At 39.6% G+C, this 144,179-nt stretch overlaps 1 protein-coding gene across 2 annotated transcripts; it reads left to right on the top strand.

Moving 5' to 3' along the window:
- Window positions 1-29,257: 29,257 nt before the first annotated feature.
- On the top strand, window positions 29,258-92,418 carry RNF145 (ring finger protein 145). Of its 2 annotated transcripts, none has more exons than XM_082623549.1 (11): window positions 29,258-29,386; window positions 35,668-35,871; window positions 44,195-44,303; window positions 63,680-63,771; window positions 71,068-71,303; window positions 73,725-73,900; window positions 77,488-77,628; window positions 80,118-80,300; window positions 87,138-87,285; window positions 88,184-88,540; window positions 90,797-92,418. In XM_082623549.1, exons 2-11 carry the CDS (start codon window positions 35,688-35,690, stop codon window positions 91,178-91,180), a joined length of 2,010 nt encoding a protein of 669 aa, XP_082479675.1. In that variant the 5' UTR covers window positions 29,258-29,386; window positions 35,668-35,687; the 3' UTR covers window positions 91,181-92,418. The 2 variants fall into 2 exon arrangements, with proteins under 2 accessions (XP_082479675.1, XP_082479676.1); XM_082623550.1 differs by having other exon boundaries at window positions 90,846-91,036.
- Window positions 92,419-144,179: the final 51,761 nt, after the last annotated feature.

Genomic DNA, 144,179 nt, shown 5'->3' with positions numbered 1-144,179 from the left:
CATTTTTCCCTTGCTGCTTTCAATAATTTTTCTTTGTGTTTAATTTTTGCCAATTTGATTACTATGTGTCTTGGCGTGTTTCTCCTTGGGTTTATCTTGTATGGGACTCGCTGAGCTTCTTGGACTTGGGTGGCTATTTCCTTTCCCATATTAGGGAAGTTTTCGACTATAATCTCTTCAAATATTTTCTGGGGTCCTTTCTCTCTCTCTTCTCCTTCTGGGACCCCTATAATGTGAATGTTGTTGTGTTTAATGTTGTCCCAGTGGTATCTTAGGCTGTCTTCATTAATTTTCATTCTTTTTTCTTTATTCTGTTCCACGGCAGTGAATTCCACCATTCTGTGTTCCAGGTCACTTATCCGTTCTTCTGCCTCAGTTATTCTGCTATTGGTTCCTTCTAGTGTATTTTTCATTTCAGTTATTGTATTGTTCATCTCTGTTTGTTTGTTTTTAGTCCTTCTAGGTCTTTGTTAAACATTTCTTGCATCTTCTCGATCTTTGCCTCCATTCTTTTTCCAAGGTTCTGGGTCATCTTCACTACCATTATTCTAAATTCTTTTTCTGGAAGGTTGCCTATCTCCACTTCATTTAGTTGTTTTTCTGCGGTTTTATCTTGTTCCTTCATCTGGTACATAGCCCTCTGCCTTTTTATCTTGTCTATCTTTCTGTGAATGTGGTTTCTGTTCCACAGGATGCAGGATTGAAGTTCTTCTTGCTTCTGCTGTCTCTGTAAGTCTCTAAAGTACATTATAGGCAGACTTTTCCCCTTTATTTTAAAGATATATTTTGTCTTTAATTGGTATAATGTTGTAATGGTAAAAGAAAACCCAGATCCCCAAGAATCCATATAGCATGATTGACATAAGAAAATTAAGAATGTAGGGCTTCCCTTGTGGCGCAGTGGTTGAGAGTCCACCTGCCAATGTAGGGACACGGGTTCATGCCCCAGTCTGGGAAGATCCCATGTGCCGTGGAGCGGCTGGGTCCGTGAGCCGTGGCTGCTGGGCCTGCGCGTCCGGAGCCTATGCTCCACGGCGGGAAGGGCCACGGTAGTGAGAAGCCCACGTACTGCATACCGCAAAAAAAAAAAAAGAAAAGAATGTAGCTTTTTCCTAGATTGCCTCTTATAAATCATACAGAAGAGGAAATTATTTTAACACAGCTTTTTTTTTTTAGCTAAAATTTTTTTTGGTAAAGACATTAGCCTTTAATTAGAGTAAATTCAGCCTCTGGTATAAAGAACTAGACTTTGAATTTCAAATGTCTCTATGTGTTATAATTGCTCATGTAAAACTCTTACTACAACTACAGTTCATGTTATTGAGGACTTAAAGTAAACACCAAGAATTGAAATACTGTCTTCATACTGTCTACAGATAGAAGATGGCATTCACTTTTACATAAATTTATAAACATTATTTTTAAAATTACAGTTCCATTGAGCTTCCATTTGAGCAATTGTGTAATGACATAACTACAGCAGAAAAACTAAAGAAGAGAATGCTGAAAAATATGAGAAAAAATTACTGTGTTTTCCTCAATCAATAGAAGAGACTTGTTAAATAGCAACATCAAAAAATAGTATATGTAGATATTGAATAAAATGGAAGCAATTTACTAATAAAACTCCCATTCATATAATGTATATGTGTAAAACATCCAGAGAATATTTCTATCATGCTTCCATTTGAGCACTGTTATATCAGTTAACTAATAGCAATGAAACTAAAAGGGAAAATAATCAAAATTATTTTAGAAGACAAAATTCTTACTGTGTTTCTGGATTATTTTAGTGGATGTGTCAACAACAAAAATACTGTAATTACTCTACCCACAAATATAATAAAATGGAAACAATTTACTTTTAAGATTCACATTTAAATAGTCTACAGTTGTAAGACAGTATCTTAAGAATTATAATTCTATCTTCCATTTGAGGCTTGCAATGATCGCTTAATAGGAATGAAGCCAAGAGAGAAAATATCCTAATTACTATAGGAGAATGCAAAGATGCATTTTTCCTATGATTCTGATCTTCAGAAATAGGCTCATTAGAAGCTGCATCACTTCTGTTTTCAAGTTGTGTGGACAAAAACCAAAATCCAGCACTTGTCTAGAGATGTTTATTGTTGACGTGAAGGATGTGCTGGGCCATGCTGTGAACGTAGTAAAAGACATTGAACTGTAAACTTTAAAATGGTTAATATGATGAATTTTATGTTATTTGAATTTCACCTCAATAAAAAATTTTGTTAATATTCTATGAAATCTCCACTGTCTGAAACATTCATTATATCAAATTCCAAGATCCCATCCATGTTCCTTTCTCCAATAACAGCAACCCATTCTCCCATCTTCTCCAACATTTTCTGTTTATTAAGTTCACTCATTCTTTCTTTCTAGGATTCTGTCCTTGGTCCTCTTTCTATCTCATGTTACTGGGTGTCTTTAGTGGGTGATTTCATGACTTTCAACTTCCACTTAAGTAGTGATGATTCACAAATTTGTGTCTTTCCTAAACTCCAGACCCACACATATAGCTATTCATTAGACCTTTCCACTTGTTGGTTCTGTAATGTCTCAGATTCAGTTTATCTAAAACGTAACTCATCACCAACCAGATTCACTCTCCCAGTATATTTTTCCTGAATTTTACTCAGTTGCTCATGGACAGTATTTAGAAATCACCCAATACATTACTTTCCTCTGATCCCTTTCCCAATTATAATAAGTCACCCAAATCCTGTCAGTGCTACCTCATTTACATCTCTCAAATATGCACTCGAGGGCTTCCCTGGTGGCGCAGTGGTTGAGAGTCCGCCTGCCGATGCAGGGGACACGGGTTTGTGCCCCGGTCCGGGAAGATCCCACATGCCGCGGAGCGGCTAGGCCCGTGAGCCATGGCTGCTGAGCCTGCGCGTCCAGAGCCTGTGCTCCGCAACGGGGGAGGCCACAACAGTGAGAGGCCCGCGTACCGAAAAAAAAAAAAAAACACTCTAAAATTTTATTAAATGTATATAAAAAGTATTAAAGATATGATGAGTTGAATTGTCTCCCCTCAATTCGTACGTGGGAGCCCTCACATCTAGTACCTCGATGTCACCTTCTTTGGAAATAGGGTCATTATAGATGAGGTCATACTGGAGTAGGGTGGCCCCCTAATCCAATATGACTTGTGACCTTATAGAAAGGGGAAATTTGGACCTGAACAGGCACACAGGGAGAGTGCCATGCGGAGAGTAAGACTGAGATAGGGTGATGCAGCAGAAGGCAAGGAACGCCAAAGATTGCCAGCAAACCACCAGAAACTAGGAGAGAGGCATGGAGCAGATTCTCCTTACGGTCCCCAGAAGAAATCAATCCTGCCAACAGGTTCATCTTGGACTTCAGGCCTCCAGAACTATGAGACAATAAATTTCTCTTGTTTAAACCACCCAGGTGTGATACTCTGTTTCATCAGCCCTAGAAAATTAATGTAGTATGTGTGCTCTTTGACCAGAATATTCACACCTAGTAATTAATCATATGAAAATAATTGCACAACTGAATAAAGGACAACAACAGTGTTTATAATTGTATAACAGGGGAAACAACCTAAGTGTCTTACAGTGGAGACAAAGTTCATAAATTATGGCATATTCAAACAATGGAATGTCATGTAGCTCTTAAAATTGATGATGTGCATATAAAGAGTAAGACAGAAAGAAATTCATAATATAGTTAAGTTGCTTGAATGGAGCTATAAAAGTATATATATTATGAGGCCACTTTTTGTCATTTATATTTTGTGTGTTATAAATAGGAAAAAGTCTGAAAGTATATCAACGTGTTTACAGTAGTGGAATTCCAGGTAATTTAGTTTCCTCTTTTGCTTATCCATATTTTCTTAAGAGATGTGGTTAAGAAATAAACCTTTATGTTTTTCTAGTTTCCTCTTTCCCCACTATCCTCTTATAAAGATGCTGCTCTCTTTGCCTGAGTAGATTCACAATTCTTCTCTACCTTGGGAGGGAGGAAGGAAGAAAAAGAGAAAGAGGGGGAGGAGGGGAAGAAGGAAAGGGAAGTTCAATCGATCTACTAAAAAACTAAGAAAGAAAGATTAGGGAATTTAGAAAGCAAAATATCAGTGCAAACTGTAGGAGAAAACGTTTTGGGGAGGTAGAGGGGTATGAGGAGAATGTGGAAGAGAGAAAAGCACAGAGGAAGAATGTTCCTGGGCGGTTAGAAGATTTTTGAGCAGTGCAAGCTAAAGCTCAGAAGTTCATTTGCATTGTTCTTAGCTGTTTGGATTGTACTTCTTTGAATGCAATGTCATATAGTGAAAAGATCCAATGAGTCTCAGATTTACAAAGTTTACGCTGTTTTTTTTCTATAATAATAAACATATGGATTCCAGTGCACAAACTGAAGTATGTAAGAAATGTTACTTTATTTTTCTATATCTGGACCTTAATTTTATTTTTTGTTATTATTCCACCCAGGGACAAAAACTTATCCTTAGATAATGTGAGTTTTTTCTAAGATAATATTTAAGTGGAGGCAGGGTGGGAGGCACAGGCTTAAGTAATGTTGAGTCACGTGTGGGGCACATCTGGGCCTCAGCTCTTAGAAAAATGGCATCTTCTGAGATGTGCCCCATCCCACCTCGTCTTTGGTCATCCGTCCACCTAGGATCCTGACTTTTCTGGTCTGGTGAGTCTCTTTCGTGGGCACATGCTGTTTTTAAGGCAAAGGAGACACTCACTGGGCTCCTGAGCCATACTGGGCCATGTCCACTTTATTCCCTTACACCCTGGGCTGTGGGTAAACTCTGGGATCTTGTCACCTCCCGGGCTCAATATGGGACTTGGGTAGGGAAACCGTAGATCCACTTAAGCAATACAATGAGAGTCTGTAATTCTCAAATGCTTCTAGGGTTTTTGCCATTGTATTCCCAACCTTCTAGCCACCTCCCAATACAGATACCTCGAGTTTGACCTCTTTCCTCAAGGACACTCACTGATATTTAACTCTTTGGAATTATCTCAGATTCTCTCTCTCCCCTTGGTCCTGAGAAGTCTTGACACAGTTTTGTGCTATCCAGATTCTTCTTAGGTCTCTGAGCATTCATTCACTGTCTCTTTCTTGGACTTCTGTTCCATCTTTTGCCCATGAAATATTCAGCTTCCCAGTGTTCCTTCTTCGGCCCACTGTCTCTCTCAGTTTTCCCAGGTTACCTCTTCCATTCCCAAAGATTTAACCACCACCTCTAGGCTAATGATTCCTGAATCTACAGTTCCAGCGCAAAATCTATGTCCAGTTGCTATATATCTCCTCTTGATCTCCCACAAGCCAATAACAACTTAACTAATCCCAAACTCTATGTATCTTCTGAAAACCTTTCTCCTGCATTTTCTTTCTCTCTCCTTCATTTGGTAGATACGATTATAAACTGCTGAAGTTACTAAGGAAAAGTGTTTAGTGCTCTGAGGATGTTCACTGGAGGTGCTCTTCATTTGTCTGGGATGGCGAGTAGGGATAAAACAAAAGGTTCTCTCACTGACATGTTACTGCCACCAGGATCTCTGTATCTGCACGGGTCAGGTAGCTGATTATGTCACTTCCTTGCCCCAGATCTTCAGGAAAAACATGCAGTGGTGCATTCAGTGGGGTGACCACCTTGAAAGAGAGGAGTATTTTATTATTGTTTAGAATTGTTGGCAATTTAATCATTATTGCTTTCAAATACCCCACAGATAGTGCACCCCCTTTTTGCCTGCACCTGAGGCAAACCACTCCAGTTGCCCTCTCCTTGGTATACCATTGAAAATTTGAAAGTCTCCAACATCCTCACTTATTTCATCTGCCTTTCAGGTAAGGATCTAAAGCTGCATCACTCTGTCATTTCTCTTCTGTGTCTTTTGGCATGCTCTCCTCTCTGCCTGGAATTTCCTCACTCCATACACACACTTCATCTGGTTAAGATGAAGTTTAAGATTCAGATTAACATCATCTCCCCCAAGAAGCCGCCTCTGTTCCTTCAACACTGAGTTGTGTGCACTGCTTGGGTTTCCATAGTATCTTCTAAATACTGAATTCCTGCATTGTCTGCATTGTACTCTAGTCTGTTTATGACTCTATCTTCCCCAGTTAGTGTGCCCAAATTATTCATTTTCCTATCTCCAGGATCTAGGGAAATACTTGTCGCATGGAAGCCTTCAACAAAGGTTTGCTGAAAGAATTAAGAAATAATAAAATCATTATTACTTTATTTTATTTAGTTATTTTGGTTTTTTTCCAGTTCTATTGAGATATAATTGACATACAGTACTGTATAAGTTTAAGGTGTACAGCATGATGATTTGACCTACATACATCATGAAAACATGACCACAATAATTTTAGTGAACATCCATCAACTAAAATAGATACAAAATAAAAGAAAAAAACATTTTTCCTTGTGATGGGAACTCAGGATTTACTCTCTTATCAACTTTCATATATAACATACAGCAGTGTTAATTATATTAATCACCTTGTACATTATATCCCTAGTACTTATTTCTCTTATAACTGGAAGTTTGTACCTTTTGACCACCTTCATCCAATTTCCCCTCACCCCCACCTCTGGTAACCACAAACTTGATTTCTTTTTCTGAGTTTGTTTCTTAGTTTTTTTAGTATACTTGATCCACAGCACTATGTTAGTTCCTGATGTACAACATAGTGATTTGATATTTCTATACATTACAAAATGATCACCGTGATAAGTCTTGTTACCATCTGTCACCATACAAAGATAGTACATTATTATTGACTATATTTCCCATGCTGTACATTTCATCCCTGTGACTCATTTTTGTAACTGGAAGTTTGTATCTCTTAATTTCCCTCACCTATTTCCCTAGTTCCCCTCATTCCCCTCTTCTCTGGCTACTACCTGTTTGTTCTCTGTATCAATGACTGTTTCTGTTTTGTTATGTTTGTTCATTTGTTTTGTAGACTCCACATATAAGTGAAATTATATGATATTTGTCTTTCTCTGTGTGACTTATTTTACTTAGCATAATACCCTCTAGATCCATCCATATTGTTCCAAATGACAAGATTTCATTCTTTTTTATAGCTGAGTAATATTCCATTGTGTGTATATTATATGTGTATATATATATTATATATGTATAAAATCTCACATCTTATTTAACCATTCATCTGTTGATGGGCAGTTAGCTTGCTTCCATATCGTGGCTATTGTGAATAATGGTGCAATGAACACAGGGGTGCATATATCTTTTAGAATTAGTGTTTCTATTTCCTTTGGATAAATACCCAGGACTGGAATTGCTAGATTGTATAGTGGTTCTATTTTTAATTTTTTGAGGAACCTCCAAATGTTTTCCATACTGGCTGCACCAATTTACATTCTTACCAACAGTGTAAGAGGATTTCCTTTTCTCCACATCCTCACCAAAACTTATTTATTGTCTTTTTTTTTTTTCACTGTTGTGGCCTCTACCATTGTGGAGCACAGCCTCCGGACGCTCAGGCTCAGTGGCCATGGCTCACGGGTCCAGCCGCTCCGCGGCATGTGGGATCTTCCCGGACCGGGGCACGAACCCGTGTCCCCTGCATCGGCAGGTGGACTCTCAACCACTACGCCACCAGGGAAGCCCATTTGTTGTCTTTTTGATAATAGCCATTCTGACAGGTATAAGGTGATATTCATTGTGGTTTTGATTTGCATTTCCTTGATGATGAATGATGTTGAGCATCTGTTGGTCATCTGTATGTCTTCTTTGGAAAAATGTCTCTTCAGGTCCTTTGCTCATTTTTTAATTGGGTTGTTTGGCTTTTTTGGTGTGTTGTATGAGTTCTTTATACATTTTAGATATTAACCCCCCCTTATGAGTTATATCATTTGCAAATATCTTCTCCCATTCAGTAGGCTGCTTTTTCATTTTGTGGATAGCTTCCTTCACTGTGTAAAAGCTTTTTAGTTTGATGCAGTCCCATATGTTTATTTTTGCTTTTGTTGCCCTTTTCTGAGAAGACATACCCCAAAAAAGTATTGATAAGACTGATACTGAAGAATGTACTGCCTATGTTTTCTTTTAGTTTTATGGCTTCAGGTTTTACATTTAAAGCTTTGATCCATTTTGAATTTGTTTTTTAATGTATTTTATATATTTATATGTTTTTATGTAATTATATTTTTAATACTAATTAGGAGTTAACACATTTAGTACCTCTGAAATGCTGTATGTACGAGTTTATGATAAAGGGTGTTTAGTATTATTCTTGGGACATAAGTTTTCAATTCTACAGAATGCTTATTTTCATGTAAAAAAATGTTTGGAGCGATCCCTTAGTATCTCCTTCTACTTCCTTGGCTGATGCCCTTTAGAAGCCCTTATGTGAACTTTCCACACATCTATTTAAAGCCAGAGTTTGTCTCCACCCATGCTGCCTTGATTCTGTGACATCACAAAGTGGAAGATGTTTTTGAGTTTTAAAGAATGTTCTTCTCCAGATCTCTGCAGAGCTTTTGTTTTGGCAAGACAGTTACACTCAGTGACTCAAAGTTTGGGATTCAATCATTATTCCATTCATTTAATTCCATCAGTAAATGGTGTTAGAGTTCAGAACTCTGAGCTACAATAATGTGGAATTTTAAAAAGGTGCTTAAAATCCTTGACAGCTGAAGCAGGAACATTTAAAATACATATGACAGGGAACCAAACTGTATAATGTTCTCTCTGTTATCTTCACCAGAGAGATGGGCTCTGGAAATGATTCCTTGTTCCAGGTGATAAAATACAATCTGTTCCTCTCTTCCCATTGCTGCCATTTATAAACCATCAAATCTTACAGAATTTTTTCTTCCCAGTGTCTCTCATAATTATCTCTTTCATTTTAACTATAGCAGCCTTGTGAATGTTCCATAACTTCATACCATATCTTATGCACTGATTCTATAAATAGTATTCTAGTGTTGAAATATCAAAAAGAGCTGGAAGGTGTGGTGTGCTGGTAAATGTATCACAACCAGTTCTTTGGAGAAAGAAGCTCCATTTGTAGCACTTGCCAATTTCCATGGTTTAAATACCCCTACCAAGACAGATTTCAGACTATTAACTTGGTGTCACTGAATGAGGAATTAAGGAGAAGTGCACACAATTAGCTTTTATGAGCCAGTGTGTGCTGCTACAAATCAGCTCTGGCCTGCCACTGGCTGGAAGATTAATTTTTCTAAAGCACATTTAAATCAGTTTGCTCTCAAATTTAGGAATCTACCTGAGCTTCTACTGCCTACCATGGAAACAGCAAATGTGATCTGTCCAGTTTTCCCTATCACAAATATTATGCTAGACCACTTGATTGAAGACTGCATTAGCCATTTAAATGAGCTCCCTGCTTCCACTCTGGCCCTATAATTCTTTTCCACACAGTACCCAGAGTGTTCTTTTAAAAACCCTAATTTTAGTGTGTCACCTTCAGGGAGGCAATGTGCCACACTAGGGACTTTGTCAGCAGTGTCCCATGGAGTGGGACAGCACCTATGGCCTCTCTTTAAAATCCTCGGTGGTTTTCCGTTACACTTAGGAATTTGTATAGTATTTGTATTTGTTTAATAGATGACTTAACATGACCTCTGAAGGTCTGTACGACCAGGCCTAAACTCCCTCTCCATCCAGCCCCATCTGTGGGGCTGATTCATTTTGTTCCAGGTACACTGGACTTTTTCAGCTCCTCCACCCACCAAACTCTTTCCAGGATCCCACCTGGAACTCCCCTCTCCTTGTTCTTCCCCTGGTAATCCTTTTTTCTGAGGTTTCTGCTCACAACACATTTTCTTAGAGAAGCCTGCCTTGAACCCCGAATCTAAATTAAACTCCTTCAATTTCTCTCTTTCATGGCATCATACTCTTTGCCTTCAAGGCACTATAGTGGGTTCTGTCAGTATGAGCTTTTTGGTGGCAGTTTTTGTGTCTAGAAAAGATAAGCAATGATTAGTTTGATTTTAAAATTTAATACTCCACTTAAGGTTATAATATCAAAAATCTATTCATCTTTAAGCCTGTTGACTGAAGAAACATCTACAACCTAAAATTTGCGAGTTATGTTTTATTCGGGGATCTTACTAAGGACTATAGCCCAGGAGACAGCCTCTCAAATAGCTCTGAGGAACTGCTCATAAGACGTAAGGGAGGAACCAGGATACATAGGAGTTCTGGCTGAAAAAAAAAAAAGTTGTCAAACATGAAAAGATTGTTGCTAATCTTAAAAAAAAAAGACATTTCAAGTTAATGATTTTAGTGCTTCTCTAAGTATGGGAAGATGCAAAAATCTGAGCTCACTGAAATCATTCCTTAGATATGCATCTTAACTATCTAGGACCGCATCCTGTTTTCTCCATCATGAATTCCCTTCAGGGTGTACCGCTGGAGACACCTGCAGTGGCTGATGGCTTGATTGTGGGCAACATTTGTAGTTTACTGGAATGGCAGGCAACATTCTTTGTTTACTGAAATGGCAGGCAATATTTTTTGTCCACAAGCCTCTGAATTCAAAATAAAAATACATTGCTCTATTTATAAGTAGACAAGACTTTTTTTTCCCATAAATAAATTCATTTATTTTTGGCTGCGTTGGGTGTTTGTTGCTGCACGCGGGCTTTCTCTCGTTGTGGTGAGCATGGGCTACTCTTTGTTGCGGTGCCAGCTTCTCATTGCGGTGGCTTCTCTTGTTACGGAGCATGGATTCTAGGTGCGCAGGCTTCAGTAGTCGTGGCACGTGGGCTTAGCTGCTCCGCGGCATGTGGGATCTTCCCGGACCAGGGCTGGAACCCGTATCCCCTGCGTTGGCAGGCAGATTCTTAACCACTGTGCCACCAGGGAAGCCACTAGACAAAACTTTTTTGCATTTACTTTTAAGGAGACCTTCATTAATGTGTGAGGCCATTTACAAACTTAATTTTAGTTTCTCAAACATTTTAAATTACATTTATAAATTTAGTGTAATTGTTATTTTGTCATTCAATTGTCTAACAAAAATAATTTAAGTAATATATTAAACACATAAATATGGTGAATATTAGATTCTCTTAAGTATTTCAGTACTGTCTTTAAATTTAGTAAAATGTTCTTATTAACTGAACTTAAAATCACAAATCAAATGATTGTTCAATTTATACTACAATTTGAAATCACAGGCAATTCTGTTTGATTTGCTAATATACAAAATTCTCCAAGACATTACAAGTATTCTAAACAGCAAGCATACCCCTATTATTCCTCTACTTACCACAATATATCAATATAATAAGTTTGAATTAATCATTTATCATCATTTACTCCATTATCTCTAATTGCAATTCTAAACCTTCCTGGAATTACTTAGAGAACAAACTTATGGTTACCAGGAGCAAAGTATGGCAGGGAAGGATAGTTAGGGAATTTGGGATTGACAAGTACACACTGCTATATTTAAAATGGATAACCAACAAGGACGTACTGTATAGCACAGGGAACTCTGCTCAATATTCTGTAACAACCTACAAATTCTTTTGAGAAAAGAATTTGAAAAAGAATAGATACATGTATATGTATAACTGAATCACTTTGTTGTACACCTGAAACTAAGACAACAATGTTAACCAACTATACTCCAATATAAAGTAAAAAGTTAAAAAAAATATATGACAGTTCAGAATGCACCCATACTTTTATAAATATAAGACAGTCATAGTGTTTTCATAGTCTGGTTAGGGATCCAAGAGATCCTTATATATAGTTACCCTGCAATTAAAAATCTCATGTTGGGTTTCCCTGGTGGCGCAGCGGTTGGGAGTCCGCCTGCTGATGCAGGGGACACGGGTTCGTGCCCCGGTCCGGGAAGATCTCACATGCTGCGGAGCGGCTGGGTCCGTGAGCCATGGCCGCTGAGCCTGTGCGTCTGGAGCCTGTGCTCCACAACAGGAGAGGCCACAACAGTGAGAGGCCCGTGTACCGCAAAAAGAAAATAAATAATTAAAAAAAAAGTAGAATGGACAGATGAAGCAGACAGTTACACTAAACCAAGCAATTTGGGGTTATCTTTCAGGCAGGATGGCAATTAGGATACAAATTGACCCATGATTTGTCTGGGACTTAGGATTTTGTGTTCTCCCACCACACTGAGGCCTGTTTGTTCATTATAACAGGGATTCCATAGCCAGAAAGGGTCCCATATCCACTTCCCTAATTCTAACCAAATTTGAATCTATAATCCCTCACCTAGGTTGTTTCACTTTATAATTGAATTTATTTAATCTCTTAAATTATCTTCTAAGTTAAATTATTTCTAAATTAGCTTATTCTTCCTAGCTGGTCCAGCTCATCTCTTATTGATATTTAAATAGCATCCAATTGGATTTTCATGTATCTTGTATAGTTTCTACAGCCCTGTTTAATGACAGAGATGGATCTCAATCTACAAACTCAGTTCTGCAAAAACTCTCACTTTTTAAAAATATAACTGATCTTCATTAATAATTTGAGCCTCCATTCAACCAGAAATTAAAAACAATATTAGAATCATTACTCACCCTCCTTTTCTTCCTGGGGTCCTAGGGACTTACTTAGCACCACGACATTAGGGGAGGAGGAATATGGTCCTTGATTGTCATTCATTCAAGCTGATGACTGCTGTGAAGTCCCTTGTCACCTCAGTTTCTCAGTAACAGCCTACACTGGCCTCTTCTGTCACCTTCTGGCTCCCAGCTATAGGACCCTCCAGGTACAGCTCTGCCTGGCTTCTTCCATTTATCCCTTAGGTGTGGGGCAATCCATTCTGCTGCTCCTGCACCACGCTAAGTTATGGAAAATTCTCTGTGTGTGTGTATTATAATAAAATGTATATATATATTTGGTTTTTGTTCCTGGTTCCTGGCAGAGAACGCCTGAAACCATGGGAATTTCCGATAGGAATGTCTTTTGTTATTCATAAAAAGCCCCTTTCCTGCATACCTGAAATTATGCTCATGAGGTGATTCTTGGCTTCTAGATAGCTTCAGGATGGGGGCTGGTCACTAGAGGAACAAATCACATGATGAGAAGGTTGGAACTTTCAGCCACACCTCCAACCTTGGGGAGGGAAAAGGAGCTATATATTGAGTTCAGTCACCAGTGGTCAGTGATTTTATCAATAATGCCTATGTAATAAAGCTTTAATAAAATCTTTGGAACGACAAGGTTTGGGGATCTTCCAGGTTGGTGAACAAACACATCCATGTGCTGGGAGGATGGCGCACCCCAGGAGGACATAGAAGCTCTCTATGTACGCCTTACCCCACCCCCACCCCTTGCCTCATGCATCTCTTCCATTTGACTGTTTCTGAATTGTATCTTTATAATAAAACTGTAATGGCAGGTATAGAGCTTTCCTTAGTTCTATGAGTTGTTCTAGTGAGTCACTGAACCTGGGGAAAGGGGAATAGTGGGAATTCCCAAATGCGTAATCAGCTGGGCAGGTGTGAGTAGCTTGGGGATCCCATTTGTGGCTGGCATGCAAAGTGGGGGCATTTTTGTTGGACTGAGCCACAAACTCCCTTAACTTATGTGTAGGCACTAATTCCATGTAGTTAGGATCAGAATTGAATTGAATTGTTGGACACCCTGTTGGTATCAGAGAATTAGATAATTGGTTGTTGTTGGAAAATGACAGGCTTGCTGTCAGCAAAACAATACAAAGCTTTTTTTGAGTTTTATTCCTCTGCGCCCTTGGATCACTTTGCTTTTCTGCACCAAAGAGAAGCACTGGCGACTATGTGAGGCTTCAAAAGTCAAGTGCCTAGACCTATCACAAAGCCGTTTCTACTCTGAGGTTGGTCGTCTTGCTGGGCTCCATGTGAGAAGGGGACCACCATTCTCTTCTGGTTTCATGCACCACAAACCTACCTTGGATTTCTGTCATTCACCAGATCATGGGCTGGCAATGAGATAGGATAGAGGCTCCTTTTCCCAGAGATCCAACAACATCTAAGCTCTAATCACTTCGCATCTGATTCTCCTCTTCTCCAACCTGGAAATGTGCTAGTCTTTGGGCCAGGAAGATTCGCTTTGACTCATCAAGTATTTTCCAAAATCACTCTTCATGCCAGAGCTATATTCTGTGCCTCCTGAAGACTGGGATTTTAAAGACAAAAGCTGGGACAAGATTACTGTTAGTTATATATTGGGTTCTGCTGTGTCATACCTTTTCTGAGTCATTACATACAGAATACTAAGCTGAGTGAATGAGTAAGGACCAAAGGGGAACAGAAAATACTGGGAACAGAAACCACATTGATTAATGCTATCAAAATATTAACCCAGCATACACTTTGGTGGTTTGGCAATTGCAAATGTTTATGAAATATTATTATTTGATGTCAATCTTCCACTAGATTGTAAACTCCATGAGGACAGAGATTATATCTCTCTTGCTCATTATTGTATAAAAAGCACCTAGATGGTACCTAGCACCCAGCAGAAACTCAATAAATATCTGTTGAAGGCATAAATGAATTTAAACTCCTTAAGTTGACATTCAGTATGATTAACCAAACGATGATGACTCCCTGCTCTGATAAATTAATTTTACTTGGGTATTGACCAACTTTCCACATCACCTGAATTAGTATAGTTACTAGCCTCTGTTTGTCACTTATTCAAGACTGGATCACTTCTCTGAATATCTTCTTTGCTAAAAATGTCCTTTCTCCACTCTAATAATTCATCATCTTCCCTACTTTCAGACTATGATTTAAAACTGACCTCCAAACAGCCTTCCGTGATTGACCTCACTCATATATTCACTCATTTTCATTCATTCATCCATTTAAAAATATATACAGAACAGTTGCTATACGTTGGACACCATTCTAGGCATTGAGGCTATAACTGTAATTAAGACAGATAACGTCTCTATTCAAATAAACAAATATATAAATAAGGTATTTTCAAATAGTGATAAATGCTATTAAAACACAAACATAGGGCAGTGTGATAGAGAGTGATTGGGGAACAAAATTAAACAAGGGTTCAGAAAAGGACTCTGAGCTGAGACCTGCATAGTGGGAAGATGATATTAGGGTAGAGCATTTATGACAGCATTTCCAGCTTGAAGATGAACAGGTACAAAGGACCTGGTACAGGCACAAGGTTAGGGTGTTCTGGAAAAGCAGGGGTTAGGGCGTGCCTGGAACTACTTGAGCAAAAAAGAGAGTGGTAGGATTGAGGGCAGAGTGGTGAGCAGGGTCAGATCAAGCAGGGACTTGTAGGCTAAGAACAAGAGTGTGCATTTTACTCTAAATGTAAGCAGGTACTTTGGAAGCTTTGAAACTTGGGTGTGTCATTCTGATTTATGTTTCAAAGAACTAATTTAGCTGCTGGATTACAGACAGACTACAAAAGTGAAAGCAGAAAGACCAGGTAGAAGGTAAGTGCAGTAACTAGAGAGATGATGATAACTCAGTGTGAGCTGGAATGGTAGTGAAAATGTAGAGAAATGGACAGATCAGGGATTGATTGATTGATTGATTGGCTCACTGATGGATTTTTTTGGGGTGGTAATGGAGGAAAGGGTGGATGTGGAAAGAGCAGAATGAAATTTGATTTCTACACATTTTAATTTGAGCAACTGGGTGTTGGTGGTGCCATATACTGAGATGTGGAAAGAGGGGAGGAAAGATTAAGGTGGTAGCTTAAGATTAAGGGGCATTCTATTTAGTTCATGTCTAAGATGTCTATTAGACATCTAGGTGCAGATGTCAAGTGTGTAGTTGAGTATGTGAGCCTGGAGCCCAGTAGAAAGCCAGAGTATATAGTGGTCAAGAGAGAAGACTTTGGACCCAATTTACCTAGTTTCAAATCCTGGCTTCTCCTTGCTATGTGGGCTTGAACAATTTACTTAACCCCTTTGTGCTTCAGTTTCTTCATCTATGAATTAGGGATAAAAAGGCTTCCCTCGTGGCGCAGTGGTTGAGAGTCCGCCTGCCGATGCAGGGGACACGGGTTTGTGCCCTGGTCCGGGAGGATCCCACATGCCGTGGAGTGGCTGGGCCCGTGAGCCATGGCCACTGGGCCTGCACGTCCGGAGCCTGTGCTCCACAACAGTGAGAGGCCCGCGTACCGCAAAAAAAAAAAAAAAAAAAAAAAAAGAGTACTCAACCCATACGTTTGTTTTAAGGATTAAATGAATTAATACATATAAAGCACTTACTGTAGGACCTGGCACATGGTAAGTATTCAATAAATGTTAACTACTATTATCAATATGTGGCTGGGATTTGGGTTTAGGTGAGGGCTGGAGCATAAATTTGGGAGTCATCAGTGGGATTTCAAGATCATGGTATTAGATGATATTCCCTCAAGAGAGCGTGCATTTAGAGAAGGCAAGGGACCCTGGGCCAAGCCTTGGGTGGTTGCAACATTTTGAGCTGAGGCAGGGGAAACAAAGTTGCTACCAAAGAAGAGCAAGAAGGAGCCAGCCAGGAAGTAGGAGGAAAGCCAGCAGACCGCACAGTCACAGAACATGTACTGGGTTGAATAGTGTGTGTGTGTGTGTATGTGTGAGTGTCCCCGTCCCCCCCCCACCCCCTGCAGAATTCATGTCTATCTGGAATCTCAGAATGTGACCATATTTGGAAATAAAGTTTTTGCACATATAATTAGTTAAGTTCAGATAAGCTTTTTACTAGATTATGGTGTGCCCTGGATCTAAAGACTGATATCCTGTATGAAGGTCATGTGATGATGGATACATCATCTATAAGCCAAGGGACACCAAGGATTTCTAGGGGCTGCCAGAAGCTAAGAAGAGGCAAGGCATGAGTCTTCCCTAGAGCCTTCAGAGGGAGCATGGCGCTGTCAATACATTGATTTTGGACTCTCAGCTTCCAAAACTGTTAGGAACTAAATTTCTGTTGTTTTAAGGCACCCATTGGTGGTAATATGTTACAGCAGCCCTGGAAATTCAATGCAGAAATCAAGAAATGGAAGTGTTTTCCAAAGAAGGATTGATGGACCTATGAGATGCTGCTGAGAAATAGAATAAAACGAGGACTGACAAGGGACCATTGGATATGACAGTGAGGAAGTCTTTGATGCCCTTGCTTGGAACAGTTTCAGCTGAATATTTGGGATGGAATTCTGACTGGAGCTGATTGAGGGGAGAATGGGGGGTAAGGAAGTTGAGACAGTAGCTATAGACAGCTTTTCAGAACATGTTCACTGTGGGGATGATGGTAGTGGGGCATGAAGTCAAGAAAACGTTTTTCTAAAGATTGCCAACCTAAGTATGTTTATATGCTAGTGGCAATCATCCAGCAGGGAGAAAAGTTGACGGTACAGAGGAGAAAGGGAATTACCGCAGATTTTTAAGTCCTTAGAAAGCCAGAGAGGCTGAGATTCAGATCACTGGTAGAGATCTGGTCTTTGATAGGAGCAGGGAACTTTCTCCCACTGTACAAGAAGGAAGGCCCAGAATATCATTCTAAAGCTGGTAGTTCCCCGGTGGAAGGATGAGGAGTTTGATAGATTGTTTCTATTTTCTCAGCTACTCACTCAGCTGAAAGTGAGTGGAGGAGACAGAGGGCGGGTGGTATTGGAGGTCTGAGTAGAAAGTAGAGTGAGCCACTCTGGGGAATGAAGAATAACTTAACTTATCAGAACAATGCAGTGGGTTTGTGGAGCAGTGCTGAGGGCTAAGCTTTGAGATTAGTGATCGGTTGTGTGGTTTATCCAGCAATATCAGCCTCTCAGGTGCAGAGCTGATAGAGGGGAGAGAAAGTTAAGAACATTTACAGGCAAGGATTTAAATGGTAGACTATAGAATTTATGGTGGGTAAAGAGAGATGTAAAGACCTAAGAGGATCGACTCAGTGTATTGGAAGCTTGATGCTGAGAAGAACACGAGTGTAAGCACTATAAAAAACAGAATCAGGGCCTCCCTGGTGGCGCAGTGGTTGAGAGTCCGCCTGCCGATGCAGGGGATACGGGTTCGTGCCCCGGTCTGGGAGGATCCCATATACCGCGGAGCGGCTGGGCCCGTGAGCCATGGCCGCTGGGCCTGCGCGTCCGGAGCCTGTGCTCCGCAACGGGAGAGGCCACAACAGTGAGAGGCCCGCATACCGCAAAAAAAAAAAAAAAAAAAAAAAAAAAAAAAAAAAACAGAATCAGAATGTTTGTAGGAGTGACCAGGGAGAAAGATGCTTGAAATAGAGGTTTAGGAAGTTGATGTTAAAGTGAGTTTGAGAGGTAACTATGGGTGTAGGCGGGTTGGAGAAAAAGATCATTTAAGTGGGAGGGTTAAACTAGGAGATTGGGAAGGGGAGAATGGGAAACAATTGCTTAATAAGTATGGGGTTTCCTTTTGGGGTGATGAAAATGTTTTGGAACTAGATAGAGGTGGTAGTTGTACAACATCGTGAATGTACTAAATGTCACTCAATTTTTCACTTTAAATTGGTTGATTTCATCATATGTAAATTTCACCTCAATAATAACAACAAAAAAAAAGAATAAAAAACACATGGATTATCTGTGTGGTTGTTAAAGTCACCAAGAATGAGGACATAAGCAGAGACAGAGAGGGACTCAGTGAGCCAGGTGTAAGGTTATCAGTGAATGGGGGAGAGAGACTAAGCATGAAGTCATTCCATTTATACTGTCCCAACGGTGTGTAATCCTATAAATTTGTTCCTCATTTGCTTCATGTTCACTCAACCAGATTTTAAAAGACTTACAGCTAAGGGAGAGAAGGTGAGAGATTCAAAAGAAATATAAACATTGGTTCATACCTTGAAAGAGTTTATAATCAAGCAAAGGAGAAAATACACACAAAGCAGCTTTAAAACAAGGCATCATAAGTAGTCCATCCATCTAACATCACTAAGAGGCTTGAAGGCAGGAATTATCTGTTTTATTTATATCATACTTAACATCTGCAGGAATTATGTGTTCTGATTCATTTATATCCTATCTACCATCTAACAAATGGCTATGAATGTGCTTAATAAGTACTGACTGACATTTAGTCTCTTTACTATCTTTGAATAGTGAAGTTATTAGCATGATGAGCCAGAATAGAAGCAACAATAGTAACCATAACAAGAGTTAATGCTGCTTTTCTTGTGCTAGGCATTGTTCTAAGCAATATATGTAGAGCGCGTGCGTGTGTGTATAAAATTTAATCTACAAGGTAGGTGTTATTACATGGGAAATTAGGCACAGGAAGGTTGAATAACTTGCTCAAACTCACACAACTAGGAAGTGGCAGAACCAGGCTGTGAATCCAGGTGGAATAACTCCCGACTCCACTCTCTTAACCACCATCTCTATTTCCTATTTAAGAAAAGGCAATTTTCCACACTGTACTCTGAAGTCTATGGCCCAAGGCAAACTTTCTCAATTTGCGCAATCTTGTACAGACATCAAAGAGTGCTCACAGGGAATACTCCTGAAGTGCTCCTCTCCTTCCAGTTTATATAGGTAGTTTAGGGAAAACTAATACCAATGTATTCATTACCAAAGGGAGACCAGTGGAGTTTGTGTTCTAGACTCTGAGATGTGCCTCATGAACAAACTCATTAGCTCTCTGGTACAGTCAGTCTGACAGAGGGCAGGGTACAGTGTGGTCAGGGACACAACATAACCAACCCAGATGCATCTGCGCTGAATCTGAGCTCTGTTCTTCTTTTTTTTTTTTTTTAACATCTTTATTGGAGTATAATTGCTTTACAATATTTCTGCTTTATAACAAAGTGAATCAGTTATACATATACATATGTACCCATATCTCTTCCTTCTTGCGTCTCCCTCCCTATCCCACCCATCTAGGTGGTCACAAAGCACCAGTGAGCTCTGCTCTTGACTAGTTAGTTGTGTGACATCAGGCAAGTTACTTGACCTCTCTCTACCTCAGTTGCCTCACTTTAAGGATGAAGATAATTATCCTATCTACTTCCTGGGGTTTTTGTGAGATTAAGTGTGATAATTCATGTAAACCACGTAGTACAGAACCTAGAGCAGAGTGAATGCCCAATACAAACTAATCTCCTGCACAAACTCCTCAGCGGTGCTCCATCTCCTGTTAAAGTCCAAACTCCTTAGTATGGCTTGGAAAGTCTTTCCTTAACTCCCAAACAGACCCCAGTTTACCTTATCTCTCCCCACTTTCCCTCTGTAAATCTTAGATCCTGTCATAATTGTATGCTTGTCATTTCTTGCACGTACTTCACTTTCTGGGCATACCTAGCAATATTCGTGATGTAGTCAAAGCACAACCCAATTTTGTCACCCACTAGCCCTTAGCATTTTTATTCAGAAGAGCTAATTTTGCCCTGCCCTCCAATGCAAACTTGGGCAAATCCCAAGACATCTTAATTAATGGACAGTGCTACTCATTTTAAGTCACAAATTACACTCTTGATTTGTAATTAGAATGTGTCTAGTTAAGAGATTAGTTAAATACCTCCATCTCTGTTCAAAAAGTGAGAGTTCTCTCTATGTGTGAAGGCCTGTGGTCAACCAGCAGCTACATCAGACCCCACCTGGGTGGAAGCCACCTGAAGCTTTTGATTGAAAAGGATATATGGACATATAACAGAAAGTGATATACTTGATAGAAGAGGACTCACAGTATCACTGATTCTCTAATCGTTCTGGGAAACTACTGCATACAGTGACTAGAATAGGGCCCTGGTTGCAGAGTGCACAGGCTGCTTCCACACTGGTTACTAGTTATTTTGTAGGATCTGAACAATCAGCACCCTACTGCTACTGCTACTTCAAGTAGAGGAAGCTAGCTGGCTTTTTTTGTTTTGTTTTGTTTTTTAATTGACATATAGTTGATTTACAATGTCATGTTAGTTTCAGGTGTATAGCAAAGTGATTCAAATATGTATATAGATTCCATATATATGTGTTAGCATACAGTATTTGTTTTTCTCTTTCTCACTTACTTCACTCTGTATGACAGACTCTAGGTCCATCCACCTCACTACAAATAACTCAATTTCGTTTCTTTTTATGGCAGAGTAATATTCCATTTTATATATGTGCCACATCTTTATCCATTTATCTGTTGCTGGACACTTAGGTTGTTTCCATCTCTGGGCTATTGCAAATAGAGCTGCAATGAACATTGTGGTACATGACTCATTTTGAATTATGGTTTTCTCAGGGTACATGCCCAGTAGTGGGATTGCTGGGTCATATGGTAGCTCTATTTTTAGTTTTTTAAGGAACCTCCATACTGTTCTCCATAGTGGCTGTATCAATTTACATTCCTACCAACAGTGCAAGAGGGCTCCCTTTTCTCCACACCCTCTCCAGCATTTATTGTTTGTAGATTTTTTTTTTTTTTTTGCGGTACGCGGGCCTCTCACTGTTGTGGCCTCTCTCGTTGCAGAGCACAGGCTCCAGACGCGCAGGCCCAGTAGCCATGGCTCACGGGCCCAGCCCCTCCACGGCATGTGGGATCTTCCTGAACCGGCGCACGAACCCGTGTTCCCTGCATCGGCAGGCAGACTCTCAACCACTGCGCCACGAGGGAAGCCATGTAGTTTTTTTGTTTGTTTGTTTTGTGGTACGCGGGCCTCTCACTGCTGTGGCCTCTCCCCTTGCGGAGCACAGGCTCTGGACGCGCAGGCTCAGCGGCCACGGCTCACGGGCCCAGCCGCTCAGTGGCATGTGGGATCTTCCCCGACCGGGGCACGAACCTGCGTCCCCGTCCCCTGCATCGGCAGGCGGACTCTCAGCCACTGCACCACCTGGGAAGCCCTCCCTGTAGATTTTTTAATGATGGCCATTCTGACTGGTATGAGGTGATACCTCATTGTAGTTTTGATTTACATTTCTTTAATGATTAGTGATGTTGAGCATTGGGGAGTCTTGGAACTAGTTTATTCACATTCCTTTTATAAATTATGGCCATGGGGGAATTTCCTTTATACTTATGCTAGTCTCTGAATCTGGTTTTGGCACCTCATTTGTCACTGAGGTAGGAAGTGTTCCATCTTACCATTCTGAAATGTGTGTGTGAAGTATGTTCTCTCCTCCCCCTCTATTTGCCTTACCTTTTACTCACCTAGCTGACCCTTGTCTATTTTCAACACTTAGAATGTCTCTCGCTTCCTCCCATCCCATGACCCCATAGAGTGGGCTAATCTCTTTTATTTGTATTTCCATGGTAACCTTTGCCTACCTGTCGTAACCAATGCAGTCCACTTCGTATTAAAGCCATTTCTGTGTTTGTCCCTAACCTCATGAGACTGGAAATTCTGGAAGGCAGGGACTCTTGAGATGTACTGTTATAGCCTCAAAGTCTAATACAATTTAAATTATCATTAGTGATAGCATAAAAATCCTCAAATATCTTAGGAATTTATGTAATAAAAGATATGCAAGACCTCTATGTTGAAAACTTAAAATCTCAGTGGTGTCTTGGAAAACTCAACAAGCCAAAATTCCAAATTTGACTCCAAAATTGATAAGAAAATGCAAAGAGCCAAGATCCTCTTGAAGAAAACAAAACAGAAGAAAGGAAACCTGGTGTGAAGACTTGTTCTACCACGTGTCAAGTCTTCTTCTTTAGCCAGAGTAATTGAAACTGTTGGTATTGGCACAAACATAGACAAACAAATCAGTTGTTTGGAATAGAAAGTTCAGAAACAGAGCTCCTCAGATATGTACACTTGATTTATGACAGGGAAGGCTCTATGGAGCAGGAGGAAAACACACTTAAAACAAGTATTAAACATAAAAATATTAAATTTAAATGAAGAAATTATGTTCATCAAAAAAAATACCACTTAGAGAATGAAAAGGGAAGCTACAGAACAAAAGAAGATTTTTGCAGCATAAATAATTAACAAGGGCTTTGCATTCAGAATGTACAAAGGATTACAAAACAAAAAGCAAAGGATAAATAACCCAGGAGAAAATTGGGTAACAGACTTGAACAATTCACAAAAGAGGAAATATAAAAGGCCACCAAATATATGAAAACATACTTGACCTCATCAGCAATTAGGGAAATGCAAGCTAAAAACTCCCCTGGAATGGCTAAAATTAACAGGACTGACAATCTTAATTGCAGTCTAGAATATAGAGTAATAGGAACCCTGACAGATTGCTGTTGAGAGTGTAAATTGGTGCAAACATCTTGGAAGACAGTTTGGAGTTATCTAAGAAAGTTGAACACCTGCGGACCCTTGGGCCAGCAGTTCTCTTCAAGAGAAATGTGTGCACTTGTGCACCAGGCGACAACTGCAGAAGTGTTGATATCAGCATCATTCATAGAAGCATCAAACTGGAATTTGGGTGTTCCTGAATCCAAATGTTCATAAATAGAAGAATGAATAAATAATAGTGATAGAATTCTATGCTGAAGTGAACATGAATGAATGGCAGTTTCACACAAGAATATAACTGAATCTCAAACACAATGTAAAGCAGAAAAAGCATGACACAAAACAACAGTTACCATATTATTTCATGTATAAAAAATTCAACAACAGGCAAAGGAAACTATAGTATTTGGGGATTCATACTCAGGTGGTCAAACAAAGAAAAGGAAGTCACTATATTATATCAGAAAAATGGTTACCTTTGTGGTTAGTGAGACAGTTTTGAATAGGAAAGAATACGTGGGAGACTTCTGAGTATTAGCAAGCTTCTATTTCTGGATAGTAGTTAAATGGCTGTGCTTCTCAACAACTTGTTCAGTTGTACAATTGTGTTTCTTTGTACTTATCATCATCATTTTTTGTAGTTACTTCCTTATCTTCATAACAGCATATTATACTGACTAGCAAATTAAAAGGATTGAAGGCCTTGGGACTCTTTTCACTGCAGATAACAGAAAACACAACCCAAACTGGTTTAAGCAAAAAAGATAATTTATTGACTAATATAATTAAAGAATAGGGGGTGGACATACTGGCTGCAGATGAGGCTTAGGTCAGTGCTTATACACTGTGACCAGGTCCTGGTTTCTTTTTACGCCTCGGGTTCTTTTACTTCCTTTGGCAAATTTTCAGACTGGTTCTTTCCCTTTGGATCCAGGATGGCTGCCTGTAGTCCATGAAATTATAGGATTCCTTCTTTAGGTCTAGCAGGAAAGAGAAACTTTACTCTCTCAATAGTTCAGTCATAAGCCCTATTGTGTCTTCCCTGATTGGCTTGACTTGGGTCAGGGGTCCTTCCCTGGACTAATCACTATGGGAGATAGGATAAACTGATTGATCCATCCATGGCCAATAACCAATAGACTACATGGCTAGAACATTCAAGGTAGTATAAAAAAAAAAAGAGAGAGAGAGAGAAATAGATATTGAGGAGGCAAAATAAGTAATGTCTATGACAATCAATATCCATTCTGTTTAATTGGATATCATCATGCTTGAAAAGCAACACACAGTTTTATACTATTAACCATCTCAGGCTTACTTAGAATCAAGACAAAGAAGGTGGCTGGGTAGGATAGAGGTACACCAGCTGAGCTTAAATCTGAAAACAACAACAAAACATTTTTTTCTCTGCTGATGTTAGAGATTCAAAACAGTCACAAGCGCTCAGACTGATTAAAAGCAAAGCTGGCTTGTAAGCCATAACAATAAGGCAATGAGTGAAACTTGATTGTATCTAGGTTAGAAAAGATCTTGATTGGATCTTTGTTCTAGTTATCTGTAAAAGATATTTCAAGGAGAACTTGGAAAAACTGAGTATTGCCTGGACAGTAAAAGATTTAGGGACTTATACTTCATCTTCTTAAGTGTGGTAATGGCATCTGGTAATATTGGAAAAAGCTCTTATTTTTAGAATAGGCAGGCTAGAGCATTTAGGGGTGCAATGTGTTGATGTATGCAACTTACTCTCAAATAGCTTAACAAAAGACACACACATATAGATAAAGCAAATGCTCAAAACTTTAACAATTGTTGATTCTAGATGGTGAGTGTATGAGTGGTGATTGTAATATTCTTTTAATTCTTCTGTATATTTGAAACTCTTCAAAATAAAAAGTTGGGGAAATAAAAAAATGTTTGAGGGAAAATCTAAAAAATCTTGACCAAACAAAAAGCTGACGTGTTTCTATGCTTTTTCCTCCTGTAGTCTAGGTCTTAGTTCCACAAGAGGTAGAAAAAAATAAATTTATTTTGGTATTAAAACAATATACAAGTGCTATTGCTTTTCCAATTATCCATGAAAAATATTTATTCAGCACCAACTATGTGTATGCATTGCATTGTTAATAGGGAGTTATAATTTTATCTCTATCTGACTTTATTACAGAATAAATGTTGCCAACCAAATACCAAAGGCAGAAGGAAGCAAACTAATAACATTTACTGAGGGCTTACTTTGTACCAGGAATATTAGCATACATCATTTCATTTATTTTTCATTATAACCCTGTAAAGTAGATACTATCATTATTCCTGTTTACAGATGACAAATGGAGGCGTTTGTATACTTGGCACAGGGTCCCACATCTAACAAGCAGGGGGCATCTGAATCTAAGAGTAAATCTTTCCTTGTCACTGCTGGTGGGAATGTAAAAATGGAGCAGCCACTTTGAAAAACAGTCTGGCAGTTCCTCAGAAAGTTAAACATTGAGTTACCATATAACCCAGCAATTTAATTCTACTCCTAAGTATATACCCAAGACAAATGAAGAGGTGTTTACACAAAAGCTTGTAGTACATGAATGTTTATAGCAGCTCTATTTCTGAGTCAAAAAGTGGAAACAACCCAAATGTCCATCAACTGATGAATGGATAGACGGAATGTGGTATACTCATACAATAGAATTTTATTTGGCAATACAAAGAAATGAAGCACCTATACATGCTACAACATGGATGGACCTTGAAAACATCATGCTAAGTGAAATAAGCCAGATGTGAAAGGCCACATCTTATATTACTTCATTTATATGAAATGTCTAGAACAGGCAAATCTGTAGAGATAGAAGGATTAGTGGTTGCCTAAGACTCGGGGGAAGGGAGAGTGACCTCCTAATGGATGCAGGGATTTTTTTCAGAAGGGAGATAGTGATGAAAATGTTCCAAGATTGATGGCAGTGATGGCTGCACAACTCTGTAAATATACTAAAACCCACTGAATTTTACAATTTAAAATAGGTGTAATGTATGGTATGTGAATTATATCTCAATTATATCTCAAAAAGAGTGACTCTCTCCTTTACTGACCCATGTTACCTGAGAAAACTATAGTTTTTCTCTTAGAACTGGCTTTCAAAATCAAACTGTGGAGGTTCCAGGTTGAATGAGATTTTATATATCAAGACTCTTCTATTCTAGAGAGTTAACTCTTTGAATTGGACAGAGAAAACCCTTGAAGTTCCCAGAAGCCATTAGGAATGAATAAAGTGAGTGAATAAGTGAATTCATGAAAATTTTCCTTTCCCCGTATTTCCAATGTTGGCTATCCAAGTTCTTTGGATTTTGGCCCCATTATGTGAAGTCTGGTATATGAGCTTTTACCTCTGGATCGAAAAGGCAGGGCATAACTGGCCACCGCTTATCTGCAGGTTGGAACCAAAGGACTATTTCTATGTGATTATTAGCAAGAGTTGGTTCTATAAGGAATTCGGAGACTTGCCTTTTGGAATGGTTGAACTGTAACAAATATGTGCTCTTCCAAACTTTGCACTGACTTCCTCCTCCATGCTGAATACAGTTAGCGAACAGTAAGATAACCTTTAGAATCCTGAACAGTTTATGGCTTCATAAACACTCCACTTCTTTCCTTCTAGCACATGAAGCTAATTCCTTCTATGACTAAGCTGTGGCATTTGGGTATTTCCTTAAGCTTGGTTCCAGGTACTTACCATGTTTTTCTCCTGACCCTTCCTGATTGTGTGGGTTTGGGTGCCTCTAGAAAGTACTTACTCTGCACTGTGATTGCTTTCTTTTATTTGAGCAGTCCTCTCTAATACCCCACCCCCTGTTCTTTTTCCCTCTGCTTTTCTCTTTAGTTTGATTTGGTTACCTGTTTCTGGCTATGTGGAGCTTTCCCGAAACTGGATTAGCAGCAATAACAGCAGTGACCCTTTAATTACCAGAGTAATTTTCTTTGCTTGTTTTGAGCTCCAGCGTTTTACAGGAAGCTGCTGTAAAAATCAAATGTGAAAAAGACACGTGACTTTTTCCTGCTTTTACCAGTCCAGAGAACTTATAGTGAGGGTTGTAGGGCTTCGCACCAATGTGTTTTTCCCTTTAAAAAAGGAAAGGTGAGAGCTGAGGTAGGCTTCTCCATTTAAACAAAACACACAAATCCAGTTAACAGTGCTAAAGTAATACTTTCAAGATTCTGTAATTCACCCTTGAAGAATAAATAAATCCAGTTCAAATCTGTTTATATAGGTTTTGACTTCATTGTAATCTTGTTTCTGGCCTTATGTTTTCTTGACTGAGTCAGTAGTAAAATTGTTAAAACAGGGAGGAAATCAAAGGAAAGGCCTTGCTACCTTGGACAGTTTCCTATTGCAGTCATTAGTCATGTGGCCTCTGTAATTTCTGATTTACCAGGCTATATAAAGAGACTCATAAAACTGCCTCCTGGCAATGTAGCAGGCTAAATGATTACTATTAAGTAGTCTAAGGCACCAGGATGAAAGGGGGCTATAAAGAGTTAACGCAATTCCCAGAAATTTTAAAAACTTGATTTCTACTGAGATATCAAACTGGTGAAAGGGAAGTTACTCTGAATTTGATTGATTGATGCCTACAGGAATTACATCTTCTAAATGTAGAGTTTGCATTTACAATTTTAGCCAGATACAAAGGTTGCTCAGGTTTGGGGATTTACCATTTAGAGTACAGAGGCCAGAGGCTTGAATTTCCAAGGAGAGTCCGCAACACGAATCTAGGTTGAAGGACGTTAAGTTCTTTTCTAACGCACAGAAGTTGAGGCTTTACAGTTTCAAGATGCTCCAATCTAGTGGCAACATTTTATCCATTATTGGGTGTGTATCTTCTGTGTATGTAGGCATTGCCAACCTCAAAGGCCAGACTGGTTTCTAGTAGCAACTGGCTCTCTAGGAACTAACCAAAGAGAAAGCAAGGAACAGTGTAGGGGTATTTTGGGGAAAGGGCCGAAGGTGAGGGCATTTGTGGAGGGTTGTGGTGAGGCAGGGAAGTAGAAAAACTGGAGAATAAGGCGTCCTGCCAAAGCCCAGAAGACCAGCAACATCCTTGATTCATTCTGTGCACAATGTGTTTCAGGCTTTGTATCGTGGGTGAGTGTGGAACAGTTCCTGCCCCACAAGGTGTGTTCACATTTAAATTAAGGTAGGAATGCTGGTCAGTGCTAGGGACTTGGACAGAACGAATGGATTTCCTAACCTTGGGAAGGGGGTGTGTACACTAATCTGTTTTTAACCGTGGACTAAAAGACAAACACATACTACTTGATTTCATACTACAGTAAACTTCTTTGAACAAGTTCTTTAAACCAAGGAGTCGGAATTTTAAAATTACAGATAGTCAGTGAATAGTTCTAATTCATTTATTCATACATCCACTCACTTATTCAACAAAAGTTTATTGAGCGCCTATTCTGTGCTAGGCACTGCTGAGCCATCACAAATGTGGTCTCTGACGCTAAGGAGTTGACAGTCTAGACCAGTCAGTAAGGGAGTTAAAAAAAATTCTGGCATCATTGCTACTGCGGCTGCATCGGGTGAGGATCAGCCCTTCTAACTAACTCTCCCACGTGGTCCTGGCAGGTAAGTATGGGTGTGAGCGCGTGTGGCTCCTGGTGTTTAGGGAGTGTGAAAGAGCACGTGTCAGAATGGCGCGTGTCACAGTGCGCGTGCGGATGTCGTCGTGTTACGCGTCTCCATTGCGGCGGCAGCGTGGGCTGCGGGAGGCTTGTGTCTCCCGCCCACTTACCGGAGGCGGCGCGGGAACCACCCGGCCAGAGAGACTGCGAGTGACCGCGTGTGCGCGCGCCCCCGTGCGGGGGAGGGGCGCGCCGCGCTGGCAGCGCCGTGCGCAGGCGCAGAGCGCGAGAGCCTGGCCACCGCCGCCGCAGAGCGCCGGGGGCTGGAGCAGTGAACGAAAGAGGCCATGGCCGCCGCCGGCTGCTGAAGAGTTCGGCCCGCGAGCGCCTGCCGCCGCGTACGATGGTGACCGCACGGGTCGGGCCGCTGCCGCCGCCGCTGCCGCCGCCTCCCAAGACGCTGCATCCAAGGCCCGGCGCGGAGGAGCCGCCGCTGTGAGCCGCGCCGTCCCGGCCCCCGCCGCCGCCGCCGCCCGAGGAGAAGGGGAGGGCAGGCGAGAGAGCCGGGGAGTTGCGGAGTCCGTCTGTCCGCCGGCGGCGCTGCCCCGCGGGGAAGGAGGCCGCAGCCTGAGGTGACCGAGCCGTCCGCCCCGGCCGGCCCATTCCTATCCCGGTGCCCGGTCCGCATGCCACATCCTCTCTTACCCCCCTCCCCCTTCCCTCCTCCCTTCCCCCATCCAGTCGCCCGCTCAGTCCTCTTCTCCCCCTTCGCCCCTTCCCCCGTTCGCCTCCCTCCTCTTCTCCCAAGCTTCGGCAGCGTCCACATCCCCTTTTCACCCGCAGCGCCCCTCTCTCCCTCCCAACCGCCAGTCCCTCCCGCGGTCCTCCTGGCCCCCCCTTCGGCTGTCTCCGACTCTGCCCTCCCCTCCCGGGGCCCAGCTTAGAGCCCCTTTTCCCGGCTCCCGGGCCTTGTCCGCCGCGTTTCCACCCTCCACCCTCCTGAAGCTATCTCTCATCTCCCCCGGCATTCCTAAGATGCCCTCACTCTGAGCGCTCCCCCATCGCCTCCCCAGTACTCCATTTCGGGGTCTTTTCTAAGCCCCTTCCTGGGCTGCCCCTTTTCTTGCTGCTCCTTTCTTCCAGTTCCCACTCCCAACTTTCCTTCTTTTTCGTTTTTGCCCACTTTGCTCACAAGCTTCCCTCCCTCTTTTATTTCATCCTAGTCTTCTTCGGTTTACGCAGCCCCAAACTCAGCTTCTCCCCTTTTATTCGGTTTGAGGTTGTTTGGGGGTGCGGAAAGGCCTGCCAAGTCATTCTTCAAGTGGGGACCCATTTGCTCTGCATCTCATCTGTGTCAGTCCTTTTTTTACAGTAAAAGGGGTCCTCATCCCTTTTTGTCCCCATCGCTTCCTCTCTCGTTTGCCATCCTTTCTGCATCCCCCTCCACTTATGCTTCGACCAACCAAGGACCCCGAGACCCTTGCCCTCCTTCATCAGTGGGTCCCCTTTCTGTTCAGGGATGAAGAACTTCGCCCGTGTCTTTCTTCAGAATCTTTTTGGTGCGTGGCGCGGCGGAGCCAGCACCCTTGGCCAGACAGGAGGGGAGCTCCCTGGCACGGGCCTCTCTCCTGGCAGAGTTTTTGTGGACGTAATCCCTTAGCCCCGCGGCAGCGCCTGCTTTGCAGCGAGCTGGGTTGGGGTTACTATAGTTCAAACGCAACTGAGATCAGCAGGCGTGGGGGGCGGGGGAGGAGGTGCGGGGAGAGAGGAAGGGGGCTTTGCAGTGAGAAGGCATCAAAGATTAATGGATGGCTTTGCATCGCAGTCTCCAGTAAACAGGAAACTAGTTTGAAAGGAAAGGAGAGGGACTGTGTGTCTTTTTATTTTTTAAAATACGGACTGTGCAGTTCGGGTGAATCTTGAATCCTGCCCAAAGGATGAGCTGTCGGTGCTGCAGTCATGACCCAGGCTGAGCGCCCGATGACAGAGATAGCAGTTTTTATTTCCTCTGTCTGGCTGCTTAAGTTGAAGGATGGCCCTTGTATTCAGAGTGGACTCCCTATCTTTGTCGATTTGGAGATGACCAGAAACCACATAACTGCTAGTAGTTTATGTGGAAATCAGGTACATACAAAGTTAGCTAGCAATGAGTGGGAGTGGGGAGGACCAGCTATATTTAAAACGTGTGCAAATGCTTATGTAAGAAGTGCGTTCTTCTCCCTGGCATCTAAGTTTCTGGCTGAGTTTACTTACGATTGTAGGTTTTTGCTCTGCCCTCTGACATTTTCAGGGGTATGGACAGCCAGAAAAGCTGTCTTTCTGAAGATTGGCTTTAGCTGATGGTAGAATTTTGTTTTCTTTTTCAAATTGGATTGGACAAAGAAAGGGGATTGATGATGAATGATAGTTTTTCTTCTGTGCTGAGGGGAAAAGGTGTAAAAACTTTCGGCATTAAATTATCTAATACTGTACTGAATAATTTTAAATTGGATTATATGGCATTCTTTGTTTTGTCCAGGAGATGTGAATTCTGTTCATTTTTTGGGTAAGATAACATTTTCATTTCTTTTTCTCATTTAACATAATTCTTCAGCAGATGAGAAGAGCTATGACTTTAAAAACTTAGGTTTTTCATATTGTTGATGATTTGTTTGATTTCTTCATATTCAAACCCAAAATGTAGTGTTTTCAGGAAAGTGTAGAATGAGGCCCCCTGTGTGTCCTCACCACAAATGTGAAGGATGAACTGTGCAATGTTATACTTGTACAGGACATTCTTGTGTTTGTAAGTAGCAATTTGCTGCTTCCAAGCCTGGGAATGTCATTTAATGAAATCGTTAGGTCCTCTTTTTGGTTAGCTTTTGTTGAGCCTTTTTTTTTTGCCGTTATTGGAAAGAAAGGATGATTTTTTTTTTAAGCTGTTTTACTGTGTAAAGCATCTATGAGTCGCATTTAGTTTTCATTACTTTCTGAGATGGTGTGGTGGAGTGTTACTTTCCCAGTTCTTTTCACATTTCAAGGAGGAAATTTAAAAATCATGCACATTTGTGACCTCCTAGAGGGGTGGGATAGGGAGGGTGGGACAGAGACTAAAGAGGGAGGAGATATGGGGATATGTGTATACGTATAGCTGATTCACTTTGACATAAAGCAGAAACTGGTGCACCATTGTGGAGCACTTATATTCCAATAAAGATGTTAAAAAAAATCATGCACAGAAAGCAAAATGTACGTAACTGAACAAGGCAGGAAGTATCTTATATATTTGGCTTTAGAGAGCGTCAGGCCTTTGAATTTTCTTTGCCTTCAGCTCTTGTGCTTATTTTCGAGGCTTATTTGATATTGTTTTGGTTTTAAGAGAATTTTGAGCTCCCTCTGACTTAGAATATGCTCATTAGCACTAACAAATCTAAGAAAAAGGTAAATTAGGCTTGAACCAAACATGTTAGTGGTATAATAATCTCTTTACCCCAGTAGAGAAGGCTCCATTTTTATCTCATGTTTTTAAGTTAGTCATTTGGCACATGGGAGTGATTTCAGGTATCTGCAAGTAAGATATATTTCAACATTTTGTTTAGGACTTGGTTTAGTGTGTGGTGCTGGAATGTGGTGTATGGTGTTTATCTGTGATGGTCACCACCCTATCATGTGGCACTTCTGCTGTAGAAAGGTTCAAAATGTGGGGTTTTTTCCCCCTCATTTGTTTCCACAGCTCTTGTGGGTAACATTTTAAATTTGGTTTTCTATGTGTTAAATTTGTTTCCTCCATGTCCCTCCTTATACATGGCCAGTTTGCCAATGATGTACTGAAATATCACTCATATACAGAAATAAATGAAACATTTAGTAAGCAATATATTTGTTATTAAAGGGGGTATTTCGTTCTCTGCAGGCAGTAGAGTTTAGGGATCTGTCTTGGATGTTCTTCTGTATCAATAGCTTTAGGAACCCAAGATTTTCTTTTTATTCTTCTGTTTGTGAGGCAGGAGTAGTGGTAATTAAGAGGGAATGTATACCATTCTGATAATGGCCTTTTGTAATAGAAATATGGTCCTCTGTAAGAACTGGGAGATTTTTTTCCTTAGCATTTCATATTTTGATTTCTAATGCAAGATTGGTTTAAATTTTTTTCCTTACCCCTGTAAGAGCTACAATAAATAGTGAAAGTGGGCACAGTTAAAAATAACGAAAACATTAAAAACTTGTCAGATGAAGTAAATATGGACCACGAATATTTTAAATTTATGTATGTATGTATGTATTTATGGCTGCGTTGGCTCTTCGTTGCTGCGCGCGGGCTTTCTCTAGTTGCGGCGAGTGGGGTCTACTCTTTGTTGCGGTGCACAGGCTTCTCATTGCGGTGGCTTCTCTTGTTGCGGAGCATGGGGTCTAGGGCTGCGGGCTTCAGCAGTTGTGGCTTGCGGGCTCTAGAGCGCAGGCTCAGTGGCTGTGGCACGCAGGCTTAGTTGCTCCGGGGCATGTGGGATCTTCCCGGACCAGGGCTCGAACCTGTGTCCCCAGCATTGGCAGGTGGATTCTTAACCACTGCGCCACCAGCAAAGTCCTGGACCACAAATATTAACTCAGTAATTGTCTCTTCTTGTTGTTGTTGTTACTTACAAAAGCAGTAGTGATTTATATTGGATTGTAGAATATGGAAAAATACTTTTCCATTATAGAATAAAGCCTGTCAGTGATATTTTTACCTAGGTCCAGTCACACTGGTGACTGGTGGTTTGTGAGAAAAATCTATCATTTGTGTACTTTGAAATGAACTCCAAGAGTGCATTGAGTTATCAGTTTGACCACCAGAGTAAGTAGTTACTTTCTGTGTATTTCCTTAAGTCATCTAGATAGCTTAGGCACATTACACTACACTTTTTATCAAGAATTTATTTTTTCAAGTTGGCTGCTCCCCACCAAATAATACATGGGTATACTGAAACATTTGGCAAACAGAAGAAGATAGAGGGGAATAAAAATCACCCCAGGGCCACTGTTGAAAGGATGTTAATGTGAATATTTTGGTGTATTTCTTCCCAGAATATTTATTTTTTCTGAATAATATCATGAGCTTTGAGAAATTTAGGTTCCTAAATGGCATAATTTGTAATAAATGTTGATTAGAGATTTTATTTCTCAGTGCTTTTTTCTCCTTAGGACACAGCTATTTGGTTGTGATTCTCTCACAATATTATCTTTTTCTTATGTAGGAAAATTATTAAAGCAGTCTTGTTCTTTTAAAGTAATCAGAATTACAGTTCTTATTTATAAAAATGTTAATTCTGCATTATTGGTAGGATATACATAACATTTGGGTAGTGGGAGTAATATATAATAAATCAGTTTTTAAGTGATTGAAAAACTTATATTAATCGTTTGCTAAGTTGAGCTGCGTTTTTTTCCCCCTAGCTATCTGAGCTAGGAAGCTCTGAAAATTAGAGGGTGAAATGGAAATACTGACAAATATTTAACCATAGCATAGCAATCTGTCACTATAATTTTCTTCAGAAATCAATGTTTTCATTTGTCCTGTAATGTCTGAAATTACTGCCAAAGCTAGAAGTGTGTTTTGCTTTCTCAGCAAAGTTCTTAAAAGAATATTGTCAGAGCCAACAATCTAGAATTATCATTACTCCTAAAATTGTCCTTTACCACTTTAGTTTGTTCTGTTCTTGTCTATAATTCCTTGGATTAATTTGCAGCTGTATCATATAAAGCAGTATTACGCCAAATTGTCCTTTTAAATAGTAGATTGTCTGGGAGATCCTTCATTTCCTTCCTTTTTCTTCCTTCTCCCCATTCCACCACTACTAATCAACAGCTAAGCAAAGACACAGGCTGCAGACTCACAATGCCTGACTGCATGTTTGTGCCAGCATGTTTGTGTGTCAGGGGAAGAATTTAATGAGCTTTTTCCTACTTTGAAGGCAGATTGTGGGAATTTCAGACTAAGAGTTTAATTTTAATGATTCAGGGAAACAATATTGCAAATAATGTTATCTTTACCCATATCATGAGTTCTCTGAACTGTATCTATAACACATAAATTCAGTGCTTCAGTTTTGATTTTAAGTAATAAGGAAAGGGATAGACTACGAGAAGCTGTGTGCTAAATGTGCAATCATGAAATTCTTATTGAGTAATTTAGGCTTTTTCATGTAGCAACTATTTAAAATTTGCCCTCTTTTTTAAAAGCTGCATAAATCTCAAAGATTTTTATAGGAGTGAATTTTTCTTTTCTAGGTAATTGGACAAAGGTTACAGTATTCTTATAGGGTGTTTTGTTAAATGCCTAAATTTGGAATTTGGAGCTTTTTTTTTTGACCATGCCATGAAGTTTATGGGATTTATTTATTTATTTTTGGCTTCATTGGGTCTTCGTTGCTGTGCACAGTCTTTCTCTAGTTGCGGCGAGTGGGGGCTGCTCTTTGTTGTGTCGCGCGGGCTTCTCACTGTGGTGGCTTCTCTTGTTATGGAGCACAGGCTCTAGGAGCACGGGCTTCAGTAGTTGTGGTGCGCAGGGTCAGGAGTTGTGGCACACGGGCTTAGTTGATCTGTGGCATGTGGGATCTTCCTGGACCAGGGCTCAAACCCATGTCCCCTGCATTGGCAGGCGGATTCTTAACGACTGTGCCACCAGGGAAGCCCAGGAGCTTTTTATAAACACATTTTGAGGTCTGAACATTTCAGCAGAGTCTTAAAGTTGAGTAGACCTGAGAGAGTCCATGTGAAAACACAATAAAAAGCTTATTTCCTAAATATCTAGAAGTAGTAGATGTGTCTAAGGAGCTTTTTTTACATTGTAACATAGTTTTTGTGTAATATGTGAGAATCCATTAGATTGATAAGAGGATATCTGAAAGCTATTTGAGGTGACTTATTTTTATATATTGTATCTCCTGAATTTTAGGTCTGTTCCAAGAAAAAAACATGGCTGCAAAGGAGAAACTGGAGGCAATGTTAAATGTGGCCCTGCGGGTGCCAAGCATCATGCTGTTGGATGTCCTATACAGATGGGATGTCAGCTCCTTCTTCCAGCAGATCCAGAGGAGTAGCCTGAATAACAATCCTCTTTTCCAGTATAAGTATTTGGCTCTTAATATGCATTATGTAGGTAAGTGTCTACAGCATCTTTCTTAAGCTTCTAGTGAGCATTCTGATTTATTTTATGTCTTTGAATATTTTTAAATTTGGGTAAAATGAAGTCCTTTTACATTGAGATGACAGTAATATAGTCGATGAATATGAATCTTGTTTATAGTCTTATTTGTCTTACAACTGCACATGAATTATTAGGGGTAGAGGAAAACAGACAGTGTTGGATTTATTTTACTGTATGAAACTAGAAGGCAGAAGAAAACATTTTATTTTTTAATTAACTTTTTTCTTCTAGGTTTATAAGATATAATTGTTGTACATAGAAGAAAACATTTTAGATTTAATATGAATAAAATAAATAACAGGAAATACCTTTCCAGGCATTTGGCCTGTCCTAATTTGTCATTATTTTGGGATTTGGTAGTAATTCAGAAAGTAAGCTTTTTAAAATGCAGTATTTTTATTGTTCTAAAACATTAGTATCATTTGAAGATAAAGTATTCATTTCAGTTAAATGAAATATGGAAAATGATATTATAATATTAAAAAAGTAATCCTTGAAATATGATTGATATGATTTGGAGTTAGTGGTAGAAATAATGTGGAAAGAAATTAGAGTTAAAGGTTAAAGTAATTAAAGTCAAGAGATACAGGCAGGAAGCAGATAAAATCCATCTAGAATAAAAGTCATGATTCTTAATTTTTAGGTTAGTTTTTGTTTTATATGTAATAATAGCAACAATATATTTTCATTTAACGTTGCTGTTTTATAATTCAAGATGTGGTTTGAATGATGTACTGTAGTGGTTTTATTAATATTTTTATTATTAGAATTGTCTGTCAACAAGTATATCTTTTCAAAATTTTTGAAGGTTATCTTTATAAAATTGTTAAGGGTTGTCCTGTCTCTATGAGACTTATTTTTATCTATAAAAGAACTTTCTGCGTTTCAGAGCTTAGCCCTGAGAACCCCTTACAGCTCTAAGAGATTACCAAGTAAGCCATTGTGGGAAGGAGTATGGTATAGTAGAAAAGACAGTGCACGAGAGGCAGAACATCTGGGTACAATAAACTCATCTCTCTTAGTTGGCACTACCTTGGGAAAGTCTCTGAAATGAGAAGGTTCTTTTATGCTGCAAAACACTAATTCTCAGCCCTTTATTCAAGGCTTGTATGTTAGCCAATTTATGGAAAATAATTCCAGTCTGTAGTAGAAGAACAGTTGGGTACTTGGCTTGGAGTTTTAGCTTGATCAGCTAAAGTAATTTGTACTGTGGTTTTAAAAATGTGGTTATCGGGGCTTCCCTGGTGACGCAGTGGTTGAGAGTCTGCCTGCCGATGCAGGGGACACGGGTTCATGCCCCGGTACAGGAGGATCCCGCGTGCTATGGAGCGGCTGGGCCTGTGAGCCGTGGCCGCTGGGCCTGCGTGTCCCGAGCCTGTACTCCGCAATGGGAGAGGCCGCAGCGGTGAGAGGCCCGCATACCGCAAAAAAAAAAAAAAAAAAAAAGTGGTTATCATATGTATTATTTCTGAATAGATTGAAATATTTATTATAAAACAGCTGCCTAATAACCAGAAACATTAATTGCAGAAATTGTATGGGTCCTAGTACAGTTGCAGTTCATACTCACCAGCTTATAACTTTGGGAACTCAACTGAGCCTTCTTTTTTTTTTTTTTTTTTAAAAAAGAATTTATTATTTATTTATTTATTTTAAAATACAGTTTTATGCAAATAAAAACGAAGGACAGATCATTGGAATTTCTGCCCTCCTTAAGGAGAGACATCAATACTTGTACAAGCTTAGCCTCATTCAGATAGAATTTGGAGGCTTTCAATCGTCTTTTATTCTTATTTATTTATTTATTTTTTGTTGCTGCACGTGAGCTTTCCCTAATTGCGGGGAGCAGGGGCTACTCTTCCTTGCAATGCGTGGGCTTCTCATTGCGGTGGCTTCTTGTGTTGTGGAGCACAGGCTCTAGGTGCACAGGCTCAGTAGTTGTGGCACATGGGCTTAGTTGCTCCACGGCATGTGGGGTCTTCCTGGACCAGGGCTCGAACCCGTGTCCCCTGCATTGGCAGGCAGATTCTTAACCACTGCGCCACCAGGGAAGCCCCAATTGAGCCTCCTTAAATACACTTATTACATGCTATGGTGGAGTAAGCTCAGTGATTACATGAGTAGATATTCTCAGCTTGAACAGTTTTTTGGTTAGAGTAACCTCTGTGTCAGTATTATGTAGTGTTTATGTAATGTTCCAGTTTACAGAATTTCACCCTTAAATAAATTTTTTAAATTGGTAGTTTATGGTTCAAAAACCAAAAAGCATAAAAGGTACACAGTGAAAAGTGCCTTCCTCCTATCTCTGTTCTTCATCCACTAAGTTCTCACTTTGAGTCCCAACAAGTAGCTATTTTTATTTCCTTGTGTATAATTCTACAGATATTTTTATGCCTATATAAGTAAATATAAAGATATATTGATATATAAATGTAAATATAATATAGAAGTACAAATGTATATATTTCCCTTTTTAGTACAGATGATAGCATACTACTACTCTTCTGAAACTTTTAACTTAATGATGTATCACAGAGCCATAACTGCTGTTTTTAGATGTTTACTGTTTTTTTACGTTGACACTTTCTGTTCTGCCAAGTCTTAAGATTCTGATGAACTGTTGAGGCCTCACTCTCCCCCCAGCCCTCCACTTCTGTTTCATAGTGGCATAGTACCCTTGTATGGCTGTACCGTAATTTATTGAACGAATTACTTCATTGGAGGACGTTTTAGATAGCTTCTGTCTTGTGCTGTTTCGTTCAGTGTTGTACTAAATAATTTTGTATAGCCATCATTTCAACAAGTGCAAATATAGCCTTGGGATAAGTTATTAGAAGTGAAACTGCCGGGTTAAAGAGTATATATACATTTGTACTATTGATTGATACTGCTCTCCATAGGATTTTACTATTTTGTACCTCCACAAATAGTGGATGAGAGTTCCTGAAATCCTACATCCTTATCAAAACAGAGTTATCAAACTTTAGTATTTGGCTGCTCAGTAAGTGAAAAATGGTTGTTTTTTAATGTAGTATTAATTTGTCTTTCTCTAATGAGTGAGATTGAATTTATTCACATGTTTTAAAAAACGTGTATTTCCTCCTCCGAGAGTTGTCAGTACATGTCCCTTGCTCACTTTTCTATGGGTTTGTTAGCCTTTTCTTACCAATTTATGGAGTTTGGTATATATTAGGGAAATAAACCCTGTGTGATGAGTTGGAATTATATTTTCCAATTTCAGTTCTCTTGATTTTGCTTAAGATTTTTTTGACATGCAGACTTTGTTTTATGTGATTGAATTTATCATTTTTTTTCTATAGCTTTAGGATTTTGAATCAATAAAAAAAAGCCTTTTCTGTTTTTGAGTTTATAAAGAATTGTCATGTTTTATTGCATTATTTTTGTTTTTTCATTTTTTACATTTAAGTCTTTTGCTCCATTTAGAATTTATCTGCTTGTACAGTGTGTTTTATTCCATTTCTAAACTTTTTTTCTGTTTTTTTAGTTTCTTATTATTGAGGATTTAGATTATATTTTACTGTCTGATAGAATTAGCCTCTTCATTTTTCTTTATTTCCCTCTCTGAGTTTTTTGTTATTATTAGTTTTCTAAGGATTATCTAATAGTTTTCAGAATTATCTAATCTTGTTCCAAAAACAACCCTGTTGACCTCTTTGCTGAGATTGCAAACTATTAAAATTTTAAGTTAGGATGAAGAGAGAACTTAAGGATGCTAACTCTTCCTTAACACAGAGAGACTTGCTATGTTCAGATTTCTTCTGAGTCCTTCTGGAGTGTTTTAAAGTTTTCTTTATATAGGTCTTAGGCTTATTGTTAAGTTTGTTCCTAGGTATTTTATCTTTTTTGTTACTATTATGAGTTTTTTTTCCCCTTTATAGCCTCTAATTGTTTGTTATTAAGAGCTTAAAAATCAAGGTGGGCAGTGTTAATATTTGTGCTTATGGAGTATAATTGTACCTTTGAACTTAGAAGCTTTCCAGTGTTGGTTCTGTCTGAGAACAGCAAAGAAAAGTGACTGTCCAAATGTAATTGGTGGAATGTTAATTATAGAACTGTTTTGCAGCATATAAGATATAAAAAGGGGAATAGAAAAAATATTGAAAAGGAAGAAGGGGGCCATTTGGGAAAAGCCCTGAATACAGATGTTAGGTATTGTACTTAATTTGGTAGCTAATGATGGGTCCGTAAGGAATTTAGAGCAGGTGAGCTGCATCTTAAAATTGATTAGGCAGTGTTGTATAGGGTAATGGGTTGAGGAGGGGAGAAACTGGAGGTAAGAAGACCAGTTAGGATTGTAGGCAAGAGGTAATGAGAGCCAGAGCTAGCATGGTAGCAGTAGCAGAGGAAAGAGTGGATATGAGAATAGTTTTGTTGTAACCGCAGTCACTGAAATCAGTAGTGACCTAACAGGTAAAACCCAGACTTCATTCATATCCCTATTCTGCAGACCTTTCCATGTTTGTGAAGGTGCTGGCCACTTTCTCTTTCTTTAAAGTGTTCCTGGATTCTTCTAACTTATCGACCATTCCTTCTGAGTCTTTTGCTGTATTTGTCTCTTTGGACTTCTTTAGTCTTGATATTCCAGAACTTGTGTTTAATGTTCATCTTCTGTTGTTTGGGTGATTTCACGTAGTTTTGACGACAAATGTCTATCTACATTTTCACAGCTTTTTTGACCACCTTAGTCTATTCGGGTAGTGTTCCTCCTCTTCGATCCCATGGTATCCAGTTCATACCTCCACCATAGACAGCACTTACTGTACTGAATTCTAAGGGTCCATACGCTCATCTATCTTCCTAGCTAGATTGTTGACTCCTTTAAGGTAGGATTGCGGTTGTCTATTATCTCAGTATTCCCAGTACTTAGCTAGTGCCTGATGCCGAATAAGTGAATTTCTAACCACCGTCAGATATCTCCACCTAAATATTCTACAGACACCTCAGCTTATTACTGAACTCATCATCTTTACTTCAACTCAAACCTCTTCCTTCTTGTGTATTTCCTGTCTTAATAGCAGAGCCATCCTCTCAGTTATCTAAGCTAAAAACATCAGAACCGTCTTCACTTCCTTGTTCTCAACCACTCATCAGTAGATCACCACTAAGACCTATTTGAATATGCATCTCATTGCTGACCCTGCCAACTCTATATCCAAAGCTACTGTTTTATTCCATGTCCTCATTTTTCCCCCACTGATAAAATAATCCTTTAAATAGCAGAAATTTCTATATTTTGTTAGGAAGATTCATCAATGTTATTTTAAGCAGGTCATCATTTTTAAATACTGCTTTTTAATTATGCATTACTGTTGGGTTAGCTTCATCATCATCAATTTAGTTTGTTGTGTTCTGTTTGGATAATCCTATAGCAGGAATAGTGATGCATATTTGCATCAGCAGTAGTTTTGTATTTTTCAAATAATTAGATTATGTATACAGTTGACCCTTGAACTGTGCAGGTCCACTTATATGTGGATTTTTTCAGTAGATAGGTACTACAGTACTGCATGATCCACAGTTGGTTGAATCCGTGGATGTGGAACTGTGGATACGGTGGGCCAACTGTAAAGTTACACTCAGGTTTTCTACTGAAGAGGAGGGGGAGGGGTTGGTGCTCCTAACCCCGGCATTGTTCAAGGATCAACTGTTTATTGTAGTTCGGATGACTTATTCCTACTGCTCTTATATCAGCATAAGTATTCATAACCTCTCAAAAATCTTCTTGTGTGATATATTTTATTATCACAGAATTATTTTTTTACTGGAATGTGAAAATGGGGGTATAGGTGAGCCATAGCGTTTTTGTTGTTTTTTGTTCTGTTTTCTTACCTCACCTAAATGATATCTAAAAGGATCTGAGAACGTTAGCCCAGGCTAAGCTCCTTATTATCATTTTTTTAGTCTTTATACTGAGGCTTTAGCCACCAGTTCTATCAGCATCATCTCCCAGTACCCTCCCAATACTCTTTCTATTTACACCAGAATCTAGTCTAGCCTATAGAATTTACTGTCTCCTGAAAATATCCTTCATGCTTTCATGGCTTTTGGACCTGCTGTGTTCTTTTTTCTTAGAATGTTTCCCCCTTTTCTTAGCCTAGTAAAGATCCATTCATTCGTTGAGGTCCAGGTCAAACTTAATCACTTAACCATAGCCCTTCTAATTTTTAATAGAGCACCAGTAATGTATCATACTTATGTTCTTGTTTGTTTTTTCACTAGACTGTGAATCTTTTTTTTTTTTCCTTTGGATTTTCCATGTCTAGGAATGCATATGGATCATACTTTACATATAATAATGTTGGTTGAATGACTGAATAATTGAAAGAATGAATGAAATGTGTATGTTCAATCTAGAGGATTTGGCAGCTCATTTTATGAGATGTGCAGGAGAAGGGAAAGATAATATATGGAAAGGAAAATGATAGTTCATTAAAAGTCAAGAATTTAAGGAAACGTTTCATGCAATAGACATATTAGAAAATCCTTCAGCCACAAACGGTAAAAATGCTTGCTAAATATAACAGACATCCTTTTAAATACTTAAAAGGTCCTGTGAGATAGGGATTAACACAATTATTTGGGGGAAATTATTTTAAGAAGTGAAAAGCAAATAGAAATATGTATCTCTGGCTTCTGCTGGGTTGTTCTTGAAGTTAGGATGTGTGGGAAGTCTGTAGTCTCCAGCACCACTCCTGTTTCTTTAGCTTTAAGCATGATCGATTCAGCATGAGCGAGTCATTAGGTGCTAAGAAGGGACATCTGTGCCCTAATAAAGACTCATTCATAAGAGGAAAATAAACTAGGATCAGATTTTTGCAAGACATAGAATGTTACACTGAGAGGTTCAAAACTTTTGAAGGTTTTAGGGCAAGAGAGTTGTCTAAATGAAAGTGATAGTTTTGGGAATATTACCCTGGTAACAAAGCATAGGATGGATAAGGCTGGGAAGAGACAAAGAAAAATAGCAATTAGTATCAATAAATTATTACATCACAGAACGGATTAAGATGGGGCATAGGGACTGGAAAGGAGTGGTAACGTAAGAGATCTGTTGAGGAAGACTCAGTGGGACGGGGTGATAACAGGGGACTCAGGTTTGAATCAGAGTGAATGGGATGTAGGAGAGTGAAAGAGGGTGAGGTGAGCTAGCTTGTTGAGCCAGGAGGATGGGAGCTCAGTTTGTACTCATTGTATATGAGAACATTTAAATGGAGTAGATCTCAGGCATCATGAGCTACGAGATGTCTACTTAGAATAGGAAATGATTAAGGTTTTTTGCTTATGTAGTGGGTTCTCAGAACTATTGTTGTGTCATCTGGAATGGTATATTTGAAACAAGAAAACAGATTCTTTGAGCTAGATACTTTATTTAGAGAATAGAAGTTGTTCAGGAACTAAATTTTGTATGTTCACTTGAGAGGGTGAAAAGAAAGTAGAGAGGAGGATTTAGAGGGTAAAAGGAAATCCACGTCACAGAGCCAGAGAATAAGTTTTGAGGGTAATTGCTTCAGATGCTGGGACAAGGATTAAACTTGAGTCTTAGATTTGTCAAGTAGGTAATTGTTGACTTTCAAGTTTCTTTAGAGAAAAGAAAAGGGGATTTGTAGAGGATCTAAGGTTGTAAAGGGTAAAGAGGGAATAATAGTTAGAAAATAGAGGCTTTGGTACAGATAATTTATAACATTTGTCAGTGGAATGAGAAAAATAGGTAATAGGAAAAGGAGAAATCAGTGTGGAGAGAAGTTTTTCTTTAAGACTGGGGAGAAGAGCCCTGCACATCCTTTGAAAAGAGAGGTGAGGATGGTGTCAGGGGAATGATTGAAGATATAGGAGGTAGAGGGTCCTTCGGAGTTGGAAAAATAAAATCTGAGTCACACAGAAGGTGCAGTCATAGAGAGGGACAGTAAGACACTCAGTTCTTCTCGGACTAGAGAATGAGAGAAATGGCATAGAAGAAATAAGGAGACAAGGAAAGGTAGATGATGGAGTAATCCTCTTGTACCTTTGGGTGATATATGTGATTATAAAGTAGAAAAATCTACAAAGGAAGTGAAAAATGCTTTATATTTTTAATAGAAAAATCCATACTGATTTTGCTGTCCTAAACTTGCTTTGGTAGTGAAGTAAAAAACCTCAAAGTTGTTGAAACCTAATTGGGAAGTAATTTACTTCAAGCTCTTTTTATTATTGTAGTTAACTGGAAGACTAAATTAGAATCGAATTTTATTTATATCTCTCTTAACTTCTACTACAGGTTATATCTTAAGTGTTGTGCTACTAACCTTGCCCAGGCAGCATCTGGTTCAGCTTTACCTATATGTTTTGACTGCCCTGCTCCTCTATGCTGGACATCAAATCTCCAGGTAAGAATGTGAGCCATTTTTGAAATGTATGACTGAATTTAAAGTTTTCCTTTACCAGTAAAATACTTTTCATGAACACTGTTAAGAAACTGAGGCTTTGGTAGGTATCCAAAACATTTTTTTTTTGATACTTGTTTTCTAAATGAATATTATCCTACAGGATTAATAGCTGGGGTTATGTCTCAAAATTTTTTTCTGCTTTTACAAACAATCTTACTATGAAATGGACCTTAAGGGTATGTTTACAAAGATACCCATGAGCTTTTCTTTATTACCTGAGAAAAGAATATCCAAAGACAGGCTATAGGAACTATTTAACAATTACGGACTTCATTACTTTCATCATTTTAGGAAGTTGGTTTATGATGCATGAGTTATCAGCGTAAGGTGCAACCATGTATATAGTGGATGATTGATATAAATTATTTCATGAGGTTAATTGTATAGCTCAGAACTTCTGCCTCTTTAGAAGTATTGTCTGTTTGTCGGGCTTCCCTGGTGGCGCAGTGGTTGAGAGTCCGCCTGCCGATGCAGGGGACACGGGTTTGTGCCCCGGTCCGGGAAGATCCCACATGCTGCAGAGCGGCTGGGCCCGTGAGCCATGGCCACTGAGCCTGCGCGTCCGGAGCCTGTGCTCCGCAATGGGAGAGGCCACAACAGTGAGAGGCCCGCATAACGAAAAAAATAAAATAAAATAAAAAAATAGAAGTATTGTCTGTTTGTCTTGGTCTGCTGGTCCTAAATTTTAAGACTCTGGTCTGCCAATGAATATGAGCTTCTTACTTTGAAACAATATTAAAATTGTTAATATTGTTAACAGTAAATGTAATGGGGTAGAATAAGTTTTGTGGGTACAATATTTCTTTTGTTTTGATTGAAATGTATAACTAACAAAATGTACTCCCAATTCTAAGAAGAGTGGCAGTTACTTAGCATATATAACAAGATATAATTTTCTAGAGGTTTGAAACACAGATTTTGGTGTAGGTTTGAAATTTAATCTTAGAAATAGCATTTTTGTATTACTAGAACTGAATGGTTGACTTTTAAAAAACCTTTTTCCCCCTGATTATAAAATTATACTGTTCACTGTAGGCCGTTTTTGGGAAATAGAGAAAATTTAAAATTTAAAGGCAGTAGCAATCACCTGAAATTATACCCCCCTGAGATAGACCTGTTGAGATTCTGTTATTTCCTTCCAGTTTTTTTACTACCTTTCACTTTTCACCACTTCATTGGGTACAAGAGAGGGACGATTACTGACAGTCACTGACTCGTGGTCCCTCTTGCTGAAGCAGGACCTCCGTCTCCCTTATTTCATCTGGTTGTTTCCTGAGGTCCCCCAAGTATTTCCCAGAAACTCAGTCTTCTCACATCCCTCTCCTCTGTTCCTGTCTGGTGGATTTGCTCTGCTCAAAGTGGTACCTGGACGGTGGCGTCTTACTCCTTAACTTCTGCTGCTCTCCTTGCCCAGGGTGTGCTCTTGGATGCCAGGATTGCAAACTGTGGGGCTGTAAGGGCAGTGCTGCACGTTTGTAGCTGGCACAGTGCTTGAAATCAAGCTGCTTTACTCCAGGCTTTTCTAATGTCGTGGCACACAAGTATGTCCCTGTGTCTTAGCCTCCTTCACAGGAACAACTTGAGCCTTTTCCTACAGCATCTTTCTCCATAGAGCCCAGGCTAGGAGTCCAAGGGCCAGCACTGACTCAGACAACAGGATATCCTTCCCATTCCAGGACCACCAGCCCCAAACCCTGACGCAGTCTGTTCCTGTGGCCTTACCCAGACACTTCTGAACCCCAGCTGAAGCGGGAGACACTAACCTATCTTAATTTATTCGGTTTAGTGTGTAAAATGAGTGTTTGGGCACCTAAGGATGACATACTTTTGGAAGAATGGATGGGGATTGGATAGGTTCAAATCCATGTTTCTCATTTACTGCTCTATAACCTTAGTGTCACTTATCAGAAAGGTACATCTCAGTTTCTTCACCTGTAAAATGCTGATAATATTTTAAGGGGCTATTCTAAAGATTCACTAAGATTAAGCATGTAAAACTCTTAGCACAATTTCTGACACATCGTAAGTGCTCAGTGAATTTTAACTTTCTTATGTCTTGCTTTCATTATGCAGCGATGTTTTGTGAGCATTTTCCTGTGTTGTTAGTCTTTAAAAAATGATTTTTTTTCATGGCAGGGTATTCTGTGGTATAGCTATATAATGCTAGCTTTTTAGAGTTGATAGGATTTTGATGATTAATCAAAGAAATCTGAAAGTTGAAGGTAGAGCTATTAAAATTGTTATTTTTATGTTATTATAATTCATGGTGAAAGAACAGTGAACCAGCACTTTCCCCTTACGGTTTTTTTTGTTTCCATGAAGTTTAGTGATGTAGTGATGGCTAAAACCTTGTAGCTCTATTTTTATCTGCAGTATTATCATCCAGGCTTTTCTAGAGAGATCAAAATTCTGTTATGTAGGGTTAAAGGGGACCGTAACAGTGTCAGAGACAAAGAAAGCCTTTTTCTAACCATTTTTCTTTGCCAATTTCAGCGTTTTACTTTTAGTTTATAGGAATGTTTTTTCCAATATTTAAAGTTTGTTTTCATTATCAGAAAATTTATATTTATTTTAAACAGTAAAAAGAATTGTAATAAAATTTTACAGTGTGCAAAAACATTTCTTGTTTTTTATTTCATTTTGATCCTTCTTATAATCCTTTGAGATTTACAGATGAAAAAACTGAAATTGGCCAACATTTAGGAAGGCATGATCCCAGACTTTAACTTGAATCCAGGTTTTCGGATTCCTAGTTCAGTCCTGTTAGGGAAATAGCATGGTTAGTGGAAAGAAAATTAGTTTTAGAATCAGTAGGATATGAAGTAGTTTCCCTACTTAGTAAATATGTTACCCGGGCAAGTTGATTCTTCGAAACTGTAAAGTAAGACAATGCCTATCTTATGGAGTTAGTTTTGATGTTAAACTAACAAATTTCAAGTTATGGCATATTTTAGTATTTCTCTTTTTAGTCTAATTTATACTACATGGTACTATCTCAAAAAGATTAGCAAAGATGTGTTAATCCTTGAATTATTAATAAAATTCACGTTTAATAAATTTTGTCTTGAAGGTGTCTCATTTATAGACCATTAAGGCTGAATTTTTTAGTTTAAAAAGCATAAAGGTTCATATTTCATGTGGCAGCTTCCTAAACAAGTATCTTTTAAAAAAAATAACAGCTTTATTAAGATATAATTCACATACCTGTTTAAAGTGTACAGCTCAGTGGTTTTGAATGTGTTCACAGAACTGTGTAAATCATCACCCCAATCAATTTTAGAACATTTTTATCACTCCAGAAAGGAACCCTGTATCCATCGGCAGTCACTTCCAATTTCCTACCAATCCCTTTCCCCTAGCCCTATGCATGTCAGTCTTTTTTCTGTCTTTATGGATTGGCTTATTCTGGACATTTCATATACATTGAATTGTATAGTATGTGATCCTTTGTGCCTAGCTTCTTTCACTTAGCATGTTTTCAAGGTTCATCCATGTTGTAGCATGTATCAGTACTTCATTTTTCTGTCCAGATCATATTTTGTTGTATGAATATAACACATTTTGTTTATCCATTCATCCATTGATGGACATTTGAGTTGTTTCTGCTATTTGGCTGATACGAATAACACTATGAACATTTGTGGGTTTTGTGTAGGTGTCCATTTTGTGTGTGGGGGGTGCATATACCTTGGAGTGGAATTGCTGGATCATATAGGATCTGTGTTTAAACTTTTGGGGAACTACCAGACTATTTTCTAAAGTGGCTGCACTATTACATTTCCACCAGTAGCGTATGAGTGTTGCAGTTTCACCACATCCTTGCTAATACTTGTTGATATCTGTCTTTTTCAGTATAGCCATCATAGTAAGTGTGGAGTGATATTTCATTGAGCTTTTGATTTGCATTTCTCTGATGGCTAATGATGTTGAGCATGTTTTCATGTGTTCATTAACCATTTGTAAGTTTTCCTTGGAGAAATGTTTATTCAGATCCTTTGCCCATTATTTAATTGGGTTATTTGTCTTTTTTAAAAAATTGGGTTGTAGGAATTCTTTATATATTCTAGATACAAGTGCCTTCTCAGTTAAATGATTTGCAAATATTTTCCAGCATTCACTCCAGTCTAGTTATATCAAGGTAGAGTGTAGTATGGTCCTGAGAAGGAAAATCAATACTTGGATAATTTAAATAATTAATTTGATACGTCACAAATTGGCTGTAAAAAAAAGACATTTGCAAGTATTAATTCCTTATATTGAAAATTTCATAAACTCCTGAAAAGCTGGGTCTCTCTTTGCTTTAATTCATGTACAGGCATACCTTGTTTTATTGGGGTTCGCTTTGATTTGCAGATACTGCAGCTTTTTTTTTTACAAATTGAAGGTTTGTGGCAACCCTGCATCAAGCAAGTCCATCAGTGCCATTTTTCTAACAGCATTTGCTCACTTCATGATTCTGTCACATTTTGGTAATTCTTGCAGTGTTTCAGACTTTTTCATTATTATATTTGTTACGGTGATCTCTGATCAGTGACCTTTGATGTTACTATTGTAATCATTTTAGGTCACCACAAACTGCACCCATATAAGATGGCAAACTTAATAAAATGCTCTGTGTTCTGACTGCTCCACTGACTGGCCATTTCCCATCTCTCTCCCTCTTCTTGGTCCTCCCTATTCCCTGAGACACAATAACATTGAAATTAGGCCAATTAATAACCCTACAGTGGTCTCTTAAGTGTTCAAGTAAAAGGAAGCGTCGTGTCTCACTTTAAATCAAAAGCTAGAAATTATTAAACTTAATGAGGAAGGCATGTCGAAAGCTGAGATAGGCTGAAAGCTAGGCCTCTTGTGCCAAACGCTTAGCCCAGTTGTGAATATAAAGGAAGGGTTCTTGAGGGAAATTAAAGTGCTACTTCAGTGAACACATGAATGATAAGAAAGCTAAACAGCTTTATTGCTGATATGGAGAAAGTTTCAGTGGTCTGGAGAGAAGATCAAACCAGCCACAACATTCCCTTACACCAAAGCCTAACCCAGAGCAAGCCCCTAATTCTCTTCAATTCCATGAAGGCTGAGAGAGGTGAGGAAGCTGCCCAAGGAAAGTTTGAGGCTAGCAGAGGTTGGTTCATGAGGTTTAAGAAAAGAAACCATCTTCATCACATAAAAGTACAAGGTTAAGCAGCAAGTACTGATGTAGAAGCTGCAAAAAGTTATCCAGAAGATCTAGCTAAGATCGTTTATTAAGGTGGCTACACTTAAGAACAGATTTTCAGTGTAGACAAAGCGATGTTATATTTATAAGGAAGAAGATGCAGTCTAGAACTTTGATAACTAGAGAGGTCAGTGACTTCAAAGCTTCAAGGGAGAGGATGATTCCAGCCTCATGGATGACACTGAGGGGTTTAAGTCTCCAGTGGAGGGAGTCACTACAGCTGTGGTAGAAACAGCAAGAGAACTAGAATTAGAAGTTGAGCCTAAAGATGTGACTGAAGTGCTGGAATCTAACAACAAACACTGTAGCCATAAGTTGCTTCCTATGAATGAGCAAAGGAAGTGGGTTCTTGAGACAGAATCTACTCCTGGTGAAGACGCTGCGAAGAGTACTGAAATGACAACAAAGGATTCAGGATATCATATATTACATAAACTTAACTGATAAAGCAGCAACAGGGTTTGAGAGAACTGATTTTAATTTTGAAAGAAGCTCTACTGCCGGTAAAATGCTATCAAACAGCATTGCAGGCTACAGAGAGATCCTTCATGAAAGGAAGACTCAGTGTGGAACACTTCATTCTTGTCTTTTTGTTTTTTAACATCTTTATTGGAGTATAATTGCTTTACAATGGTGTGTTAGTTTCTGCTGCATAACAAAGTGAGTCAGCTGTACGTATACGTGTATCCCCATATCCCCTCCCTCTTGCTCTCCCTCTCACCCTCCCAATCCCACCCCTCCAGGTGGTCACAGAGCACCGAGCTGATCTCCCTGTGCTATGCGGCTGCTTCCCACCAGCTATCTATTTTACGTTTGGTAGTGTATATATGTCCATGCCACACTCTCACTTCATCCCAGCTTCCCCTTCCCCCACCCAGTGCCCTCAAGGCTGTTCTCTACATCTGCGTCTTTATTCCTGCCCTGCCATTAGATTGATCGGTAGCACTTTCTGAAATTCCATATATACGTGTTAGCATACGGTATTTGTTTTTCTCTTTCTGACTTCATTCTGTATGACAGATTCTAGGTCCATCCACCTCACTACAAATAACTCAATTTCGTTTCTTTTTATGGCTGAGTAATATTCCATTGTATATATGTGCCACATCTTTATCCATTCATCTGTCAGTGGACACTTAGGTTGCTTACATGACCTGGCTATTGTAAATAGAGCTGCAGTGAACATTGTGGTACATGTGTCCTTTTGAATTATGGTTTTCTCAGGGTATATGCCCAGTAGTGGGATTGCTGGGTCATATGGTAGTTCTGTTTTTAGTTTTTTAAGGAACCTCCATACTGTTCTCCATAGTGGCTGTATCGATTCACATTCCCACCAACAGTGCAAGAGGGTTCCCTTTTCTCCACACCCTCTCCAGCATTTATTGTTTGTAGACTTTTTGATGATGCCAATTCTTACCGGTATGAGGTGATACCTCATTGTAGTTTTGATTTGCATTTCTCTAATAATTAGTGATGTTGAGCATCCTTTCATGTGTTTGATGGCAATCTGTATATCTTTGGAGAAATGTCTATTTAGGTCTTCTGCCCATTTTTGGATGGGGTTGTTTGTTTTGTCGACATTGAGCTGCATGAGCGGCTTGTATATTTTGGAGATTAACCCTTTGTCAGTTGCTTTGTTTGCAAATATTTTCTCTGATTCTGAGGGTTGTCTTTTCATCTTGTTTATGATTTCCTTTGCTGTGCAAAAGCTTTAAAGTTTCATTAGGTCCCATTTGTTTATTTTTGTTTTTATTTCCATTTCTCTAGGAGGTGGGTCAAAAGGATCTTGCTGTGATTGATGTCATAGAATGTTCTGCCTATGTTTTCCTCTAAGAGTTTTATAGTGTCTGGTGTTACATTTAGGTCTTTCATCCATTTTGAATTTATTTTTGTGTATGGTGTTAGGGAGTCTTCTAATTTCATTCTTTTACATATAGGTGTCCAGTTTTCCCAGTACCACTTATTGAAGAGACTGTCTTTTCTCCATTGTATATTCTTGCCTTCTTTATCAAAGATAAGGTGACCATATGTGTGTGGGTTTATCTCTGGGCTTTCTATCCTGTTGATCTATATTTCTGTTTTTGTGCCAGTACCGTACTGTCTTGATTGCTGTAGCTTTGTAGTATAGTCTGAAGTCAGGGAGCCAGATTCCTACAGCTCTGTTTTTCTTTCTCAAGATTGCTTTGGCTGTTCGGGGTCTTTTGTGTTTCCATACAAATTTTAAGATTTTTTGTTCTAGTTCTGTGAAAAATGCCATTGGTAGTTTGATAGGGATTGCATTGAAATCTGTAGATTGCTTTGGGTGGTATAGTCATTTTCACAATGTTGATTCTTCCAATCCAAGAACATGGTATATCTCTCCACCTGTTTGTATCATCTTTAATTTCTTTCATCAGTGTCTTATAATTTTCTGCATACAGGTCTTTTGTCTCCTTAGGTAGGTTTATTCGTAGGTATTTTATTCTTTTTGTTGCAGTGGTAAATGGGAGTGTTTCCTTAATTTCTCTTTCAGATTTTCCATCATTAGTGTATAGGAATGCAAGAGATTTCTGTGCATTAATTTTGTATCCTGCTACTTTACCAAATTTATTGATTAGCTCTAACAGTTTTCTGGTTTCATCTTTAGGATTCTTTATGCATAGTATCATGTCATCTGCAAAGAGTGACAGTTTTACTTCTTCTTTTCTGATTTGGATTCCTTTTATTTTTTTTTTCTTCTCCGATTGCTGTGGCTAAAACTTCGAAAATTATGTTGAATAATAGTGGTGAGAGTGGGCAACCTTGTCTTGTTCCTGATCTTAGTGGAAACGGTTTCAGTTTTTCACCCTTGAGAACGATGTTGGCTGTGGGCTTGTCATATATGGGCTTTATTACGTTGCGGTAAGTTCCCTCTATGCCTACTTTCTGGAGAGTTTTTGTTGTAAATGGGTGTTGAATTTTTTCGAAAGCTTTTTCTGCATCTATTGGGATGATCATATAGTTTTTCTCCTTCACTTTGTTAATACGGTGTATCACATTGATTGATTTGTGTATATTGAAGAATCCTTGCATTCCTGGGGTAAACCCCACCTGATCATGGTGTATGATCCTTTTAATGTGCTGTTGTATTCTGTTTGCTAGTATTTTGTTGAGGATTTTGGCATCGATGTTCATCAGTGATACTGGCCTGTAGTTTTCTTTTTTTGTGACGTGTTTATCTGGTTTTGGTATTAGGGTGATGGTGGCCTTGTAGAATGAGTTTGGGAGTGTTCCTCCCTCTGCTATATGTTGGAAGAGTTTGAGAAGGATAGGTGTTAGCTCTTCTCTAAATGTTTGATAGAATTTGAATGTGAAGCCATCTGGTCTTGGGCTTTTGTTTGTTGGAAGATTTTTAATCACAGTCTCAGTTTCAGTGCTTGTGATTGTTCTGTTTATATTTCCTATTTCTTCCTGGTTCAGCCTCGGAAGGTTGTGCTTTTCTAAGAATTTGTCCATTTCTTCCAGGTTGTCCATTTTATTGGCATATAGTTGCTTGTAGTAATCTCTTATGATCCTTTGTATTTCTGCAGTGTCAGTTGTTACTTCTTTTTCATTTCTAATTCTGTTGATTTGAGTCTTTGCATTTTTTTCTTGATGAGTCTGGTTTATCAATTTTGTTTATCTTCTCAAAGAACCAGACTTTAGTTTTATTGATCTTTGCTATTGTTTCCTTCATCTCTTTTTCATTTATTTCTGCTCTGGTCTTTATGATTTCTTTCCTTCTGCTAACTTTGGGTTTTTTTTGTTCTTCTTTCTCTAATTGCTTTAGCTGTAATGTTAGGTTGTTTATTTGAGATTTTTCTTGTTTCTTGAGGTAAGATTGTATTGCTATAAACTTCCCTCTTAGTGCTGCTTTTGCTGCATCCCATAGGTGTTGGGTCATCGTGTTTTCAGTTTCATTTGTTTCTAGGTATTTTTTGATTTCCTCAGTCATCTCTTGGTTATTTAGTAGTGTATTGTTTAGCCTCCATGTGTTTGTATTTTTTACAGATTTTTTCCTGTAATTGATATCTAGTTTCACAGCTCTGTGGTCAGAAAAGATACCTGATATGATTTCAGTTTTCTTACATGTACCAAGGCTTGATTTGTGACCCAAGATGTGATCTATCCTGGAGAATGTTCCATGACCACTTGAGAAGAAGTGTATTCTGTTGTTTTTGGATGGAATGTCCTATAAATATCAATTTAGTCCATCATGTTTAATGTGTCATTTAACACTTGTGTTTCCTTATTTATTTTGATTTTGGATGATCTGTCCATTGGTGAAAGTGGGGTGCTAAAGTCCCCTACTATGATTGTGTTACTGTCAATTTCCCTTTTTATGGCTGTTAGCATTTGCCATACGTATGCAGGTGCTCCTATGTTGGGTGCATAAATATTTACAATTGTTACATCTTCTTCTTGGATTGATCCCTTGATCATTATGTAGTGTCCTTCTTTTTCTCTTGTAATCGTCTTTATTTTAAAGGCTATTTTGTCTGATATGAGAATTACTACTCAAGCTTTCTTTTGATTTCCATTTTTTCAGTCTATATGTGTCCCTACGTCTGAAATGGGTCTCTTGTAGAGAGAGAGCATATGTATGGATCTTGTTTTTGTATCCATTCAGCCAGTCTGTGTCTTTTGGTTGGAGAATTTAATCCCTTTACATTTAAGGTAATGATCGATACATATGTTCCTATTAGCACTTTCTTAATTGTTTTGGGTTTGTTATTGTAGGTCTTTTTCTTTTCTGTTTCCTGCCTAGAGAAGTTCCATTAGCATTTATTATAAAACTGGTTTGGTGGTGCTAAAGTCTCTTAGCTTTTGCTTGTCTGTAAAGGTTTTAATTTCTCTGTTGAATCTGTATCAGATCTTTGCTGGGGAGAGCAATCTTGGTTGTAGGTTTTTCCCTTTCATCACTTGAAATATGTCCTGCCACTCCTTTCTGGCTTGCAGAGTTTGTGCTGAAAGATCAGCTCTTAACCTTACGGGGATTCCCTTGTATGGTATTTGTTGCTTTTCCCTTGCTGCTTTTAATATTTTTTCTTTGTATTTAATTTTTGATAGTTTGATTAATATGTGTCTTGGCATGTTTCTCCTTGGATTTATCCTGTATGGGACTCTCTGCGCTTCTTGGACTTAAGTTTGACTGTTTCCTTTCCTGTATTAAGGAAGTTTTCAACTATAATCTCTTCAAATCTCTTCAAATCTCTCAGTCCCTTTCTTTTTTTTTTCTTCTGCTGGGACCCCTATAATTTGAATGTTGATGCATTTAATGTTTTCCTAGAGGTCTCTGAGACTGTCCTCAATTCTTTTCATTCTTTTTTTTACTCTGCTCTGCAGTAGGTATTTCCACTATTTTATCTTCCTGGTCACTTATCCATTCTTCTGCCTCAGTTATTCTGCTATTGATTCCTTCTAGAGGATTTTTAATTTCATTTATTTTGTGGTTCATCATTGTTTGTTTGCTCTTTAGTTCTTCTAGGTCCTTGTTAAACATTTCTTGTATTTTCTCCATTCTATTTCCAAGATTTTGGATCATCTTTACTATCATTACCTGAATTCTTTTTCAGGTAGACTGCCTATTTCCTCTTCATTTGTTTGGTCTGGTGGGTTTTTACCTTGCTCCTTCATCTGGTGCGTATTTCTCTGTCTTCTCATTTTGCTTAAGTTACTGTGTTTGGGGTCTCCTTTTCACAGGCTGCAGGTTCGTAGTTTCCGTTGTTTTTGGTGTCTGCCCCCAGTGGCTAAGGTTGGTTCAGTGGGTTGTGTAGGCTTCCTGATGGATGGGACTAGTGCCTGTGTTCTGGTGGATGAGGCTGGATGTTGTCTTTCTGGTGGGCAGGACCACATCCACTGGTGTGTTTTGGGGTGTCTGTGAACTTATTATGATTTTAGGCAGCCTCTTTGCTAATGGTTTGGGTTGTGTTCCTGTCTTGCTAGTTGTTTGGCTTGTGGTGTCCAGCACTGGACTTCGCTGGTCATTGAGTGGAGCTGGGTCTTAGCGTTGAGACAGAGATCTCTGGGAGAGCTCTCACCAATTGATATTATGTGGGGTCAGGAGGTCCCTGGTGGACCAATGTCCTGAGCTCGGCTCTCCCACCTCAGAGGCTCAGGCTTGAGTTACGGTTGGAGCACCAAGATCCTGTCAGCCACACGGCTCAGAAGAAAAGGGAGAAAAAATAAATAAAATAAATAAAGTTATTAAAATAAAAAATAAGTAAATATTATTAAAATTTAAAAAGTAATTTTAAAAAAAGAGAGCAACCAAACCAATAAAGAAATCCACCAGTGACAACAAGCACTAAAAACTATGCTAAGATAAACATAAAAATCAGAAACTAGTCTGTCGCATACAGCAAACCCCAAGTCTACAGTTGCTCCCAAAGTGCATGGCCTCAATTGTCTATTCAGGTATTCCACAGATGCAGCGTACCTCAGGTTGATTGTGGAGATTTAATCCACTGATCCTGAGGCTGCTGGGAGAGATTTCCCTTTCTCTTCTTTGTTTGCACAGCTCCTGGGGTTCAGCTTTGAATTTGGCCCTGCCTGTGTGTGTAGGTCGCTGGAGGGCGTCTGTTCTTTGCTCAGACAGGACGGGGTTAAAGGAGCCGCTGATTAGGGGGCTCTGACTCACTCAGGTTGGGAGGAGGGAGGGGTCCGGTAGTTATAATTGGAATGTGGGGCAAGCTGGGGTGATGTTGCACCAGCCTGAGGCACGCCATGTGTTCTCCCGGGGAAGTTGTCCCTGGATCACGGGATCCTGGCAGTGGCGGGCTGCACAGGCTCCCAGGAGGGGAGGTGTGGATAGTGACCTGTGCTTGCACACAGGCTTTTTGGTGGCTGCAGAAGCAGCCTTAACGTTTCATGCCTGTCTCTGGTGTCCGCACTAATAGTCGTGGCTCATGCTGTTCTCTGGAGCTCATTTAGGCGGTGCTGTGAATCCACTCTCCTCGCGCACCCTGAAACAGTGGTCTCTTGCCTCTTAGGCAGTTCCAGACTTTTTCCCGGACTCCCTCCCAGCTAACTGTGGTGCACTAGCCCCCTTCAGGGTGTGTTCAGTCCTCTCCCTGGGATCTGACCTCCGAAGCCCGAGCCTCTGCTCCCAGCCCCCGCCCGCCCTGGCAGGTGAGCAGACAAGCCTCTCGGGCTGGTGAGTGCTGCTCAGCATTGATCCTCTGTGTGGGAATCTTTCCGCTTTGCCGTCTGCACCCCTCTTGCTGTGTCCTCCTCCGTGGCTCCAAAGCTTCCCCGCCACCCTTACCCCGGTTTTCGCTCACGAAGGGGCTTCTAGTGTGTGGAAACTTTTCCTCCTTCACGGCTCCCTCCCACTGGTGCAGGTCCCGGCCCTATCCTTTTGTCTCTGTTTATTCTTTTTTCTTTTGCCCTGCCCAGGTACGTGGGGAGTTTCTTGCCTTTTGGGAAGTCTGAGGTCTTCTGCCAGCGTTCAGTAGGGGTTCTGTAGGAGCTGTTGCACATGTAGATGTAGTTTTGATGTATTTTTGGGGCGGAAGGTGATCTCCATGTCTTACTCCTCCGCCATCTTGAAGGTCCTCCATCCATTGTTGTCTTATTTTAAGAAATCGCCACAGCCACCCCAGCTTTCAGCAGCCACCACCCTGATCAGTTAGCAGCCATCAACCTTGAGGCAAGACCCTCCACCAGCAAAAAGATTATGACTCGCTGAAGGCTCAGCTGATGGTTAGCTTTTATTTATAAACAAAGTATTTTTAAATTAAGGTCTGTACTTTTTTTTAGACGTCGTGCTACTGGACACTTAGTAGACTACAGTATAGTGTAAACGTAACTCTTATATGCTCTGGGAAACCAAAAAATTCATGTGATTTGCTCTGTTGTGGTATTCACTTTATTGTGGTGGTCTGGAACTAAACCCCCAGTATCTCCAAGGTATGCCTTTACTCATAGAATGAAGCTGATTCTCCTTAAGTGAATAAAAACTTGTTTAGAATATGTTTATAAAATGGGTATAACTTGCAGTTCACACGAATTAAACTTTAGAAAATCCATGGGCACAGCTCAGTTAGTATGAACATTTAATATTAATATTCTAATTGAACTCATTAGAATTTGATAAATGTCAGGTTCTTTAACACTTAAAATTCTAAACTATGCTTTTCATTTTGAGTGATCTAAGGAGTGTATTTTCCAGCGTCAATCCTACTTTAAAATTGAGACTATCCAGAACTACAGGGAAAAAAGAAATTGTACAAAGTGACGTGACCATTACTGTGAGAGTGTTTTCATGGTTTACATCCACAGTTAAGTGTTTTTCTCTAAAATTTTAAACTTCATTATTCTTAAATGCCTTGTATTATTGTTAGGTTTATGAACCAATGTATCAATTTTGTACATTTATGACTTAAGAGCCCATGGGTTTCAAATGATAAAAGTGTACTCTTTTTCACCCTTGTCTTGGGTGTGTAACTATGATTTCAAATGTAAAACTTTCCCAAGAGTTACTTATGTGTCAATACAGATAACTAGGTCTCTACTTTATGAAAGCCTTTGTAATTCAAAGCTATAGATGAGGGGTTGTCTCTTTTGGAACTGTTAGCATTTGGGGCTGTGTCATTCTTTGCTATGGAGCAGTTGTGTGCATTACAGGATGTTAACAACACCCTGTCTCCGCTAACAGATTGCAGAATACCCCTTCCCCACAGCTGTGAAACCAGAAAGTACCACTAATTGCCAAACGTTGTCACCCGGGGAACAAGATTTTTTCAGTTGAGAACTGCTGTTAGATAAAGGAGTTGTAAAATGAATTTTATCATTATATACTCAACTCCTAATTTTGACAGGAATAAAATTGGTCCACTTCAGTGTCAGATATGTTTTCTTCTTTTGAACGTTATCAGATCAAGGCACTAAATATTTAGTAGGTGGTCAGAAAGAAGCTGAAGAGAGAAAATAGGGTGGCCGTGTGGCAGAGAAGATTTAAATGATGAAACTGGGTAAATGAACTGTTCAATTGCTAGTACAGCGCTTAGGGTGTGGTAGGTACTCAAATCCCGGTGTTTGAACACGGAATTCCTTAGTGGCCCAGTGGTTATTAGGACTCTGCACTTCCTGGTTGGGGAACTAAGCTCCTGCATGCCGCGCTGTGTGGCCAAAAAAAAAAAAAGAACATCTCATTATCTGGGATCTCTTAAATTGAGCAGTGCCTTTTGTTCGCACATATTGCGAAAGATAACTTGGAGGGCTCACCACTTTGTTCTGTGTACAAATAGATTAGGTTTCTTTGGAATTAATATTGTTTGAAAGTTTTTTTTTTTTTTTTTTGGTGGTATGCGGGCCTCTCACTGTTGTGGCCTCTCCCGTCGCGGAGCACAGGCTCCGGACGCGCAGGCTCAGCAGCCATGGCTCACGGGCCCAGACACTGCGGCATGTGGGATCTTCTCGGACCGGGGCACGAACCCGCGTCCCCTGCATCGGCAGGCGGACTCCCAACCACTGCGCCACCAGGGAAGCCCTGTTTGAAAGTTTTAAGTGGCCAGAATGTACAGATTGTTCCTAGGTTGTTCAGTGACGCAGCCAGGTTGCTTGAGAGACTTAGAAATAAAGGTCTTTAATCAGCTGATGAATTGATAAGCTCCTAGGTTTTGTTGTTATTTATTTTTTTATAACTTGTATACTTCTCTTTATAGCAAGGGTTTTTCCTTTTGTAAGCTATCCTTGGGGCTCTTTTTATACATGTTACACATTCCTTATGCCCCCAAAAAGTTGCAACCACAGGAAAGTAGTCTACCACAAGGGGTGTAGAGAAGTGGATTTTCCAAGTGTTCAGCTCACTGGTGCTCAGCATTAATTGTTAGCATTTGCACAGATCGCACAAGTGAAAGAAGAGGTTCAAGGAGGGGAAGAGGTTATTCAGTCACAAGCAGAGTGCAGGAGGTCTTGCTTCTGACGAAGCGAATGCATTCTACTCGTTAAATCTAAAGTTAACAATTCTAATACTGCTTTTGAACATCTCATCTGACTCAGTCTTAAAATAGGTATAAAATTCTGTTAAAAATGGAATCTCATGGCTCTTGCCTCAGAGTAAATTTTGGCCTAAAATGACTCATGGAATTTTGGATAATTCTTTCTCTGGATCCTTCTTACTTAGGCTTACTGTCTTGTTTTTTACTGTTGTAAGTGACCCACTCTGTTGAGACTGAGTAACCAAGAGTTTTCATTGCCAGCATGAGATTCCCTGAAGTTGTACATAACTTAGATATAGAGATCTTTGTTAATGTTGCCAGTTTGTTTGTTTTTTTTCACCAGTTTCTCTGTATAGTTTGGGAGGCAGTGCTCAGATTCTTCTCTCAGAAGAGATAGGGAAGTAGTGGCTGCTTGGCAAGACTAGTAGTTTAGCCTCCGCCAAAGCCACTGCCCTGGCTCTGGCAAGCCAAGCTCGGCCGACCCAAAGGGACTGCAGGCTTTCTGGGTCTGGCTGTCTTTACTGAGGTGGGGCCTATTGGTGAGTCAGCCAAACAGAGAAATTCTGAAGACTGTCTTGAGAGATAGGAGTTGAGCAGAGGGGAGAGGGTCTGAGGTGCTTAGGAAAGATGTTACTTTCTTTGGTAGGGTGATTGATGCAATGACAGGTGGGGCAGTCCTGGGAGAGGTTGCAGCATTGAGAGAGCTATTCATAGGGTCTTAGAAGAGGGCAAAGTGGGAGAGCTAGTGGGAAGAAACTGCTTAAACTCAGGGTGTTGTCATTGTGGCCTAAAGGTTGGTGATTATTCTGGAATGTAGTCGTCCCTTAGTGTCCTATAATCTCAACAAATCACAGAGTAATGAAACATGGAAAGAGAAAAAGAACTAAAAAGAAAATCATAAAAAGAATTAGAAAGTTAAGAGGAAACTTTAAAAACAGCAACAACAAAACAACCAAAGAAACATAGGGTAGGATAAAAGAAAAGGAAATAGTTGCATTAAACCCTTTAAAATAACCCTATGAAATAGAATGAGAGGTAAAATAAGTGATATTTAAAATAAAAAGGCAGAAAAAACTAGCTAAATGGAAAAATATGAATCTAGAAGTGAAGATAATAGAAGATAATTTTTAAATAAATAGAGTTGTGAACATAAAAATAAAAATTTAAAAAACCATTACAACATTCTATATTTTTTTCTTACAGCATTTGTCACAATTGTAATTTAATAATTGTTAGCATAAGTATTTGTTTAATGTATGTCTCCTCTCCTGGTTTGTAAGCTTCATCCTAACACCAACTATGTCTTTCTTGTCTACTGCAGTATTTTCAGGGCCTAGCAGTGTGCTAGCAACATAGGTATACAGCAGATTCTTTCTGAGTTAGAATAAAAAAGTATAGAAAATATTAATTTTCCTTAGAAGTTTTGTTATGTGAAATTAGAATTTAAGTTAAGGGACTAAAGAAAAATAAAGAGGCTTTTAAAGAGAGGGTAAACTAAAGTAGGCTAGGAAATAATACAAAACAATTAGCAAATGTCTCAGCAATAGGAAATTTTTTTTTTTTTTTTTTTTTTGCGGTAGGTGGGCCTCTCACTGTTGTGGCCTCTCCCGTTGCGGAGCACAGGCTCCGGACGCGCAGGCTCAGCGGCCATGGCCCACGGGCCCAGCTGCTCCGCGGCATGTGGGATCCTCCTGGCCCGGGGCACGAACCCGTGTCCCCTGCATCGACAGGCGGACCCTCAACCACTGCGCCACCAGGGAAGCCCAGAAATTCTTGATAGTGTTGAGTTTCCTGAGTTTATTATGAAACATCAGTAATATGATGACAAAAGCAAACATGTGAGAGAAAATAAGACAGGGAACCCAACTCTGTCATCTCCTCCCCTCGCCCCTCTCTGTGAGAGAGCTCCTGGGACTGAGGTCCTTTTGGTCCATCTTTTGGCTTTTCCCCTTGGAGACAGTGCTCTTGTAGGCCCCCCTTTTTTACTGAGGTGAAATTCACGTAACAAAATTAACCTTTTAAAGCGAAGTTCATATAGTACGTTCATAATGTTGTGTAACCGTCACCATTATCTAATTCCATTTTCATCACCCCAGAATGAAACCTGCTTCCCTTAAATAGTTGTTTCCATTCCCCCTCCCCCCATCCCCTGGCTAACACCAACCTGCCTTTTGTCTTTATGGGTTTTCCCTGGCCTCTTTTTATTTTTTAATTTAATTTTTTAAAGTCTTTATTGGATTTGTTACAATATTGCTTCTGTTTTATGTTTTGGTCCTTCAGCCGCTAGGAATGTGGGATCTTAGCTCTCTGACCCAGGATCAGACCCACACCCCCTGCATTGGGAGGCGAAGTCTTAACCACTGGACCGCCAGGGAAGTCCCACGTGGCCTCTTTTTAAACTGGATCTATTTGAGAGGGATGTGCTATGGCCAAAAAGAAATTATTTGGCTTTAAAGGCCTAGGTAGTACTGGGACTCAGAGCTACATCTCTTTTAAATATAAATTTATTTCTTTAATAGCATTTTCAAAGACTTCGTAAACGTAAATGGTAGTTATGTGTCTATTTTATTTTAAACTTCATAATTCTCTTAATTCTTTAGCTTTCTATCTTAAAGCTATATAAAATATAATAATTACATTGACGGTTACCTATACTACTCTAGTAATCAGATGTTTATATATAATTTGCACGTGTAGCGTTTGTGTCTCTCTACATTAAAACAGGATTTCAACCACTGACCTTCTGGAGTGGGTAATTCTTTGTTGTGGGGGCTGTTCTGTGCACTGTAGAATGTTTTAGCAACATCTTGGCTTAGGTGCCAGTAGCACCCCTCCACCCTTCCAAGCTGTGACAACTAAAAATGTCTCCATACATTGCAGACTATCCCGTCAGGGGCAAAATCACCCCTGGTTGACAGCCACTGCATTAGAATCATTCCCCTTGAGAATTTGGCTTTCTCTTTACTAGAAAGAGACTATTAATATGTTATTTGTTAAAAATAATCCTCCTAGAGTTATAGAGGAGAATTGCAAAATCACCCAAGAAGCTTAGTCATTCATTGGTTTTTATAATTGTTCCCAAAACTGCTTTAAATTTATATTTTAGGTTTTAATGTTGATTTTTGGCAATACTCTCCTTGCTGATTATGTAAGGGTCATTTCTTGTTTGGCTATGTTATGCTAAAGGAATTCAGCTTGATTGCCTAATAGGAAGTAATTTCATGGAAAAAGTAAATACAGCCATCTGAGTTTTTCAGAAATACTTGAAACATTAAAACTATTGAAGTACAGTGAATAAAGTACAGTGAAGAAAAGGAGAATTTTTTTAACACAAACTTTCCTACTTTGATGTCAGAAGAACTTAAGACAGCCATGTTCTACTATTACCACTGAACTTATTGATAATAAATTAAATTCTCCCTTTTTGTGCTTCCCGCCTCTGCCCTAAAAGTTCTGTTTTCTCAGAGTGTAAAGGCTCTTTGGCCACCACTTAAATCTTGTTATTTCTCAGTGATCAATGTTAAATGAATTAAGGTTTAAAAGGAATATTTGATTTGATTTAAAATTTATCTCAAAATAAGTTTGTAGCCTACTAAATATTATAATTCTAATTATAGATTCCCTGTAGACTTGAAAGTGACAGTTTTTAAGGATTGTCCTGCTACAAGGTAGTTTGCTAGCTAGTTTATGATTTTACCTGTAACTAATTAAGTATAACTTGGGACAAAACTTTGGGGAAAAGAAGATGGGAGGGATGATGATGGAAGCCAGTCAAAAGAGGGGGAAATTCAATGTAATAGTATTAGGTGTTATCAGTTAAGTAGTAGGCTTGAGAGATAGCATCTCAACTGGCTTTTTCCTGGGCATAAATTATTTAATAAGGTTGTGGGAAGAAAGAAAATCCCACAAAGTGGAGCTTTGGCTGCTTCTCTGCATAGTAAAATTCAGTTTCAGTAAATTCTGTTTCCAGTGCATGGACAAAGGAGATGAAGGCCATCCCTCTATAATTTTTTGTACCTAAAGCTTTCCTTAGTATAGATGTGGAGAGAGGTGTTATTAACGTAATATGCTTTTTATAAGAATGCTGTGCTGTAGCAGCTTCTGTCTCCCATATGTGCTTGGAATGTATCTAATACATTCTTATCATTTTACTTATTTAGGGACTACGTTAGGAGTGAACTGGAGTCCGCCTATGAAGGACCAATGTATTTAGAACCTCTCTCCATGAATCGGTTTACCACAGCCTTAATAGGTAAGTATTATAAAAGAATTAAAAGTGTACGTAGGAACCAACCAATCTTAATTACTACCTTCTAAAATTGGTTCATACTTAATGCAAAAAATTGGAAAACTCAAAGTTATTCATGATGACTTTCAAAACATAGCCATTGTTAAATGTTAGTCTTTTTCTCTCATACATAGGTGTTTCTTATTTTACATGTTTATGATCACATATAGCCTGTAGTTGCTTGTGTTTTTTTAAGGGTGATGTAAATATTTGGGAAGTTTAATTTTAAAATAAAGCTAATAATTACTTTGTAAGATTAAAATGAAATATGTAATGTCTTAATATTGTTTACTGTTGTTGAAAGCCATTATCCTATAGTCAAAAATAAAGTGCCAGAAACATCAAGAACTTGAGACATGATTGAAATATTCAGATAGCAGAATGCTTAAAATAGAAGTGTTGGCTAGGACCCCAAAACAATATAGTACAGTCCAAAGTGAAATACTAGACCCTACCATGCCAAAGTTGCAAAAAAGAAAGTGAAAGAAAACCAGTATGTAATTCTTAAATTCACCCATATAGAGGGTGTTAAGAGGTTGAATGTTGGAATTTGGAGGAGGATTTTTTAGGGAGCTGTTTTCTCTAAAAATACCTGCTGGGCCCTTCTCATTTAGAGAATTTAGTGGTAGACCATTTGGAGACACATATTTTTTTGTGGCTTAGGGGGGATACTACAGACTGGTGTCCAACCTAGGCCTGCAATATCTAAAGCTACACCATCCAAAACAAGCCACATGTGGCTTGTGAGCCCTTGAAATGTGACTAGTCCAAATTAAAATATACTGTAGTATAAAACACACCCAATTTCTCAAACGTAGTACAAAAATGATGTAGACTGTCTTGTTAATTTTTTAATATAGATTGAATGTCTATGTGATAATATTTGGGAGATATTAGGTTAAATAAAATATATTATTTATTAATTTTACTTTTTTTTTACCTTTATAAAATGATGCTACCAGAATATTAAACATTATATATATGGCTTGTATTATAATTCTAGTCTGATATAAAGGCCAGCACTGGGCTGTCTGGCTGGCTGTTGAGTTTCTGACTGTGGAGTGAAAATGTCTTGCGAGGTTCTCCTGTATCATCTAATCTATGTAGGCAAAGGATGTTAGTTTACTATGGACTAGATGAGGGCCCCAAGAGTCAATGGAATTTTCTTAGGTCCTCCCAAGAGGGCCCTTATAAAGGATGAGAAGACTCCAACAGGGATTGAACTTCTAGATTCCAAGGAGCTGAGGAAAGAACCAAAAACAGCCAGAGGAGGGTACATAACAAGCATCAAGGGTACTGCAGATGAGAGATCCACAGTGATGGGAACAATCAGAAGAATCCTTAGAAGTGCCCAGGAGAAAGGAGATCAATTTTAAATACGCCAACTGCAGGGAGCACCAATACCATACCATTGTAAGAACATAGTTCAGTAAGAATTTTCTACTTCCCTCCCTCTCCTTCCCTGCCTGCTTCAGTCGTGAGTAAGTCAGGAAAAGAGTGAGACTGTGCCATGCGCCGGCAGAGAAAGAGGAAGAAGCTTGCCTTAACCTCTCTACTCCCTCTCACAATTGTAGGTTTTCTGTGATGCCATAGGAGGCCTCAGCTGGAATAAAGGAAAACCCTCAACTTTAAATCCGTTTCAAAGTTTTATTGGTTATTAGATTGAGATTAGATTAGATTAGATTAGATTGTGTAACCTTTGCTAGATTAGAAAAGGTATGGGACTTGCCTTAGGAGCAGGAGAACACTCAGTTCACAGAGTGGCTTTTAAGACAGTAGGACACAAAAATAATGTTGCTTTATGGCTATATCCCATGAATTGGTATATTCAGTAGTCGTAACATCCAAGTATGAAAATATTTGCTAGTTTAGAAAACTCATAAAGTGTTCTCTTTTATTCTATAATGGATGCAATTTAGTATAAATCTGTATATTTCCTTAAATTTTTCCTATCAGTGGTTATGATAGTGTGTTTACTCAACTAAGATTCAATTAATTGGAAATAAAACAAAATCCATAAACTATTAAGTAGCAATTTTCTTTAGACTTTGATTTTAAAGTAACTTTCTACTCCTTTTCTTCCATTTCACTAATGAACTTTTAATGAAAAATTAAGTAATTTGAGTATGCCATCATTTCTTAGGATTACAGACTTCTTGGAGATAGTTCTTACAGTGGAATCCTGAAATCCAAAGAGTACATTGTGATTTTGATTTATTCAGAATTGTCAGTTGGAATAGGCATGTCAAGTTAAACAACTTCCTTTTCTTCTGGAGCTATAGGAAAGATTTCCACTAACAGTATGCCTCCTTTCTTCTTTCACCTAAATAAGAGGAGTAGTCTTCTCTTAAAGAGAATCACAGCATATGAGTCATACTCTTCTGTGAAAGAAGATAAATGAAGCCTGTAACCCCAGAGCTGAACACCGAATGTGCTGTCCAAGACTTATGGGAATTTTCAGAGCTTAAAGGAAGTTTACATCATGCTGAACAAGGAAAATTTTTTTTTTTTAAGAAGAAAAAAGAGAATTTTATTTGAGCCAAACTGACGACTATTAACACAGGCAGCAGATTCTCAGAAAGCTCTGAGAACTTGAACAAGGAAATTTAAATATCATAGCTATGAGTACAGTGAAAGTAAGACACACCAGAATGAAAATTCCTAAGCATTCCTAATATTAAAGCATTTCCTCTGAGTATTTTCTTTCAGAGTTTTAGCTATTTTTTTAATCAAAGAAATATACTTACTTTGAAAAGTCAAGAAATACCACAGTTTTATGATGAAAATCGGCTTTCTCCTGTACCACTCCTCTCTACTCTCAGGTATCATTCCCCAGAGGCCTCTCTCCTTTCAACTCACCATAACTTTTCCCTGCTGTTTTCTCTTTAGTCCCTTTCTGGAAATTCTCTTAATTGGATAAGGTTCCTCCCACATTGAGCCCCTAATTTTCTTACTGTTCCATTTTCTCTCTCTTTGTCTTTTGTTTTAGTTTCTGAGATTTCCCAACTTTATCTTACAACCCTTTTCTTGTTATATATTTTAATATCCTGGAGTTTGTTTTCTTTTTATTGTGACAGTCTTTTAAATTTCTTAGCTATATTATTTACTTTGAAGCTTTCTTTTGTTCCTTGCGTTCTCTCCATTTGTTTTGGTCTTTGCCTTACCTGGGACAGCAGTATTTCTTAAGCCTGGATTAGAATCACCTGGTTATATTACATAAAAAATTATAAATACTGATGCCTAGACCCCATATGAGGCTGATAAACTGTAAGTTTTACTTAAATATCCTTGTGTGATCATTTGTATTAAAGTGAGTTATTAATTTGTCGATTGGAATTTCTTTAAGGCTTACCAATGGGTATGTTTCACATTTGGTGTCAAGTGGGACTGGCTGTTTTTGGGGGGACCCCGAAGTGTGCGTATTTGTAGGTCTTTTCACTTGGACTTGGGTCAGTTTCCCCAAAGAAGAATCTTTCTATCTCCTGTAGGGGAGGCTAGTGTCAGTGACAAGAGCTGGGTGGCAATAAACATGGCAGCAGTGTTTGGAGATCTAGAGCGATCTCATCTTTCTGGGTGCAGGCTTTTATTTTAGTCTCCGTTTTTCATTTGGGCACTGAACCTCACCTCCACCCTGAGCTGTGCACGGTGCCCAGGAGCCTATTTCAGCCTTTCCGGAGAGCAAAATTCAGTCTTCTTCTCAAGGTGGGGAAAGAGTAGTGGCCTGATAGTTGTTTTCTAGCCCCTAAGATTTTGTTGACTTATCTTACTAGGTGGCCTCTCTTCTCAGTTTTCTTTTTCTGTTTCTTTCTTTCTTTTTTTTTTCTGAGGGTACAAAGTGAGATTTATTGAGTATACTGCAGGGGAGCAGCAGGGGAGACCAAGAGGGGGTCTGCGCTGGGGGAGAGAAACTGGGCTTCTTTTATGGTCCCCTCTGGTCACCCTTGGGTTAATGTTCCACCCGTTTAGTGGTTAGGGCTGGGTGTGTCATAGCTCTATCTGCCTGGAATGCCAACTGCTTGTGACTGCTGATAATTTCCATTGGGGGGAGAGTGCATTTGTCTTATCTCAAAAGGACCACCCCAGCCTAAGATGGCTGTTCTTTTGTTAAGCTCTACATTTCCCCCCTGTCAGATCATCAGAGTCAAATCATTGACATCTGGGCAACAACATCATCTTGGGCTACTTCCTGCTGAGAAGGGGCAACATTGGGTCCCAGTTGGGTTTGCCTGTCGGCTGTGGGGCTGTGGGATTCTGTGTGAATAGAAATTTTGGGAGGCCTGTTTGAGGGTAGTCAACTGTATTGATTCTAGAGGTTGGAATCCTTGTCTTGTCACCATTTGTAGCTTGATGGAATGCAGTCGGTTTTGTAGCAACTTGTTTGAAGCACTTGGTGACGTTGGTGGATCAGGATGGAAAGAGAAAATAGGATCTCACAGCGTGCCTGGATTTGCCCCAGACGAGCTGCCGCTGCTGAATGCACCAGATGTTAGAAGTGAGGAGTCCCAAAGCTAGGCCCAAAGGACACTGCAACCCCATCGGGCAGGGACAGTCAGTCGATACCGGACTGGGCTTTAGGTCCGCCAAAGAGTCAGGATGTGCAATCCCTTTTCTCCAGGGACCTTAGACCATCGGCAGTGTTGAAGAGGAGAAAAGACTTTCCAGAACGTAGCCCTTGGGGTGACAGTGAGTCGGAGCCCGTCTGGAGGCCTTGGGTCCCGCTGAGCAATAACCCTGGCCGGGGGACCTTCAATTGCCCCAAGTCATTAGGCCGATCACTACTATCGGAAGACTGATGAGGAAAGGCAGAGAGAGGAGAGAGAGGCATTCCCTGTATGGGCCACCAAAATGCTGTGGAGTGCGGTGATGGGGCTGGCAATGTGGGTGGTAAAAGAATTTACCGAGCCAGAAGTGAGGGTAGAAAGCGAGATCTGTTGAGTACACTGCAAGGGAACAGAGGGTGAGAGCAAGGGGTGGGGGGGATCTGCCTCAATTTTCTTTATTATTAGGTGTTTTTCTCTTTCTTAATGCCTTTATGAATGTTTTTCATGTGATTTGAATATCAGTTCTTTAAAGGCTAAAATTAGTACTTTGTGGGAAAAAATACCACATATGTTACATACAGTGTAGTAGATTAATAAATTTCCAGCTTTGTATAAAAATAGTTGCCGTTTTTGAATTCTTCTAACAATAATATGGATAGAACACAAATTAGAATCTAAACATATTGTTTTGCTTTTCATTGGCAAGAAGGAAGAGAATTTGACTGATTCTTAAATTAATTTGAAAGATGACCTGTTCAAGAATTTCTAAGAAATTCTGAGAGGAGCAATAAGAGGAGACTTGTCCAGTCCGTGAAAAGGAATAGTGGGCACTGTCACCAGAGTAGAGTACTGAAAAAAAAATAGCAAGTTCCGACACAGACACAAAATACACAGAAGATTCTGCAGTATACCAAAGTGGCATTTCAAATTAATGAGAAAAGAATTGGATGATTCCAATAGCTAGCTTTGAGACAACTGACTACACATCTGGAAAAACAAACATAGATCTTTACTTTTCACCTTATTCTAAAATAATTTCCATATATATTAATTTTTAAATTAAAGAAAATATAGGTGATTACATGTATAATCTTGAGTAGGGGGAGCCGTATAATTAACCATGGCACCAGAAGTAGAAACCATTAAGGAAAAGATTGATAGGTTTGACTCTTTATAATAAAAACTTCTATACTGTGAGAGAAAAAAGTTATTAAAATACTCAAATGACAGATTGGGAAAATGGAATCATATGATAAAGGAGGCTAATACCTTGATCAAACAACAGAAGGCTACATATCCTAGTAAAAGAATAGACAAAGAATGTGAGCAAACGTTTTGCCAAATAATTGCAAATGCTTTTACATATTGATTGGCCAAAAAGTTCGCTCAGGTTTTTCCGTAATACCTTACAGAAAAACTCGGACGAACTTTTTGGCCAACCCATTACTTATTGGTAATGTTCAGTGCTACTGGTAAACGACAGAATACAAATTTAACAAAAACTTAGAAAATATTCCTTGCCCTTCCCTTTCTTAAATTATTTTCACTGTTGACAAGATAGGTGGGAAAATGGGCACCCTGTACACTGTGTGTTTTGTGTCTGTAGGGCAATTGACAGTATGTGTCAAAAGCCTTAAAAAATGTTTCTTCTGACTCAGTAATCCCACTTATAGGAATTTAGGCTAAGAAAATATTAGGAAATGTGCTCCAAGTAGTTTATACAATGATGTCATAAATGTACAAGCTTATTCATAACAAAGCATTTTATAATTATGAAATATTTGAAAATAGCCGAATGCTAATATTGTCATATGCGTTCAGTTTTTTAACTAAAAAAACCACAAAAGCCTTTATTTATTTATTTGAGAGATATATGCATAATACGTGTTAAATGAAAAAAGCTGATTGTGTGTACGCTATAATCTCCTTTATATAAAACATTTGTGTATATTCACATGCACAGAATAGATCTGAAAAGGTAACAATATGAGTAACTTTGAGCACTGCCTAGGTTTCAGATAAAATGCTAAGGCTTTACATGCAATACCTTATTTAATGAAGACGACGTTAACAGTGCTACCTTTGGGTGACAGGATTGTAGGAGATTGAGGCTTCTTTTTCCTTTTTACTTCTCTGTATTTCCTAACTTTTCTATAATCATGCATAATCCTCTGTGAGAAGAATTTGTTGTTTAAACTTCTCAGTTTTAACTTCTCATTATTGAGTCACTTGGGAAGGCTTGCATGGTCCTGTAGAAGCAATTAAAGATTGAAAACCTCAGAATAAGTCTTGTCACAGCATGATCTTGGACAAGTAACTATATCTCTTGGATTTTATACTTTCACCTCTAGACGAGAACAGTTAAATATTGAGGGCCTTTGTAAAAGGAGCTAAATATATTTAGTTGTAACTGAATTATTGTTTGAATGAGACATTTAAAAAAATTGCCATATTATATATGCCATCTGGAATGTGATCAAGACCAGTGGATATTTGTGCTGCTTTTTTAAAGTCAATGCTAGGGAATGGGTGCTCAGAATTCACAGAACATGTGAATATGTAATTTTGGTCAGATGAAATTAAAATTTGATTTAAAATATTATCTAAGAGATCCTAACTAAACTTCAAAAGCCGTGTCATCATCCTTATCAACAGTGTTTTGTTTTTATTTTGTGGATACCAAATCTCGAAATTAACTACGTTCTCCCCCCCATTTTAGGTCAGTTGGTGGTGTGTACGTTATGCTCCTGTGTCATGAAAACGAAGCAGATCTGGCTCTTTTCAGCTCACATGCTTCCTCTCCTAGCACGCCTCTGCCTTGTTCCTCTGGAGACAATTGTTATCATCAACAAATTTGCTATGGTTTTTACTGGATTGGAAGTTCTTTATTTTCTCGGGTCTAACCTTCTAGTACCTTATAACCTTGCCAAGTCTGCATACAGAGAGTTGGTTCAGGTAAGACTGCGTAGATAAAATTCTACATAAATATTAAGTATATTAAAGATTTAGTTCACTTTTATTTCACAGTCATGGTCATGGTAACATTATGTTTGACAGTTTCAAAACAGTCACTATGTTCAACCTAATTAGGAGCATCTGAGATTCTTTATTAAGTTCTCTTGAGAGGCAGTAAAGTGAAGTAAGTGCTTCTGCGGAAGCAGATGGTCTGGGTTCTCACTCTGATGCTGCTGTTTACCAGCTGTGTAACCTGGGGTTAGTCACTTCAGTTTACTTATCTGTAAAATGGAGCTAATAATAACTGTTGTACTTAACGCATAGGGTCGCCGTGAGATTTGAATGAGTTCAGTGCCAGGTAGATGATATTCAGTGTTAACTACGATAACAAAGACAAGAATGATGTAGAATTGAATGCCCAGAGGTCAAATCCTGTTTTTTTCCTGATTATAGCCCTACTGTGAGTACAGTTTTTTCCTTACGTTTGTTTAATAGACTGAGAAGTTAAATAGTTCTGGGCTATGGTATGACAGATTTCATTTAGATGTGGTGCTTAGACTGATTTTGCCAACATAACGTGCTTCTGTCTCTCCTACTTTTATCAGCCTTTGCTCTCAAACAGATTATTTCCAGACACAAACACTAGGTATTCAGGAGATAAATAGTTTTATTTGACTTAATCAGTGAATTTCAGTATATAAAATAGGTCTTAAAACTGACATTGGTATAAAGAGAGTATTAAAATGGGCATTCTCTCCTAGCTCTTTACTGTGTGCATGACCGTAAGGTACAGGAAGCTTTTTCAGATTGGTCAAACTGATACTACTAAACGAATCCTTTCCTTGTTGTTATTGTTGTGGCCCCAGGGGCAGATTTCCCAGAAAAATTCCCTAAGCTCTTGGCCTTACCCTGATTCTACTGATTTCTTCATCTTACAGAATGATTAACTTGAGCAACTTTCTTGAAAGTAGATCTTCCGAAGAAGATGAAGTTATTTTCATACTCTCATTGAACAGTTTCTTCATGGGGAAGGGTTGTTGTATTCAGAGTCAGAATGATGAATTTATGTATTTTTTATTTGAATTCAATCTTGTGGAACTACCCTGGTTTGTAAGAAGCGGTAGATATTCAGTAAATATTGCTTGGATACTGTTTATTTAGTCACCGTAAGGACAAAGCCTCCGTTTTTCAGTGTCATGTTTACCTTCTTGGTTGCCATAAGGTTCTTGTAGCACAAGGTGTTGCAGTTGAAAATAAATTCGTGACCTGGAAAGAATTGGGTAGACAAGAAATGGAAACTGTCAGGTATTTTAGTGGTCTTTTCCTTGAATGGAAAGGAGGAAAAGTACTCTACCTCTCAGTGATTAGTTTGCTGCTAATAATAATTTTGCAGCTAGCTGGACAATTTACTTTTTCTTCCAATATTTTCTAGTTGGGAAAAAATAGGGGTTAATCATGACTCAGTTTTAGAAAAAATATTTGATTTACAGATGAAAAAATGTAAATTTAGAATAACCTGCAAGTCAGTGTATTTTCATTTAAGGTCTTTATAGTTTTTGAAACATTCTGGTGTCACACCGAGCATTCCGGCAAGATCAATTGGCTGCTTAGGTTAGAGTTTGTAACCTACTTGGCAGAACCTTGTTGTGTTACCAGGGTCCGGTCCCTGGCTTAGTAACTCCAGAAACTTGGTTACAGCTGTACTCTTAGGCTGAATCAGATTATGAGAATTAATTCCTCCTAATCAGTCTCATAAGAAATTGTTTTATAAACTAGACAGCTAATTTATTGACTTAGAGTAGTTTAATAAACTTTTTTTAGGTGTACCTTTTTCCCTGGTGGTAATGCACTTGGCAAAACAAATCATTTGAGAAATGTTGCTTGAATAATACACAGTAGGAGCAAGGGGAATTGATTTGTCTGGGGGAAAAGACTTCCTTCTCCAATGATTATTCTGTCTTTCATCAAACTACTTCTCATCTATGACCTTCCTGAATAAACTCTGGAAAATTCTTTTATCTTTCCCTTCCTCCTTGCATCGTTCATGCTAGTCCTGATCATTTTGATTAGACATGAGTAAGTTTACCAGGGCTCCTCAAACTCCCTTGATGTAGTTTTACTCTGACTGTGACTTTATTTTGACATTACCCCTGAACTGTTAGGGCAGTTTACTGTGGCCATTTGATGAATGTGTGTCAACTGTTAATAATAATGCAAAATCAGAAAAGTAACAAAGACATGCTAATTCCTACTTGTATGTATAGAGCTAACTTTGAAGGAATTTAGTTGAAATAATCTTGCAAGAAAAGAAAAGCTACTCAGTTTTTCTCTTTAAGTACTTTAGGTTAAACTCTTTTGTGTTTAAATGTGTTTATTGAAGTGATACAAGGTGTTTTCCTAAAGTCCTATTTTCTTACTCAGGTAGTGGAGGTATATGGCCTTCTAGCCTTGGGGATGTCCCTGTGGAATCAGCTGGTAGTCCCTGTACTGTTCATGGTTTTCTGGCTCGTCTTATTTGCTCTTCAGATTTACTCCTATTTCAGTACTCGAGATCAGCCAGCATCACGAGAGAGGCTTCTTTTCCTTTTCCTCACAAGGTAATTAATAAGAGTATACGATACTATATATAACCTTAAGAGAAAACTTTGATCTAGGAATAGTAAGTTTTTCAAATTAACTTTTGTCAGTCTTTTTATAGTGCTTCATATTCAATTAAAATAGGATTTTCACTCAGTGGATGCCTAGGTCTGGCAATGTAGGGAGGTGCTAATATAATAACGGTGGTATATTTGGCTGCACTGTAGAGCGTAGTACAGCAAATGATTTGTGGAAAGGTATGTAGCAAATTTTAAAAATGTTTTTTCAATATCAAGTTAAACTACTGGAAAAGAAATACGTTACTAAAAATAACTATCACTTTAATTGAGTATTTAATATGTGCCAGCCACACTAATAAACCCTTCTTCATACTTACTTTTATAGCAGCCCTGCAAGGAAGGTGCCTTTATTATCATTAGCATTTCAGAGCTAAGGAAACTGTACCAAGAGTAACTTGCCCAGGTGCCAAACCCCACCTGAGTCCAAATCCTATGACTTACCTATATACTTTCACTATGCCTTGTTATTTTCAATGTGTTGCTTCCGTATTAAGACAGAGTCAAATAATGGTAAAATGAGTATATCATAGTATTTTACTATTTAACCTAAAGGAATTCTAAGACTTGGTTCCTAAAGTAAATTATTAAAAAAAAAATCTTAAGTCATTAGAGTCCATTTTCCACCTCATTATCTTTGCTGTGAGCTTATCTAGACATTTGTCACTGTTAAATTCCAAGTTTCCATCTCAAGCCCTCAGAATCTAGCAAATGGGTCTACGTCTTCATTCCCTGGCTCATTGTCCCTTTAAAAGGCGAGAAAGAAACTCTCCTCCTGGGAAGTAAGTATAGGCGGGTACAACTTTGGAGTTTTAGTTAGTAGAGCTGTTGTTTCGCAGGCATCCGGAATGCTGGAGTGTTGTGCACCAAGTGGTATAGGGGAGGAGAAGTTTAGGACAGATTTACTCTCCTTAAAGAGCATGTTACTTGTTAAGATTGAAAATGTCACAAAGTTAAACAGCAATAAAAATGTCATGGGGCGATACCTATTTTGACAAGTAAGTAAAATAAACTTATTGGTACTGAGTCAGATTTTGTACTTTCTGACACTTTTAACTAAAAAGTAGCTTTTATAAACATGCAACAAACTGATATCAAACACATTTTAATGGCCAATTCATTGTTTCGCTGCTATTTGTTTTTATGTCAGCATCATGGAGATTTTATGCAGAGTTTTAAAATGGTCCAAAAAGTAACTGAATTTAAAGAGAAAGAGAGATATACCGTTCTGTGGTTAGGATAACCTAAGCGTGGGACTGGGGTTGGTCATGTTTTAAACCAGATTATTGTCCATTGTGAAGCACAATCAAATGAAGCATAGTATAATGTAAGAGGCTTAACAAATCAGTAAGCTATGAATGAATTTGGACTTAACAAAGTAAGAAAATAATGCTGAGATTTTAGGTGAGGCTTAGATATCTTGCCAAAATAATTTTCTTCTTTATTCCTTTTCCATACATAGGATAGATTGCCCCTTCTCTATATAAGAATATTTTAATTTGGTGTTTCATAGAGAAGTTCCTGTGTGGTTCTTTCATTAACTTGTATCTCTGTAAGCATTGTTCTTTGTCCTTCTTTTTTTTTTTTTTTTTTTTTTTTTTTTCTTCTGTACGCGGGCCTCTCACTGTTGTGGCCTCTCCCGTTGCGGAGCACAGGCTCCGGATGCGCAGGCTCAGCGGCCATGGCTCACGGGCCCAGCCGCTCCGCGGCATATGGGATCCTCCCAGACCGGGGCACGAACCCGTATCCCCTGCATCGGCAGGCGGACTCTCAACCACTGCGCCACCAGGGAGGCCCTTCTTTGTCCTTCTTGATGCTCTTGTGCGTTAGGTTATGTGTGTATGTTGCTTTGCCAAAGAACAACTTACTTTCAAAAAGGAAGATCACAAGTTTACCAGGATACCCTGACTAAAACAAACCAACAAAGCACGGCAAACAAACTGAAAAACAAAAAGAAGGGGTTTTTTGCAGCTAGGAAATAGAAACTAAAATCAATAAAATGTCTCATTGAGGAGAGATGGGAAGAAAAGTTTTATAAATTTCCCAGCCTCTTTCACTTCCCCAGAGCTAGGTTGAAACCTTTTGTTTTCTTTAGTATGCTCTTGAAAAATAGCACCACACTCTTTTTTAAAGTAAGAGACAAAGAATGTGCTCCTCTTGAAAATGTAATTAAATCATACTGTTTGGGTAAAAAAGATTTCTTTAAATATAGACACAAGAATAGAGAAATTGGACATTCAGTAAAACTTTCAGACTTTTCCAATGGGAATGAAGTAAAATTTTTAGTGTTATTTTTAGCCATGATTCTCATATTTTTAAATTACTGGACAATTTGTTGAAACATGGTATATAATGATTTTTCTGAGAAAAATATCAAACATTTCAGAAATTAGACTTGTAAGAATGCCATAAAATTATTTATTCTTTAGCTGTCAACTACTATGATTGGTAGATATTTTGGCTCCTAATGGAAAACCAAACATTTTTTTCCTCATCATAATGCACAGTGGTCTACGTAAAATTAGATGTTTTCACATAAAAAGTAACTTAAAAACCGTTGTGTAAGAAGGATAACCGTGTAGCAGAGGCATGGAGCTACATAGTAAAGGGCAGATACTGATTTGCCTGAATGAATTCCTCATCCATGCAAGACATTCTTCACTGAAATTTCAAAACTTAAGATACCATGCTTTGAACGTTTTTTTATTAGTTGCTTTGTAAATGCTAAATCCAAATTATTGGTACATAATATTACACATATTTGCAAAATACTTGTTAAATTATTCTCAAATATGTTCAATAAAAGTATGGAATGTGTTTCTATAAAATATGAAAGTATTTCCAAGGTTCAGTGCAAGTCCAGTTCTCCTTATTAAAAATTGATATTAAAATTATTTTTAAACGGTCTTGGGCTGTATTCTCGGACACGCTTTTGAAATAACCCAGAAAACACCTGCATTGACCTACGCCTACATTAATTACCATGTGAAGCACCAGTAGCATGGAAGATACTGTTGGAGTGAGAGGAGTCAGGGGCTACAGAGTCTGTACAGGCCCTACCCCACAGCAGTTTGGTCAGAGAAGGAGTTCTGGCAAGGAACCACAGTAGCAGGACAGTCTGATCAATTTGAACAGCCAGAACCTTTCAGAAGAACAATGGGCAAACTATACACGTTTCTTTTGAATATTATCAGCATGTTAATTAGATATTTCTTAAGGTTTGAACAGATTTAAGCCTTCAGAGTTTTACTACCTTTGAAGGAGATGATAGTTAATAAAAATAAAAAAAGACTGTGTTTCAGATTTTGTGCTATGTGCTGAATATTTGCCAAAGAGTTAGAAAAATGAGGTTAGGATAATAATAAGAATGGATTTACATTATTAACAGAGTGGTTAGGTGATTTCATCTCAAATTTTGGGTGTTTTCATTGAGGATCAGATCAAGCTTGGTGGTTATTTAAAGGCCTAAGATGTTTCAATTCCAAATAAACAATTTTTATCGGTCAATGTTTCCCCCCCTTTTTTTCTAGTATTGCTGAATGCTGCAGCACTCCTTACTCACTTTTGGGTTTGGTCTTCACGGTTTCTTTTGTTGCCTTGGGTGTTCTGACACTCTGCAAGTTTTACTTGCAGGGTTATCGAGCTTTCATGAATGATCCTGCCATGAATCGGTAAGTTCTTCACCCTGAATAGCTCTAGACATTTAAATCTTATGTAACATGAAGATGGAATGATGAGTTTCTTTGTTGATGAATTTTAGAGGAAATGGAATTTTGAGGACTTTTTTTTTGGAATGGTTGCAATATTTAGATTAAAATACTATGAAAAAATAACTAAATTTCTGTCTATAAAAGATGTATTTTTATTGTATGTACATAACAATGTCTATTAGACACTTTCCTTTCCTAGATTTATTTAAGAGATTTTTGGACAGCTTGCTTTTTCCCATTTGACGTTTGTGTCGCTCTGTTAAAATCAGATTTCTAAATTTGATACTTAAAGATTTTTTTTTTATGTTTGAACATAATTTTGATACTGATTGAAGTTTCAAAGGATGCATTAATGAGGATGCAGAATAGTTATTCCAGTTGTTACTAAATCACTAAGATCAGGTATTAGGAAACTACTTCTAGAACTTGTCATAATTTCTGTTATCTGAATTAACATAGAGGTTTAATGGTTTCATTTATATTAGTTTATGTAACCTCTTCTTAAAGTATTTAAATTTTATGGAATATTTCATAATTAGTAGATGCTGAGTACCTTGTAAATTGAGGGGAAATTTTAATTTGTTGTATATTAGTTTTTTAATGACAGAAAAGAAAAAACCTATGCTCTGTAATTTTCCTGCCAGTCCCAGCTAACACCTTTATAATGGAAAAAGGGAGTGGGGACAAGACAGAAAAATAATTCATGTTTAAGTTCACAGAATTCATACCATTCAGAAAGCACAAAATGGAAAATGACAACTTTCTTCCCCTACTTCCCATTTCCTCTCCCCAAAGGTAACAGCTAGCTACAGATGGTAATTTAAAACATTTCTTATAGGGAAAAGTATATATAGTCTTTCCCACATACTATACACATTGTTCTGTATCTTATCTTGTCACTTAATATGGTTTAGATAGGTTTTTTTGTTATGTTTTTATGTCAACACATATACCTTGTTCTTTTCGATGAATGCATAGTATTGCAAAAATAATGTATCTCTCTTTTTTTTTTTTTTTGCTATTTAAAAATAATGCTGCTATGAGTGTCTTTGTTCATGTCTCTCTTTTTAAACCCTTAATTAGGAAAATTTTAAACCAGTAAAGCTGAGAAGATAGTAAAATGAACCCCTATATATGTACCTGGCACCCATCTCCAGTAATATGGCCAGTGTTGTGTGCCCCTGTCAATTCCACCTACCTTGTCCCATAACACCCCCTAGCTGCATTTGTTTGGAGCAAATTCCAGATATAATATTATTTTACCTCTAAATCTTTTAGGAAAAAACCATAACTACAATAGAGCATTCATTTCTGATAGAAGAATTCCTTGACATCAAATACCCAGTTGGTGTTCATATTTCCCTAATTATCTGTCTAAATTTTAAAAAACATTTTGTTTGCTCAACTCAGGATCCAAATAATGCCCATGTTGTAGTTGACTGGTATGCCTGTTAAGTCTCTTTCAATATTTAGGTTCCTGCTATCTCTTTATTTTTTCCCTTTAATGTTATTTGTTGAAGACATTGGATTGTTTGTCCTATGTAGTTTTTCAGTCTGGATTTTACTGATTGTATCCCCATGATGTCACATAACATGTTCCATCGTTCACTTTATCTCTCAAATCTGTGTGTGTGTGTATGTGTGTGTATCTCTTAAAAATCTATATCTATATATCTTAACTTTTGTAGTACATCCATAGGGTAAATTACTAGTAATATTATTGAGTTGAAGGGTATGTACATTTTAAATTTATTAGCAATTCTTCTCCAGAAACATTTTACCTGTTTATATCTCAACATTAGTCTGCCCATATTTTTTTTACATTCCTTGTCAGTACTTGGGTCATCAAACTTTGAAATATTTGCTAATTTGTGTATCTGAAAACCACCTGTCCTTTGCTCATTTCTCATTTATTTGTAAGGTTCTTTATAATTCAAGTCAATAGGATAAAAAGGTCTTAGGACGTTATATATTTTCCATATGGAAATTGAATTTCAAAAAAAGTATTTTTGTTTACATCTCTGGTTCTTATGGTCTTCTTAAATAGACCTTCCCTACTCCAAGATTTAGAGACATTCACCTGTGGTTCTCTATTTTATGACCGGGATACAGCTCATGATGTAAATATGTATAATTCAGTGGATATCTAAGAATGGTAGGGGTGTCTGACTCGTTGGCAAAGCCTGGTTGGAGCACTTCTATTATCTGAGAAGTTGCTTTTTCTCTCCTCGCTGTGTGCTAAAGTTATAGCTATTATGTTTTGCACACGCAGTGATACGTTATGCTTGTATATCATTACGTTGACATTAATATTCTGATCAAGTTTTTTTGTCGAAGTCAGAATAGATCACAAATACGTAATAATAGTCTAAGCCTTTGGATTATTTTCCCTTGGAATTAAATGTGATTCTGATTATTGTTTGTTTTTCCAAAAACGTGTGCTTTTCTAGGGGCATGACAGAAGGAGTTACGCTGTTAATCCTGGCGGTGCAGACTGGTCTGATAGAGCTGCAGGTTGTTCACCGGGCATTCCTGCTCAGTATTATCCTTTTCATTGTTGTAGCTTCTATCCTGCAGTCTATGTTAGAGATTGCAGATCCTATTGTTTTGGCGCTGGGAGCATCGAGAGACAAGTAAGAAACTTCCTGAAAGAAATTTTTGTCATATCGTTTACATAAGTTTGTTGTCTGAAGATCTAGGTATTGTTTAGAGACAAGGTGGATGAATAATTGGTATTAGCTTATTAACAAGTTTACATTTTTATTCTTTGTATGTATTTGACTTTTCTGTTTGTTTTTTTTTCTCAACATTCCTGTATATAAAAGTCACATTAAAGGCCAAGTAATTACAAATCAGCTTTTTCTTCTTCAGAGAAATGTAGTACTTTTTAATACTTATCCACTTTTAAAATTAACAATGTAGAGCATAAAATTCAGTACAGTAAATATAACAAATAATATACAATTTAATTCTGTGCAGTGCTAAAGGAGAGGAAACGTTGAGAGAAAGGAGAGAAAAATAAAGGTTGTCAGACAATCATAAAGATAGGCATTTATGGAATAACAGTCTCATCTGATGGCGTTTTGCACCTAACTGAGTTTTTATAATGGGGGTTCTTGACACCTTATGGGACCAGCTGGATTCATAGTCATCTCATATTACAGAAATTTTCATAAGGAATAAAAGTCAAATTATTATTTGGCTCTTTAAGATACTATGATATAAATATGTATAATTCAGTGGATATCTAAGAATGGTAGGAGTGTAACCTACCTAATGGTAGGCTATGGTAATTTATACAAGGATTTTCTATAAGGAATTGCTTAAAACTCAGTGCCGCTATTTTTTTCCAGCATGCTTCTACACACTCTTGATTATTGAAATACCCGATTTAATTGCTTCCTTGGTGGTGCTTTATAAGTAAGGAAATTAACATTTTAATTATAGTTAATCAGATTTATCTTTCTATCCCCATATCCCATATTGCCAAACATTCTGAAAACTTGTCAAACCCATAGAATGGCTGAAAGAGTCAATTTAATTTAAATAAGCTCAAAGCTCTTGGATATATTTCAGATAATTTTAATCATTATACTTATTTGAGATTTGGTCTTTAGGTTTCTCAGCAGAAGCATCTAAGATGTTGAATTCAATGGTGAACTTAGTTAAATAGTCACTTAAATTGGGGTTTTGACCTAAGTACAATTACTATTTTGTCATCTCTGGCAGTATCCTTTAGTATTATTAATTATGCCAATTAAAAGACTGATATAGTACAATAGAAAGTTGGGAAAAGAGAGAGAAATAAGACCATAATTTCACTGCCGTAGGCACCCGTATATTCAGTTCTGGGTCCTTCCAGGGTGCTGAACTAGCAGCATTACTGGCTTCTCCCTCCAAGATCAAATACAGAGGAAATTTAGAGGGAAAGAAGCAAGACTGAGAAGCCCCGTGTGTTAGTGTGGAGTGTGGCTATTTTGGGTTGGTGTCACTGTTGTCACTCGTGTCCGTAGCAGCATTAATTGGCCTGAAGCAAGAGAGGCTCTTGGCTGTGACAGGATGAGATAGGAATGAACAGTCAGGGTTCTGTTCTTTCTTCTCTCCCACTACTGCCTATGGTAATTAGAGTATACAATCAACAGTTAAATGGCAGCACTTTTTTAAACAAATGAAATGGAAAAGTTGTGAGAAAAATAAAACTTATTAGAGCTGACTCAAGAATTAAAAAGCTTGGATAGTTCTGTTAAAGAAATGGAAGCAAATGGTAAACATCCTGACTCAGATGGTGTTATAGGCAAGTTCTACCAAACTTTGAAGGAGCAGATATCCCTGTTTTAAACAAATACTTTCAGACAATAGAAAGACTATCCCCCCACCCCTGCTCATTCTTTGAAACCAGTATAAATCCATATTGAAATCAAACACAATTTGAGAAAGATAAATTAAAGTTTATTTCACTCACAATAGGAGATACTGTGAAGTGTTTATAATAATTGGCTCAAGTATAGACAACTTGACCAATGGAACAGAGCCCCCAGACAGGTCCATATATATATGGGACTTTGGTGTATGGCCGAAGTGGCATGTCAGATGAGTGGGGCAGGTGGTTCTCTTCTGTAAGGTAGCTGGAAAAAAATGGTTTCTAATTGGAAAAAGATGGAATTGGATTCCTGTCTCACAGCCGTAAACAAAAGAATCAACTCCAGAATGGTAGAGCCTTAAATGTCAAAATAAAAAATTAAATCTGCATAGAGTAGTATATTTTGGACCTTCAAGTAGGAAAAAAAATTCTTTTTTTTTTGTTTTTTTTTTTTTTTTTTTTTGCTGTACGCGGGCCTCTCACTGTTGTGGCCTCTCCCGTTGCGGAGCACAGGCTCCGGACGCGCAGGCTCAGCGGCCATGGCTCACGGGCCCAGCCGCTCCGCGGCATATGGGATCCTCCCAGACCGGGGCACGAACCCGTATCCCCTGCATCGGCAGGCGGACTCTCAACCACTGCGCCACCAGGGAGGCCCGGAAAAAAAAATTCTTAAACTGATGGAACTGGCCGTGAAAGACTGAGACTAAGAATGACTATGATTATGAAAGAAAAGAATGATAAATCTAACTAACAAAATTAATAACATTTTCTAAACCTAAAGGAAACTTGTATTAGAAATGATAGTTACAAACCTGGGAGAAGATATTTATAGTATTCACACTTGCTCAAGAATTACTATCAAGAATATGTAAATAGCTCATATTGGTGAGAGAAGTGGATAAAATACATCATCAGGCTTTTAGTGAAAGCAGAAACAATGACTATGAAGAGAGGTTCAGCGTCTTTAGTGGTCAGAGAAATGTGAATCAAGACTGCTGTGAGATACTGTTTTAAACCTGTGGAAGTGGCAATGAATAAATAATAGAAGAGAAGGAAGGAAGGGAGAGAGAGGAAAGAAAGTCAGCTGATACCTAGGGTAGAAGAAAACATAGGTCCCCAGATATCCCACGTTTCTGGTGGGAGTGTAAATTACTGTAATCGCTTTGGAAAACAGTTTAGCATTGTCTCCTCCTTAGTAGATACTCAAGACATTCTTGTGCATGTTCAGGAGGGACATGTAGAAGAATGTTCATAGCACAATTCACAACAGCAAAAACCTGGGAACAAATCATATGCCAGTCAAACAGGAAAGGGGGTGAATAAATGTGATAATAGTCACAGTGGAATGTTAAAAACATAGTGATGCATTAAACATTATGAATGATTCATAGCAATATATAAAGTAAATCCAAAAAGATGACAATATAGAATGTTATTTTTATTTCAAAAACAGAATTTTAAAATACACTCTTTAGGAGTACATATGGATAAACAAAACTGTAGAAAGGGAAGCAAGCACAGGACTCATGAAATGGTTTCATTGGGTAGAGGGAGGCAGGACATGGACTAGGCTGGCCTGCCACATGGTCCAGGGCCTCTTCTGTACGGGGAGATGGGTTCATGAATGCTTGCTACATTTCAGGTATTTAAAATAGCTGATTGGATTACGAACTAATAAAAAGGGGGACATGCACAGACCAATAACGATAATGCATTTTGAACAGAGGATTGTGATTAATTCAATTAAGTGTACCAGGATTGTAATTAATTCAATTAAGTGTACCATTAAAAAAGGAAATGAAAAATATCCTAATTCTCACATTAGGTTAACAATTAAAAGGTAATATTGAAACTGCTTCTCTCTGTCGTTAAGGAAGTAATTATTAGGGGAAAATCCTCACACGTCTTGGTGTTGCTTGGACTGGAGGTAATTTCCAGTGTTTAAACTTAAAAATGTGTCTCAGATAGTTTTAGCCGTAGATATAATTGTTACTTTTATCCAGGAATTTTATTACAGTTGTTAGCAAGGAATTTTACAACTAGAGTCTGCTGTATTCAAATGATATAGCAGATTTTCAAACTTTTCATGAAATGGTTGAGGTGAATTAAAAACATTTTTTTTCACTTTATAGTGCTTAACCTGTTAATGGGATGAGATTCCAGCATCATTTTCCACTATTCATTTTATGTTTAATTTTAAATTAGATTTTTATTGAATTTTAACTGCTTAAATAAGGATAAATATGTATGTAATGTTTGTGTGTATATAAAACACAGAAATTAGACGTAAGTTTAAAACTGTTGGCATAATGTTATATTTACGTTTCTGTGTACATGTATAAAATATATGTTTGTATATATATGTAAATTATATAAGTGAATCACAGCTAGCTTGATTTTGAAAAATATATTTAAAGTTTTAAGGCAAATTGCCCTATTATAACTACTGCCTGCTTTTCTTTAAAAAAAGTAAAAGTTTGGAATCTCAAAGCAGGGCTACTGTGCCAGGTTTATATTTGTCCCCTAACTTCTCATAAGAAAAATGTTTGACAAGAAAAGATGTAAAACACTTTCCAAAGTACCTAGCTTTAATTTTAACCAGAATAATAATTTACTTTCTTATCAGACTTGCTAATTGTGGACAGACCCACACAGTGTAGCATTTAACTTAGTGTGGTTATTTTTCCTCCCACCTATGTTGTAGTAGAGTTAAAGGTAGGCAGGATGATTTATGTTACTTTTCTGTCTCCTTGAGATACTTCACATGGACTTGAGAACATATCACAGATGCTGATATTTAATTAAAACAGAATTATTATTGTGGCTATGAGCTTTAAACTATTTTGGTTGAAATTCACGTTTCCTCGTAATGTTTTTAAATAATCTATGTTTGTTTTTATTAGGGAATCATTAAATGATTTAAGTCTTGATATTCAGTTTACATAGATTGTAATTGAGTTTTGTTTTTAAGAGAGGGGATGGCTGTTTGGGGCTCACGCTGATTTCTTTCTAGATTTGTGATCCTTACGTTAAAAAATTACTCCAACTTTGGCTTTTATTTACCAAGGAAATGGAAGTATCTAGCATCTTTTTTTTTTTCTTTAAACCCCTTGTTGGGGTATTAAGTCATTACATCATCATTTGTCTTATAAATTGGATATATAAAGTAAATAATAAACTTGTAGGGGGTGGAAATCATACCTTTTTTTATTGTTGCACAAAAAGATTTTTTCAAGGTTCTGCTTAGGGCACTCATTGGGGGAGGGTTTTGTGTCATTTTTCTTTTAGAAGTTGGTTTACAATCTATTAAATTTGGGATATATTTAAGGAATGATCTATTAGAATAGTACAGTGTATGAAGAGCTAAATAAAAGAAAAGATTATGTTCCTTTTCCTTTTGCCATAACTAGGGGACTCCTGCTGTGTATTCCACTATTGACAAGGAGGGTTCAAGTGGAATCAGAAGCTGAAATCTAAGTCTAAGAAATTTCTTGACTTGTTGGGTGTCTTAAAAGCATAACGTTATATATGGAACTATTCTGCTGTGTAATGACCACAATTACCTTTTGTCCTGCTTGTATCATAGGGCTTTGCACTTGGGTGGATAGATGGGTGGGTAAGAAAAGGTAGTAATTGATGGAAAATAATTTGAAAAATATCAAGCAGAAATAAGTTTTCAAGTTTTATTTGGTACTTATTTCAAACAAGCCTCTGTGCTTAGGAGCTGGAGTTATCCTATTCTTGAGGAGATTAAATATGGGTGGTAAGACTTTAAAAATGTGTGTACATATATAAAATATTTTTATTTAAATAATAAATATAAAATAAAAATATAAGTAAGAATGTTTAGGTGTATATGATATGTAATATATAAAATATTATATATAAATATCTATACATTGAAGCAGTGCTTCAGTTTATTGTATGATTGTTTGGTACAGATGTTAAGAATTCTGAGAGGGTAGGTGATTCCTGGGGAAAGGATATCATTACCTGTATAAATATATTTATTTAGCTTGAGCTAGTCTAAAGCGTTTAGAAAAGGAGAGAGTGGGATGCAGGCATTTCTGGTGGGATTTTTAAGAGTGCTTGTGTTTTTTTGGGAAGAGAGTTAACCATCTTTGCTTGTAGTGAGGGACAGATGTTGGCAAATTTGGACCAAAAAATTGGGAGTGATGGGGTTTCCCTGGTGTCACAGTGGTTGAGAATCCGCCTGCCAATGCGGGGACGTGGGTTCAAGCCCTCGTCCGGGAAGATCCCACATGCCGCGGAGCAACTAAGCCCGTGGGCCACAACTACTGAGCTTGCATGCTGCAACTGCTGGAGCCCGTGCTCTGCAACAAGAGAAGCCATCGCAATAAGAAGCTTGCACACCGCAATGAAGAGTAGCCCCCACTCGCTGCAACTAGAGAAAGCCCGCATGCAGCAACGAAGACCCAACACAGCCCCCCAAAAATAAATTAACAGAAGGCTAAAAAAAAAAAAATTGGGAGTGGAGGACCTAAAATGCCAGGCTAGGAAGTTTAGAGAAGGTATTGACAGTATTCTGCTAGCAGAGCTTTAGAACGATTAATCTCTCTAGGAACAGGGGCTAGAAGGGAGGAAGACCAGCTGGCAGGTCTTAAAGTGCAGTGGTTCGTAGTTTTTCCCCAACCTCAACAGATGTCAGGGGTAATACCCCTGCTCATCAGAGAGCCATTCCTCTTCGTAACACTGCACTCACGGCTGCAGAGAGTTTCATCCAGGGTGGTGCAGGTGAGGAGAGGACGTCACAACTTACGACAGCACATGACTGTTAAAATTGTTGAAGTTTAATGCTGTAAAAGCCTGACATCACTTTGAGATTGCTTGGAATGGGAATGAGATTGAGAGCAAACTATTCAGAAAAAAAAAAAAAAGAATTGGTGGTACTTGTCAATTGACCGAGTGTGGGGTGTTAAGATAAAAGGTGCCTTGAAGCCTTTGACGTGCCTTGCCCTGAAATCTAGCACTGTGACTGGCATGGAGGAGGGTGTGCAGTAAAATGCTGTGAAATTGAAGCATGGCACAAGATCGGTTAGTTGTGCTGCTAGGTGACAGGCACGTTAAAAGAATACTTTTCTTTCTCTAGGAGTTTATGGAAACACTTCCGTGCCGTGAGCCTTTGTTTATTTTTACTGGTGTTCCCCGCTTATATGGCTTATATGATTTGCCAGTTTTTCCACATGGATTTTTGGCTTCTAATCATTATTTCTAGCAGCATTCTCACCTCTCTTCAGGTAAGCCCAGGATTAATTAACTTCTTATAATAACTGATTTTCTTATTTTTCCTTCCAGAAAAGGAATTAAACTTTTTCAAGATTAATGATGATAAGTGGTCTATTTAGGTGATTACTTCCCATCCTCTTTACTAGAATGCATTATTTATTTGAGCATAGGAGTTAGAAGGTAGGTTATTAAAATACTAAGCCTATCTGTCACTGTAGATTCTTTTAATCAAGGTAATTAAACTTTGCAATATCTCTTTTTCAAAATGGTATGATACAGAACTGTCATGTAAATCTTAAATAGATAAGTAACTATAAAATATTAAAAGATTTTAGCGCTTGTTTGGAGCACATTTTGCCCACTCAAAAATATCCATAGTTTCATAATGTATGTAAATAAATGATACCTGTGTATGTATTACATGGACATGATATATACTTTACACACACTCACACACACGCACACACACACAATGTTACCATGGAATGGATAAACTTACTGTAACTTAAAAGTGTATCTTGGCTGCCTAATCAGTAACAAGTAAAAGAAAAATGTAGCACTGCCAATAAAGATTTATTCATTGTTCCTTGTAGAAGTAAAGGTTCTTTGAAAGTTGAGGAACAGATATGAGTACAGAATTAGGAAATGTTAGATAGAACTGTGAGGGTTTTGGTGAGTAGGGGAAAGAGGGAAAGAATGTCAGAGAAGACTGATTACTAATCAGAATCATTTTAGTAAAGTTATATCTCAGGGTACTTTTCAGTATCAAAGATCTGTGTTACTGAGATCACCCACATTTTAATTGTACCACTGTCTCCTCTGGATACTAAAGATATTAGTAATGTGTTATCCCTTAAAGTCTAGGAAAAACCTTTATTAGCGATCATATACATACTTTTCTTTTTTCAGGTTCTAGGAACACTTTTTATTTATGTCTTATTTATGGTTGAGGAATTCAGAAAAGAGCCAGTAGAAAACATGGATGATGTCATCTACTATGTGAACGGCACTTACCGCCTGCTGGAGTTTCTCGTGGCCCTCTGTGTGGTGGCCTATGGCGTCTCCGAGACCATCTTTGGAGAATGGACAGTAATGGGCTCAATGATCATCTTCATCCATTCCTACTATAATGTGTGGCTTCGGGCCCAACTGGGGTGGAAGAGCTTCCTTCTCCGAAGGGACGCTGTGAATAAGATTAAATCATTACCCATCGCTACAAAAGAGCAGCTTGAGAAACACAATGATATTTGTGCCATCTGTTATCAGGTAACTCATACAGTAAGAAGCCATTTGGGTGGTTCATACCATGTATCCCTTGGGACTTTAACCACATTATCCAAATTCAAGTTAAATTTCCAGGCAGAAATTATCCCCTGGGTAAAAAAAAAGTGGGCCTCAGATATTATTAAAGACCTGATGAAATATTTCCATTTTATTTCTAAAGTAAGTTTTAAATTTAGTTCCTCAAGTTCTAATTTACTGTTATTTTCAACATTATTGCTCACCCATAAATAAAGGAAAAACAGGTCAGGTGTATTTTATATTTACTCCTGAATACACACACACACACACACACACACACACACATGTGTACTATCAAATACATACTATCAATCAGGAGTCAGCAACTTCTGAAAAGTGGTGTGCCAAGATTCTGACTCTTTCCCCCTGGTATTTCCAGGGTAGGGAGTAAACGTTCATTCACTTGACGTAGGTGGAGAGAGTATGTGCTTCCCTGTGGGCTGAGGTATATCTGAGGTGGATGCAGTCTCTGTGTGGAAGTGGGGGGCAGGAGATATGGCAGAGGCACCCAGTTGGTGTACATTATGGTTGGCCTCCCTGGCATCTTTGGCACATGAGCCCTCAGTAGCTGATGACTGCCTTCTAGGAAGGATTGAAAGATAGTATTTAAATCAGCTTGGAAATATAACAGTAACAAACATCAGGCCTAGAGTTTAGTCACCAGTCACCTGTGCAGGAGGGTGATTGAGTAGCAGCTTTTACAGCTAAACTGTACTGTTGGAAGTATGGGCAGAAATTCTGGGCCACAACACAAACTGTTCCTTTCAAATCACTCTTAAAAAGTGGGGGCTGACGGAAAAAAACTATAGATAGTGTCAATGAGTATACAGGGGAGGTACTTGCTCCAAGGCTGCTTTACAGGGTAGATGGGATGTGTATGTGTTTGTGCGTGAAGGCCATCTAGAATAAGAATTTTTCCTAAGAGTAAAATTAAGCTGCCACTTTTTGATTGTTATTAGAGCATACTTTCGGGTACTAGCAAAATAATATTTTCCAGGTTGTTTTTGCATTTGGGGGGATTGAGGAGCAATGTAGATTCCCCCAAAGTTAAGTGGTCATTGTCTTCTTTCGGGTCCCTTGTGCTCGGTAGCCTTGTTGTATGCAGGACAAAGCATAGCCAAGACAGAATTGGGGCACATCAACTTCAGCAGCCTATGTCTAAATACACCATCTCTGGGATTTGAGAGTCCTCTTTTTGTATTTCCTGTTGTCACATCACTTTTTTTGAGGTGCTTGAACTACCTGCTGATATCACACTGAAAATAAAACTCAAATTGCTTACCTTCCTAGCTGGCTGCTCTTCCTTGGATGGCTTTCTGCTTGAAAGTTGACTCCCAGGTGTTACCAGTTCTTGGCAAGGAATTTCTATTATAGCCACAACTCCTTGTTTGGGGACTTTAAACAAGATTAATGGTTGATCAACTAAATGTATGTTGTTACAATTTAAACTTCGTATCCCTAGCCTTCCCTCCCCAAATATATCTTACGCAAGGACTACTATTGCAAAGTATACCATTGCTTATTCCAGTGGTTATTAAACTTAAGTGTGCATTAAAGTCACATGGGTGGCTTGCTTTACCTATGGATTTGTGAATGCCATCTTCAGATATCCAGTAGGTCTGGGGTGGCCCCAGAATATGCATGGTTAGCCAGCACTCCAGGTGATTCTGATGCACGCTGAAAAAAACACTGGCTTATATCGTGAAAACTGGGATGTACGTTGTCCCTAATGAAGTTTCCACTTCCTTGCCAATACCCTGGTGTTATGTGGCTGATTTTGTCTCCTTGCCAATAGTCTCATCATGGAATAATGTGTTGAGCTGTGTTGAAGGAAAAAAGTGGAAAAAGTCCAACCTTCATCAGATTTCCTGAGGTTCTAATTATACTCGTGGAGACCCAGTGATCATACTGCTACAGTTTTATAACCTTTGTTTCATACTAAGTCCGAACCCCGTTACGAAGGTCGTTTCTTCCTCATTTTTGGTTTTTACTTCTTTTTAAAAATTGCTTAGCCAGTGGTTCATGTATTATTTGTATAAAGGGGTCTCTGATGGCAAGAGGATTATTACAAAAATATAAAATGAGTTTTATTCTAAGATCTGTGTTGCAAATTTTCTATGGAGAATTTGTGAGAAAGAAATGTTGGAACTAGAACTCGAGCATAGCAGCAAAGATTTTAGATAATAGACATTTACGAGTTATCTTTTTCCCCCTTTTTAGGACATGAAATCTGCTGTGATCACACCTTGCAGTCATTTCTTCCACGCAGGCTGTCTCAAGAAGTGGCTGTATGTCCAGGAGACCTGCCCTCTGTGCCACTGCCACCTCAAAAACTCCTCGCAGCTGCCAGGGTTAGGAGCTGACCTGGTTCCACAGCCTCCTGCTGGAGCTGAGCAAAACGTGCTTCAGGAAGGTACTGAACCCCCAGGCCAGGAGCATCCTCTGGGGACTGGGGTGCAAGAAGGTTCTAGGGACAATGACGAGTTCATTGCCAGAAGATCAGATAGCCAGGAAGGGACTTGTGATCCCAAGGAAAGTCCTCTTAGTGCAAAAGATGCAGCACATCCTGTTGAGGTCAGCCTAGAAGAAAAGCAGCAGGAGTAATGCTTTGCTCCTCTGGAGGAGAAGTTAACTCACGATGGAATTCGTGCCCAGATTTGAGGAGTGAATGTATGAGGTGATTAGGCAGGAAACTTGACATTCCAAGGATCTAATCCAGGAAGTACTCTCAGTGGAGACCACCTGCTTTCATCCCCTTGACTTTGTGGGAGAAATTTTGCGAAGTATGCTAATAAAAATGTATTTATATATTCCTATGCTGATGTTTGGTAGAGGTTTGCCAAGAAAATTCAACCTCAGCAACTTCAGAGACGGCCCCTGATTTGTAAGGGATAAATAAAATCAGATTTGAGTGTCTGAAAGGGGCTAAAGGAAGGAGGATAAACAGCGTGAGGACACCGTGGGAGGAAGCAGGCAGAAGTGGAACTGATATTTCACTTTCTATGGGACAGGACCCTTCTTGTTACAGAGTATGAGTGGTGACCAGCACTTTTCTCTACCCCCTTTTCCCTCAGTTAATTGGAACTCAGTCAGGTGATTATTTGTACAGCACTGAAGTGAAATCAAAGACGTAAAAGCATTGATTGTATTCAAAGATCGAAGCACGCTCATACTTTGTATGTGCTTTGGGGGAGGGGGTGGGTGGGCACTTGGGCCTTGCGGGTGCATTCATGTAATCTGAGACTCTTGAACTTTATGATGGAGTCTTCAATATTTTGATGTATATGAAACTTTTGTTAATACGTCGTATACTGTGTTGGCTGTGTGAAGTAAACTAAAACTCTAATGAACACTTTGGAGTCCACGTTAGTGTAGGAGACCAAAGTGGGAAGGGCTTTAGGGCACTGATAAAGGCCCTAAGTGTACTTTTCAATCCTGTGTAATGTTTAATTCTTGCAACTGAATCAAAACAGTGTTAAATTATGGCAATATTTGCACTTTGGGAATGAGTACATAACGGTATGATCACACTCTGCAAATGCCACTTTTAAAGCTGTTGATAGACTTTGCACCTTTTCTTTGACAAGGATTTGTCATATTTAAATTTTTACATTCATCATGGCTAGGTAGAACTGGGGCGGGGGGGGATGTAATTTTTTATGGGAATTTTGATATGAAAAGAAACTAGTCATTTATTTATACAATAGGCTTGGCTCAAAAAGTGTTTTTCAGACTCGGTATTCCTAATGTGGGATGTGACTTTATTTTATTTTTAGTAGCAAATTTGGATGTAGACTGACAGACATAGCCGAATGTCTTAATAAATTTAAATTTGAAGATAACAGTGTTTTATTTCTGTGATGATTATTATTGTAAGGTGTCTTGCCGAAATTCTGTTCTCAGGAGGTTTTGCTTATCCAGCTGGGCTTCTGATATCTTGATCCCTGTCAAAAAATGCCCTGCAGATGACAAAACATTTTGATTGAAAAGGATCAGTTCTTTGAAATCTTCTACACCAGTGGTAGCAAACCTGGCTCTGCATCAGAAGTATCTAGGGAACTTTTTAAAAAAATTACACATTTCTGAACTCCACTTCAGACCTACTGAGGTGGCCTTTGGGGTGCCTGAGAATGTGCATTTCATAGCTTCCTGGGTGATTCTATCCAACTAGCCTGACACCAGCATGATTTTACATTTAGAAAGGAAGTGGCTAGACCAGAATGAATTTCTCCCCAGGTATAGCCGGAAGTTTCTCACCGTCCTTTTGGTGATCCTGGTCAGGCAGAAAACAGCAGATGGCACCCTCTGGTGGTAGTCAGGCTGTTGTCCAAAAACCTAGCAGCAATCTTGGATTTAAAACTGAATTTCAGCCCTTGTGTAAAAGGTACATATTCAAATATTAAACGTTTGGTGCCATGTTTAAAGGAATAAAATTGCATATGAACTTGAAATTATTTATGGCACAGTGAACTCGGCCATCCTTAACACCAAAGGACTGACTCTCTCATATAGACTTCAGGAAAAGTTCTCAGATGTTTTCATAAAACTATTTCTTTGTCATAGTTTCATATTACAAAACACTTTTTTTTCAATAAATTTATTTTATTTTATTTATTTTTAATTTTGGCTGCGTTGGGTCTTGGTTGCTGTGCACGGGCTTTCTCTAGTTGCAGTGAGCGGGGGCTACTCTTGGTTGCAGTGCACGGGCTTCTCATTGTGGTGGCTTGTTGCGGAGCACGGGCTCTAGGCACGTGGGCTTTGGTAGTTGTGGCACACGAGCTCAGTAGCTGTGGCTCGTGGGCTCTAGAGTGAAGGCTCAGTAGTTGCGGTGCACAGGCTTAGTTGCTCTGCGGCATGTGGGATCTTCCCGGACCAGGGATGGAACCCGTGTCCCCTGCATTGGCAGGCAGATTCTTAACCACTGCGCCACCAAGGAAGCCCCTACAAACCACTTTTTAACCTCCTAATAGCACAGAGACCCCAGCTATACTTAACCAAGTCACATGAGCCTCTCAGCCCAGCAGCCTGGTGGGCAAATAACACTCTTTATCAGCGCATATCCTTTTGTTTCAGTCAGGAGAGCAAGATTATGTTGTAGTAACAAAACCCCTCAAGATCTCAGTGGCTTCAAAACAAAGGTTTACATCCCATACACTGCATATGTGTCTGTTGGAGAGTGGGTGGGGTGCTGTATTTGGTACAGGTACTCGGGGATCTAGGCTGTTGGAACAGTCACTGACTTGAACCTTCCTGATGGTCATGGCAAGGGAAAAGGCTCTGGAAGGCTGTCCTCTAGCAGTTACTTGCTCCTCCCAGCAGTGGATGCACCACCCCCTGGCCAGAACTGTGGTCCCACCCGCACAAGAGGCTGCGGAAGTTCAGTCTTCCTCCTGGGCCTGGAAAGAGAATGCATCAGCTGTGCTGATGACTGCCACACCTCAGTGGAAGCACCCCTTAATTTTTTATTTACACATTGTTCAAAATCTGGGAGCACACCTGTGAATGATTGAAAATATACCAGTTGAGCACCTCTGACTTCATTTGTTCCTTGTTCTAATATGCTGGGACAGTAGCTCTGTATAATGCCATCTGTATTTCAAATTTCTGTTTTCTGGTCATTTTTTGTTAGTAGTATTCAGCTCACTGTCAGACTCCTGATTTAAGAAGAAGACATAAAGTTTAACCACCTAGTTCGTACTACTGAAGAGAAAACCAGAAAATTAGATTCAATTTCCCTTCTATGACACTTGATCAAATTAAGTGAGAAAATATCACATCCCTGTAAACCCTGTCTGCTTAATGATTTCCACTGTTTTTCAGACAGTGTATATGTGTTTTCTGTCATGATCAGTTCCCTCTTAAAAACTTTATCACCTTATGAACTTTGACATCAAAGTTAGTACTAAACAGTTGAAACTGTCATACTTGTTCAACTTATATTTCCACCTTGTGTTGCTTTTCATTTTTTTCATGTAAAACTGTTGTCCTAATGATCTAAATCATGCTATTTGCACAGCCTGTCTCTAGAGGTCTGATTTTCCAACACTGAACATGTGGCTCCCTGAAATCCCTCATTAGGGCTTCCATGTTTTCTCTTAAGAACATGCCCTGTTTTCATAAGCCTTTTACATCGGAAACACTCTGCTTTCCCAGAAGGTTTTAACGTATGTCACATTGTAAATTTAATTGGTTAATGGAGAAGGAAAACTTTTGTAGTCTCCATGTTTAAGTGGGAAGGCTTTTTTCTATGTCTGTGGAAATGGGACAAGAACCTTACAGAGATTTAAGTATTACTAAATCATATGCTGATCTTGGGCGGGGGGGAAAGCTGTAAAGAACAAGTTTTACATTCCAGTTGCTTCTACTCTGGCTTTCATATTAAAAATAGAATTTCTCCAGTTTTAGAATTATGGCAAGTTGAAAACAGGAATTATTAGATTTTGATTTTTTTTAAATGCTATATGATTTAAAAAAATACTTTTCCCTCATTTTTTCAACACATTATTTGGAAAGTAAAGAATTTAAAACAACAAAAATCACCCATAATCTCACTTTTGGAATTAGTCTCTTCAAGTTGCTTTTATATTCAGTGATAGCAGAACTACCCCCATTGACAAGCACCCTGCCCACCCAGGGATCTCTTTCACATCTCTTTTTGAAGTCCATTGCCTGTCATTAGCTTCTGAAATTCAAATACATTCCAAACAATTTTGTAGTTTATCAGTTAAGGCATACCTGTTTCTCCCACCTTTGAAGATAGAGAATACTCTTAAAAACAGGGTTGTATTTGTAGGTAGTACTTACTTAAAAAATAATCAAAAATACTAGGAGCAGTTTACAGAATGAGTGATTGTGGCCACTCAGAAAAATACTTTCTTTCCTTCCTCCAGTGGACTGGACATTCGGTTGCAGTATGGTTGAGAGTAAAAGGTAGGACATGGCCAGTAAGACAGTAAACCCTGCTATTAACCACACTCCTGGTGTCCAGTTCATCTTACTTAATCTCGCTGACACTGATCTTGGTGTTCTTTTCCTAACCTATTTTTTTAATGAATGTTGGCTGTTTGACCCTTAATTTTTATTTCTATTCTTAATAGATAAAAGCAATTCCTTGCTTTTCTATTGTTTTATATGTTCTAAAGTAAGAGAGAATGGCCTCTGACTAGCTGGAAATAATAATCTCCATGAATGTAGACGAATTCTGAGTCAGTTCTAGATGGAATATTCTATTATTTTCCAAATGACAACTTGCCAAACTGAACTCATCTCTCTGATGGGCATCAAGCCTGCTAATTTCCTTTGACGATCCTTTATCAGTCCCCTTGTATTTAGGGAAATAGGCAGCAAAGGGGGTGAGAGGAGCTTTGAGTAAAGGCAGAAGCTCTGAGTTATCATTTTAACTCCCTTTCAAGTTGTATGATCCTTGGCCAGCCTTTGTTTTTCTGGGCTTCAACCTCATCTGAAAAAATAATCTTTGAGGTACCATTTTGCTCTTAATGCTTTGCCCATCTGTATTTCTAATCTTTACCACCGATGGAGTGATGAGCTTTATGTACTTTTTATGTGCTATGCCAGATATTAAACTTAACTAAGTTTCGGTTTACTGCCGTGTTCTCAGTGCCTGGCGTAGGGCAGGAGCCCTCTGCGTACCTACTGAGCAAACAGAGGGACTTAGTACGTAGCTCCTTGTGTAAACCCCTTAGTTCAAAAATGGCAGAGACTTCTTGTTAGTTCTAGAGGCAGAGAGCATAATGTTACGTGTCAGCTGGAAGTAATTTCTGTGCGATAATTTTTGATTATCTAACCGAATTCAAATACAGAACTCAGAACTCGTAGAACAGAACTTAAAAACTTCAGATATTCAGGTGAAATCTGGGTTGATGAACTTTGTTTTGTTGTTGGGCCTCAATGGTGCATTTTTAGAGGATGTTTGAAGAAACCATTTGATTTAGTTGCCAACCATTTAAAAATTGCAAGACTATACATACAAATTCTCTAGCTTCTTTTGGAAAATGGGAAGAGCTGGCCACTTGAGGTTACTCATTCCTGCCTGGTGGCAGTTGCCAGGAGTTGAGGTGGGTCTAGGGGGCTTTCTAATTTACCCCAGATACCCTCCCCACCACTACCTGCTCTAGAAAATTAGATTGTAATCATCAAACCCCTCCGTTCACATGAGAGAGGCTGTGATTACTGGGCAAGTTTGGCTTCTCATTTAATAAAATCGTATAGTGCAAATACTCTGTATTGATCAAAGTGAAAAATATGAGAACCAGAAGCAATGTGGATAAACCTCATTTTCCTTTAATTACATTAGTCATTAAAAAAAAATCAATGACCAAGTGTTTCACTTGAATGTATTTTCAGTTTGGGTCTACATCTGAATTTTGCATTGTTGATATCACCAACTTGTTACAGTGTTTCTCCATCTTTGTTAGGCATTAGAAGCAGGTGGGAAGCTTGTGAAAAATACAGGTGCCTGGGCCCACCCTGTAGCTTCTCATTGGGTAGGTTTGGGATGGAGCCTGAGTACTTAACTTTTTACAGATTTTACAGATGATTCTGATTCCATTGGAAGGTGAGAGTGTTTGATCTGGAACAAATACTCCTGCTCTTTTGGTGAGGGGGGCGGGGGCCCTTGTTTTTGGAACTACTGCTTTTTTTTTTTTTTTTTTTTTGCCTTACACGGGCCTCTCACTGTTGTGGCCTCCCCCGTTGCGGAGCACAGGCTCCGGACGCACAGGCCCAGCGGCCATGGCTCCCGGGCCCAGCCGCTCCGCGGCACGCGGGATCCTCCCGGACCAGGGCACGAACCCGTGTCCCCTGCATCGGCAGGCGGACTCTCAACCACTGCGCCACCAGGGAAGCCCTGGAACTACTGCTTTTACAGGAGATTCTTAGAGAAGAAATAGACATGAAGATGTTTGCCTCTGAGGAACACTTGTGGTTAAGGTTCCCAGGCCATGTAGCAGCCTACAGGGCTTCTGCAGTGAAGCAGCAAAGCCTGGCTGGCACATCAGTGCAGGTGCACGCATGAGATCTGACCTAGGTTACTGACCACTTTGGTTGATTAACCACCCAGAAACGTCTGAAACTATTTATATTTGAAGGTAAAACATTGTCAGTTTCTTTCCCACAAGCATACAGCACTAAAGAACCATAGAATTTTTGGAGGTAAACCAGCCTTCAGAGATTTCGATCATTTATCCTGTTTTATAAGAGAGCAAACTACCAACTCGTCCAAGGCCACACAGTTGATGGCAGAGCTGGGAACAGTGCTTGGATATCCTGAACTCCAGTCTGGTGCTCTTTCTGTTATAATCTGCTCACCTCAAAACAATATCCAAATACCTGTGTCTATTACGTTGCATTCACGAGAGCCGTTTCGTTACATTTAAAGGTATTATATGTAAGCTTTGGTGAAAAGATGAAGCAGAATTTCTGGGATATTATAAAATTTAAATCTATCAATTTGACATCAAAATTTTGGTGCATTGCTTAAAAAGGGAAAAGGGCAAGTAAATAAAAGTTGGGGTGCAGAATAAATCAATATATGGCAAGCCACAGCCCATCAAGACATGGAAGTTGTAAGCTGCTGGCTGTAAGGTGTCCTTGTACCATTTATTTGGAAAATGCTGTCCATGTTGTTAGAACCACAAATCGTGCAGACTCTGTGATCACACTGTGAGGACAGATGGGAAGTATTTGAGACTGGGAGTCAAGTCTTGGTTTGGAGAATTTTAAAATAAAACTGCTTCCTTCCCTAGATAAGTATTAACATCGCTCTGAGGGACAACACGTGAGGGATAGAGAGATGTAAATATATACATAAATCCCTGTTTTCTCTCTAGTTGTTTAATCTTTTCCAAAGCCTTCTCTAAATTACCCTGAAACTCCTCCCTCTCCCTTAAAAAAAAGGAGCGCAGTTTTTTACATTTGTAAAAACCAAATGTTTTGTGCTACTCAAACAGAAGTCAGCTTGAAAGATGGGAGCCTCTGTGTTTTCATGTTGCTGACAGTAGAGGAGTGATTCCTAAAAGCCCATGTGTGTGAGGAAGTATGTTGCCAAGGGAATGAAACCAATTAACTGAGCGACTCTGTATCATGAGAACATTTAAAACTTTCAATCTGTATCTCACAGGCCCACAGCCTGCCTTCATGCCACTGCCATTTATCTTATGTTAGGGGGTTAGGTTTTTGTCATTTCTTCCACATTTAAGAAAAAAAAGCAAATAATAGCTTGAAGAAATGATACCTAAGAAATGCATTTGCGTCTAGAGTGGAAAGTGAAAGGAGCAACCAAATTACACTTGGTCATTTGGGAGGAAGAAAAAAACCCAACTTTTATTAAAAAAAAAAAAAAAGCAGTATTAACTACTTAGAAAAAGAGTCCTTTTACTGAAATATGGAGCAGACATTTCCTAGGTCACAAATGCAAACACAAACTAACATTTTGCTTTGTCAGATGGATGTGCATACATTTTACATTACCTCTGAAGACAGAGGTGGAGGGAGTTCAGTGGACTCAGGTCCAGTGTTATGCCTTTAGAATCCAATGTGGAGGCACAATTAATAACACACCATGGACATTGTAGGATATGGACTTTGAAGGTCCCCCGCTGACCACCCCCAGCATGGGGGTGAGGGGATCAGTGTGAGCACAGTCATTTCACTGAGCCACCCAATCTTTCTAGTGACTATTGCCTTGTATTTAAAGAGAGTTAGATAGGGCCTGAGAACTAGGGAACTGAATCCCCTACCTTTCCCCTTAGGGTTGACCCCAAAGCATTATGAATACCTGCTTTCTAGTTAACTGAGCTCGTGGTCCATGTTTTCCAAATATCTGACGTGTTTATCCCAAAGTAGCATTACATCCTCTTTTTTTCTTGTATTCTCCAGCAAAATAATGGGTAACCCTTGCCCTGTGCCAGGTTCTCTTTTAATCTCTTTACACACAAAAAAACCCCTCCTTTGTCCCGTATACCCATCTGTTGAGGGTAGGTATTATCATCCCCATTTTCCAGATGAGGAAACTGAGGCACGGAGGAGTTCAATGACCTGCTCAAAGTCCAAAGTGCTAAGTATTTGAACCCAGGCAGTCTGGCTTCAGAGTCTGCTTAATAATTACATTATGGTGCATGCCTGTTCACAGATGCATGCTTTTAGAATTTTTCATTCTTATCCTTAAAATCGGTGGAGGTGATAAGGAAGACATCTCAGGGACTACCTCCTGGACACTTCTCTGTGCTGGGTACTTTGTAGGTTTCATTTGTTCAGTAGCTGACAGATGATCTCCAAACTCCACCTGTGTGTGTTCTTTGATATGGACAACTGATACTTACTCAGTTCTGTGTAAGGTGTTGTAGAAACATAGCTCCAACCAGTATCCCATCTCACATCCTCCCCGTTCCCCAACTAGTTTACCTTCCCTATGTCCCCAGGGCATCTAATCAACACATGTTTGTAAGTAACTCCTGGGCACCAGCCATGAGCTCAATGCCAGGTGTAGTCACTGCCCTCTTAGAGCTTTCATAGTCCATTCGGAAGATATACAGTTAAATAAGAACAATAAATAGTGTGATGAGTTCCTTTATCGGGGGCCCAATTTCTCAGCTTACCTGTGGCTGTTTGTGAAGTCCATTGTTCATAGTCCAAAGTGACTAAGGAGGGGGTTTAAGCTTGTTACTCCTGGATTCATTTTCCACCAAATGTGAGAAACCTTCAATATTTAAAATTGAAATAGTCTTCTTGCCTTCTGTAAGGCATATTGAAGCATGTTTTACTTCCAAAGACCAGCTTTATCAATGTTGTGGGGACAGGTTCTTGGAATCATAGAGCATCCTTTAGCATAGTGGTTCTCAAACTTTGCTGCACATTGGAATCCTCTGGGGTCCCCCCTTTTCCCGCAGACATTCTGTTAGGCTGCGGTGAGACCTGGACATCAGGATTTTGAAAAGCTTCCTCAGGGATCCCTATGGGCATCAAAGTCTGGGAATCAGTGTTCAAAAGATCAGTGTTCTCTGCTGCCCTGTCACTTGAATGCCCTGCAGTTGGATCTTGATGTGCTGGGGGCCTTTGCAACCAGGGTCCCTGGGTTGTGCACAATTCCCCCCACCCTGAACCTTTGTATTCTCAATGTCCAGTCTTCTCTTGACTCAACCTGGCAAGTGGATCTCTGCTGCCACCACCAAACTATGGACTCAGACTTGGCAAACTGGTACCTGGGGACCAAATCTGACTGGTAAACTTGTTTTATTTTGCTTGGACAGTGTTACTAAAAAATTTGAGTTAATATTTAAAAATCAGGGGATTTCACATAAAGAATCTGGGTTCCTGAGTTCTCTGGAAAAATCAGAGAGTAGAAGCCCACTCCCACGTGTAATATTCAACAGGAGCTTAGGGGCTCCTGCCCTTTAAGCTGGCATTGACTCCCCTGACCCCCTACTTCACCAGGTCCTACCAAGATGCCATGATTTATGTTACCTTTGCCCCCTGCAGGTCACATACTCAGGAATTTGACAGGTGCTGTTGCTCACCTTTTGTTGAGCATTGATTACATATGCACAGCACTTTCTAACCACAGTTTGCTTCCTGCTTGAATAGTTTCTACCAAGGAAGCACTGATCAGACACACACACACACACTATCCAGGTTTATTATCTCTACTTTCGTAACCACTTTTTCAGATCACTTCTAGCTCTTACTCCTTTTATACTTTCATGACCAGATAAGGTTGGTGGTATTTTCCAAAACATTGCAAAACTAAGCAGAAACCCCAACGCACATGGTAGACCAGGTTCTCAAGTTCAAATGCCTACAGGGGTCGGGGGTAACATAAAGGGATGAAGTGGGCTGGCTGGGGACCACAGAGACCTGAAGAGCTGTTTCTTCAACTGCGAGAAGCAGCCCTCCCGCTACCCTCCAGGTAATGCAGCTCATGAGCACATTTTACGATGAAGGAAATGGTCAGTAGGGTACCCTTTAGCCAGATGTGGCTTGAGCACTTGAAACGTGGCTAGTGAGACTGAGGAATCCAATTTTCAATCTTATTTAATTTTTATTAGTTTAAATATAAATAGCCACATGTGCTTAGTAACTACCACATTGGAGAGAGTCCAGCTGATTGTTGCTGAGCAGAAGTGAATGTGGGCCCAGATGTTCCAATCGTTCCAGAGCATCCATCCAGGAATCCAGATTTTTAGTGAAGTCTCTTCCACTTAAAATGTTGGCGCCATTTAAAAAATGTTGTGAAGATCAAATAAAATATACTGATGGGATGAATCATGGCCTGTGATCAACCATTTATGTCCTCCTCCCATTGGATCAATGAAAAGCCAAGGACAAAGAGAAAAACACCTTGCACATCATCCATGGCAAGTAAAGGGCATAATTAATGTGTTCTTGCTCTGAAATATAACCTTTTTTGCACCAGTGAAAGTTTGTTGGTTGAAAGTTGTTAGTGGCATAATTTATATACATCCTATCCTATGAAACATATAATAAGTGACATGGAGGCTGAGACAAAGGTTGAAGAGAAGGTCTTCTAATAAGAGGGAACAGCAGGGCAAGGACCCAGAGGCAAGAGAGGACCCAGCTGGTTGGAAACCTAAAGAAGTTTTGTGCGTCTGCTCTGTCTACTACGGTAGCCACTAGTGGGTATTTAAATAAAAATTGAAAAATTAAAAATTCAGTTCCTTGGTCACAGTAGCCACATTTCAAGTGCTCAGTAGCCATGTGTGGCTAGTGCTACCATATTGGATCTTGCAGATATAGAACATGTCCATCATTACATAAGTCTACTGGACAGCACTAGAGCTTAGAGAGTGGAGATGAAAGGAAGAGGGTTGGGAAGGGGCATCATGAGAAAGGCTGGAGAGACACTCAGGGACGAGGTCAGGAGGTCACGAAGGGGCTGGTGCTCCGCATTAGGAAGTTTGGACTTTGAGCAGAAGATTCACCATTTAGGAAGTTCATGCTGCTGTTGTGTGGAAAATGGATTGGAAGGAGGAAAGGAATGGTTGCTAGAGACCTGATAAGAAGCTGCGGTAGTTTAGGTAAGAGATCAGGATGCCCCAGCAGTCAGACATTATCCATTATCCACTATCCGTAATGCTTGGCTCAGGACCTAGAGGACAGGGATTGCTTATAGTGCCAGGTAAAGAACACCCACTCAAAATAGCCCCAATTCTGCAGGTGAGGAAACTGAGGTTCATAATGGTTAAATAAATAGACCTCACAGACCACATAGCGAGTAAGTTCCAGAACTGTGATTCTAACCCATGTCCATTTAGTTGCAAAGCCTGAGATTATTTTTTATTTTTATTTTTCTCTATATACAGTGTTCACACCAACTTTCCCCCAAACCAAGTGAGCCACTCTCTATGACTGTATCCTCACCAGTATTCATTTTCTGTTCCTCCTTAGATGGGGAGAATTATATTTCACAGCATTTTTTTTTCATAGCCAACTTCTATTCCAAATTAAGGGTAATCACGGTTGGTTGGTTGGGTTCAGTGCCAGAACCCAGCCTTGATAAAAGTCTTTTGTACATGATGACATTAAATGTGTGAGCTTTTATAAAATATGTGTACCTTTGAGGGATTCTTCAGGCATCTGAGGAATTTGAACTAGTAATTTATAATAGATTTCCTTGACTAGCAAGATAATTCCCTAATGAAAAGAGCAGCAGTGGAAAGAAGCTGAGTAGCTAAAACTTTGAAATTCTCAAGCCTCTAGGTGCAAGTTTATGTATTTACTTTGATCTTTTTTAAATTTGTTTTTTAATAAGACAAAAAAATTTCTTAAAACCCTATTTTACCTTTTTTTGTCATTACTCTTTTGAGGTAAATTTTAAACTTACAGAAAAGTTGCTAGAATAGTACAAAAAAATCTGTGTACCCTTCACCCAGATTCACCAATTGTTCACATTTTGCCACATTTGCATATCATTTTCTTTCTCAACACACACATAATATTATTATTTTTTGAACCACTTGAAAATAAGCTGAAGATATAATGCTGCTTTACCCCTCAATATTTTACAGTATATTTCCTAAGACAAGGACGTTTTCTCACATAATCACAGTAAAATGATCAAGACAGAGAATTTAACACCAGTACAGTATCATTATTTAATCCATGCTAGATGATTCACAGGATTACTCAAATTTCATTAATTATCCCAAAATGTCCTTGATAACTAAACTGAATCCAGGATTAAACACTGCATTGAGCTGTCATAGCTCTTCAATCTCCTTAATCTGGAACAGTTTCTCATACTTTTTTGACTTTCATGACATTTGTATTTTTGAAGAGAAATAAAAATAGTGATAGAGTATAGATTATGTATAGTAAACATTATAATTTATAATATATACATGAATATATAATCTGCAACATATCTAACATATATAATATGTACCATGTAATGCATACACGAACATACTCATTAATTCTTTCATAATCTATAATCTATTTTGATTAGGTCTTCGAGTGAGAGGGAACAACAGCAAGGGCAATGTTCCAGAGGCAAGAGAAGACACGGTTGAAAACCTAAAGAAATTTTTTGTTTCTGCTCTGTCCAGTATGGTAGCCATATTGAATATCTATGCATATAATCTATTGTATAGGTGATAGATGATGTAAGAATTCAAGAATCCAGACTAAGAAATAAATATAAACATAAATAAATAAGAGAATAGGGAAATCTCTTCTTTCAGTAAAATAATAACATACAAATGTAGGAAGGAATGACAGAATTATGGAATTACCATTTTGCAACCATTATAAGTAATAACAGATTCAGGCAAGAATCATCAATGAATATTAAAACTAGCAGATGAAAGTTTGAAAAGGAAAAAGATATTTATATAGCCTCAAAATATTGCTCCATAAATCATTATTAATTAGAAAGGAAAAGACAGTAACTTTAAGGCGGGTAAACCAAGTCATCAAAGTTAGTATCACCAATGATGGGGACCATGTGTCCCCAAAGGAACACTTTGTGGTTACAAATGGATACATGGAGCACAGGGATAGTTTCTGAGTTGCCAATACCATTCTATTCCTTGACTTGGATGGTGGTTAATAAATGTTCACTCTATAGCTGCTTCTTAAACAATGTATATAATTGTATGAATGTTTCTGTATGTATATTACAGGTGACCCCTGCACAATGAGGGCATGTATCACCATGTGTCTTAAGGTATGATGCATTAAGGAAGGCACAACTTCATGTATGTTATATTTCTGTTAAAAATTAATCCTATTTATGAGAAAGCAGACCAACCCCAGATGACAGAACAATATTTGCTTTTTTACGACAAGCTTGCTTAAACCGAGGGTTGCATCAAAAGTTGCATTATCAAATGGCACCACTAGATGTCACTGTGGTTTTGCAAGTTGCACAAGTTTTAACAGTGTCAGTAAAGAATATAAATTCCTCTGTGACCTGCCTCCTGACACCTTTGTGGACTGGCCACATTTAGCCAGTTCTAACACATATGGCTTTTGAGAGGCCTACAAGTTAAATAACGGTACAGCGCTGGAGGAGAAGGTAGCAAGCTTAGATTAAAGCTTGTCTCTGCCATTACAGGCTGTACTGTCAATTCTTTGGCAGTCCCTGCCCTGTCTCTGGGCCTCATGTAAAATGAGGGGATTCAGATTGTCTGCTCCTAGTCTCCTCTAGCTTCTAGCTCTGACAGTTTATGATTTTAAGTCGATATTTTCTTTTTTAAAAATATTTGTTTATTTATTTGGTTGTGCTGGGTCTTAGATGCGGCATGCGGGCGCCTTAGTTGCGGCTTACCTGCTGATCCTCACTCCACTTCCTTGAGTTCATCCAAAGCAAATCCTTCAGATGTTTGATGTTAGCTTGCAAGTCCTTCCCATGTCACTTTCACCTTCTCCAGACTTTTCTGAGCTCTGAACTTGTTATTTTCTCTCCCTGAAAGGCACTTCCCCTAAGTATGTGCCTTTCACTTACTCCAAAGTATTATGAGGTGCCTCACTCTCCAGTTCTCAAATGTCATCTCCTCAGAGAGTCCTGCTCTGACAAATCTGGCTCAAGGCTCTCATCCCCAACGCCTCCTTCTATTGTATGTAGCCCTGTTTTTTGTACTCTTTATTGTAATCTGAAATTACTTTTTATTGGATTACTTTTTACTGTCTATCTCCCCACAAAGCTGTAAGCTCCATGAGAATAGAGACCTTCTCTTTCTATTACTGTATGCTCGTTGGAACTGTGCCTTTCATCCTAAAGTTGCTCCATAAGTATTTATTGAATAAATTAACAAATTAATAGTATGACTTCTACAATTTTTTATTATGATATAGATAGCTAAACCTTGAACAACATGGGTTTGAACTGAATGGGTCCACAATATGCAGATTTTTTTCAATAAATATAGTACTTGTATTTTCATTTTATAGATCTTTAAGTGTGGGAAAAAGTTTGTGTTCAATTAGAAATCACAATATGTGGAATCAAAAGAACTAGGGTTTGAGTCCTGATGCTATCCAAACTGTTTCAGCTTCATGCCCTTGGGTGAGTCATTTATCAATTCCTTTGTTTTTGAGGTGAAGATTAAAGTACCCCTATTTTTGACTGCATGGGGTTGTCACCCCTAATGCCCTCATTGTGCAGGGGTCACCTGTAATATACATACAGAAACATGCATACAATTATATACATTGTTTAAGAAACAGCTATGGAGTGAACATTTGTTAACCACCATCCAAGTCAAGGAATAGAATGGTATTGGCAACTCAGAAACTATCCCTGTGCTTCATGTATCCATTTGTAACTACCAAGTGTTCCTCCTCCAAAAGGGAACTACTGTCCTCACTTATATGGTAATTATTTACTTGTTTTTCTTCATAGTATTTTACCACTTAGACACACATCCCTAAGCCATGTAGTTTAGGAATTATACTATATGTACTCTTCTGCACCTTATTTCACTCAAGGTTATGTTTTTAGAAGTGGGAACCCCAACACTGACAGATGTGGAGACCAGGTGACTTTTCCAATCTCTTCCAGCCCAGAGGGTCCACCATCCTTTGGACACTGATGCATGATTTAGCTGTAGGGGGTGTTGCCTGGACCTGGAGAATTTGGATCCTTGTAGTGGGATCAGGCAGTGCAATTCCAGGGGTGCCTCATTTGCTGGCACTACTTCCCCAGCTCCCTCAGCCCCATTACAGTGCCACCTGGGGACCCAAGCCAGCTCTGGCTCCAGGGATGTGAGGCCAGGCTGGGTCACGGGCACCTCAAGAAATTTAGTAACCATTTCTCTCTTTTTTTTTTGGAACTTAATTTTAATTGTATAGAGGACTATAGCTGTTTTACAATGTTGTGTTTCTTTTTGGTGTACAGCAACTTGAATTACTTATACAGAGACGTCTATAGATTCTTTTTCAGATTCTTTTTCCTTTGAGGTCATTGCAGTGTGTTGTGTCGAGTTCCCTGTGCTACACAGAAGGTCCTTATTGATTATCTATTTTCTCTCTATAAGGGTATGTATGCTAATTTAAACCTCCTAATTTATGCCTCCCCTCATCCCCCACCTTCCCCGTTGGTAGCCATAAGTTTGTTTTCTAAATCTGTGACTCTGTTTCTGTTCTGTAGTTTGTTCATTTGTATCAAGTTTTAGATGCCACCTATAAGTGGTATCATACGATATTTCTCTTTCTCTGTCTGACTTATGTCACTTAGTATGATTGTATCTGGTTTTGTCTGAGTTGCTGCAATGGCCTTATTTCATTCATTTCATGGCTGAGTAATATTCCATTGTATATGTGTACCGCATCTTCTTTATCCATTCATCCTTCAGTGGATACTTTCGTTGCTTCCAATTCAAGGCTCTTGTAAACAGTGCTACAGTGAACGTTGGGGTGAATGTGTCTTGTCGATTTATGGTTTTCCCGCCATACTGTTCTCCAGAGTGGCTGTTAGCAATTTACATTCCCAGCAGCTGAGTAGCAGGGATCCATTTTGTCCATGCCCTCTACAGCATTTCTTCCTTTTAGATTTTCTGATGACAGCCATTCAGAAAGGTGATACCTCTTGTAGTGTTGATTTGCATTACCCTCCTAGTTTGCCATGTTGAGCAGCTTTTCATGTGCTTTATGTTTTTCCAAACAGTGGGAGTAAAATTTACCACTTGAAATCCGGTTCCTGAAATTCTGCCTTGTTCCGAAGTCATTTTAGATGACTAGCCCCAAGACACAGGTGTCATGTACAGTCTCGAGGGCCTTGTGAATATGCAGTGGGTTTTTTTTGTGTGTGTTTTTTTTTTTTTTTTGCAGTACGCGGGCCTCTCAGTGTTGTGGCCTCTCCCGTTGCGGAGCACAGGTTCCGGACGCGCAGGCTCAGCGGCCATGGCTCACGGGCCCAGCCGCTCTGCGGCATGTGGGATCTTCCCGGACTGGGGCACGAACCCTCATCCCCTGCGTCGGCAGGCGGACTTTGAACCACTGCGCCACCAGGGAAGCCCCTGCAGTGTTCTTAAGCACGAGTTTTCAAGTTGTTGTTTTGGGAAATGGCCGCAAGGCAGCAGGATTTCTTCATGCCTCACTTTGTTTATTGGGGCAACCTGAGCCTTAGGGAGAATCCTTTTCCTGATTGGAAATTAGAGGGGAATGTGCCAGCCCAAACATTCAAGGGCTTGTATCTCATTCCTTCTCCCCCGCTACCCATCATGCCCTGGACTAATTCCAAGCCCCGCCCAACTGCCTGTTGAGGACGCTGTCTCCTGCAGGTGGGGCGACTGTAGAAAACAAAAGGCTAGCTGTGGGAACCCCAACACCAGGAGATGTGGAGAGCAGGTGACTTTTCAAATTTCTTCCAGCTCAGAGGGTCCACCATCCTTTGGGTGTGCTAGGCATGATTTAGCTGTAGCCGGGCTTGCCTGGACCTGGAGAATTTGGTCCCGTGTAGCTGGCACCAGGCAGTACAAGTCTAAGGAGGCTGAACTTGCTGACACTACTTCCCCAGCTCTCTCAGCCCCATGATAGTGCCTCCTGGGTACCTAAGCCAGCTCTGGCTCCAGGGATGTGAGGCCAGTTTGGGTCACTGGGACTCAAGAAATTTAGTAACCATCTCTTTCTCTCTCTTTTTTTTTCGTAACTTAATTGTATAGAGGAGTAAAGCTGTTTAACAATGTTGCATTTTTTTTGGTATACAGCAACTTGAATTATTTATACAGAGACAACTATATTTTCTTTTTCAGATTCTTCTTCCTTTGAGGTCATTGCAGTGTGTTGAGTCGAGTTCCCTGTGCTATATAACAGGTCCTTATTGATTATCTATTTTCCCTATATAAGGGTATGTATGCTAATTGAAACCTCCTAATTTATGCCTCTCCCCTCCCCCATCTTTCCCGTTGGTAGCCATGAATTTGTTTTCTAAGTCTGTGATTCTGTGTCCATTTTGGAAGTTAGTTCATTTGTATCGATTTTTAGATTCCACCACTAAATGATATCATATGAAATTTATCTTTCTCTGTCTGAATTATGTCATTTAGTATGATCATATCTAGGTCTGTCTGAGTTGTTACAACTGGCCTTATTTCATTCATTTCATGGTTAATATTCCATTGTTTATACGTACCATATCTTCTTTATCCATTCATCCTTCGACGGAGACTTTTGTTTCTTCCAAGTCGAGGCTCTCGTAAACAGCGCTACAGTGAACGTTGGGGTGCATGTGTCTTGTTGATTTATGGTTTTCCCTGGATTGACACCTAGGAGTGGAGTTGCAGTATCCTCTGGTAGCTCTGTTTTTATTTTTATTTTTTTTAACATCTTTATTGGAGTATAATTGCTTTACAATGGTGTGTTAGTTTCTGCTTTATAACAAAGTGAATCAGTTATACATATACATATGTTCCCATATCTCTTCCCTCTTGCGTCTCCCTCCCTCCCACCCTCCCTATCCCACCCCTCTAGGTGGTCACAAAGCACCGAGCTTATCTCCCTGTGCTATGCGGCTGCTTCCCACTAGCTATCTATTTTACGTTTGGTAGTGTATATATGTCCATGCCGCTCTTTCGCTTTGTCCCAGCTTACCCTTCCCCCTCCCCACATCCTCAAGTCCATTCTCTAGTAGGTCTGTAGCTTGGTAGCTCTGTTTTTAGATTTTCAAGGAACCACCATACTGTGCTCCAGAGTGGCTGTTAGCAATTTACATTCCCAGCAGCCACTGTAGCAGGGTTCCTTTTTTTCCACGTGCCCTCCAGCATTTCTTCCTTTTAGACTTTCTGATGAGAGCCATTCTGACTCGTGAAAGGTGATACCTCATTGTAGTGCTATTTGCATTTCCCTCCTCTTTGTGACGTTGAGCAGCTTTTCCTGTGCTTTATGTTTTTCCAAACAGTGGGAGTAAAATTTACCACTTAAAATCCAGTTCCTGAAATTTTGCCTTAATTTGAATTCATTTTAGATGACTAGCTTCAAGACGCAGCTGACATTTGCAGTCTCGAGGGCCTTGTGAATATGCAGTGCCACTAAGCACCGGTTTTCAAGTTGTTGTTTCGGGAAACGGCCGCAAGGCGGCAGGATTTCTTCATGCCTCACTTTGTTTACTGAGGCAACCTGAGCCTTAGGGAGAATCCTGTTCCTGATTGGAAATTAGAGGGGAATGTGCCAGCCCAAACATTCAAGGGCTTGTATCTCATTCCTTCTCCCCCGCTACCCATCATGCCCTGGACTAATTCCAAGCCCCGCCCAACCGCCTGTTGAGGACGCTGTCTCCTGCAGGTGGGGCGACTGTAGAAAACAAAAGGCTAGCTGTGGGAACCCCAACACCAGGAGATGTGGAGAGCAGGTGAATCTTCAGATCGCTTCCAGCCCAGAGGGTCCACCATCCTTAGGGTGTTGAGGCATGATTTAGCTGTAGCCGGGCTTGCCTGGACCTGGAGAATTTGGTCCCGTGTAGCTGGCACCAGGCAGTACAAGTCCAAGGAGGCTGAACTTGCTGACACTACTTCCCCAGCTCCCTCAGCCCCATGACAGTGCCGCCTGGGGACCCAAGGCGGCTCTGGCTCCTTTGACGTGAGTCCAGGGTGGTTCACTGCACCTCAGGAAACTGAATAACCATTTCTCTCTCCCCCTTTTTCTTTTCTTTTCTTTTCTTTTTTTTTGCGGTACGTGGGCCTCTCACTGTTGTGGCCTCTCCCATTGAGGGGCACAGGCTCCGGACGTGCAGGCTCAGCGGCCATGGCTCACGGGCCCAGCCGCTCTGCGGCATGTGGGATCTTCCCGGACCGGGACACGAACCCGTGTCCCCTGCATCGGCAGGCGGACTCTCAACCACTGCACCACCAGGGAAGCCCTCTCTCCCCCTTTTTTTATTTGTAATTTAATTTTATTTGTATAGAGGAGTATAGCTGATTTACATGTTGTGTTTCTTTTTGGTGAACAGCAAGTTGAATCACTTATGCAAAGACGTCTATATATTCTTTTTAGATTCTTTTTTCTTTGAGGTCGTTACAGTGTATTTTGTTGAGTTCCCCGTGCTACACTGTAGAAACTTATTATCTCTTTTTTCTATATAAGGGTATGTATACTAATTTAACCCTCTTAATTTATGCCTCCCCCCTCCCCCACCTTTCCCGTTGGTAGCCATAATTTTGTTTTCTAAGTCTGGGATTCAGTGTCTGTCTTGTAAGTGAGTTTTTTGTATCAATATTTAGATTCCACCACTAAGTGACATCATGAAATTTATCTTTCTCTATCTGACTTATGTCACTTAGTATGATCCTATCTAGGTCTGTCCGAGTTCCTGCAAATGGGCTTATATCATTCATTTTAGGGTTGAGTAATAATATTCCATTATTTATAGGTACCATCTCTTCTTTATCCATTCATACTTGAGTGGACACTTTTCATTGCTTCCAAGTTGAGGCTTTTGTAAACCATGATACAGTGAACCTTTGGGTGCATGTGTCTTGTCGATTTATAGTTTTCCCCGGATTGACACCAGGAGTGGAATTGCAGTATCCTCTGCTAGCTCAAGTTTTAGATTTTGGAGGAACCACGCCCTCTCAGGATTTCTTCCTTTTAGACTTTCTGATGAGAGCCATTCTGACTCGTGAAAGGTGATACCTCATTGTAGTGCTATTTGCATTTCCTTCCTACTTGACATTGTTCAGCAGCTTTTCATGTACTCTGTTTTTCCAAACAGTGGGAGTAAAATTTACCACTGGAAATATGGTTCCTGCATTCTGCCTAGTTTTCAAGTCCTTTTTGATTACTTATCCCGTGACATTGTTCGAGCACAGGTGTCATCTACAACCCTGCAGGCCTTGTGAATATGCAGTGCCCCTGAGCATCAGTTTTCAAGTTGTTATTTCGGGAAAAGGCACAAAGCGGAAGGATTGCTTCAAGCCCCATTGTGGTTACTGGGGCACCACGAGCCTTCGGGAAATTCCTCTTCCTGATTGGAAATTAGAGTGGCATGTGCCTGTCCAAACACCTAGGGGTGGTGTCTCATTCCTTTCCCCCCTTCCCCTTCATCCCCCCCGGACAAATTCCAAGCCATGCAAAACTGGCTGTTGAGGATGAACCTTCCCCAAGTGGGGAGACTCTAAGGAGAGAGGCTGGCGGGGGGAACCTGAGCAGCAGGAGGTGAGGAGATGAGGTGACTTTTCAAATCTCTTCCCGCCCACAGGGTCCACCATCCTTTGTGTGTCCCAGGCATGTTTTAGCTGTAGGTTGGCTCCCCTGCAACTGCAGAGTTTGTACCCATGGAGTGAGGATCAGGCAGTATAACTCCAATGGGGCTGCATTTGCTGGCCCATGCTCACCAGCTCCCGCAGCCCCATGACAGTCCAGCCTTGGGACCCAAGCCAGCGCTGGCTCCAGATGATGTGACACCAGGTTGCCTCACCACCCCTGAACAAATAGTAACAATTTCTCTCTCACTCTCTTTGTTTATGTACTTTAACTTTATTTTTATAATGGAATGTAGATGATTTACAATGCTGTGTTTCTTTCTGATGTACATCCACTTGAATCACTTACAGAGAGACAAATATATATTCTTTTTCAGATTCTTACCAGTCTTATATATTCTTTTTCGGTTATTACAGTGTGTTGAGTCGAATTCTATGTGCTGTACAGTAGGTCCTTATTGATTACCTATTTTCTCTATGTAAGGGCATGTATGCTAATTTAAACTTCCTGGTTTATACTCCCCCCGCCGCCCATTCCTTTCCCCTTTGGTAGCCATAAGTTTGTTTTCTAAATCTGTGACTCTGTTTCTGTTTTGTAAGTTTGTTCAGTTGTATCAATTTTGAGATTCCACCTAGGTGATATCATATGATATTTCTCTTTGTCTGACTTATGTCACTTAGTATGATTGTATCTAGATCCATCGGAGTTGTGGCAACTGGCCTTATTTCCTTCATTTTATGACTGAGTAATATTCCATTGTACATAAGTACCACATCTTCTTTATCCATTCTTCCTTCCAAGGACAGTTAAATTGCTTCCAAGCCTAGCATATTTTTTTTTTTTTTGGCTGCATTAGGTCTTCGTTGCTGCGTGGGCTTTCTCTAGTTGTGGCGAGCCGGGGCTACTCTTCGTTGCGGTGCACGAGCTTCTCATCGTGGTGGCTTCTCTTGTTGTGGAGCACGGGCCCTAGAGTGCAGGCTCAGTAGTTGCGGCGCACTGGCTTTGTTGCTCCACGGCACATGGGATCTTCCCAGATGAGGGCTCGAACCCGTGTTCCCTTCATTGGCAGGAGGATTCTTAACCACTGTGCCACCAGGGAAGTCCCGAGTCTAGCATCTTTTAAACAGGGCTGCACTACATGTTGGGGTGCATGTGCCTTGTCGATTTATACTTTTCCCAAGATATGTGCCCACGAGTGGAATTGCTGTATTTTCTGTAGCTCAGTTTTTTAGATTTTTAAGGAAACTCCGTAATGTTCCCCAGAGTGGCTGATAGCAGTTTACATTCCCACCATCAGCATAGCCGGGTTCCCTTTTCTCCACGTGCTCTCCAGCATTTCTTGTTTTTAGACTTTGTGATGATGGGCATTCTGACTGGTGTGAGCTGATACCTCTTTGTAGTGTTGACTTGCATTTCCCGAATATTGGGTTGGCCAAAAAGAGCATTTGGTTTTTTCTTTAATACCTTATGGATAAAGCTGAAGGCCCTTTTTGGCCAAGCCAATCATCGGCGATGTTGAGCAGATTTTCATGTTTCTTAATGGCGGGTCAAATGTACCTCTTGAAATCCGGTTCTTGCAGTTCTGCCTTGTTTTCAAGTCCTTTTCAATTACTTACCCTAAGTCTTGTTTAGAGGATAGGTGTCATTTACAACCCTGCGGGCTTTGTGAATTGCAGTGCCCCTGAGCACCGGTTTTCAACTTGTTGTTTTGGGAAATGCCCACAAGGTGTCAGGATTTCTTGAAGCCCCATTCTGGTTACTGGGGCAACCTGAGCCTTTGGGAAAGTCCTCTCCCTGATTGCAAATTAGAGTGGCCTGTGCCTGTCCAAACACTCCAGGGCTTAGGTCTCCTCCCTTCCCCAACAACCCTCCATCCACCGGAAAAATTTAAACACGTGCAAAGCTGGCTGTTGAGTCTGTTGTGTTGCCCTAGTGGGGAGACTCTAAGGAAGGAGGTTGGAGGTGGGAACCCCACCATCAGGAGATGTGGATATTAGGTGACTTTTTAAATCTCTCCCTCCCCTGCCCACCCCCCGAGGGTCCACCATCCTTTGGGTTTCCCAGGCATGTTTAACTTTAGGTTGGCTCCCCTGCACCTGGTGTTTTTGGACCCATGAAGTGGGGATTAGGCAGTACAAATCCAATGGGGATTATTTGCTGGCAGAACCTTATCAGCTCTCTCAGCCCCATGGCAGTCTAGCCATGGGTCCCCATCCAGCTCTGGCTCCAGATGATGTGACACCAGGTTGGGTCACTGCCCCTGAATGAATTTAGGAACACTTTCTCTCTCTCTTTTTTTTTTTTTAAGTTTATTTTTCTAATGGAGTATAGCAGATTTACAATGTTGTGTTTCTTTCTATTGTACAGCATCCTGATTCACTTACAAAGAGACATCTATATATTCTTCTTCAGATTTTTGCCATTCTCATATATTCTTTTTTGGCTATTACAGTGCATTGATTCGAGTTCTATGTGCTATACAGTGGGTCCCTATGGATTAACTATTTTCTCTATGTAAGGGTATGTATGCTAATTTAAACCTCCTGGTTTATACCTCCCCCCCTCACACCACCCTTTGGTAAATATAAGTTTGTTTTCTAAATCTGTGACTCTGTTTCTGTTTTGTAAGTTAGTTCATTTGTATCAATTTTTAGATTCCACCTATAAGTGATATCATGTGATATTTCTCTTTCTCTGTCTGACTTATGTCACTTAGTATGATTGTATCTAGGTCCATCTGAGTTCCTACAAATGGCTACATTTCCTTCATTTCATGGCTGAGTACTATTCCATTGTATATAAGTACCACACCTTCTTTACCAATTTTTTCCTTCCAAGGACATTTAAGTTGCTTTCAAGTAGAGGCTCTTGCAAGCAGGGCAGCACCAAACATTGGGTGCCTGTGTCCTGTCGATTTATGGTTTCCCCAAGATACACCCCGAGCAGTGGAAGTGCTGTATCGGTAGCTCTATTTTTTCAATTTTTAAGGAAACTCCATACTGTTCTCCAGAGTGGCTGTAGCAATTTACATTCCCACCATCAACATAGCAGGGTTCCCTTTTCTCCTGGCCCTCTCCAGCAGTTCTTCTTTTTAGACTTTGCGAGGATGGCCATTCTGACCGGTGCGAGGTGATACCTCTTTGTTTGTTGATTTGCATTTCCTGCATATTTGGTTGGCCACAAACCCAAACGCCCTTTGTGGCCAACCGAATCATTGGCAATGTTGAGCAGCTTTTCATGGGCTTTAATGGCAAGTCAAATGTACCTCCTGAAATCCGGTTCCTGCAAGTCTGCCTTGTTTTCAAGTCCTTTTCAATTACTTATTCCAATACATTTTTCTAGGACAGATGTCATTTACTACCCTGCAGGCCTTGTGAATTGTAGTGCCCTCGAGCACTGGTGTTCCACTTGTTGTTTCGGGAACCTGCCACAAAGGAGCAGGATGCTTCAAGTCCCACTCTTGTTACTGCGGCAACCTAGGCCTTCGGGAAATTCCTCTTCCTGATTGGAAATTAGAATGGCTTGTTCCTGTCCAAACACCCTAGGGCTTGTGTCTCATTCCTTCCCCCGCTTCCCGTTCATCCCCGGGACAAATTCCACGCTGTACAACCGGCTGTTGTGGGTGCTGTCTTCATCGGTGGGGTGGCTCTAAAAAAAGGCTAGAGGTGGGAACCCAAACACCAGCAGAAGTGGAGACTAGGTGACTTTTTAAATCTCTTGCAGCCCAGGGCGTCCCCCATCCTTTCAGTGTCTGAGCCATGTTTTAGCAGTAGGGGGGCTTGCCTGGACCTGGGGATTTTAGATCCTTGTAGTGGGATCAGGCAGTGCAATTCCAGGGGCGCCTCATTTGCTGGCACTTCCTCCCCAGCTCTCTCAGCCCCATGACAGCGCAGCCTTGGCACCCAAGCCAGCTCTGGCTCCAGGGATGTGACGCCAATTTGGGTCATTGCACCTGAAGCAATTTAGAAACCATTTCTCTCTCTCTCTCTCTCTCTCTCTCTCTGTTTTTTTATTGTTTTTTTTTAGAATTTAATTTTCATTGTATAATGGAGTATAGCTGACTTACAAAGTTGTGTTCCTCTATTGAGTACAACAACTGGAATCAGTTATACAAAGATGTCTATATATTCTTTTCTGGATTCTTACATATTCTTATGTATTCTTTTTTGGTTATTAGAATCTGTGGGGTCGAATTCCCTGTGCTATACAGTAGGTCCTTATTGATTATCTATTTTCTCTATATAAGAATATGTATGCCAATTTCAACCTCCTGGTTTATGCCTCACCCCCCCCTCCACCTTTCCTCTTTGGTAGCCATAAGTTTGTTTTCTAAATCTGTGACTCTCTGTTTTGTAAGTTAGTTCATTTGTATCAATTTTTAGGTTCCACCTCTAAGTGATATCATATGAAATTTATCTTTCCCTGCCTGACTTATGTCACTTAGTGTGATCGTATAGGTACATCCGAGGTGCTGCAACTGGCCTTATTTCATTCATTTCATGGTTGAGTAATATTCCAGTGTATATATGTCTAACATCTTCTTTATCCATTCATCCTTCTGTGGACACTGTCATTGCTTCCTAGTCTAAGCGCTTGGAAACAGTGCTACAGTGAAACTTGGGGTGCATGTGTCTTGCCAATTCCTGGTTTTCCCTGGATTTACACCCAGAAGTGGAATTGTTGGATCCTAAGGTAGCTCTATTTTTCTATTTTTAAGGAACCTCTATACTGTTCTCCAGAGTGCCTGTTAGTAAATTTTATTCCCAGCAACAGTATAACATAGTTCCCTTTTCTTCACACTCTCTTCAGCATTTATTCTTTTGAGACTTTGTGGTGATGGTCATTCTGACTGGCGAGAGGTGATAACTCGTTGCAGTCTTTTTTGCATTACCTACAATTTCCGATGTTGAGCAGCTTCTGGTGGGCATTTTTTAAAAAAATAATAAAATCACTCTGAGGGAAATTTACATCTTGATATCTGGTTCCTGAAATTCTGCCTTGTTTTGAAGTTGTTTTCCATAAATAACCCCAAGACACATGTGTCATTTACAGCCTCGAGGGCCTTATGACTATGTAGTTCCCCCAAGCACCAGTTTTCAAGTTGTTGTTTTGGGAATTGTCCACAAACCAGCTGGATATCTTCATGTCTCGCTCTGGTAATTGGGGCAACCTGAGCCTTAGGGAAAGTCCTTTTGCTGATTGGAAATTAGAGTGGAATGTACCTGGACAAACACCCAAGGGCTTGTGTCTCATTCCTTCCCCGCTCCTTTTTGTAGTTAGGATTTGTATGACCCTAATAATTCGTGATATTGAGCATTTTTCCATGTCCTTTTTTTTTTAAAGTGTGAGTAAAATTTATGTCTTGAAATTGTCTTCTTGAAAATTTTCCCTGTATTGAATTTTTTTTACTATTACCGACCTCAGGACAATTTTTGAGGGTAGGTGTCATTTACAGCCCTGCAGTCCTTGTGAATATTAAGTGACTATTAGCACTAGCTTTAAAGCTGCTGTTGCAGGAAATGGCCACAAGGCAGCAGGATTTCTACATTCCCAACTCTAGTTATTAGGGCATCAGATCTTTCCTGGAAGTCATGTTCATAGGTTGTAAATTGGAGAGGATGTGCCAGGAAAAACCCCGAAAAGCTTATGTCTCATTAATTCTTGTTTGTTTTTTAATTTAATTTTTATTTATCAGAGTAAATCTCTGTGGAAATTTGATCATTGGTATCAATTTTTAGATAACACCTATAAATGATGTCATAGGATATTTGTCTTTCTCTTTCTGGCTTTCTTCATGTAGTATGATTATATCTAGGCTCATCTATGGTGCTGAAAACAGCATTGTTTCATCCTTTTCTAGGGCTAATATTCCACTGTGTACATGTACCACTTCTTTTTTGTCCATTCATGTGTTGATGGACATTTTGGTTGCTTCCATGTCTTGGTTATTGTAAATCTTGCTGCGGTGGACGTTTGGGTGCCTGTGACTTTTTGATTCCAGACTTCTCGGTTGATAGGCCCAGTAGTGGGCCTGCTGGATCATATGATAGCTCAGTTTTTACCATTTACAGGCACCTCCATTCTGTTCTCATTAGTGGCTGTTACCAGTCTACATCCCACCAACAGCACAGAGGGTAAGCATTTCTCCAAAACCACTTCGGTATTTATTGTTTGTAGACTTTTTGCTCATGGCCATTCTGATAGATGTGAGGTGATATTTTTTGGTACTTTGGATTTGCATGTCTCGTGATGTTGAGAATTTTTCCATGTTATTTCTTTAAAAATACAGTGAGAAAAATTGACCTCTTGAAATTATCTTCATGAAAGTGTGCCCTGTTTTGAAATTTTTTGTCAAGTGCCGGCTGCAGGACATTTTTTGATTGCAGGTGTCATTTACAGCCCTGCAGTCCTTCTGAATATTGTGACCTTTAGCACTGGATTTAAAGCTGCTGTTGTGGGAAACGGCCACAAGGTGGCAGGATTTCTACATTCCCAACTCTGCTGTCTAGGGCAGGAGAGGCTTCCTGGAAATTGTGTTCGTAGGTTGTAAATTGAAGTGGAATGTGCCAGGACAAACCGCCAAAATCTTAGGTCTCATTACTTCTTGTTCGTTTTTTTAATTTAATTTTTATTTTCTTTCAGAGTAAAATTGATTACAATGTTGTGTTTGTGATAGGTGTAGAGAATCTGGTTCCTTTATACATATACATATATCTATTCATCTTCAGATCCTGTTCCCATGTAGGTTATTACACAGTGTTGAGTAGACAGACGCTCCTTGGTACAAGGTGGCCTTTGGTGATTACATATGTTACATGTGTTAGTATATGTATGTTAACTCCCGTATCCTAACTTATCCATTCCTCCCACCTTTCCTTTTGTTTAACCATAAGTTTGTCTTCTAAGTCTGTGAGTGTCTTTCAGTGTGAAAATATGTTCCTTGGTATCAATTTTTAGATAATCCCATAAATGATATCATAGGATATTTGTCTTTCTCTTTATGACTTATTTCATATAGTATGATTATTTCTAGGCTCATCTATGGCACTGCAAAGGGCAATCCATGTTTCATTCTTTTTCTGGGCTTATATAGCACTGTATACCTGTATCACTTATTCTTTGTCCATTCACGTGTCGGACATTTTCATGGCTTACAAGTCTTGGCTGTTGTAAATATGCTGCAGTGCACGTTTGGGTGCCTCTGCCTTTTCAATTCTGGTTTCCTCGAGTTATAGGCCCAGTAGTGGGTCTGGCAGATCATATCATAACTCAATTTTTACCTTTTAAAGACACTTCCATTCTGTTCACATTAGTGGCTGTTAAAAGTTTACAGATCTCCAACAGCATAGGAGGGTACGCATTTCTCCACAACCTCTTCAGCACTTACTGTTTGTAGACTTTTTGCTGATGGCCATTCTGCCTGGTGTGAGGTGATACCGCTTTGTTGTTTGGATTTGCATATCTGAAATTATTCATGATGTTGACAATTTTTTCATGTCCTTTTTATTATTTTTATTTTTTTAACATCTTTATTAGAGTATAGTTGCTTTACAATGTTGTGTTAGTTTCTGCTGTATAACAGTATGAATCAGCTATAAGTATACATATATCCCCACATCCCCTGCCTCTTGCGTCTCCCTCCCACCCTCACTATCCCACCCCTCTAGGTGGTCACAAAACACCGAGCTGATCTCCCTGTGCGATGCAGCTGCTTTCCGCTAGCTATCTATTTTACATTTGGTAGTGTATATACGTCCATGCCACTCTCACGCTTCGTTCCAGCTTACCCTTCCCCCTCCCCGTGTCCTCAAGTCCATTCTCTACGTCTGCATCTTTATTCCTGTCCTGACCCTAGGTTCATCAGAAACATTTTTTCTTCTTTTTTAAGATTCCATATATATGTATTAGCATACGGTATGTGTTTTTCTCTTTCTGACTTACTTCATTCTGTATGACAGACTCTAGGTACATTCACCTCACTACAAATAACTCAATTTCATTTCTTTTTATGCCTGAGTTTATTCCATTGTATATATGTGCCACATCTTCTTTATCCACTCATCTGTCGATGGACACTTAGGTTGCTTCCATGTCCTGCCTATTGTAAATAGAGCTGCAATGAATATTTTGGTACATGACTCTTTTTGAATTATGGTTTTCTCAGGGTATATGCCCAGTAGTGGGATTGCTGGGTCATATGGTAGTTCTATTTTTAGTTTTTTAAGGAACCTCCATACTGTTCTCCATAGTGGCTGTATCAATTTATATTCCTACCAAGAGTGCAAGAGGGTTCCCTTTCCTCCACACCCTCTCCAGAATTTATTGTTTGTAGATTTTTCTGATAATGGCCATTCTGACTGGTGTGAGGTGATACTTCATTGTAGTTTTGATTTGCATTTCTCTAATGATTAGTGATGTTCAGCATCCTTTCATGTGTTTATTGGCAATCTGTATATCTTCTTTGGAGAAATGTCTGTTTAGGTCTTCTGCCCATTTTTGGATTGGGTTGTTTGTTTTGTTGGTATTGAGCTGCATGAGCTGCGTGTATATTTTGGAGATTAATCCTTTGTCAGTTTATTCATTTGCAAATACTTTCCCTCATTCAGAGGGTTGTCTTTTTGTCTTTTTATGGTTTCCTTTGCTGTGCAAAAGCTTTTAAGTTTCATTAGGTCCCATTTGCCTATTTTTGTTTTTATTTCCATTTCTCTAGAAGTTGGGTCAAAAAGGATCTTGCTGTGATTTATGTCATGGAGTGTTCTGCCTATGTTTTCCTCTAAGAGTTTTATAGTGTCTGGTGTTACATTTAGGTCTTTCATCAATTTTGAGTTTATTTTTGTGTATGTTGTTAGGGAGTGTTGTAATTACATTCTTTTACATGTAGCTGTCCAGTTTTCTCAGCACCACTTATTGAAGAGGATTTCTTTTCTCCATTGTATATTCTTGCCTCCTTTATCAAAGATGCAGTGACCATATGAGCGTGGGTTTATCTCTGGGCTTTCTCTCCTGTTCCATTGATCTGTATTTCTGTTTTTGTGTCAGTACCATACTGTCTTGATTACTGTAGCTTTGTAGCATAGTCTGAAGTCCGGGAGCCTGAATCCTCCAGCTCCGTTTTTCTTTCTCAAGATTTCTTTTGTTATTCAAGGTCTTTTGTGTTTCCATAAAAATTGTGAAATGTTTTTTTTCTAGTTCTGTGAAAAATGCTATTGGTAGTTTGATAGGGATTGCATTGAATCTGTAGATTGCTTTGGGTAGTAGAGTCATTTTCACAATGTTGATTCTTCCAATCCAAGAACATGGTATATCTCTCCATCTGTTTGTATCATCTTTAATTTCTTTCATCAATGTCTTATAGTTTTCTGCATACAGGTCTTTTGTCTCCTTAGGTAGGTTTATTCCTAGATATTTTATTCTTTTTGTTGCAGTGGTAAATGGGAGTATTTTCTTGATTTCACTTTCAGATTTTTCATCATTAGTGTACAGGAATGCCAGAGATTTCTGTGCATTAATTTTGTATCCTGCTACTTTACCAAATTCATTGATTAGCTCTAGTAGTTTTCTGGTAGCATCTTTAGGATTCTCTGTATAGTATCATGTCATCTGCAAACAGTGACAGCTTTACTTCTTCTTTTCCGATTCGGATTCCTTTTATTTCTCTTTCTTCTCTGAATGGTGTGGCTAAAACTTCCAAAACTATGTTGAATAATAGTGGTGAGAGTTGGCAACCTTGTCTTGTTCCTGATCTTAGTGTAAATGGTTTCAGTTTTTCACCATTGAGAATGATGTTGGCTCTGGGTTTGTCACATATGGCCTTTATTATGTTGATGTATGCCTACTTTCTGGAGAGGTTTTTTTTTTTATCATTAATGGGTTTTGAATTTTTTCGAAAGCTTTTTCTGCATCTATTGAGATGATCATATGGTTTTTCTCCTTCAATTTGTTAATATGGTGTATCACATTGATTAATTTGCATATATTGAAGAATCCTTGAATTCCTGGAATAAACCCCACTTGATCATGGTGTATGATCCTTTTAATGTTGTGTTGGATTCGGTTTGCTAGTATTTTGTTGAGGATTTTTGCATCTATGTTCATCAGTGATATTGGCCTGTAGTTTTCTTTTTTGGTGACATCTTTGTCTTGTTTTGGTATCAGGGTGATGGTGACCTCATAGAATGAGTTTGGGAGTGTTCCTCCCTCTGCTATATTTTGGAACAGTTTGAGAAGGATAGGTGTTAACTCTTCTCTAAATGTTTGATAGAATTTGCCTGTGAATCCATCTGGTCCTGGGCTTTTGTGTGTTGGAATATTTTAAATCACAGTTTCAGTTTCATTATTTGTGATTTGTCTCTTTATATTTTCTGTTTCTCCCTGGTTCAGTCTCGGAAGGTTGTGCTTTTCTAAGAATTTGTCCATTTCTTTCAGGTTGTCCATTTTATTGGCATATAGTTGCTTGTAGTAATCTCTCATGATCCTTTGTATTTCTGCAGTGTCAGTTGTTACTTCTCCCTTTTCGTTTCTAATTCTGTTGATTTGAGTCGTCTCCCTTTTTCTCTTGATGAGTCTGGCTAATGGTTTATCACTTTTGTTTATCTTCTCAAAGAACCAGCTTGTAGTTTTATTGATCTTTGCTATTGTTTCTTTCATTTCTTTTCATTTATTTCTGATCTGATCTTTATGATTTCTTTACTTCTGCTAACTCTGGAATTTTTTTGTTCTTCTTTCTCTAATTGATTTAGGTGTTGGGTTAGGTTGTTTATTTGAGATTTTTCTTCTTTCTTGAAGTAAGATTATATTGCTTTAAACTTCCCTCTTAGAACTGTTTTTGCTGCATCCCATAGGTTTTGCGTTGTCATGTTTTTATTGTCATTTTTTTCTAAGTATTTTTTGATTTCCCCTTAGATTTCTTCAGTGATCTCTTGGTTATTTAGTAGTGTGTTGTTTAGCCTCCATATGTTTGTATATTTTACATTTTTTCCCTGTAATTGATATCTAGTCTCATAGCGTTGTGGTTGGAAAAGATACTTGATACAATTTCAATTTTCTTAAATTTACCAAGGCTTGATTTGTGACCTAAGATATGATCTATCCTGGAGAATGTTCCATGAGCACTTGAGAAGAAAGTTTATTCTGTTGTTTTTGGATGGAATGTCCTATAAATATCAATTAAATCCGTCTTGTTTAATGTGTCATTTAAAGCTTGTGTTTCCTTATTTATTTTCATTTTGGATGATCTGTCCATTGGTGAAAGTGGGGGTGTTTAAGGCCCCTACTATGATTGTGTTACTGTCAATTTCCCCTTTTACGGCTGTTAGTGTTTGCCTCATGTATTCAGGTGCTCCTATGTTGGGTGCATAAATATTTACAATTGTTATATCTTCTTCTTGGATTGATCCCTTGATCATTATGTAGTGTCCTTCTTTGTCTCTTGTAATAGTCTTTATTTTAAGGTCTATTTTGTGTGATATGAGAATTGCTACTCCAGCTTTCTTTTGATTTCCATTTGCATGAGATATCTTTTTTCCATCCCCTCACTTTCAATCTGTATGTGTCCTTAGGTCTAAAGTGGGTCTCTTGTAGACAGCATATATATGGGTCTTGTTTTTCGATCCATTGAGCCAGTCTTTGTCTTTTGGTTGACGCATTTAATCCATTTACATTTAAGATAATTATCAATATGTATGTTCTTATTACCGTTTTCTTAATTGTTTTGGGTTTGTTTTTGTAGGTCTTTTCCTTCTCCTGTGTTTCCTGCCTAGAGAAGTTCCTTCAGCATTTGTTGTAAAGCTGGTTTGGTGGTGCTGAATTCTCTTAACTTTTGCTTGTCTGTAAAGGTTTTAATTTCTCTGTTGAAACTGAATGAGATTCTTGCTGGGTAGAGCAATCTTGGTTGTAGGTTTTTCCCTTTCATCACTTGAAATATGTCCTGCCACTCCTTTCTGGCTTGCAGAGTTTCTGCTGAAAGATCAGCTGTTAACCTTATGGGGATTCCCTTGTATGTTATTTGTTGCTTTTCCCTTGCTGCTTTTAATATTTTTTCTTTGTATTTACTTTTTGAATGTTTGATTAATATGTGGCTTGGTGTGTTTCTCCTTGTCCTGTATGGGACTCTCTGTGCTTCCTGGACTTGATTGACTATTTCCTTCCCCATGTTAGGGACGTTTTCAACTATAATCTCTTCAAATATTTTCTCAGACCCTTTATTTTTCTCTTCTTCTTCTGAGACCACTATAGTTTGAATGTTGGTGCATTTAATGTCCCAGAAGTCTCTGAGACTGTCCTCAATTCTTTTCATTCTTTTTTCTTTATTCTGCTCTGTGGTTGTTATTTCCACTATTTTATCTTCCAGGTCATTTATCTGTTCTGCCTCAGTTTTCCTGCTATTATTTTCTTCTAGAGAATTTTTAATTCCATTTATTGCATTGTTCATCATTGTTTGTTTGCTCTTTAGTTCTTCTAGGTCCTTGTTAAACGTTTCTTGCATTTTCTCCATTCTATTTCCAAGATTTTGGATCATCTTTACTAACATTACTCTGAGTTCTTTTTCAGGTATACTGCCTATTTCCTGTTCATTTGTTAGGTCTGGTGGGTTTTTACCTTTCTCCTTCATCTGCTTCATGTTTCTCTGTCTTTTCATTTTGTTTAACTTACTGTGTTTGAGGTCTCCTTTTTGAAGCCTGCAGGTTCATAGTTTCCATTGTTTTTGGTTTTGGTGTCTGTCCCCAGTGGGTGAGTGGCTTGTGTAGGCTTCCTGGTGGAGCAGACTAGTGCCTGTGTCTGGTGGGTGGGGCAGGATCTTGTGTTTCTGGTGGGCAGGGCCGCATCTGGTGGTGTGTTTTGGGGTGTCTGTGAATTTAGTATGATTTTAGGCAGCCTCTCTGCTAATGGGTGGGTCTGTGTTCCTGTCTTGCTAGTTGTTTGGCATGGGGTGTGCAGCACTGGAGCTAGCTGGCCGTTGGGTGGAGCTGAGTGTTAGTGTTGAGACAGAGATCTTTTGGAGAGCTCTCACTGATTGTTATTCTGTGGGGCCGGGAGGTCTCTGGTGGTCCAATGTCCTGAACTAGGCTCTCTGACCTCAGAGGCTCAGGCCTGACACCAGGCCGGAGCACCAAGACCCAGTCCCTGGTCAATGTTGGAGTCCGACCACTTGGTGGGGGGCGGTGAGTACTCAGCAGAGTGAAGGCCCTCACCAGCCTAACCATGCTATTTTAAGTTTTGTCCTGATGCTTTTACAAAATGAAGATTTTTAAGAAGACTGATAAAAAGGAACTTTTTAACAAATAGAAGTTTCTGATAGCCTTTAGATAATATCACTGGACTGGGCAACAAATGACAAAACTAATGGGAAATCTGATTATTTCATCCAGATCAATAGGAGTTAATGACATGGGACTGAATAAACTGGTAAATATGATATATAACTTTATGACTTTGGGAAATATACTAGCTTTAATCTTTGTTTTTTTGAAAAACATTTTCTCTTATGCTATGACCTACAACAAGTTGATAAAGTATGACTTTGTAAACAAAGACAAAACTTTTATCTTTTTCTCTCTACTGGATCCTGTCAGAATTTGTTGTCTCCACCTGGCTCTCCTGTGGACTTGATATTATGCTAATCATAGTTTTATTTTTTTTTTTACTTCCAAATTCCAAGTGTCTCCCTGCTGCACTATGTCTTTGTCAATGTTACTAGCTGCATTGCTTATATCCTGTCTATTTTATAATATTGTTGTCTCTTGAAGTACCCAGTGTGTAACCAGGCCTCTAGCAAAACTTCTGAGGCTGAAAATCTTAAGGAAGTACATAACTTTTATAACATAAAATAATTGTAATAATGTGATTCTAGGTATGGGAAGGAGCAACAAGGGAAAATGTTGACTTTATCATAATTAGACAGAGGAGCCAGAGAATCTTTAATTATCAATAGGGCCTAATCCAAAAATTAGCACCTGGAGTGGCATATTGAAAATTTTTGCCTGACCTGGGATGAGCCTCCCAGCACCAAGGGACAAAATTTGATCATGAAATGTCTCCCTAATATTGGTCAAATTCCTGACCAAGAGGAGAGGATCAGTCATCAGTGATTGCAGCACTCCAGCGTGAGCTGGTGAGCTCTGAGGAAACTCAGGATACGCAGATATAGGATACAGGTCCCAGATAGCTGTGGTACATATCAAAAAAATGATTTTGGTGAGCCCAGACTCTTGCATCTTCCCATACATAAAAAAAAAATGCTAAATTCCTTAACTTGAGATGGGGCCTCCTGGGCTTGAAGCCCTCAAAATTCCTGATAACTCTCAACTTTTAGGTTGTGAATATTTTTAAATCTACACGTGTAAAGTAGACACTTCCAAAGCGGAACAAAAGACAAATCTCACCATTTGGAACACTGACACCAATGGCAGCCGTGGCTCACGGGCCCAGCCGCTCTGCGGCATGTGGGATCTTCCCGGACTGGAGCACGAACCCGTGTCCCCTGCATCGGTAGGTGGACTCTCAACCACTGCGCCACCAGGGAAGCCCCACAATATTTTTCTTATTGTTTTAATCCCTCAGTTGTTAGTGAAGTTGTGCATCTTGTGGCATTCATAGACTATTTCCTGTTGTTTTTAAAAAAGTTTAAAAAATTATGATCAAATACACATAACATAAAATTTCCTATCTTAACCATGTTTAAGTGCACATTTCAGGGTCAAGAAGTAATTCGCACTGTTGTGCAAACCTGACCGCCATCGTCCTCCAGAACTTTTTCATCTTGCAAAACTGAAACAGTCCCCATTAAACACTCACTCCCCATTCTCCCTCCCTCAGCCACTGAACCCACCATCCTGCTTTCTGTCTCTGTGTTTCCGACTGCTCTAGGGGCCTTGTATGAATGGATCAAGCACTGTTTGTTTGTTTGTGTCTAGCTTACATCACTGAGCATTAATGCCCTCAAGGTTCATCCCTGCTGCAGCCTGTGTCAGAAGTGCCTTCCTTTTTAGGCTGAATAACATTCCCTTGTATTGATGGACCATGTTTTTCTTCTCCATTCATCCATTAGTGGACACATGTAATATCTACATTCATTTCTCCTGTCATAATATTTGTGGAATAACGTCAGAAAGTCGTATGAATCAAAAGTCATTTGCCATTAACTTTTTTCTTAAATTTTTTATTGTGAAAAACATCAAAGCTAAGAAAAGGGAAAAATATATGTCAGCTTCACTTGTGTTCAGGAATTAATGCTTTACGGATTCACTTTATGGATTCACTTTATTCCCTGTGTGTGTGCTATGTACATGCATGTGCATGTGCCTGCTTGCATACATATGCTGTGCATGTGCATAGGTATGTGCACTTGCACACGTTAGTGTGTGCATGGGCATATGCGTGCATGTGTGTTCATATGCTAGTGTGTGAATATATTTGTGCTGTGCACCTGCATATGTTTGTGTGTGTGCTGTGCCTGCCTGTGCGCACAACTGTGTGTTTGCTGGAACCACTTGCAAGTTGGTTGCAGACTGAATTGTGCCCCAGATATATCCACACGCAGCTGCTCTAACAATCCTGCGTAGCCACATAAAGGTCAACAGATCTCAGGGATTTAAATGGATGGAGCAGGATGTCCTGACACAGAGTCTGTCTTCCAATGACTGTCACTGTCTCAGTAACATCCTTCAGACCTTCTTTAAGCCCCATTCAGGGCCCAGTTTAGACCCCCATTACATTCAGTCACCTGCCCCAGGTCCCCTAAAGCTACAGTGTCACAGTTGGAGAGCCCGGCCAAGGCTTGGGGTGCCCCTCCTGTTGGCCTGGCCTCCAGGCTCTGCACTTGGCTCCTGTCTTCCCATCTCTCAGCCAGGCCCCGACTTGGATGGGGCCGCCACCTCTTTCCTCACAGGGTCCCATCGCCCAGTCAAGGGGGTTCATTCTCCCCAAACTCAGCATCAGGAGTGGGGGCGTGACAGTCCCCACTGGGCCTCCTTCATGTGAGACCCTGTGCTGTTGAAAGAGCAGGCGCCCTGCCCTCGGCGGTGGGGGCTGGGGGGTGACATGCGGCCCACGACGGGCAGGCGGCTCACCAGGTGGGGCGAGCCAGTGTGCAAGGAGTTCCACGGTGGGTTCTCCTCTCCAACGGCTTCTGTGCCCCTACCTCTCCCTGTGCCTCCCCTCGAAGACAGCGGGGTGCCCGGGACGGGAGCCATGGGAGACATCAGCCACCGCTCCCTCTACACACACAAACACACACACGCACACACACACACATGCACACGCTGCAGGACCTGAGTGCAGGGCTCTCAGCGGCCCTGAGCGCCCCGCCTGGAATCGGCCAGTGGACTGGACAGACCGGATCTCCTGGCCTGGACCATGTAGGACTGTCCTGCCTGGGCTTCCAGTGTGGCCACCTCCTTCTGGAAGCCTGGGAGGCTGGAATCAGGCCACTTCTTCTCTGTCCTGGCAGCAGACTGGGCTGCACTCTAAGAAGTTCGTGGCTCACCCATGGATCCTGACCATCAGGTGGCCAGAGATATTGGTAACATTTCTGTTTTGCCTGTTGAAATGTTTAATGACAAAGATTTTGTTCACTTTCCTGATGTGGGTGTCCAAAGATGAGAGACCCATGTGTGTGACCTGTACGTCCTATGAGATCAGCCCTAAGCTAGTTTAAACATGATCAAGTTCTGTCTACATGGTAGATTTAGACCTCTGCCTGTCCTGTCTACTGATTATGTTTAGAGCTGACCATGTGTTTTCTATAATAAGAAGATTTAGAGTTGACCATGTTCTGTGTACGCTAGGACTATGGGAACCTGGGTAGAAACCCGGCCTGGCCTCAGGACCGGGAAGCTCCGTGCCTGCATCTGAAGGTCAGTGCTTAGATGTCTGGGCTCTGGAGCTGAGGTGGGCTTGTCTACGTAACAGCCTCTCTTCTGAGTGTGGTTACCTGGTCCTCCCAAGGGTCAGTGCTATGGTCGGGGCCTTACTCTTAATCCCTGCAAGGTTCACCTTCCCTGGGGCTCGTGGAGAATCCGCAGGAGGGCTACCTGGCAATAATTCCAATTCACCAGCACGTGCATGGTGTGTAGGGAGGCAGGTTTAGCTGGTGAATTGATTGCAGGGCACGCGGATTGGGCAAAACGCCAATGGGTAACAGCTGAGGCTGCTGCTGAGCTCTCCTTCCAGTCTACTATCCCTATTCAGCAGCATCCAGAGCTGCCCCTCGGCTTTCAGCCCTGCTGTCCTGTGAGTTTTCTCAGCATGTAAGTGAGAAGAGAAAGGACTGAGCCTGCCGGAACCAAGTTCATGTGTTCAACTCTAGCATGAAAGCTTTAAAAACAGTTAAAATCACACAGAACCAAAGGAAAAAGAGGAGGACTTCCCTGGCACAAGTGTGGGGAGAGGAGACCCACCTGACACTTTTTCTCATCCCAGGAGGTCCCAGGGACCCAGCTTGTTTCCACAGTAGGGGAATCACCAGCAGAGCCATGGTGTCCTGACCAAGGGGACGTGTGACACCAGGTGCACGGTCTGGGGAGGTGAGGTCACCCTGGGACTGTGGACATGTGACCCAGGTGGAGGTGTCTGGGTAGGAGGGGTCACCTGTTGAGAGAGAATGTGTGACTTTAGATGGAGGGTCTGGGGAGGTGGGTCACCCTGGTGAGTGTGGATGTGTGACCCCAGGTATAGGGTGTGGGGACTGTGTGGGTCTCACCACATCTGCATGGGTCAGGATCACATGAATGGGGAGACCGCATGTGTGCTCTTTGCCTGCAGTGTGTCCTGTCCCCTTTGAGATTTCAAACCTCTGCATTAAGGGTGTTGCCCTGATTAACCTGTGGTTCCTTTTCTTCTGTTAATCTTGTCACATTCATATGAGGTCAGGCATGTTTGAATGGGTTGCTGCTCTGTGTTCTGGTGAGTGACAACACTTGGTGGTATCATATTAATAACATATCATAGAGCCCGGGGGAAGATGGCGGAAGAGTAAGATGTGGAGATCATCTTCCTCCCCACAGATACATCAGAAATACATCTGCACGTGGAACAACTCCTACAGAACACCTACTGAACGCTGACAGAAGACCTCAGACCCCCCAAAAGGCAAGAAACTCCCCACATACCTGGGTAGGGCAAAAGAAAAAAGAATAAACAGAGACAAAAGGATAGGGCCGGGACCTGCACCAGTGGGAGGGAGCCGTGAAGGAGGAAAGGTTTCCACACACTAGGAAGCCCCTTCACGGGTGGAGACTGCGGGTGGCGGAGGGGGAGAGCTTCGGAGCCGCGGAGGAGAGTGCAGTAACAGGGGTGCGGAGGGTAAAGCGGAGGATTGGTGCCGACCGGCACTCACCAGCCCGAGAGGCTTGTCTGCTCGGCCGCCGGGGCGGGCGGGGCTGGGAGCTGAGGCTCGGGCTTTGGTCGGAGCGCAGGGAGAGGACTGGGGCTGGCGGCGGGAAGAGAGCCTGAAGGGGTTAGTGCACCACGGCTAGCCCGGAGGGAGTCCGGGAAAAAGTCTGGAGCTGCGGAAGAGGCAAGAGACTTTTTCTTCTCTCTTTGTTTCCTGGTGCACGAGGAGAGGGGATTCAGAGCGCTGCTTAAAGGAGCTCCAGAGACTGGCGCGAGCCACGGCTAAAGGCGCGGACCCCGTAGACGGCCGTGGGACGCTGGGGCTGCTGCTGCTGCCGCCGCCAAGAGGCCTGTGTGCAAGCACAGGTCACTGTCCACGCCCCACTTCCGGGGAGCCTGTGCAGCCCGCCACTGCCGGGGTGGCACTCCGTGCCCCTCCCTCCCGCCTGGCCTGAGTGAGCCAGAGTCCCCGAAGAGGCTGCTCCTTTAACCCTGTCCTGTCTGAGCGAAGAACAGACGCCCTCCGGTGACCTACACGGAGAGGCGGGGCCAAATCCAAAGCTGAGACCCGGGAGCTGTGAGAATAAAGAAGAGAAAGGGAAATTTCTCTGTGCAGCCTCGGAAGCAGCGGATTGAAGCTCCACAATCAAGTTGATGTACCCTGCATCTGTGGAATACATGAGTGGACAGCGAATCATCCCAAATTGAGGAGGTGGACTTTGAGAGCAAGATTTAAGACTTTTTCTCCTTTTCCTCTTTTTACAACGAATTATCCCAAATTGAGGAGGTGGACTTTGAGGGCAAGATTTATGATTTTTTCCCCTTGTTCTCTTTTTGTGAATGTGTATATGTATGCTTCCGTGTGAGATTTTCTCTGTATAGCTTTGCTTCCACCATTTGTCCCAGGGTTCTATCCGTCCATTTTTTTTTAATAATTACTTTTTTATTTTAATAATGCTACTATATTTTATCATACTTTATGCTATTTTACTTTATCTTCTCTCTTTCTCTTTTTCCTACCTTCCCTTCCTCCCTCCCTCCCTCCTGTTTTTCTTTCTTTCTTTCTTCCTTCCTTTCCTTCTTTCTTTCTTTCTCTCTTTCTTTCTTCTACTAATTCTTTCTTTCTACATTTTCTCCCTTTTATTCTGAGCCGGGTAGATGAAAGGCTCTTGGTGCTGCAGCCAGGAGTCAGTGCTGTGCCTCTGAAGTGGGAGAGCCAACTTCAGGACACGGGTCCACAAGAGACCTCCCAGCTCCACATAATATCAAGTGGCAAAAATCTCCCAGAGATCTCCATCTCAACACCAGCACCCAGCTTCACTCAACGACCAGCAAGCTGCAGTGCTGGTCACCCTGTGCCAGGCAACTAGCAAGATGGGAACACGGCCCCACCCATTAGCAGAGAGGCTGCCTAAAAACATAATAGGGCCACAGACACCCCAAAACACACCACCAGACGTGGACCTGTCCACCAGAAAGACAAGATCGAGCCTCATCCACCAGAACACAGGCACTAGTCTGCTCCACCAGGAAACCTACACAACCCACTGAAACAACCTTAGCCACTGGGGACAGACACTGAAAACAATGGGAACTATGAATCTGCAGCCTGCAAAAAGGAGACCCCAAACACAGTAAAATAAGCAAAATGAGAAGACAGAAAAACACACAGCAGGTGAAGGAGCAAGATAAAAACCCACCAGACCTAACAAATGAAGAGGAAATAGGCAGTCTACCTGAAAAAGAATTCAGAATAATGATAGTAAAGATGATCCAAAATCTTGGAAATAGAATAGACAAAATGCAAGAAAGGGTTAAGAAGGACCTAGAAGAACTAAAGATGAACCAAGCATCGATTATAAACACAATAGATGAAATGAAAAATACTCTAGATGGGATCAACAGCAGAATAACTGAGTCAGAAGAACGGATAAGTGACGTGGAAGATAAAATACTGGAAATAACTGCTGCAGAGCAGAATAAAGAAAAAAGAATGAAAAGAACAGAGGACAGTCTCAGAGACCTCTGGGACAACATTAAACACACCAACATTCGAATTATAGGGGTTCCAGAAGAAGAAGAGAAAAAGAAAGGGACTGAGAAAATATTTGAAGAGATTATAGTTGAAAACTTCCCTAATATGGGAAAGGAAATAGCTAATCAAGTCCAGAAGGCACAGAGAGCCCCATACAGAATAAATCCAAGGAGAAATATGCCAAGACACATATTAATCAAACTGTCAAAAATTAAACACAAAGAAAACATATTAAAAGCAGCAAGGGAAAAACAACAAATAACACACAAGGGAATCCCCATCAGGTTAACAGCTGATCTCTCAGCAGAAATTCTACAAGCCAGAAGGGAGTGGCAGGACATATTTAAAGTGATGAAGGAGAAAAACCTGCAACCAAGATTACTCTACCCAGCAAGGATCTCATTCAGATTTGATGGAGAAATTAAAACCTTTACAGACAAGCAAAAGCTGAGAGAGTTCAGCACCACCAAACCAGCTTTACAACAAATGCTAAAGAAACTTCTCTAGGCAAGAAACACAACAGAAGGAAAAGACCTACAATAACGAACCCAAAACAATTAAGGAAATGGGAATAGGAACATACATATCAATAATTACCTTAAACGTAAATGGACTAAATGATCCCACCAAAAGACACAGATTGGCTGAATGGATACAAAACCAAGACCCATATATATGCTGTCTACAAGAGACCCACTTCAGACCTAGAGACACATACAGATTGAAAGTAAGGGGATGGAAAAAGATATTCCATGCAAATGGAAATCAGAAGAAAGCTGGAGTAGCAATTCTTATATCAGACAAAATAGACTTTAAAATAAAGACTGTTACAAGAGACAAAGAAGGACACTACATAATGATCAAGGGATCAATCCAAGAAGAAGATATAACAATTGTAAATATTTATGCACCCAACATAGGAGCACCTGAATACATAAGGCAAATACTAATACCTGTAAAAGGGGAAATCGACAGTAACACACTCATAGTAGGAGACTTCAACACCCCACTTTCACCAATGGACAGATCATCCAAAATGAAAATAAATAAGGAAACACAAGCTTTAAATGATACATTAAACAAGATGGACTTAATTGATATTTATAGGACATTCCATCCAAAAACAACAGAATACACATTTTTCTCAAGTGCTCATGGAACATTCTCCAGGATAGATCATATCTTGGGTCACAAATCAAGCCTTGGTAAATTTAAGAAAATTGAAATTGAATCAAGTATCTTTTCCGACCACAATGCTATGAGACTAGACATTAATATTACAGGAAAAGATCTGTAAAAAATACAAACACATGGAGGCTAAATAATACACTACTTAATAACGAAGTGATCACTGAAGAAATCAAAGAGGAAATAAAAAAATTCCTAGAAACAAATGACAATGGAGACACGACGACCCAAAACCTATGGGACGCAGCAAAAGCAGTTCTAAGGGGGAAGTTTATAGCAATACAATCCCACCTTAAGAAACAGGAAACATCTCGAGTAAACAACCTGACCCTGCACCTAAAGCAATTAGAGAAAGAAGAACAAAAACCCCCCAAAGTTAGCAGAAGGAAAGAAATCATAAAGATCAGATCAGAAAGAAATGAAAAAGAAATGAAGGAAACGATAGCAAAGATCAATAAAACTAAAAGCTGGTTCTTTGAGAAGATAAACAAAATTGATAAACCATTAGCCAGACTCATCAAGAAAAAAAGGGAGACTACTCAAATCAATAGAAATAGAAATGAAAAAGGAGAAGTCACAACTGACACTGCAGAAATACAAAAGATCATGAGAGATTACTAGAAGCAACTCTATGCCAATAAAATGGACAACCTGGAAGAAATGGACAAATTCTTAGAAATGCACAACCTGCCAAGACTGAATCAGGAAGAAATAGAAAATATAAATAGACCAATCACAAGCACTGAAATTGAAACTGTGATTAAAAATCTTCCAACAAACAAAAGCCCAGGACCAGATGGCTTCACAGGTGAATTTTATCAAACATTTAGAGAAGAGCTAACACCTATCCTTCTCAAACTCTTCCAAAATATAGCAGAGGGAGGAACACTCCCAAACTCATTCTACGAGGCCACCATCACCTTGATACCAAAACCAGGCAAGGATGTCACAAAGAAAGAATACTACAGGCCAATATCACTGACGAACATAGATGCGAAAATCCTCAACAAAATACTAGCAAACAGATTCCAACAGCACATTAAAAGGATCATACACCATGATCAAGTGGGGTTTATTCCAGGAATGCAAGGATTCTTCAATATATGCAAATCAGTCAATGTGATACACCATATTAATAAATTGAAGGAGAAAAACCATATGATCATCTCAATAGATGCAGAGAAAACTTTTGACAAAATTCAACACCCATTTATGATAAAAACCCTGCAGAAAGTAGGCATAGAGGGAACTTTCCTCAACATAATAAAGGCCATATATGACAAAACCACAGCCAACATCATCCTCAATGGTGAAAAACTGAAACCATTTCCACTAAGATCAGGAACAAGACAAGGCTGCCCACTCTCACCACTCTTATTCAACATAGTTTTGGAAGTTTTAGCCACAGAAATCAGAGAAGAAAATGAAACAAAAGGAATCCAAATTGGAAAAGAAGAAGTAAAGCTGTCACTGTTTGCAGAAGACATGATACTATACATAGAGAATCCTAAAGATGCTACCAGAAAACTACTAGAGCTAATCAATGAATTCGGTAAAGTAGCAGGATACAAAATTAATGCATAGAAATCTCTGGCATTCCTGTACACTAATGATGAAAAATCTGAAAGTGAAATCAAGAAAACACCCCCATTTACCATTGCAACAAAAAGAATAAAATATCTAGGAATAAACCTACCTAAGGAGACAAAAGACATGTATGCAGAAAATTATAAGACACTTATGAAAGAAATTAAAGATGATACAAATAGTTGGAGAGATATACCATGTTCCTGGATTGGAAGAATCAATATTGTGAAAATGACTGTACTACCCAAAGCAATCTACAGATTCAGTGTAATCCCTATCAAACTACCACTGGCATTTTTCACAGAACTAGAACAAAAAATTTCAAAATTTGTTTGGAAAAACAAAAGACCCCGAATAGCCAAAGCAATCTGGAGAACGAAAAACAGAGCTGGAGGAATCAGGCTCCCTGACTTCAGACTATACTACAAAGCTACAGTAATCAAGACAGTGTGGTACTGGCACAAAAACAGAAAGATAGATCAATGGAACAGGATAGAAAGCCCAGAGATAAACCCATGCACATATGGCCAACTTATCTTCGATAAAGGAGGCAGGAATGTACAGTGGAGAAAGGACAGCCTCTTCAATAAGTGGTGCTGGGAAAACTGGACAGGGACATGTAAAAGTATGAGATTAGATCATTCCCTAACACCATACACAAAAATAAGCTCAAAATGGATTAAAGACCTAAATGTAAGGCCAGAAACTATCAAACTCTTAGAGGAAAACATAGGCAGAACACTCTATGACATAAATCACAGCAAGATCCTTTTGGACCCACCTCCTAGAGAAATGGAAATCAAAACAAAGATAAACAAATGGGACCTAATGAAACTTCAAAGCTTTTGCACAGCAAAGGAAACCATAAACAAGACCAAAAGACAACCCTCAGAATGGGAGAAAATATTTGCAAATGAAGCAACTGACAAAGGATTAATCTCCAAAATTTATAAACAGCTCATGCAGCTCAATAGCAAAAAAACAAACAACCCAATCCAAAAATGGGCAGAAGACTTAAATAGGCATTTCTCCAAAGAAGATATACAGACTGCCAACAAACACATGAAAGCATGCTCAATGTCATTAATCATTAGAGAAATGCAAATCAAAACTACAATGAGATATCATCTCACACCAGTCAGAATGGCCATCATCAAGAAATCTAGAAACAATAAATGCTGGAGAGGGTGTGGAGAAAAGGGAACACTCTTGCACTGCTGGTGGGAATGTGAATTGGTACAGCCACTATGGAGAACAGTATGGAGGTTCCTTAAAAAACTAAAAATAGAACTACCATAGGACCCAGCAATCCCACTACTAGGCATATACCCTGAGAAAACCATAATTCAAAAAGAGGCATGTACCAAAATGTCCATTGCAGCTCTATTCACAATAGCCCGGAGATGGAAACAACCTAAGTGTCCATCATCGGATGAATGGATAAAGAAGATGTGGCACATATATACAATGGAATATTACCCAGCCATAAAAAGAAACGAAACTGAGCTATTTGTAATGAGGTGGATAGACCTAGAGTCTGTCATACAGAGTGAAGTAAGTCAGAAAGAGAAAGACAAATACCGTATGCTAACACATATATATGGAATTTAAGAAAAAAAATGTCATGAAGAACCTAGGGGTAAAACAGGAATAAAGACACAGACCTAATTGAGAATGGACTTGAAGATATGGGGAGGAGGAAGGGTAAGCCGTGACAAAGCAAGAGAGAGGCATGGACATATATACAGTACCAAACGTAAGGTAGAGAGATAGTGGGAAACAGCCGCATAGCACAGGGAGATCAGCTCGGTGCTTTGTGACCGCCTGGAAGGGTGGGATAGGGAGGGTGGGAGGGAGGGAGACGCAAGAGGGAAGGGATGTGGGAACAGATGTATATGTATGACTGATTCACTTTGTTATAAAGCAGAAACTAATAATAAAAAAAATGAAGATGTGGTACATATATACAATGGAATATTATTCAGCCATAAAAAGAATGAAATAATGCTATTTGCTACAACGTCGTGGATGGACCTAGAGATTATCATCCTAAGTGAAGTAAGTCAGAAGAGAAAGACAAACATATGAGCTCACTTATATGTGAAATCTAAAATACGACACAAATGAACTTGTCTACGAAACAAAAACAGACTCACGGACATAGAGAACAGATTGACACGGGTTTGGGTCTCTCAGGGCCTTCGCTGTTTTATCAGTTTATCAAGCCTGTCATGAACCATGCTTTTAAAGAGTCTGAAGAGTTGCTACGATACAATTTGATTTTACAACACTATCCCCAAAATTTAAAAACAATCTCAAAAGCAAGCCAATCCCCACTCCTAGAAGAGTGAAACTAGGCACAATTTTGTTCCCAGAATCCAGTACAGAATTGGACCAAAGAACATAACAGAAACTCAATGCATTTGAGAGAAAGAGGAAGTCTCTTTGGTTTTCGCCTCACTATGATGTCCATTAGTCTATGCCATTTATGTGAAATTTCTGACCTACGAACTTCAAACCAGGAGGAATCTTTTAGCCTGATGTTGACTTGTCACTATGAATTTGCCATGTGCAGTGCACAGCCCTGAGCATCTATCACACGTGGACTCTTGAGTTATCCTTCCTCTTTGATGACCTTGTGCTTCACACTGCAGTACTGAACTGATTATGGGTTGTGTCTAGTGACATTTCACCTCCAGTTCTGATGCGTAGATTTGACAGTCCTATGCCACCATGGCCATTTTCACTGCCTCCTGCTATGGAACTGCCTAGACCAAAGGCAGCTGCCTTTAAGAGAACATTTTTTTCCCTAACATAATTGACAAATCCAGTGTCAGCTTGGGTCCACATGTAAGGGAGTCACTTGAGCCTACGGTAGACCATATGTGTCAATGCCGACAAGTTCTATAAAACGTGTTTTCCTTACATTTGAGTCTTTGTCTCAGTCAAGCCTGCTTGGGAAAAACTGTACCTGAAGGGTAAGGCAAGGTGGGCAGCTGCCTGAGACTTTTCTGCCCTGTAAACTCCTGCACACTCTCAAGTCAAGTGCCAGGTAAAGGTCTATGTATACTAAAGACCCTCCAGGTGCCTTATTCATTCCACTCCAGGTATTGCTCAGTCACCTGCAACTCCCTAACACCCCTTTTCTTTAGGTCAGACCTTTACTTAAGTGGCTCTAAAGAAACAGCCACTTTCCCACACCAGAAGCTGCAGTCATCAGCCAAAATCAAAGTATCTTATGGCTGGTATAGTGGGTTGGATGGTGACCCCCAAAAGGATATATCCATGTCCTCATCCTTGACGTTTACCTCATTTGAAAAAAAAGGTTTTTGCAAATGTCATTAAGGATCTTGAGATGGGATTTCCATCCTATATTATCTGGATGGGTCCGAAATACAATGACAATTGTCCTTATTATACAAGAAGGGCAGAGGGACATTTGAGACAGACAAAAGAGAAGATACAGACACAGAAAGGGAGTGATGTGAAGACAGAGACAAAAACTGAGTGATGTGGCCTCAAGCCAAGGAAGCTGGCAACCACCAGAAGCTGAAAGACGCAAAGGATATAATCTCCCCTAAAGCATCTGTAGGGAGAGCAGCCTTGATGACACTTAGATATCAGACTTCTGGCCTCTACAACTGTGAGATCGTAAATTTCTATTGTGTTAAGCCTCCAAGTTTGTGGTAGTCTGTTACAACAAGCACGGGAGAATAATACAGCATGTCTTCAACCTTTTCTAGCCTTCAGCAGTTTACTGCACAAACTTAAATATTTTCAAACAGTCAAAGGTCCCAACATTCCACCATACATTAAAGACCAAGGCACTGGACTACCTTCCTTGGCAGTACCAAAATATTTTCCACATGGACATTTTCCTCTCCAAAATGTCTGCTCCTTTCTTTTTATTTCTCAGTGTTCCCAGGTAATGCACCAAATGTTAGGGTCTTTTAATTACCTTGCAGCAACTACAATGCCTTAATTCCATTTGGTTTGGCATAAATTAGGAACTAAGAGAAAAGACGGAGGGCCGAATATTCCTGTTACTGTTGATAACCCTGGCTTGAGAATCCAGTTTGAATGAAATGATCACATAACTGAACCCCAGAAATGAGCAGATTTACTAACTAGTAATACACAGAATGAGAGAAACAGAAGACACTCACTCACACTCTCAAGGGAGAGAACAGAATTAGTCAAGGCAAGCATGCTCACTTAATTCTTTTCAAGCTTTCTATATAAGTCACTTGATCACCCTGGGGAAGAGTCAGTAAAGAAGCAGCACTGAAATGACCCTAAGAGCTCTCTTGACAGGACTGAAACATCAGGAGCAGGAAAGGAACATTCCCTCGCTCCCCACCACCACCACCCCCAGCAGTAAAAAACGATCATCCACATTGACAATGTAAAAGAAATCAGAAACAACCCTAACTGTGATTTACTCTTAGCATACCAACAGCTAATCAGGAGCCTTGTGCAAAAGCATCTTGACTGGGCTTCCCTGGTGGCGCAGTGGTTGAGAGTCCGCCTGCCGATTCAGGGTACACGGGTTCGTGCCCCGGTCCGGGAAGATCCCACATGCTGTGAAGCGGCTGGGCCTGTGAGCCATGGCCACTGAGCCTGTGCGTCTGGAGCCTGTGCTCCGCAACGGGAGAGGCCACAGCAGTGAGAGGCCCGCATACCGCAAAAAAAAAAAAAAAAAAAAAAAAAAAAATCTTGATTAGTTGCTAATAAAACTCTTTAGAAGCAGAACCCTCCACATGTCTCAAAGGGAAGATGCAGACCTGTATGCTTCAGGATTTTCTCACCAAAACCCCACACAATTTCTTTCCTATTCCAGCCAAGTATGGCCTAGCCCTACCCTCATCCCTGTTTTTCTTGGTGTAGTAATAAAGAAACATAGATGGAAGTAAAGAAGAGATATCAGGTAGAAAGATATAAAATAGTGGGGAAAATAATATAAGTCAAGTCAAGTACCACCACCATTTACTAGAAGTGAACTTTCAGCACCAACATTAATATTTTTTCCTGTTATATCTGTAAATGATAATAATTAATATGTACATAACAATTTTCAATTTAATCAGGTCTCATTTTTATAACTAACTACTTCACAACAAGTAACATGCTAAGGCAACATCAATAGATGAAAAAAGGTAGTCCATGGCCGCAAGGAATGTTGCCCAGGAGAAGACAGAGATATGTAAGAAATACAATTACAATACAGGGTAGCGAGTGCAGCAGTCAGGCATGCAGAAGTGCAAGGGGAGCAAAAAGGAGCGTGTGATCACAACACTAAAAAGAAGACTGCACAAAAGACGTAATATGTAAACTGAGGTTTGAAAAATGAAGTGGGTTTCCCAGGTGCCCCATAGGGAGAAAGGAATTCTTGGAGGAGGGAAAAGCATAAAAGAAGACAGTGAGTTTTTCATATAATCCAGAAGTGAAGTAGGCAATGGCAGGAGAAATGATTGGACACAGGCGTCATGAAGACTTGCAGGTCTGCATTTTAGCAAGTCCATTCTAAGGGAAACTTTGAGGATCAGCTCGGGGGTGGGGGGCTGCGGGGGGACAGAACTAGTCATTCCTGCCAGAAACAATGGAACCAGTTTCTACCAACCCACCAAAATAACGACTTCAAAGGCAACATGGTATCACAGAAAGGGCTTGTTTCTGTTTGTTTGTTTTTAGTTCATTAGGCCTCATTTAAAATTCTGATTCCACAATGCACTTGCTTTGGGATCTTGAGCAACACTCACAACCTCTGCAAGTTTCAGTATAGTAAGTTTATGTGATTGCCTTCATCTGTAATATCCCTGCGTTGCAATCTTAATGGAAACTCAAGTTCAGGTCAAAGACAAGTTTCTCTGTGACTTCTCCTCTGAATTGATTCAAAAGCCGTCTCTCCCATCCTCATTTGGCTTCTCTTATGGAATCTCATAAGAACTTCTATGACCTCTTTGGTTTTTTTTGTTGTTGTTGTCTGTTTGTTTGTTTTTTAATTTAAGTATAGTTGATTTACAGTGTTGTGTTACTTTCAGGTGTACAGCACAGTGATTCCTTTTTCACATTCTTTTCCCTTGTAAGTTATTACAAAATATTGAGTAGAGTTCCCTGTGCCATAGAGGAGATCCTTGTTGTGTCTATTCTATGCCTTCTTTGAATGACCGTAGCACTTGTTGTCTGTATCATTTTTATGTCTGTGGTTGCTTTGTGACTGAAAATGAAAATTTTCTATTTGTTCATGTCCTGGCCCTTCCTTAAAACTGTGTTCATTTATCTATTTCCTATTTATTGACACATCTTAGACACTGTGTTAACTGCTGGTTCTACATGTTAGTAAAATATAGACCTTCCTGCTCAAAAGGTCACAGTATTTGTGGGAAAACAAAAAAATGAACAACCTATATCTCAAAGAGCTTTGTACTTCCCAAAGAGAACACACCTAGTAGGTACAATAAATACATGTATCATCGTAAATGTATAAATAGTTAATGGGATTAAAAACTAGAGATAACTGCTTTTCGATTCTGAGGAAATGATGATTATATTTCACCAGGAGCTCAATACCACTCTGAGAATGAGGGCTTAACCCCCGACCTGACTCACTGCATCACTTTCCTGTATAAAAATACACAAGTCTGTACATATGCTCTAGAAAAAGGCTTATCTGGCATGAATTTCAGATAGCAAGAAGAAAACTTCAAGAGGTTCAGAGAAGCATCCAGAAGCTCACATGATTATCTGGCACTAATACAACTTTCTTGACAGGAAAATAGAGCTGTAAATCTCACAAAATTAGATGATCTTTGAAGAATTTCAAAACCTCTTGCTATTAATTGGAAATCCTAGAAGAATAGCTTCTTTGAAAATGGACTGATAATATGCTTTACAGCTTAATATTCATCAGCCTAGCTTTTGGCTAAGTGAGCTTCAGGAAAGAAGGAAACTTGTGGTTTAGCTCCATTTACTTTGGAACCTCTGGTTCCAAACATCTACTTCTGTGCTCAGTCATCTTATCATCTGTCAAATGGAGGCAACTCTAAGTTACAGAGATGTTGCACAGTTTCACGTGTCATTGTCTTCATTTGTTTCAGAAAACCAATAACATCTAAGCTACTACTGAAAGAGTGCAATGTTACTTGGGGTCATCTAGTGCAGCTCTGTCGAAGTAAAGAAAAGGAAAGGGGCCTACAATAACTATAATTTTCCCAAGAGGACACAATTATTTTATGGTAAATCTGGGACAAGAACCCTGATCTCTTTGATCCCATTCCATTGTTCTTTCACTGGGTTCTGAACAACCCAGAGAAATAAAGAGAAATAAAACTCCTCTGTGCTATGCCACTGGTACAGGACATGGCAAGATTGGAATTGGAGCACTACATATTAAGAGGTAACTGGGAAATTCTTCAAACTAATTGAGATATACACCAGGTACACAGAAAACAGTATGTTTTCTGAAGATGATTCTGTGGCATGAACAGAACTGGTAACTGAAGGTGTGTGTGTGCTGCAGTTCCAAAGAGGATGGGTGAATTCTTGTTCTGGCACCTTGAAGACTCCACCCCAATATACACATTAAAATAAAATTAACATTGGAACTGTGTCATATTTAATTTCAGCAAAATATTCATTTAAGTTGCCACTTACTTTTTAACTTGATTTTTAATTTCTAAAAGTCTTTCCAAACACAAAACAGAGGTTGCAAAATGGTATATGGGAAGCTGCAGAGATGAAATAAGCATATTTCATTCAGCAGAAAGATGAATATCCAAACAACTTCTTCATAGCTGAAAGTGTCCAAATCCACTGTCTTCATTTTGTAGTCAAGGCTTCCGGAAAAAGATGCTAATGGATTCCTAATTACCCAAATGTCCCATATCTGTTTCAGTAAGTATCATTATATATTATGGAAATTTTTCTCAGTGACAGAGAAAGATATCCTGGCTGAACATCCCTCTGCCCATGACACAGAGATGATGGCCTCCAGCTACCTTGAAGGCGTTGGAGCCCACTTTATCCATCACTAATATTAATGGAGAACAAAACTTCATATTCTGTTTGCTCTGTATTTGTTACATCACTTCTTCCCTTCATTAAAATGGATGGCCCATAATTCAGCCTGTAGTGTGTGTATCATTGGAAACTGAACAAATTTTTGTTGGTTTTGTTAATGTCATAGGTTTCTAGGGAGGGTCTACTCAATAACTAAGTCTAGTTTCACAGTTACAAATAAATTATAATGTAACTTTGAATAAATTAAGTTCATCATAAAGGAAAGATACTGAGAGTTGCTACTACCCCTTCACTGAGGGGCTCTTCTAAAGCACTAAATAAAGTAACAGAGGTGTATATGCATGCATATATTCTCAATGATATTTGTACACACTTAAAAAGAACTCTACAGAATGCATTATAAAACTCTTGATGCTGTGTGCCCCTAGTTCCCAGCTCTCTCATTCAAACTACTTAAATGGGGCTTCCCTGGTGGTGCAGTGGTTGGGAGTCTGCCTGCTGATGCAGGGGACATGGGTTCGTGCCCCAGTCCGGGAGGATCCCACATGCCACGGAGTGGGTGGGCCCGTGAGCCATGGCCGCTGAGCCTGTGCGTCCGGAGCCTGTGCTCTGCAACGGGAGAGGCCACAGCAGTGAGAGGCCTGCGTACCAAAAAAAAATATCTATATCTATATCTATATCTATATATATATATATATATCATGTCTTTCCAAATGGATACCCTTTGATAATCAATGATTTTTTTTAGTGTAGAATCCAAAAACCCTACAG

The sequence above is a fragment of the Mesoplodon mirus genome (genome assembly GCF_964341445.2).
Source record: "Mesoplodon mirus genome assembly, chromosome: 5".
Taxonomy (NCBI): domain Eukaryota; kingdom Metazoa; phylum Chordata; class Mammalia; order Artiodactyla; family Ziphiidae; genus Mesoplodon; species Mesoplodon mirus.
Note: the sequence above shows the minus strand (reverse complement) of the source record. Positions and strands in the feature narration are given on the sequence as shown.

Bases quoted from the DNA above. Each gene is read 5' to 3' on its own strand.
- RNF145 (XM_082623549.1), top strand. From the start codon at position 35,688: ATGGCTGCAAAGGAGAAACTGGAGGCAATGTTAAATGTGGCCCTGCGG. The intron at 77,629-80,117 runs GTAAGTTCTTCA...GTGCTTTTCTAG, and splicing joins AATGATCCTGCCATGAATCG to GGGCATGACAGAAGGAGTTA. The intron at 80,301-87,137 runs GTAAGAAACTTC...TTCTTTCTCTAG, and splicing joins CTGGGAGCATCGAGAGACAA to GAGTTTATGGAAACACTTCC.